The following is a 137,958-nucleotide window of genomic DNA, read 5'->3' as shown; positions in this document are numbered from 1 at the left end:
GGATAGATTTATTTGATTGCCTATATATGTTAATTGAATGATTGAATGTCATTGTGAGTATATGAAGATATTATGAATTGTATTGATTTGATATGGAATATCATTATATAGGAAAAAATGACATGAATTACATAGAATATGATATATGACATGAAAATTGGATAGAAAAATGTTAGATGACATGAAATATATGTATTGATGATGAATTCGATTGTAATTATGATTGTGAAAGAGAAATGATGTGTACAAAATTATAAAATGAAATTGAACATTAGTACCTTATTAACTAGTCGGACCGAGTCGAATATAGTTGCCACGCCACAGGATTGGATTGTGTACATGATTATGCGCTTATGCGCCAAGATGCACATAGGATGCACTTCGTGCGCCAGAATGTGCTTTGTGTGCTAGGATGCACCTTGTGCTAGTATGTGCTATGTGTGCCAGTGATGCACTTCGAGCGCCAGTATACACTTTACGTGCCAATTTATCTGATGATGCACTTCAGTGTCAATTTGGTGTGTTGGTTGGACGATCTGTGTATTCGTCCGAGCCATGTTAATGGGGTTATAATTGGTAAACTTGATTAATGATATTTAAAAATGAAATCATTGATGATATAGTCTCAATTGTGTTCCCTTGTGGGTTATAATAGAAAGATCATGTAAGCTATTAAGCAAATCAATTGAAAATGAGTCTTGGAGGCCAGATGATTGTAAATGAGTCAATTGACTCCAGTAAAATGGATCAAATGGTAAGCTACCATGACAGGTGATGTTAAACGAATATGATAATGGATTGCATGTTGTTTAAGTTGTAAAAAAGTGTATGTTTGGGTTAAAATCGATTATGAGCAATATATATTAAAGAATGGAATCTAACCAGTGAATTGACTTCTTAATGCTATGTGTGTGTTTATTCGTATTGAAAAATGATGAGAATTAATTGAACATGAAATGGTTAGACATGGAGTTATATATATATATATATATATATATATATGTAATTTTACTAAATTATGGGTGAAACGCTTACGTCGCTTCTTGGTGGGTGTTTTTACGTCCACGTACAGTTGAGGTGTCTCCCTTCATTAACTGTAGATGGCTTTCTGTGGAGGAGGGCAAAATCTTCCCCTTAGAAGACAATACCTTCCATTGTTGAGGAACCGGCTTGGTGTCTTCAAGGATGACACTTCAAAGACTTCTCTCGAAGGAGTTAATCCCCCTCAACAATGTTAATTATTGGCTTAATGCACACCTTAGCTAAAGCATACAACTTTTCTCATTTTGGTCTTTAAAGTTCTTTTTAGCCCACTTCAATCCCTAATGTTATCAGATTCTTTCAATTAAATCCTTTGATTGTTAAAAACTAACGATTAGGATATTCAGCAAATCATATGTTGCCACAAGTCATACGATAATGTCATCATGACATTATCTTCTAAAAACTTCTAAAAAACTCTTTAAAATATGAGAAAATATAAAAAATCCAAAAATTATTAAAAATTAAAAAACAATATAAAAATAAAAGGTTCACTAAATTTAAAAAATTAAAAAATTAAAATTTTTTAAAAATTTTATAAATCATATTTACTAGAGCTAGAACATGAGGTTGTTGTCTAAGAAAGGATACCACCTATCTAATTTTTTATAATTCAATCAATCATAACTCAAAATGGTAGATTTTTTTAGGTGATAAATTTGAACAAGTTTTTTCGAATTATTTAAAAAATAAAAAATAATGTTATTTATTATTTAAGTTATTTAATTGAAATGAAACAATTTTTCATTATTTATATAATTCGAAAAAAACTATCCAAAATTTTCACTTGAAAATATCTACCAATAAACTCCAATTGATTAAATGATAAAATAATTATCATAGGTGATATCAATCATCTCATGTTCAAGTTCTATTAAATGTGGTTGATAAAATTTTTAAAATATTAAAATTTCATATAATTTTATTAAAAAATCTGGTAAATTTTTATGTTTAAATTGTTTTTGCAATTTTATAATATTTTTCTGTTTTTTAATAATTTTTGAAAATTTTTAAGTAATTATTATATTTTTTTGTTATTTTTCAATTTTTAAAAAATTTCATTGTAATATCACAATGATATCATTGTATAACATGTGACGATATATGATTGACTAAATATTCCAGCCAGTGTTTTAACATCCAAAAACCTAAACTAGGAACATCTGATAACGCTAGGAATTAAACTGAAAAAATCTGACAATATTAGAGATTGAAGCGAGTAAAAAATAACTTTAAGAATCAAAGCGGAAAAAAGGGTATACTACAAGCACTAAAATGTGCGTTAAGTTTAAGCCTTAATTATTTGAAGGAATTTTTTTGTTAAATTTTGTCTTGAACTCATGCAAGACTAACGTGGAGTGTAAAGTTAAATTAAAAACTCAAACTTGAGTAGCAAAATGGCAAATTTGTACATAATCTCAAAAGTACAACGGTAAAATATGGCCACAAATTCTAGTATTCACTAAAATTATGGTGGCAAATTTGCACTTTAACCCAGGATAAGATTGAAAATCCAAAATTTTCATATACAATAACATCATTATCGAGCATTGTCCCCTTCAAATTCAAAGTCCAAATGTTGATTCCATATACGTTACAGAATAAAGAGTGAATACTACCTCAAGATCATAACAGTTCTCAATGCTTTTAGCCTAGAACATCAAAAACTAGACATGACAATAGGCATATATATGTTCCATGTCTCGTATTTCCTTTTTGTATGCATCAATCGTGTAAAACATAAATACAATATAAATTATTAAATACGTTAAATCTGAACACAAATACAATATGTATATGAAATGAACACACCAACCATGTATATCACAATGTTCTGAACATGACATGTTAGTCTATCGTACCTATCGAAAACAACGAAAAGCTTAAACCACTAAACTTTTATTTCCTGACTGTCTGAATTTTAGAATTACAATCTAATAGATTCAATGAAGTTGATCTTTTTATATTGCAAGTCATGAAGAAATACAGGCAGTTACTATAAACAAAACCTAACTTTAATTAATAATGGCATTTCTAGTACACCTTATCTGTTTCGGTTTACCTTATAAAACCCAACTAGATACTGCAGAAGTAGAACCTTGCATGGAAATAGGCTAAAACAGTACCTGAGAGGAAAGATCTGACTATGAATTTGTCACCAGTGTTATGGGGCGGAGCCGATATGCGACTAGTGGAAAGGGTTTTCCACACTAGACCAGGATATGTCGGGGACAAATACCGCACTATCAGATTGATTGTGAGAATCTTTAGGCCAATAAAGCCCTGAAGCTGTAGGAGGTGAAGGCACTTGTGGTACTGCCCAGTGGGAATCCGGCACCTGACCCATGTATTCATCATCAAAGACCTCTTCCTCAGCAGGTTGCAAGAATGGTGAGCTGTCGGAGTCTCCGCGCTTGCCACTATCAGCCTGACAGAATCCAGAAGGGAAAAAAAAAAAAAAGACAGAATTCTTAGCTGCATTAGGCAGACCTTTTAAACGATATATGGTACTAGTTGAACAATGGAAGACTCAAGATCACAGCATATAGCTCAATTTACTAGCTGAGCTAATCTCCCCTCTCTGGCATCATGCTTCATGCTACAACTTAATGGCATAGCAAACAAAAACTACGAAAACTCCCAGTACACTGATCAAGTTGCATAGACCTTTCTATATCTAAAGACCCAAAGTACTAATAACCATTAAAAGCACATACCAAACCATACAGGTCAAGTCAGAACTAATCAACTTTGCAATTGAAGAACATAATACAATAGTTGACTATCCAATCAATAGATTAAAGCTTAGTTATTTATTGGTGATCCTCCACCAACTAATTTTACCATGGCATGCATGCTTTTATTTGCTCGTATCTGTGCCTCTGTGTATCGGGGATTATTTGATTAACGATTACCACCCTAGTAAACACAGGTTCATAAATCGTTAGAGAATGATCAGGAAGGTTAAGAACATGGATGGCCTCCGCTCTACATGAGAACAACATTAAACATGGTACAAAAAATCACAATTACAAGCATACCTTAGTTAACTCATTATCCATATAACCAAAGCTTTGATTTAAGCCAGTTAGCCCGAACAAATCATCCATATGCCATGACTGAATGCTTCCAGCTGTAGAACCCCCGCCATATGACACTTTTGTCGGCACGCTGTTCTCAACTCCGATATTTGACGGAAGAACTTCATTGCATTCACTAATAAATGACATAGGAGCGTCCCTTTTAGACATAGAATCGGATTTAGTTTCTGAGGTCTTTTCACTAGAAGGTGATTTGATATAGGATGAAGATCCAACAGGGTCATTTGTTGTTTCAAGACCAACTTTGACTCCAGTAAGCACAAATCTCTGGTGACTAGAGACATAAGGATTTGCTGTATGTATAGAAATATCACATTTTCGGCAGAGTAAAGCTCGGTCTTGCAAACAGAAGAAAAACCCAGATGTTTCCTGTCAAAAAATATTGACTTTTTCAATATTAATAAATGTCGAAATATAACAACATTATAAACAACATTATAGAACCTTAAACAGTAATAAAACAGTAATATAACACCTTAAACAACATTTTAAAACAGGAGAAAATTCATAAACGGGACAGGGATACATGACTTATCGAGAAGATTTGTTCAGCAATCAATTATTTTTTTAAGGAAGAAAATAGAAATTAATTCTAGAAAAGGTCCAAAAATACAAATTAAAAATAAAAATTACGTACAAGAAGCAACAATCAAAACAGGATCCTGTTTATACTTCAAAAATCAAATTTTAGCTCGTTCTTAAAATTTTATCGAAGATAAGATCTTCAGATATAAACTACAAAAGGCTTCCCCTAATTTAGTTTGCCAAGTCTATCAGTATAATCGTTTTCCATATTTTTCCTTACTAGCTAAGCAAAATCAGCTAAAAATTTTCAAATTAAATCTAAATTCCACCTTACCTTTCACTTAACTTTGACCTTCAAAACACCTATAAGCAGAAAACAGGGGAAAAAAGTGTTTTCTAGGGAAAATTCGAGTACCTGACAAATGTCACATGTAGGCATATAAGAAGAAGAAGACGAGAGGGGAACACGCTGATGCTTGCTGGCCAACTTGTTGGCAGCATGAACTTTCTCGTCACACTCCAAACACAGCGCCGCCTCGTCTGAGCAGCACAGCACCTTCGCCTCCGCCACCTCGCACACGTTGCACTGTATCCTCATCTCTCTCTCTCTCTCTTCCTCTAACAAATTCCAAATTGTACACAAATTTTAAGATTTTTATTTTATTTTTCTTATTTTAAAAATGGAGAGGGGTTTATTTCTGGTTTAAGGAAGCAGGAACAAGAAAAATGAAGACAAACTGATTCTCATTTTATTTATTTATTAAAAAAATTGATTTTGGGGCAGAGGATATTTTTTTGAAGCTATGATTTCAGAATTGCACACGTGGCAGATTTCTGATTATATCTTTGACTCTGGAGACCGGACAGCCTCCCTGGTTCTGTTGGGTTTCGACCGGTAAAAAAAGTAATGTTTTACTCTGGGCTTTGATTTTAACCATATTAACCGATCCAAACCGAAATTTAACTTCGGTTTACTTAATGGGTTAGCCTTTAATTTTCAAAAATTTTATTTATCTATACTAGTTCGGGTTTTTTTTTATATACAATTTGAACTACTTAATTTTAACCATATTACCGATTGATCCGACGCACCGACAGTTTACTATAGCAAATACCTAGTTCAAAATTTAATTGTTTTTCATTCTATTTCAGTATTTATTATTTATTTTATATTATTTGAGTAAAAAAGTCAATAATTTCTTTGAATGTAATTCTAATAATTTATTAGTTAAAAGTTGAAAAGTCATTTCACAAAATATATTTTTAAAATCAAATTATAAATATCAATTGATTCTATAGATTGAGTCTTAATTCGATTGGTATTGACATTATTTTCAGTGTAGAAGGACATAGATTCTAGTGTGCTACAGTACATTATATTTCTATTTAAGGATTGTGGGGTTATGGTTAGTTCTAGATATTGTATAAAAAAAGATATTATTAGAATTTATAATGAGATTAATATTCAAAAAATACCAATTGATTCTATTATTTTTATTAAACTAGACTAAATAAGGGTGAAGCTAGAGGGTCAAGAAGAGACCATGCCCTCTCCACCCGAAAAAATATTTTTTAAAATTTCTTGAGTATTTATAAAGTTTTAAATTAATCTAATATATAATTACATTCCAATTTCTCTTAAAATTTAAAATTCAATTATGTTCTCTCTAAAAAAAATTTATAGTTTAATCCTTTAAAAATTATAAATTTTTACATTAATACAATAACAGAATTACATTTTTAATTCTCTCAAAAATTTATAATTCAAAATTCTTCAAAAATAATTCTAAGTTGACCCAACTTATTTTGTATTTGACTTTTTTCAATGGTAAAAAAATATTTTTATTTAATTTATATATTTAATTTTATGACTAAATTCTATGGGTGGTAAACAACTCTAATCTTGTCTCTTTATCATAAAACTATTAATGTTGAAAATTTGAACCTTCGAGGGACAGGTACTTAGATTTTGATAATTTCAATCATTGCAAATAATTGGTTCTTGCAATTTTAATGGATAAGGTTTTTGTTTCTTTCTTTTCTTATAAAATGTGGATAAGATAATTTTAATTTATTTAATCATTTAAATTATTTAACTAGAAGATTGTATACGTCATATCTCGAAAATTCAAAATGTAATAGTTGATTATATGATTAAGTTTATTGTTACAAGTTTCATATGAGTCCAATTGTTTGAAAAAACTCACGTCACGGGATTTAGTTCAACAAATTCTATTAATTATATGAGAAATTAATATATTATCTTAATATATTCGCTTAAAACTGTTTATTCTACTGAAAAAATCTCGAAATAGGATTAAATTCAAATCATAGAAAAAACTGAGTGTTGAAAAATTGATTGTAAATTTGTATTGCTGTTCAAAATTACATTAAAATATATTTATACAAATACTGAGTTCAACAAAGAATATTACAAGATATTTCGATAGTTATTTTTAAAAAAAATCAAAATTACCATCCTCGTCCCTGAAATTTGAAATATTTATATTTTGATATTGCACAAATATAAATAAACACATAACAGAGACCTAATTAGCCATATTATTAAAAGAATAAAAATTGTAAGATGTTATATTTAAAAAAAAAAAAACCGAGTACAAAAGCATCAATTGACATTGTGTATCGTACAAGAAATTATTGCACGGACCTTTTCCTATCACCTTAGTAATAGATGTAGGACCAGTATAAATTATGATGAAGATACGTGCGAAAAAGTTTTTTAGGTATAATTATAAAATTATCTTTTAATGTTTGTATTTTTGTTAATTTGATCCTTTTTATGTTCAATTTGGTCATTAAACTGTTCTTTTAATAGAAATATTGACTAAATCATTAATTTTTAACGATGTTGATGTTGCAATTCATGTGTGCTTCATGCTAACATAACACTATTTGTCTTTGTATCACGGCAATAAATAATTTAAAAATTATAAAAATATTTAAAAGATAAAAAAATTAAAAAAAATTGAAGTATATATAGATTGTCATATTTAAAAATTTAATATTTTAATTAGTATTTTTATTAAAAAATAATAATTCAACTCTTTTTGAAAATTAATGGTCAAATATATATCTTAAAAAAGATTGAGGGTCAAATTTAATTAAAAACAATTAATGACTAAAATTGGTTAAATTTATGAATAATCAAAATCTTATGTTCTCTTAAAATGAAATCTTAAAAAATTGTCATTGTCGACGTGGTCGTCCTTAGTACCAATCGTCACTACTCGTTACCTCTGTCTTGGTTCTCCATCTTTCCCTTCTTCGTGTTCCTTCTTTCTTTTCGTGGGCTTTTATTTTTCTACTCATCAAATTTCTCGAGAGCTACCATGCCCTACCGATGGTCGCTGATCGTCGATAGACACCATTGTGTTTCCCCTCGCGTGCACATCTATTTCCTTTCATGGGGCTCCAACGGCTATTGACTTTTTTTCTTCGTTCTAGCATGTCGCCAATGACTTTATTTATTTTTCTTTTTTTGTAAGTTTCTGCTCCATCCTTTGTGTCACCTACCAAAGGCGACAGGGGAGATTGCTACCCGAAAAAAGAAAAATTACGTTTCAGCCCCTATAAAATTATTAATTATAAATTTATATGGTAAAATTATACTTTAATCTTCAAAAAAAATCTTATGCTTATTCCTTTTTAAAATACCAAATCATAAACTAATATATTAGAAAATCATATTTTAATTCCTCAAAAATTTATAATTTAATTTCGACCTTTTAATTACTCCGCTGATGATCTCATTTTTATTTTAACCGATGTCTATGGTTGGGTTTTTTTTTCTTGTCATAGAAATGGTTTCCTTGATAAGAGATCATTGTTTTCTATTGATGAAGTGTGATAGTAGGGAAATATTGGTTTGGTTGAATTTTTTGAATCATCTATTATTATTTGGTTCGATTTTCATTTTTTTAATTAATTTTTAATTTTAAATTTTTTTATTTCTTTTTATAAAATAAACTTTGTTTATGATTTTTAATATTATTTGACAAAATTTAAAAAATTTTATAAATATTTTTAAGATTAATAATTTTTCAATTAAATAAAAAGATTTAATAACTTTTATACGATTTTTTTAAAAAAATTATGTACAACTTTTTAAGTTACTTTCGCTATTTTAATTATAAAATAATTTGTATATCATAAAAATAAAATTAATTTTAGATTAAATAAAAGATTTGGTTCAAATTCGAAAAATTACAGTATTTTAACTTACATTTTATAAACCGTTTAAACACATTGATTCGGATCAATTTTCGATTATTCTTTCTTACCTTTACGTGATGGATCCCTCCCAACCTGGCTTGATTTTCCTTCGAGCTTAATGTTCATTTATGGGTTTTCAGGTCTCGTGAGTTGGGTTGGATTTGTGACCCTTTGAGCCTTTATATTTTTTTGGATAAATTGCATCAAAGGTCATTAAGTTTTTAATATATTATATTTTGTTATTTTAACTTTAAAAAGTTATAAGATGGTTACTAAATTATTTCAAAGTTTTTATTTAAATTATTGGGATGTTAAAATCATTGTTGTATGACCTTCTTTATTAGCACGACCTACACCAATCAAAAGCTATTCTTCCCTTTCTCTTCTACAATTTTTTTTCATGGAACAACTTTAAACGTCACGAATATGTGAACCAAAATCTAAACAACTTTTTTTATCTAATCCCCAACATTGAATGTCATATCAACTTAGATCTAAAGTATGTTCATCTACTCGCTGATGGGTACAAATCCACCTTATCAATCGTCGAATCACCGCTTGGAGCTCATTAGTTGAACTTTAAAAATGCTCGAAAACCTAATGACTTAATAAAAACTTTCAAATAGTTCAGTGACTTAAATAAAAAATTTTGAATAGTTCAGTAACCGTTTTGTAATATTTTAAAATTGGATATCCAAAATATAAACTTACTAATAGTTTAATGATGTCTATTTTACCAATGTTTTTTTTTACCTTTAGATCTCCATGTAATTATCTAATTTTTTGAATGGAATCTATCTTTTTAACCAAAATAACAATAATTATTTGGCATAATAACTTATTTGGCTCTCAAACTTTAACAAAAAAATTATTTTAACTATTTATTTAATTTTTTTGTCCTTTTAGCCTTTGAGCTAGCGTTGTTTGTCAAATCACCTTGAAATAGATGAAAAAGTTAATATTTATTAACATTGTTGACGTGGTATACACATATATTGCCACATGAATGCCATGTAAATAACTAATTAATTTTTTAATATTAAAAAATTTTAAAAATTTAAAAATTATTAAATAAATTATTAAATAAATTATTAACATTATTTAAAAAGTATAAAAATTATAAAAATATTTTTAAAATTTTAAAAAAATTATTTAATTGCTAACACGACTTACACGTGACATATACATGGATGTCAGATCAACACCGTTAATAGACATCAAATTTTTTATCAATTTTGGGGTGATTTAACAAACAATATAAATTGAAGAATTAAAAGAGACAAAAATTTAAATGGAGGGCTAAAATAATTTTTTCATAAGGTAGGAGGGCAAATAAGTTATTATGCCTAATTAATTTTATGGAAAAAAATAATAATTATCGGTTAAAAACTATAAGTCCTTTTACTTTTATACCCTTATCATTACATTCATATTGTCTCATCTGTATATGATCCTATTATGTCATTTCGCAGCATGCTAACGTATTCAAATACTCAAAACTCCCATGCATTTAAATTGAAAATGCGCGCCAAATTGCTTCAATCTTCATCTCACTCTTCATAGCTTTCATGAACAAAGAATATAGGAGAAAGGAAAAGAGATCTCTTTTCCTCTGATAAATCTTCAGGAAATTTCAAGGTATATTAGAATTTTCTTCGATCTCAACTTTCTTTTCTGCGTTTTCAATTTCTTCTTTCTTTTTTTTGAATTTTTCTTAAGTTTTAATCACTATTCTCTGAATTTCTAGGGTTTTCAGTGAGGTTTGATCAATTACGTAGAGAATCTGCAGTTTTCGACGGAATTCCCGACCAACTTGACTGATAAAAAAGGTAATTGTTACTCTGTTTGGTTGTTAAGAAAAATCAGGAAGACAAAAAGAAGAAAATTTTGAAAACCTCGAACCACTGGTTCTCATTTCAATGTTTGGGATCTCTGGTTCTCATTTCAATGTTTGGGATCTCATGAAACGAGAATGTTCGTCTAATTTGATCGAGCCTCGTGGTAATGTCAGAACTGAGATCAAAGTAAATGTCTATTTTTTCTGATTAAATGAAACTCCATGATTTTCTTGATGTTTTATTAAAAACATATTCCCGGAAATCCGATGATTCATTATCAAAATTTGATCATGGATAATTTATGATTTAAAATTTCCCTTAAATTCTCCAGAAAATTTAAAAGTTTTCTTCTTGACATTTCAGTATCTGGTGCTTATTTAAATGTTTGTTAGTATTTGATCATCTGTTCTGAAAGAAATTAAAATAAAATGAAAAAAACTTAAACGACGAAAATCATGATTTTCCGTTCACCCATTTTATTTATTTTAAAGGAAGCAAACAAGAGACTAAAATAACAGGCAAATGGAGGATTCGGCTAATATTTGATTAACGCCATGAGTTCTTTGCTCACTGGGGCAAAACCTTTGTTTTCCTTATAACAAATTATAGCAAGCAGACATTGACTTGAAAGTTAATGTAGGCCTAAAGAATCTTGTCCCGATTACTGGTTCTGATGTGCAGGTACAGTTTAGAATTGAAAACTCAGAAAATCAACTGAAATGAGATGCAATGCATGCTGGCGTGAACTTGAAGGGCGAGCCGTTTCCACCAAGTGTGGTCACCTCTTGTGTATCCAAATGCATTTTAGATCTTTTCCTTTCTATTAGATATACAGTGTGCGTTGCACATATTCCTTGACATTGTAAATAGGCAATGAAGATGCGAGCAAGATCCTTAGCAATGATGCAGCATGTCCCATTTGTGATGAAGTTCTCTCTAAGAGGTAAGAATTTTCATCTGGTGGAAGATGGTCATTGTAATGCTCTCCAGAATTTTGTTTAATTAGCAGTTTGGCACTAATGATTTGCCCTAGAATTTCCTTTTTCTCTTGTCACTAGTTTGTAGACTATTTACCTAATGCATATAAGAGACAAGATTACCCGTTATCGTTAATTATTTATCAAGCACCAGGGTTAGGATTGTTCTGCATAGCTTACAGTTTTATTTACTTGTATGTTGTATCTTATTATTTTCAACTCTACTTAGCTAATTTGGGAACTTTTATTCTCAGCCTCATGAAACCTGTGGATATCAACCCAAATGATGAATGGATAAACGTAAGCCAATGCTTCACTTGAATTGTTATTCACAGCTAGTTAAGTCTACTGTTCTACACCATGCTACAGTTTTTCTTTGCCTTCCATTTTGGTGCTGCTTTATTAGTTTGTCTAATTGTTTGTTGTTCACTACTATGATGCGTTTTATTGCAGATGGCAATGGCTGGTATTTCTCCACAGATATGTATCCTTCATAATATAGACCTTTTTTTCTCCTCCCAATTATATGATCTTTTTGTCCTGAAACCTGATTGTATCAGACGGTGCAGAGCTACCAAAATAAGAGGAATTCATTAGTTGATTGTATGTTCTATTTCGTTTGAAGGAGTTTGCAACTAAAATACAGAATAGATTCGGATGAACAAGAAAGAACCCTTTCACACACGCATTTCCTTAATGAAATTAGTAATGAAGAGTGCATACAGAAGTGTGATGTTTTACGTTGGGCAAAAGGATCTAGAAATGCAGTACAAGATGAACAAAATTGTAGCTCAGTGCCGGCAGAAATGTGAGGCAATGCAAGAAAAGTTCTCAGAGAAACTGGAGCAGGTGCATACTGCATATCAGAAAATGGCCAAAAGGTGTCAGATGATGGAACAGGAAAATCAGAGTTTGTCAAAAGATAAGCTAGAGCTCCAAGAGAAGTTCTCTGAGAAATCCAGGTAAATATATATTATTTTATTTGAAGTTGTTAATTCTTTTTGTCATAGTTTATATCATGCTTCTTGAAGCTGCTAATCTGCATTTTGTCCAAAATTTCAGACAGAAGAGAAAACTTGATGAAATGTATGATCAATTGAGGAGTGAGTACGAGTCACTGAAACGGTCAGCCATCCAACCTTCAAAAAATTTCTATGCCCGAAATGAGCCTGATTTATTCTCAAATCCAGCAGCTAACGTGGTGGATAGCAGAGAGCCTATTCGAAAAGGTAATAATGATCTTTTATTATTTTCTTATAATAGCAACCAAGGGATAGTGAAGGCACTTACCTTGAATTGGCACCTAAGTTGTATAAAATACTAAATTAGCATCATTCAACCAGCTGAAAAATGTTTACTAAACCCTTTTATACGGTTAAAATGTTTCCTTTGATCTCGATATTCTGATTGATATGTTATTCGGGCTCGAGTGTCAGTGTGTCATAATACGGGCATGTGCCCGATAAAGACATGACCAAAATTGGAGGATATGTCTGAATATGCATCGGACACTGGTATTGAAGCCGGTATCCGAGAAAAATGAAAGAGTTGGAGGAACATATTCAGTCCAGTTTTTTTCTGAGTCTTTTTTAATTAAATATTTCCCTAGCCAGTTAACTTATTTGCTGCAGATTGGTCCATTTTTTCACCCGGAACTCCAGGGCCTCGAGAATACATATGGCCAGTAAAACAAACTAGTTCAAACGCCAGTCCTTTTGACATTTCAAGTGACTCACCATCAAAACCAGTGGCCATTCCTGGTAATGTTGGAAACAGAAGGGCTACTGGCCACCCTGGTGGTTTCGAACCAACTGCTGCTGCTAATCCTTCAACGATTTTAAGGAACTTTATAATCTCTCCAATAAAGCGGCCACAGCCCTCTCGTAACCGCACTAATCTCTTTACGTAAGCAAGCAAAAAGTATATATAGGTATGTTCAATTTAACCTTATTGTTCATCAGCTGAATTTCAACGAAATCTTTGAGTTTTCCAGGTTGTAGACTCCCAAATCATGGGCTTTATCATCGGCTAAGAACAAAAGAATGAACTAAAACAACAGCTGATTGCATGTAAGACTCACAAAATCACAGGTATTGTACTGTTTCTTTTTACCTTTCTAGAGTTGCATGATACCCTTTGTGTGGATGAAGCGTAGCTGTTAACGTAAAAGACAAAGATAGAAATTTGATAGACAATTAGTGGTTAAAGAAAATTTCATTTTCTGTTATTGGCATTCTCTTAGATGGTAAGAAAGAGGGTTTCAATTAAGCCAAGCTTTTAACTCTTGCAAATAATGTATATATCAATGTTGTGAGGGAAAATGCGCATGGAATAATGAAAACATAGATTAATATATTCATGATAATCGTATTTAAAATGTTTTATATTTATAAAATTTTTGATAAATTAATAATTTATATTATATAAAATTTGATATTTTCATACATACATGTCATATTTGTGTGTGTTTTTTCATATGGTGTAAAACGAAGAGAAATGGTTCCAAAGGGACCAATTCGAACCCTTTCCAAATTTCGTCGGTGCTGGTTAATGCTATTAAAGGGATATAAATATTAAATTTATGATCATTATTAAGAAATATGTATGGATTTTAAACTGATTTATGTATAATCGTACCAAAAATTTTAGATACATTATTATTATTTTTTAAAAGAATCTTGCTAGGTAGGATTATTAAATGGATCTATAAGTAAATATATTGGCGATGTCTTTAAATATATCATTAAAAATAAATAAATAATATGTTCTGAGAAGAATGTTAAATTGATCCAGGAAAGGATGTGACAACTTAACTTATGATCCAACTACTTCGAATATATTATTTACAAGATTTCTTTAAATTAAATCATTAGGGGATTTTTTTTATCTATTAAAAATTTTAATGTTTAAAAAATTAAATCCAATTATTACGATAAAATATGAAAAAATATAAGATGAAAAAAATAGATTAAAAAATAAATTCAGAAAATATTTTACATAAATATACAAATATCTGAACGCATAAAAGATTCGTATACTTACCTAATAATAAATTTAGGTAGAATGAATATTTATATATTTTGTCAATTTAATAATTATGTTTTAAAGTTAAATGGAAATGTTTACTACAAAATTAATTTTTTTAATGATGTTGGTGTAATAACTCGTATGGTAGATCACATATGCTTTATGTTAATATGACACTATTTGTTTTATATACTAAGTTAATAAATAATTAAAAATTATAAAAATATTTAAAAAAATTCAAAATTCAAAATTCAAAAACAATATAAAAGTTCATAAAATTCAAAAAGGTTAGCATGAAATATATGTGCATTGCCATATAGGCTATCATATTTAAAATTTTAATATTTTAGTCGATATTTTTATTAAAAAAATAATTTAATTCTTTTTGAAAGGTTGATTGTCAAGTTCAACTTATTTTAAAATGTTAAGAGCCAAATTTAGCTCAAACAAAGAATAAGGGTCAAATTGACAAAAGATTTTAGGGTAAACTACACCTAATGTACTAAACTGTTAGTAAGTTTACGTTTTAGTCACTCAACTTTAAAAAGTAACAAAATGGTCGCTGATCTATTCAAAAGTTTTCATTTAAGTCACTAAACTATTTGAAAGCTTTTATTTAAGTAATTGGATTGTTGAGTTTTCTTTTCTTTTTTTCTTTTTAAAACAAAAAAAATCTAATTAACAAGCTTCAAGTGATGATTCGATGATCATATGATGGAATCAGTACCCCTCAATGAGTAGAAGAATACACCTTATATTCAAGTCAATTTGACGATCAATGTCAGAGATCGGACAAGAAAACTTTTTGGATTTGCATATCCATGGCATTCAAAATTATTTCATAAAAAAAATAAACTGTAGAAGAAAAGGGGCAGAAAGCTTTGATTGGTGTAGGCGGTGCAAACAAAGAAGACCATACAACAACTAACAACTCAGTGACTTAAATAAAAGCTTTCAAATAATTCAATGACCATTTTATAACTTTTTAAAGTTGAGTAGCTAAAGTATAAATTAGTAATATTTAGTGTCCTTGCGCATAGTTTACCCAAGATTTTAACATTAAGCCAAAAAAAAAAATTACACATTTTTTTCTTTTTTCCTTTCACCCCACCATTCCTTTTTCTTATTAAGCAAAATTTTAGATGTCCTCTTTTCACATAAGCGTTTGTATATATTTATATATTAAATAAATAAAATTGGTCCAAACACGCTTGGTTTCCACAAAAAATTTCCCTTTATTATATTACATTTATATATTAAATTAAGTTTTTTTTCAAAATAGAAAATGTCAAAACTCTATCACAAGCAAATACACATGAAAAACACATATTTAAAACACATAGATATGTTTTAAAAACAATTATAATATATATATAAAACTAATTAATAATAACAAATAAATTATGTAGGACAATAAAAAAGAAAAGTTATATTAAATTGTGCATATTAAAATAAAAATATATAAAGCAAGTAAACTAAAACGTTAGTTAAATGGTAAGTTTAAAAGATTTTTAATCTAATTAGTATGAGTTCAAATCCTATATATATCTATACATATTGGTTTTATTTAAAATAAAAAATTAAAACATGGACAGAAAAAATAGTATATATAATTATCTTAGTTTGAAAATTATTAAATTTAGTTTTGAAAATATTAAGTTCTCTTGTAAACTCAACTAAATACTTTATCCATTTTTTATAGAATATTTAAAATTATCTATAGCTCATTCCCGACCCTAAAATAGGAAAATGAAGGTATTTTAGTATGTTCGAACCTATGCCTTCTTACACATGCAATTATGTTTATACCAATCAATTTAAGACTCAGTCAATCAAAATTATGTGATGTTTTCTTTTTAGCCATGTAAAAAAAATTTGATAATTGCAATATTGTTACGTGGCTATGAAATGAGTTTATTCCTATTATTATTATTTCAAAATATTACCTCAACAAATTTAATGGAATGAAAAATAGATGAACTAAATTCTTAGATATAAAATGGGACTAAATCTGAATAGAGTACAGGGAGTTGGAGTATATTTTAACAAAAAAATGGGCTGTTATCCAGGAAGCATAACAAAGTATAGGGGCTGTTTTTGGTATTTCCCCCTAAATAAACAAGTGTCTTTCAGCAACAGATCCACCCAAACTCTTATTCGGATCTTGACCCAACCTCTCCTCCATAATCCAAAGTCCAAACTCCGATCCACTCTCTCCCTCTCTCCTTTTGTTTTTTTTTGTCTGTAATCAACAGAATCCAGACCCTAATACCCTTCTCGGATCATCCGGTTGGACCAACCTTTGGAGCTAAGCTTTTTTTCTCTGCTAAACAATCTGGTTATCTGGGTAGAATTTCCTCTCTTTTTTTCTGGGTTTAATATTATGTGTCTTATTTACTCGAATTTTGATTGAACCCCTTTGTTATTATGTTAAATAAAAAAATTTCTCTTGATGGGTTTTAATTTTAATTTAAAAGCTTGGTCTATTGAGTTTTATTTATCTGAATTGAATGTAAATTTGGTGCTTTTCAGCGTTTACTTTTGTTGGGATTTTGTTATATTTGAGTTTAATTCGTTAGAAGAACCCTTTTTTTTTCAAAAGAATTTAATTAAAAGTTTGGGTTTTTTTAGAATTGTTTATCTTCAATCGTGTTTGATTTTGGTAGCTTTTACATTTTCATCTCTGTTGGGTTTATATTGTTTTCTTCATAATATTTATTATAATTTAGAGCATTTTCTTTTCTTTTCTTTTCTTTTCCCTTTACGAATTTGGCTAAAAGTTTGCTTCTTTAAGTATTTCATTTCTAATTGTTTCTTTTTTCTGTAGTTTGTGGGTTTTTAAAATATTGTTTTGTGTGTTTAATTCTTTTATCAAGGGTCATAATCCATATGTTCTTGTAAAAGCTCTAGATAAATATCATTCCAAGAGGAAAAAAAAAAAAAGAATTGCTTGTTTAGTTGAATAAGAGTTTATAGATTACAATGGAAACATGCTAATTTGGAAAATAATATCTCTTCAAGTAATTAAAGAGGGTAGCTAAAGAAGTTTTAATTTCCGTTGGTACCTGCTGGACGAAATCCCAAACTCTTAAGCTTTTCTATTATGAGTTCTTCCTTTGGCTTGTTGTTATTAGCCTCGTATTAAATACTTATATAGAGAAAGAACTAAGATATGATTAAAACATTTGCCTCAAGGTGGCTTAGAGCCTCTCCTAATTTTCGGATTTGAGTTATTGAAAATGAAGATGACCGATATGTTACTATCAATTTGAACATGATTTCCGCTTTATCGTGTCTTTTTATTGACACTGGTCCAATAGAGAGATTTTGTGAAATTATTTTCATTTGATGGCAGATTTAAGATAGAAGTGAAGAGGGAAAATAAATCATCACTAGTAATTCTCTCTTAACCTACTTTTCATTTCTCTTGAAGAGTGTATGCGCGAGTGTTGTTTTTTTTTTTTGGGGGGGGGGGCGGAGGGGGTGATTTGAGAAGAAATTGGAAGTAAATAATGAAATTCTGTTTGACGTTTCCAGTATAAATATATATATCTTTTGTTTGGGGGGGGGAGGTGGGGGGCAAATCATGTTCACAGGCTCTCTTATTGCATGTAAACTCGTGGTTTCTCGATATGTCTGTTGTTTGCAATCCGAACAATTAAATATTGAATTCACATCGTGTAACTTCTCTCCTGCGGTTTTGTTTATTTCTCTACTCTCCTAAAGTTTCAGTTTTTTTTTTCTGCACTTCCACTTATCCTAGATGCAAATTTGTAATATAGTTTTTCTTCTACAAGATTGAAGACAACTAAAATGCTATTAAAGCTACACCAATTTGCATGTTGCAGCACATTTTTTTCCCCTATTATTGATATTCAATATAATTTTTATTAACACCTAATGATATAACTACGCTTGCATTTTAGGATTATTTGATAATATTCAATGATTCTTTTGTTCCACATTTGATGTTTCTCATCCTGAATTTGTGTTGTGAAGTATTTTCTTTATTTTTCAAAAGGCAACTATGTTGTCATATGACTTTGTGTTAAATATGCAGGCTTTGGTTCATCTTGAGCCTATGCAATGGAAGTGGCTAATGAATCCACTGCTAAGAAACCAAAGAGGTTGACTTCTGTTGTGTGGAACCACTTTGAAAGGGTTAAGAAAGCCAACATATGTTACGCAGTATGTGTTCATTGCAACAAGAAATTAAGTGGATCGAGTAATAGTGGAACCACCCATCTGAGAAATCACTTAATGCGGTGCTTGAAAAGATCGAACTATGATGTTTCCCAACTACTTGCAGTAAAGAGAAGGAAAAAAGAAAATACCCTTACCATTGCAAATATCAGTTACGATGAAGGGCAAAGAAAGGAGGACTATATGAAGCCCACTATTGTCAAGTATGAGCAGGACCAGAGAAAGGATGAAGCTTTCAACCTTGGAAGCAGTTGGTTCGACCCAGAGAGAAGTCGGTTAGATCTTGCCCGCATGATTATATTACATGGCTACCCCTTAGCCATGGTTGAACAAGTTGGATTCAAGGTATTTGTCAAGAATATGCAGCCATTGTTTGATGTTGTCCATAATAGCACCATTGAGCTGTCTTGTGTGGAAATTTATATGAAGGAGAAGCAGAGAATTTATGATATTTTAAGTAAATTGCAAGGCAGAATTAACCTCGCCATTGAGATGTGGTCTTCCCCTGAGAATTCTAAATACGTATGCTTGACAGCGCATTATGTTGATGATGAATGGAAACTACAAAAGAAGATTCTTAATTTCTTAACACTTGATTCTTCTCATACCGAAGACATGCTTTCAGATGTAATTATCAAGTGTCTGATGGATTGGGACATAGACTGTAAGTTGTTTGCCATGACATTTGATGATTGTTCGACTAATGATGACATTGTCTCGAGAATAAAAGATCAGGTTTCTGAAAGCAGGCCACGTTTAAGCAATGGGCAATTATTAGATGTGCGCTCAGCTGCACATGTTTTAAATTCAATTGCTCAAGATGCCATTGAAGCTCTCCAAGTGGTGATCCAAAAGATTCGAGGAAGTGTTAAATATGTTAAAAGTTCACAATCAATACTAGGGAAGTTCAATGAGATTGCCCAGCAACAAGGAATTGACAACCACAAGATCGTAGTTCTTGATTATCCTATACGATGGAATTCAACATACATGATGCTCGAGACTGCTGTAGAATACAGGAATGTGTTCCATCACTTGCCAGAGCTTGATCCTGATTTTGCTTTGAGTGATGAAGAGTGGGAACGTGCAAGTTCCATTGTCAGCTATTTGAAACTATTGATTGAAATCATTAATGTCTTCTCCAGCAACAAATGTCCTACTGCAAATATATACTTCCCTGAAATTTGTCACGTCCACATCCAATTGATTGAATGGTGCAAGAGCTCGGATGCTTTTCTTAGTTCATTGGCAACAAAGATGAAAGCCAAGTTTGATAAATATTGGAGCAAGTGCAGTTTAGCGTTGGCAGTAGCAGCTATCTTAGATCCCCGATTCAAGATGAAGCTGGTTGAGTATTACTATTCCCAAATTTACGGCAGTACTGCTTTAGAACGAATCAAAGAAGCATCTGATGGTATCAAGGAACTCTTTAATGCATACTCTATCTGCTCAACTTTGATTGATCAGGGTTCAGCTTTGCCTGGCAGTAGCTTACCTAGCAGTAGTAATGATACTAGAGATAGACTAAAGGGCTTCGACAAATTCCTCCATGAGACATCTCAGAGCCAAACTGCAATATCGGACTTGGAAAAATATTTAGATGAGCCCGTGTTTCCTTGTAACTGTGACTTCAATATCTTAAATTGGTGGAGAGTTCACACACCAAGGTATCCAATCTTGTCGATGATGGCACGTGATGTTCTAGGAACTCCTATGTCAACCGTTGCACAGGAGTTCGCATTCAATGCTGGAGGTCGGATGCTTGATAGCAATCAAAGTTCACCGCCTCCTGATACTCAACAGGCTTTGATATGCACACGAGATTGGTTAAGGACACAATCTGATGGTGCGTGTCTTATTCAACTTTATCTCTTTAAACAAACATTTCTAATTCTCTATACATCTCTAATGATATACTACCGTTATCAACGTAATAGATGCAACACCATCGTCAAGTCATTATGCTCTACCACTTTACGTTGAAGCAAATTGATCCAATCCTCCCCTTCTTGGTAAGCCTCTGTTAAATTATTTTCCTATGTTGCTGGTTTTGCAAGTGCCCTTATTTTGATGGGTTTCTCATGCAAGGTACATGGATCTTTTCCTAAGCTAATAAAGATTGCATCTGATTGCATTGAAGCACTTGAGCTTTGGGTCATAATCAAAAAATTGGATAAGCTGTTATTTTATATTTGATAATGGTGTTTCAATGTGGCTACGGTATTATAGTTCTTCCTTTAGGAGCTTAAATTGAATGTACATTTGTAGGATAATAAGAACGAAATGTTTATATAGCAAAGCCCCAATTCAAGCAACTATTTGCTATGGTTTATGTAGTTATTTTACTTAAAGTTAATAGTTAAGATATATGTAATCAAATTTTATTTTATTATACCTTAAACCGACTCATAAAAACGATCTAATTTATAGATACCTCTAATAACATTTGTACTCTATATAATATTTGTCTTAAATTAATATAATATTGAAGAAAAAAATATTTGAATCCCCACAAATTTTTTATTAAAAGAAATTATATGTTAATCATTGAATTAATATTCGAGAAATATAATTATTAAGCAAATTACTTTTTAGTTTAAAAAATAGAGTTTTAAGTATTATTTGACCAAGTTAAAACGGCTGTTGTACTTTGCATTCTTGGTTTAACAATTTAAAATTAAAAGGCTAGTAGTGTGTTTAAATGTAAAATTAAAACATTTTTTTGAACAAAATTGGACTTTCACAAGAATGGTTTGCATTGCAATTGCAATACACAAAATAAATGTTTAAGATTTTCTTTTTCCAGTCATATTAAGTGCATATAGTAAGTTAGTAACTTGCATAGTATTTTCGTTTCTTTTATTTCTTAAGAGAAAAAAAAGATTGAAAATAGAAAAAGAAATTGAAATATCAGATTTTATGCAATAAAGCAATATCTTCCATTAGAAACCAGTACAAGAGTGTTAAAAGCCGAAAAAATTCAACTAACAAAATACAAAAAATAGTACACCTGACCTGATACCTACAGAACTCAAATCTGAGTATTGAGCATAGATATTTATACTTCAAAATATGGATTGGACATGTATACTCCAAAAAAACGAAGAGTCTAAGCAACATAGGTTAATACCTTGTAGCTCAAGTAAACTAATTTGGTGGAAGATAACGGTAGCAAAAGAGTGAAGCTTAAAAGATATTCCCGGTCATAAAATATTAGGTGCAGAAAGTATAGGATCTATAAGCTGAAACCTGCTTAATAAGCTCAGGTTCTCCTGTTCGGTTCAAAGGCATACTTAATCAGTGATTCTTTGATTGACAACAACTCAGGGAACTCCTTCTTCAACTTGGATGCATCCATCTCGTTATTGCTTCGGGGTGCAACGATCACCTTGGCTTGTTCTTCTAATGTGAAGTTTTCCCACTTAAACTTGGGGTCAATGTAAGTCTTGTACATCTCGAGGATCTCATTGTGGCTCACAACCCCAGGGTTTGTGAAGTTCCATATACCCCTCAAGTTCCTCTTTGCCATCTCGATCGATATCGGTAGAAGTTCGTCCAAGACTGTCATGCTGTTGGGAATGTTGACCACTTTGTTGTAGCGTGAAATCTTGGTGATGAAGTTGCGTGGATTGTTTAGGTCAGATGAGATTGGCATTCGAACTCTAAGGGTGCAGACATTGTCATACTCTTTGAACAGCTCTTCAACCTGGAAAATATTGGAGATAGTTTATGAGCACACAAACAAAACTAGAATCAAATGAAAGATATCTAAAGTAGTTACCATAGCCTTGGTTTTTGAATAGAAGGAACCAATGAAATTGGGTTTATCTTCCTCTTTAAATCCAATGCCAGAGCCCTGAGGATGTGCAGCATCATACTCAAATATACACCCGGTAGCAAAATTCATCATCAACAGCCCATGGTCTCTGCAAACATCTGCCAAGGTTAAAGTACCAGCCACATTGGCACGAATTGTTTCTGTTTTGTGAGATTCACACCAATCAACATTAGGTCTGCCTGTAACACCAGCAGCATTAAACACATGGGTCGGCTTTATATTTTGAATATCTGCATTGAGTGATGAACGATCTTCCAAGCGTCCTTTTCCATATGCGAAGGCAATACCTTGTTTCTCGCATAACTGACCAAGTAAACCACCTATCCAGCCGGTCCTGCCATAGATCAAGAACTTCAAGGATTGTTTTTGGGGAGAGCTACCACCCTTGGGGGTTGGAACCACCATTCGGGTCTGATTGGGACCACTTACATATGATGTCTCTTTGCTGTCCTCGGAATCGAAGTGTGTACTTCCAGCCATCATCAACATTCTCGGGTGAGGAAGCAACGCACCAGTCACGTCACCCCACCAATCAGGGTTTTGAGTGTACCATTCTATGGTCTTCTTCAACCCGTCTTCCCATACAGTTCGCTCGGACCATCCCAAGTTCTTCAATCTCTGATCATCAAGAAAATACCTCTGGTCATTGAACGGTCTGTTTTCGACAAACTCGATGCTTGTCTCAGGATCCATCGAGAAAAGTTTGCATATATCTTTGGCTACATCAATCACTCTCCTTTCTTTCTTCGTGCCAATATTATAAACACGACCAACTTCACCCTTGTGAAGAATGACTTCAAATGCTTCAGCAACATCCTCACAGTATAAATAACTCCTCACATTAGAACCATCCCCATGAATTGGAAGAGTCTTCCCCCTCATTGCCAATAAGATAAACTTGGGAATTAATTTTTCCGGAAACTGATTGGGACCATAAACATTGTTTCCACGGGTCGTAATTACTGGTAATCCATATGACCTCCCATATGCCATAACAAGCATTTCAGCACCAGCTTTTGTTGCAGAATATGGGTTTGTTGGGAGAAGTTGGGAAGCTTCATGGTTTCCAACAACTGCATCCTCGTCCGTCTCCCCGTAAACCTCATCGGTGCTAACATGGATGAACCTCCTAATCTGACCAGTGACTTTGCAAGCTTCAAGTAGGACATGAGTGCCATAAATATTGTTCTTCGTAAACTCGAAACTGTTCCCAAATGAATTATCAACATGAGTTTGTGCCGCAAAGTGCATTATTGTGTCAATAGACTCCGTGATAAGAAGATAGTTAACAAGATCAGCACTTTCAATGTCCCCCTTCACAAACTTAAAGCTTGGGGATAACTTGGAAGGAAAGAGGTTTTTTGTGTTTGAGCAGTAATCAAGCTTATCAAGTACAACGATCTTGTACTCAGGGTAGTTCCGAACAAGCCGATTGGCAACATGAGATGCAATAAACCCAGCAGCCCCAGTTATCAGGATATTCTTGGGTTTATAAGAAGCCATATTCAATTCTACAAAAAAAAAAAAGAAGTATACAACCTAACTTCAGAAGTATGGAAAAAATATAATAAAAATCATCACCAACTTGCATAAACAAATACACAAAAACGTAAACATAGAATCTAGGACTATGTATTACATGTACAAGTCCAAAACCATATACAGACAAACATACATGTAAGCAAAAACAACCTTAAAAACAGATCTTCAGGGAGCATAGGTGGATCATATCATACAGTGAAATCAAATCACATTGCCATATTGTTTTCTAATCTGTTTTTGTATGAATTTGCCTAGCATTATTCAAACATTTCATTATCCAAATAATAAAATGATCTAAAACTCCCATTTTTTTTATAGTCAATAATTGCAATCAAAGTTCAACAAACAAAGAAGAAAATGATCAAGAAGTTTATAACAGCATCATAATACCAGATCCAATACAAACAAAAGATTACTACTTAGAATGTGTTAAGAAAATAAAAGTCAAATCTTTTTAAATCCAATTCCAGTATGTATAGCAAGGGAAAGAGGTCCAGATCCATCCAATTAATAAGCAAATAAATGTAGCCAAAGTAGCAGCAAAAATAGTAATCCAATCCAAGACATAAAATTTCCTTTAATAACAGATCTAAGAAAGCTAAGAAATACCCAAATCATAAAATGACCTCAATCAATAAAACGAACACCAAATTTCCAAACAAACACGATCATGGATCACATTTGATCTTTCCAACAAATGACACTGAAAAAGAGAGAACTTTTTTAACTTACAAGTTGGAGAGAAATCAATCAAAATCCAGATACAGCAATCGAAAACAAAATTACAGAGATAGAACGTTTTGATAGAAGAAGGAAAAGAGAGAAATTTAGAGTATGGGAGATGAATCTTTGACGGAGAGGGAAATTGAGGAGACTTCATTTATATGTGTATATATATAGGTAGCTCTGCAAACTAAGAGAGACAGTTAAGGAGAGCCATGAACATGGGCGAAAGGGCGAAAATACCCTTAGTCGGTGATTCCTTTTTACTGGTGGCTCAAATTTGTTTTATGGAAAATATAGGTAGGGGTTAAAAGGGGAATAAATTTGATACATTATACTTGGTTTTTTTCTTAATTCACCCAAAATGTTTTATTACTTACAAAATGATCCACTTGCAAAATCATATATAAGAAAGACCTATGTGTTATAGTAAGTCTCGGTGTCATTATTATCATTGGTGACACCACTCCTAACAAGTAACTGATCATTGCCCTGTTTAAAATAATAATAATTTCTTCAGGTATCATTGTTGACATTGGAGGCATCAATAAAAATATGCATACATGTCATGCTAAAATACTCATATTATGAGGGAAAAAGAAAAAAAATTATATTTTAATATGTCATCAATGACAACGGCGGCACCGTCGTTTTTATTTTTTTAAAAGCATGTCAAATATTTTTTTGATGCCTCAATTCTTTTTGGCGATACCGATATGTTTTAAAAAAATGATTTTTTAATGGGTACCGGCCTCTAAGGCAGCACCGGAGAAATTTAAAAAAAATTGTCATCCATTCTCTAATACAAAGACTTGGATCTGGTGCAACAAAAAAAAACAGTACTTTTTTCGTCAAGTGAAGAAGTATGAGGACAAAGAAGAAAAAATAATTGATATATACCTGGCTAATAAGAGAAATTCCAATGGTGAGAAAGAAAATTAAAAAACTTTTGAGAAAAAGTAAAAAACTATGAGGGAGATTGAAGAAAAGTTGAAATAATAAAGAAAACTGTCACATCCCAAAATTCGGTCTAGTAAATTCGGGTTAGTGGACAGGGTATCCAATCGAAAACCATATAAAGACAAACATACATGTATCCAATTGGATCCCAAAATTAATTTTGAAAATTGATGGCCTAATATTTTTAAAACGATTTTTTAAAAAAAATATGGATTTAGAAATAATTAAGAAAAAAGGATTTTAATTAAAAGAGGACTAATTTGTTAAAAGGGTCAAACTTGAGAGTTGCCCAAAAGCAATTAATCTAATTTGTTAAAACCCCCTCACTTTTCTTCTCTCCCTTGTCCTTTCATTTGAAATTTTTGCCAAACACAAATCTATGCATTTTTCTCTCCAAACAACAAGTCATTTTGATTTTCTCACCTCCCAAATACTCAAATTTTAAGAAAACTCTTAATTTATTGGTCAATTTTCTCATTCTTCTTTGAAGGATTATCAAGGAACCCAAGCTTCAATTCATTTTCCTTCCTCAATCAAGGTTAGGTTCTGATTCTTGATGATGTTTTTATACATGTTGCTTGAAAGTGCATTAAAAGTTAATGAGATAATGTTGTGAACATGTTGAATATGTACAAGTGTAAATGTGCATAAGATAGTAAATATTTGTGTATAAATTGATATGTTGGCCTTGTGACCTCTTGAGTTATCGAATATAGATGATATGTCATAGGATTTGAGTATTCACACATCTGTTTGATATATGGGACATGTTGGAGATATAAGGGAATGTTGAGTCTTGACTACATTCATTGGGATATGTTGATGTGTTAGAGAGTGTTAGCTTTATGCTATATTTTATTTGGGACATGTTATACTTTTTTAGTCATAGTGAGGTGATATAAGGAGATCCGTTTATCCAATGAAATGTGTTTTCCTAAATGTTTTGCAAGTTACAAATAGTCAATATATCATTATTGAATTGTTTGTATCATGCTTAAAAGTGTTATGAACTATTATGCTTTTTATTAACCTTGGATAATGTGGTTCATTGTAGCAATCTTGAGCATTCACTTAGCTTTGTAAAGCTCACACTCGTGTTTCAATATTTTGTAGAGAAATAATTCTACTGAGGAGCAGGAAGTGGGCAAGCAAAGTGATCCATTTAAGGCATAGTGGCTGAGTATATGTTGAAGTTTTTGAACTCTTTAAATAAAGTGTAACACCCCTATCCCGTAACCGTCGCCGGAATAGGTAAGGGGCATTACCGGACTTGTAACTCATGTCAGAACAGTAAAATTTTGAACTTTTTCTTGAAATAAAGATCATTCATTCAAATAAGTACTAAGCACAGCCAGGGATAGAATTTAAACTTCTTTAAATAAACATTCAAAAGATGCCATTTTCGCATGGCTTATATACATTAACCAAAAACATTCTTCCGCCACTAGTCTATTCTATACATGCCATAAAATAATTCTAAACATAACAGTAACAAGCAGTGGATAGCGATAGTGTGACTAGTTGCTGACGATCCCCGAGCCTGTAGCTTCGCAATGAGATCTATAAAACAGAGAAAACAAAGTAAACGGAGTAAGCATTACAATGCTTAGTAAGTTTTAAGCAGTGTCAACAGATAACAATCAAATTATAACATAGTTGTTCGTATTTTTATTGCACTCTTCCTTCGGGCATACCATCCCTTTACCGAATATGCACATCTCATCGTATGCAATAGGCAGATAAACTTTCACATAAAAGTGAGCTCATGTGACATAGATATATTGTATGATTTCACATAACCTCTCACACTGATCCGATGTCACATAATCATAGGAATAGTCTCATAGATTGCTCTCTTATGCATCACATAACTACCTTATGATTTAGTTCAAATCAAGCTCACATATAAACTTGGAGTACATACCTGTTTAACCTTTCGCATTGAATATATTTATAAGCAATTCTTATTGCGAAGTCTTATAGCTTTAACCTCTACTCGGATTATCGGCGAGACCTTTAGCTCAGACGAAATCTCCACACGAAGTTATCGGGTCTTACCCGGACAAAATCTCCACACGTAGTCATCGGGTCTTACCCGGACATAATCTCCACACGTAGTCATCGGGTCTTACCCGGAATATATTTCCAAGTTTCATGTACATTTAATCACATGTTACAACATTCACATCGACTGTCATATTTGTAATTCATTTGCCTCATCAAATATCTAATAATACACACCTTTCACATTTGGTCGTTCGGCCACAATATACGCACATCGCCTACATATTTCACACTAGTCATTTGGCTTTACCACATATACATATCTCATACATATTTCACATTAGCCATTCGGCCTTATCACATATATGCATGTTCATATTCATCACATCGGCCATTCGGCCTTATAACACATATGCATACTCACATTCATCACATTGGCCATTCGGCCTTATCACATATATGCATGTTCACATTCATCACATTGGCCATTCGGCCTTATCTCATATATACACATAAAATCCTAAATCAAAATATAAATTTTCGTGTATTCACATCACAATTATCCAAATATACTTCACATACCACATATACTATCATGTATACACTTTGTCTTGGCCGAATCTACATCAATCATTTTCCAATGAATAATTCAATTTCACGCCATAATATCATTTCATATTCGAATACTCATAAACTTACAATTTCACAAATTTTAATATCAAAGATCCATCTAACACTCATATATCATTTTACAATATCACGATAGAATTCACGTATGGGTTTAATCAATGGCTTATGAGCAACTAAAACAAGTTTTATCCATATTTACAACAAATTCACATATTCACTACGAGCTGTTTTCCTGAGAAATAGTCACTAAATTATTTATAACTGGAGCTACAAAACTCCAAATCACTTGCCGTTAATTTTCCCTGAATATAGACTCGTATATCTTCCATCCATAAAATTTCCAGAATTTTAGGTTTGGCCAATCAATACCAGATTTTTCTTAAAGTTTCCCCTGTTTCACTGTTTGACTAATCTGACCACTCTTCACTACGAATCAAATTTTTCATTATACAAAATTCATAATGTGTTCTATTTGATTTCATTTGAAACCATACTCATTAAGGAGTCTAAGCATATAAATCTTATCTTATAACCATTTTTGTACAAATTATAATGATTTTCCAAAAACAGAACAGGGGATTTCGGAGTCATTCTGACACTGTCTCACACAACTTTAAATATCTCTTTATAGGAAATTTCTTTGCTTCCACGGTCTCTTTTATAAGAAACTAGACTAACTAAGCTTTGATTAAATATTTTATTCAGCCTATAATTCCACACCAACAATTTATAGTGATTTTCTAAAATCACGTTACTGCTGCTGTCCAAAGCAAATTATTACAATTTGCTCTTAAATTTCTAAGTCCAAACACTTATGAACTTACCATTTGAGTTTAAGACATATTATGGCCACATCATATCTTATTAAATCAACTCATTATGTCCTATTATGATTGAATTTACTCAACGTTTAATCACTTAAAACTTACCTCGGAAGTGGTCGACGATTAGATGTCCACGGCTATTCGTTTACTTTCTCTTTTCCCCTATCCGACTTTGATCCTCTTTGCTCTTAAGCTTAAGTAAAACAATAGATTGCTTAAGTACTTAACTAATATTATTCACTTAACAGTCACTTTTGGCAATCACATATCATTTAATCTTTGATTAACCAATTTTAACACATACCAAAATCCAATCATACATCTAACCTTTATCTCAATACCAAACCGAGTTATAAGATCATACATTATACTAAGCATATCATTAAACATACCTATTCAATTTAGCTAATTTCATAGCCGATTAATCACCTTACCCCACATTACTCAATGCCAAATATTAACCCAACATCACAAGCATAATCACCATGAAACTTACCTTAATACACATTTTATCCCATTGCCGAATACATATATATATATATCATCAAACAAATATTTATTCACATAACAACAATTCAAGCACATCAAAGCATAGTCGAATGTATCATTCTTCTTAAATTCAAAAATAAATACATGGGCTAACTTCAAAATCTATTTAACAACTCAACTTTATAAACACATATTCGGCTAGGAAGAAAGATTGATAATTTAACAGCCTTAGCTTAACATATAATTTGTTGTGACACATCTTTAAGCATTCTTTTATTCCTTCAACTCAAAACACATTCATCAATAACTAAACTCATATTCGGCAATGGCCTCCAATATAGTGACCGATTCTTCTCAACTAGCACCTAGTGTACACACATGATCATTTGTTTGATTCAAGCACCTATCCACCAAAATTCATCCAAATTAACAAGAACAACAACCACATTCTTTGTTATCTACCATGACCGAAACCCATATTCATTCACCAAATATCAAAAATTTATCATCAATTTGACATATAAGGACATAACCAAATGTTTCTTGCAACACAAACTCAAAAATTAACACATGGGTCATGTTATGAGCACCAAAACAAACTCAACTTCACAAAATTTCCAAAAGAATCACATGATATCATACCTTAATTCCCCACACAAGATGGCCGAATGCCTTAGGTGTGCTTTCTTCCATTTCTTGGTTAGTTTCGGCTTGAGAGAGGTAGGAGAAGAAGATGAACATTTTTTTTCTTTTCTTTTCTTCCTTCAATTCACGGCAATGGAGGGGGGGCATGGATGAGACAACTTTGTTTTCATCACCCCTCTCTTTTCATTTCTTTATTACTAACCTCTTATTTTATTCTTTCTAACATAACACACTAACACAACATGTTTCCAACATGTTTCACCCCATAGCATGGCCGGCCACTAGCTCTAATTTTGGGTAATTTGACATGCAAACCCCTCATTTTCATAACATGCATTAATAGGCCACTTTACATTTGCCTAACACATTTCTAAATTTTCTCACATAAGTCCTATTTAATAAAATTCACTTACAATTAACAAAATTCAAACATGAAATTTTCAGACATGCATATATACATATAATAAGCATCAACTATGACGGTTAATTATTTTTATGACTCGATTTTGTGGTCCCGAAACCACTTTTCGACTAGGGTCAATTTAGGGGTGTCACATAAAGGCAATGTGGATTGGTTTTATGGGAATAGACTTCACTTGTTGGTACTGTAAGAATGGACTTTTTGAACTTTTGTTGAGGACTTTGAATATTGGTTTGCGTTCTATTGATGCTTGTGAATGATGTTGTTGATGCATGACATGTTTTGGTTGAAGTCTAAGTGTTTATATTGCATGAAATATGGATGAAAGGTAATATAAAGCTTTGAACTGTAGCTTGAGAGTTTTGGCATGCTTAAAATGACTAAATGGTATAAAATGAACGTATAAGACCTTTAGAAATACATGATATGTTGATTTGATATGTTGAATAATTGAATTTTTAACTATAAGCTTAAAAGGTCAAATTTTGCTATTGATTGTTATAATGTATTTGAGTATGTTTCGATTGATGTATGTATGTATGTAATATGACTTGTTAAAATTAAGAAATATGTCTAAATGCACAAAATGGTATGTTAGGTAGAGTTTAAACTTGACAATTGCAAGTTGTTAGTTGTTTCTGTAAAAAATGCAAGCGTCATCACGATGATGTTGGAATGACGTTGCGACGAGGGATCAACGTTGGGTTGCCCATTGTCGCATCGTCGTGACAAGAAGCCCCTCCCAGTTCATGTCGCGACGTGGTGATCGCATCATTATGACGTGGCACGCTAAGTGTTTATGAGTTGTTTTGTTTTCTTTGCAGTTTAGTCAGCATATTTTAAATGAAATTGGAGTCCAAAAATACTATGAAAGGTTTTGATAATTTACATGCTTAAGATTTAGATGTTATTTCGTAATTCCTCAAATGATTTTGAAATATGGTTATTTTGATATTATGTGGTTTTTCTTTTAAGATTTAGTCCTTAAAGCTTTGGTTTTAAAATTAGATAAGAAATATTAATCAGTTTAAACTAATTCTTTCAAATAATGTATTTAATAGAATTCTAAGAACTGAATGTATGTCTAATTTGTTGTCTTATATATGTTCTCATATGTTTATAGTAAAATGATGAATTTGCCCTTGGATATCGTTTGAATGTTTCGTTGGATAAAGCATGCTATTAGGGCTTGTACGACTATCCTTAATTGTTTGATTGTTAGTTACGTATGAAAATATTATGGTGTGAATGGTGGTTTGTAGCGTGGTCACGTAAGTGAATAATGTGATGTTTTAGATTCGAGTTGAACTGTTCTAGTCAGATTTGGGGTGACAAAAATAACTAGGTAAATAAATTAATTAGCATTTATCAACTTAATTTATTTTTCTTTTTGAAATAATAGGTTAATTAATGAATTAACAACACATTAAATATAAAAAATACTTTTTTATGGAAAATAGGTGCTTGGGAAATAAAACGTACCCATTATTATGTTTCCAAAGAAAGTAAAAAAGGTGCATGAAGCTACCTAACAAATCATGTATTTGGATGGCCATTATTAAAACTCAATCTCCATTATCGTCTGCCTTATATCTATGGAAGAAAATCAAAAGTAACTGAATCTGGAAATCTAAAGCAAGAACCAATTAGTTTCCCTATGTACCTCTAAGATTCAGTTATTTTAGACTTCCTTCTTTGTTGGATGGAAGAATATCATCTTTTCTCCATGATGTGATCAAGGATGCTATTTATTCTTAACATAATCCAATCACACTTTTTTTATAAAAAAAATTGTAAAATTAAAAAAAATGTCATTCAAAAATAAAAATATAATCTTGACATTTGTCAAATATAAAACTCATTTAAGTGTCAAGTAAGGAAGATTTAAAAATTCTTAACATGTGTCGTGCGAAGGAACTTTACACATGTAATGTAAGAAAACCCTTATGGAATATTTTTTTACTATAATAGTATAGATTTGTCATATAATAAAATTTAGTAATGTTATATTAGTAGATTTATTGTCTTTATCTAATACTTATAGGTACCTTTATCGGTGTTCTTTGATGTACCGTTTCGAATTTATTAGTATTCTTTAAATATTTTTCATATATCTAATCTACTTTATAGATTATCAATAAAATATAAATATTATATACATGAAAATATATCTTAATTATACACTTATAAATATGTTTATATATAAATATAATCATAAAAATGATCAACACAAAAAATACTAAAATTTTGTTTAAAATATCAAAATCTAGTAATAAATATAAATCGTTATTTTCTAAATGAATTGAAACACTTAAATATTGATTGAAACAAAACTTTAAGTATTCTAACTTTAGAAGAAGAGCTTGACATTTGACCTTATGATTAATAGTTAAACGCTTTAACCTTGTATATATTGGAGGCACACAAAGAAACTAAATGGTTTTTTCTTTAGATTTCTTGTTAACCTCCAATATTTAGTTACTTTAGATTTCCTTATTGGTAACCTTAAGTGAAAGATCATAGATACAAGATTTTTTTCTTGATTTAGATGATGTGTGTGGGAAGATATAATGGAGATTGAGAAGACTTGCAAGCTGTTTTAAGATATGACAAGACTAGAAGTAATATTTTAGTTACTACTCGAAAGGTGTACAGGCCAATTTTGGGCTAAACCCAAAACCCAACTAACCTAGCCCAATATCCTAAAACTACCTGAGCCCAAATTTTAAAACCCTAACAGCCCATCTGCTTAAAAGATTCCAGCAGCAAGCCCTAGCTCCCACCATTGTCAGCCGCCGCTTCCCACCATCGGCCAACCATTGGCTGCCTGGCGCACTACCCCCTCGTCCACCGCGCCCACGACCTGCAACAGAGACAGAAACAACGGCAAAAGCAGCATGCGAGGGATGGGGGCAAAGAATAAACAAAACAGAAACAAAAAACAAGAGAAATGAATCGGCTTTAAAAAGCCAGAATCAAGAACAACAGGGGACGGCTTTTTATTTTTTTCTCTTTTTTTCTCTCTTCGGGGATTTTTCTTTTCTTTAAAAAACGCATATCAAATATAAAAACAAAAGAAAAAAGGAAAAGGGGGAACACATCGTTGAATAGCAGAAATAAGAACAACAAAGGTGGATATTTTTTGGTCTATTGACTTATCGTTTTCATTTTATTTCTATTTTTATTTTGTTTCACGAATCTGTTAAATAAAAAGAAAGCAATGAAAAGGAGGGGAGGGAGAAAACGAACCCTAATCCCCCGCATGTACCGTCGTCGGAATCCTTCGGGTCACCCAAATCGGGCCGCAACGGGTGGCGTTCGGGTTTCTTTCCCGCGGCTTTAGGGCCATGAAGGTTCGGGCTCCATCGGTTGTTAGAAAAGAGGTTAAAAACCCACCTTCGGCCACTGCTCGTTCGCCATGACTGTGGCATGGTCCGTCGATCGGAGAGAAATAGAGGAGGGAGAGAAAGCAAACAGCTTTCTGTTCTTTTTAAAACTGGGGGTTGGAAATGAAATTAGAAAAGAATGGTTTTTTGTGTTGTTTAAATGATGATTATAAAACGGCGCCGTTTTGGTGGGGGTGGGTCCGCGCATCTCCACTTAAATGGGGAAATTGCGCAGTTAGCCCTCCCCCTTTGGTGACGCGTCTTAATCAAGTTTTTTTTTCTTTTAAATTTGGCCCAAATATTTAATCGCGTGACGGTTTAACCCAGTGCTGCGCTGTATGTAGGAGGGATGGGTTAATTCCCCTTTTGGTCCTCCATTGTTTCCAGCGCATTTAATTTGGTTTTTTTTATTTGTTTCGAATTTGTCTCTGTTTTCTCGCCTTTCGTTCGATTTAATACACTTTGTGGGGCTATTTTTATTTTTATTTTTTTAACATTATTATCATATTATATATTATCATTATTACTATCATCATCTCTATCTATATTCATTCACATGCATTTTTCTTATAATATATATGCATTTTCCTTATATGGTATTCACATATTTTTTATAATATATATACATATATATGCTTGATTTACATTACACGCCTACCTATATATTTTATACGTGTGTTTATTTTTTATTTTTCAACTTATATATATATATATGTATACTTTTATATTTTTTAGTTTTTTTTTTATTTTGTAAACATGTGTGCGTATTTATATATATATGTATTATTCTTCCTAATTTCTTTTTATACATACATGTTCTAAAATATACATTCATTTCCTATAGTATATACATTTTTTTAAAATACTTTTTTTACCATTCTATACCATTTTAATATATACATACTGTATAGACATATAAGTATTTTGATATACATATATATAATTTCGTACTTTACCAATGCACATATACTTATGTCTTTTTATTTTTTCGTAAACATATACCCATGTGCATACTTTATCCATTTATTTTATTTTCATGATTTTCATATACATATACACGTTTTTTATATTATTTTTTTATATATTACATTACTTTTTTTGTGTATCCTTGTATAGGCGAGTTAAATATATGTGCACACATACTTGCAAGTTTACTTGTATACTATACTTGTATATATATTTGTAAATATTTACGTATATATGCTTTAAATTAAAGGATCTGCATCATATTGTATATAAACCTTTTAACATACCCCTTTTGAAAATACATTTTGGTTTTAACCATTCGTCAAAATTATTTTCTCGATTTAAAGTTTTTTTTGAATAAAAGCTTTTTTTGGAAGTTTGGGATTTTCGAGAGAAATTGAGCCCTAACGTATTGGGTTCTGATCTTCTTAGTCAATCTTAAATAACCAAGGATGTTCTTTATTCAAGATAAATGCATAAAATCATTTTGGGAACTTAACTTGTTGTGCCCTAACGTATTGGGTGTGGCATGTTACTTTCTCGAAATGAAGATTTTCGTATGGAATAAGAGAAATATCCAAAGTTCGGGGATTATGAGGAATTGTACCCTAACGTATTGGGACTCAATTTCTTTACATGACTCAAACAATTGGTTATCCTTTTGCAAATTTCATCATTCAAGCTTATTTTAAAATCATTTTTAACTTTCGACATTAAGACATTAAATTAATCAACTAGGTACCAATTTTGGGCGCATCGAGGGTGCTAATCCTTCCTCGTGCGTAATCGACTCCCGAACCTGTTTTTGGATTTCGTAGACCAAACTCGTTGTTTTAATAAAATCAAATTGTTTATCAAAAACAACCATTTTACGAGGTGACCCGATCACACCTCATCAAAAAAGATTGGTGGCGACTCCCAATTTCGTTTCATTTTCAAAATCCAAGTCGACCCCGTTTTCATTCAAAAAATGGTGTCAACAGCTTGGCGACTCCACTGGGGACAATAAGAGAGTCAAGCCATGTGTTGATTATTTCTTGTCTTTTTGTTGAAAGTGGAAAATTCGATTTAAATTTACGATCCTCTCATTGCATCTCTTCTGTTTTGAGTTATTTTTTTTATCGTGTTCTGTATTTTATTTTATACCTCTGCACATTGCATTGCATGACCGCTGGTCATACCCTTTTAAGTGGGAGTGAGAAACTACGCCTTCGTGAGGTTTTCACCTCCGCATGGGATAGTGAATCACTTCCGGGATACATCCGTACCTATGTCTTCGTGAGATTTTCATCTCCGCATGGCCATAGAGAAATGTATCCCCCTGAACCGAACTCGGTCTGCATGAGCCTACAATGGGTGTGGATCGAGGAATCTGCTGGTTCAGGTACCCTTACTTTAGAACCAAACCTCATGTAGTGAACCTTAGGAGCTCACCCTAGGTAGAACCACTTCGAACCCCTAGTATTCACCCAAATAGGAGTTCTATTTATTCTTGCTTGCTTTTGCTTTGTACTAACATGTTTTCTTTTTGTCATGATTGCATTGCATTTTCATCATAAAAAGAGGTGTTGATTCACGTTCAATTGCTAAATAGAGAGCTTGTCATAAGAAAATGGGTTTCTTGATAAAGTGGATGACGATACGGTTGTCCTAATACGGTCCGAGAAGATATAACAAAAGAAGGATGATAGTTCAGTAGAGGACTATACGACTTTGCCTCGTTGCCTGAAGACTCAAGATGACAAAGATTATTCGAGAACCGCTAAACTTTTTAAAGAGAAGCCAACGAGCATCACAAGGATGAGTGAGTAACGAGTTGCGGCCCAGATGAAGAAAAAAGAGATAGAATGGATGTCCCTTTTGAAGAGTTCGGGAGATTTATCTTAACGCTCGAATGAAGAAGAGGATCGAATGTCCCGCCTATGACGGCAAAGCCGTATATATATCTGCTTTATGTAAATAGATTTGTTTTCTATTCCAGTTGTTCTAATAGAATTGAACCAAGAATCAACGTTTCTTTTGGCATTCATTTCATGCATTTGCATTACATTGCATCATATGCATTAGACTTTCACGAAGTGACCCTAACTAGGTAAAATTATTTCAGTTACCCTGGAAACCACCAAAAATCTAATCAAATATCACTACGGTACTCGTCGCCAAACGAAAGCAATGGATCAAAGGATGGAAAGATTGGAACAGTTGCAACGAGAGATGCAAGATCAGATGCACGAACGACTGGAAAAAATCCAGCAAGACATGTTAGAATCTCAGAACACTGTGATGAACCAAGTAAAGCAGTTATTGACTGGAAGGAATGACAAAGGAAAAGGCCCTTTAGTTGATGCTGGGGATGATCACGATGACCCTGCCTATCCTCCAGGTTTCACCCCAACTAACATCCAAGCGCAACCAGAGGTGTACCCGCAGAGGGCACCTGTTACCATTAGATCCCAATACCAGGTCGGTGCCCCAGCATCGATGAACTTTCCAATAGGCTCGGGTTCTAATCCCGGTGATAATCCTACCAACCCCGTGTTTCCTAATCTCGATAACATGACAGAGATGGAGAAAGCAAAAACGGACTTGTCAAAACAACTTGAGGACCGATGTAGATGGCTAGAGGAGAAATTTAGAGCCATGGAGAACACCGACTACCATTGTGGAGTCGACGCCAAGGACTTGAGTTTGGTACCTGACCTAGTACTCCCTCCCAAATTCAAAATGCCGGAGTTTGAAAAGTACAACGGGACTAGTTGTCCTGAAGCTCATATAACTATGTTCTGTCGAAGAATGATAGGATACATCAACAATGATCAACTGTTGATCCACTGCTTCCAGGACAGTCTGATTTGGTCTGCAGCTAAGTGGTACAACCAGTTAAGCCGCGTCAACATCCATTCATGGAAAGACTTGGCGCAAGCTTTTATGAAGCAATACAGTCATGTGACAGATATGACACCCGATAGAATCGCATTGCAGAACATGGAAAAGAAGCAAAGTGAGAGCTTTAGGCAATATGCCCAAAGATGGAGAGAGGTCGCGACACAGGTCCAGCCGCCTCTTTTAGAGAAAGAAACCACGATGCTTTTCATCAACACTCTGAAAGCACCGTTCATTAACCACATGTTAGGAAGTGCTACCGTGAGCTTCTCAGATGTAGTGATGTCTGGTGAAATGATTGAAAATGCAATAAGAAGTGGGAAGATAGGTGCGGAAGAAGGCATCAAGAGATCAACCCCAAAGCACAAAGACAATGAGGTGAACAACACGAGTACATATAGCAAGGGTTATTCAAAACCAATTACGGTGAATCAGCCAAGAAAAATGGTCGCTAACCAACAAGGCTTATTGAGACAAGAACCTGGAGTGAAACCAGGTACTGAGAACCTTCAGTTCACACCAATTCCAATGTCGTATGAAGAGTTGTATCAAAATTTATTCGATGCGCATGTTGTTTCCCCTTCCTACTCAAAACCCCCACAACCTCCATATCCAAAGTGGTATAATGCGAACACACACTGTGACTACCACGCAGGAATTACGGGGCACTCAATAGAGAATTGCATCACCTTCAAGAAACTAGTTGAAAAACTCATCAACATGGGTATTGTCAAGTTGGGTGACTCATCTACTGCAAAAAATCTGCTACCCAATCATGATTGACAATAAGGTGAATACGATGTATGAAGAGATATTGGGAAGTGTTCACATCAATGACATGCATGAAGACACAACTGAAGAGGGAACTTTGTTAGATGTCTGCCCTCATAAACTTGGAAGTGTTCTAAATAAATCAGACTGTAAAAGAAGTCTCTGTAGTATTTAGAGCCTACTTAGAGTAATATTCAGAACAAACTTGTTGCTTTTAGCCTGAAGCAATATGAATTTTTTTTGTGAAATAGGCTCATGTCTGAACGTCGTTATTTTAATGAAATGCATCTTTGCGATCATTTTTGAGCTAATATTCTTTCATTCTTTATGAATAATTATTTTTAAAATCATTCATTAATTCATAATTATACTGTACAAATAATTATTCTTAAATTCATACATTCTTTGTATATTCTTTTGCACCAACAACAGGTCCCTGAATATCAACGACATGAATGACACTGCTACAGACTCAGAATCTCCTTTTGAGTGAGACATGTGTTTAGAGGAATCTCATGACTTCGAAGATGACATAGATTGTGGCCTATCTCCGTACTTATTGAGGAGGGTAGAACAAGGTGAAAACAGATTCCACCTTACGAAAAATCAATGGAGTCCATATGGGGCATGAAGGTTGTTAGGTCGATCTCGCCAAAAAAAGGTCTGGCAGTCATCAGTTTATCTTCACGGGAAGAAGCTGTTTCATATGCCAATGTCACGAAGTCGACAGCAATTTTTTTGAAAAATCACGTCAGCTTGAAAAGTCGAAAAGAATCATATTTGACAATGCACTAAATTTGAACAGAGCAAAATATAAGAAGTTTGCAGTCTGTTCAAGATTAACACCATATCGCCAAAAAAAAACTCTCTCAGGGCAACGCCCTCTTTTTGGGCTTATCGCGGTTTCACCTATTGAGGTCGAGATTTCCTTCTCTTTGAGTTTTTGGATCCAATCCTGGTTGGAGAGGAATGTTCAAAATATCTATCATGGTCAAATGTACCAAAAGCAAATGGTATGAGTTCACCAAAACAAGGTTTGCTCCAGAGAATTCCACAAGGGGGACCCGATATCAAAGAAGATCCTTCCCATACAAAGGGGACTTCAGAAGAAAGTGGATGTCAAGCCAGAAGGACCTTATGTGGAAGGCTTTATCTGGGAGAGTGTAGGTATTGACCAAGATAGATGGCAAGAACTTGCCTAATCTTGAGAATTTTGATTCAAGGAACAAATACTTCACTAAAAAAAAAAGAGAGAATTAATGAAAAAGAAGAAAAGAAAAATGAGTGAAAAAAGGAGAGGCCAAGGTGAAAACCCGCAAAGGGCGCCTTGAGACCAAAGGGGCTTGAGTTGAAAACCCTAAAAAAGGGGCGACTCAAATTTTGGATCAAATTGGGGCATGAGGCGATCAGAGCATCTCAAATTTTGATCAAATCGGGGCATGTAATGATCTTGCTATACCTGATTCAACAGGAAAGGGAAGGTAGCATCTTGGGGCATCGACAAAGTCTTGTAGATCTCCTAAACACATGTCAAACACAGAATGGTCTTTCAAAGAGTTGGTACAGAGAAGTTCAAGCTACGATATCTGGGGCATCTTGTCCTCATACTTTTTCTCTTGGAATACTTCATTCTTTTTCAAGATACGTGTTCCCAATTAATTCCCCTTTTATTCTTGCTATCCTTGATAGTTTATCCATTTTGAGCTATGCTCTCAAATCAATTCTATTTTATCTATCGTTATGATCTTTTGCAAGCATGTTGCATTGGAATAATGATTAATGGACTAATAAAACTTTCACGAAGGAAGTTTTGCATATTACTCTGAAAAGTTTCTAAATAATATAGGAGCCTGAAGCAGGACAATTGTTTAGAACACTCCAAATTTAAAGGTTGGAAATTTGGGAAGGAATAGTCTAAGTTTAGACTTTCTCTTTGGATTTTTGTTGTCAAACGCGTTGATTGACAAGACGCCATGTTGGTGACAAAGCTTGAATAAACAAGAAAGTGATGATCTTCAGGCAATAGGAAGAGGTTACCTCGGGAAGGAGAGCCCTCGTTTGCGCATGAGTCGTTGGTACGACACATTGGGAATGATGTAAGGGACCAGAAGGATTTAAATCTTATACCCTTGAATTGCGATAGGAGAAGATTGACAAAAGCCATATCTTTCTACCCTTGGGTTACAGTAGGAGATTGATGGTACAAATTTTATGTCCCAATGGATTGAACTATGATGTTCACAGTGGGGGCAATCAGATTACGTGTTTCTTTGGAAATGCCGGCTGGTCAAGAAGGCGTTGCGACACGTTAGTGATAAAGCCTCAATAAGCTTTTAAGCGATGATAACCTAAGCATTAAGGAATTATTTTCATGACATTCTGCATTCATTCAAATACCATTCACACATGTCTAGTTAGGAGCATTTGATTCATTTTGATCATGCCATCCTAATCATTAGGCATAATTAGGTTCATTATACAGGTCATGTTCCCTAGAGAACAGATCAGTAAAAATTGAAGATAAACCTTGCCTCTCTCGGTCGTAGCAGAGCTGGTTGAAGTTATCAGATCTTGCCTTCCTGTATTTGGCAGCGAAGCAGATCAAAGATGGCAGATTTTACCTCCCTGACCACAGTGGAGTACATTGAAGCCGATAACTCTATCTCCCTGTATTGGGCAGTGGAATAGATTGAAGATTGCAGATCTTGCCTTCCTGTATTTGGCAGCGAAGCAGATCAAAGATGGCAGATTTTACCTCCCTGACCACAGTGGAGTACATTGAAGCCGATAACTCTATCTCCCTGTATTGGGCAGTGGAATAGATTGAAGATTGCAGATCTTGCCTTCCTGTATTTGGCAGCGAAGCAGATCAAAGATGGCAGATTTTACCTCCCTGACCACAGTGGAGTACATTGAAGCCGATAACTCTATCTCCCTGTATTTGGCAGTGGAATAGATTGAAGATTGCAGATCTTGCCTTCCTGTATTTGGCAGCGAAGCAGATCGAAGATGGCAGATTTTACCTCCCTGACCACAGTGGAGTACATTGAAGCCGATAACTCTATCTCCCTGTATTTGGCAGTGGAATAGATTGAAGATCAAAGATGGCAGATTTTACCTCCCTGACTACAGTGGAGTACATTGAAGCCGATAACTCTATCTCCCTGTATTTGGCAGTGGAATAGATTGAAGATTGCAGATCTTGCCTTCCTGTATTTGGCAGCAAAGCAGATCGAAGATGGCAGATTTTACCTCCCTGATTACAGTGGAGTACATTGAAGCTGATAGTTCTATCTCCCGGGGCAAGAAGTAGATCGAAGATAGCTGATCCTATCTTCCTATATTGATAGGAAGTGGATCGACGACGCAGATCTTGTCTTCCCATATTGGTGGCGAAGTAGATCGCAGAAAGCAGATCTTGTCTTCATGTATTGGCGTGAAGTAGATCGAAGATAGCAGGTCTTATCTTCCGATATTGATAGGAAGTGGATCCAAGACACAGATCTTGTCTTCCCATATTGGTGGCGAAGTAGATCGAAGAAAGCAGATCTTGTCTTCATGTATTGGCGTGAAGTAGATCAAAGATAACAGGTCCTATCTTCCTATAATGATTGGAAGTGGATCGACGACGCAGATCTTGTCTTCCCATATTGGTGGCGAAGTAGATCGCAGAAAGCAGATCTTGTCTTCATGTATTGGCGTGAAGTAGATCAAAGATAACAGGTCCTATCTTCCTATAATGATTGGAAGTGGATCGACGACGCAGATCTTGTCTTCCCATATTGGTGGCGAAGTAGATCGCAGAAAGCAGATCTTGTCTTCATGTATTGGCGTGAAGTAGATCAAAGATAACAGGTCCTATCTTCCTATAATGATTGGAAGTGGATCGACGACGCAGATCTTGTCTTCCCATATTGGTGGCGAAGTAGATCGTAGAAAGTAGATCTTGTCTTCATGTATTGGCGTGAAGTAGATCGAAGATAGCAGGTCCTATCTTCCTATATTGGTAGGAAGTGGATCGACGATGCAGATCTTGTCTTCCCATACTGGTGGTGAAGTAGATCGAAGAAAGCCGATCGACGATGGCAGATTTTACCTCCCTGACTACAGTAGAGTACATCGAAGCCGATAACTCTATCTCCCTGCATTCAACAGTGGAATAGAGTGAAGAGCACAAATCTTATCTCCCTAAGCAATAGTGGAGCAGATCGCATCAAGTCTTATCTCCCTAAGCAGTAGTGGAGCAGACTAAAAACACAAATCTCATCCCCATAGAGTCGTAACAGAGTAGATTGAAGCTTAGATCTTATCTTTATGAAGTTACATTGGAATAGATCGAAGCTACAAGGCATATGTCAGAAAATGTAGTAGATTGAATCTAAAGCTACAAGATGCAGTGGATTGGAAGAAGATTATCTGAACCAGAAGAACACCAATGAAGTCAAGACCCAGCAAGACCAGGCAAAATTGGCCTTTCATTATGTCTTTGCTCCATTCCCGTTACACGACAATGAGCAAAGAGGGGCAGCTGTACAGGCCAATTTTGGGCTAAACCCAAAACCCAACTAACCTAGCCCAATATCCTAAAACTACCTGAGCCCAAATTTTAAAACCCTAACAGCCCATCTGCTTAAAAGATTCCAGCAGCAAGCCCTAGCTCCCACCATTGTCAGCCGCCGCTTCCCACCATCGGCCAACCATTGGCTGCCTGGCGCACTACCCCCTCGTCCACCGCGCCCACGACCTGCAACAGAGACAGAAACAACGGCAAAAGCAGCATGCGAGGGATGGGGTGTAACACCCCTTACCCGAGACCATGGCCGGAGTCGAGCATGAGGCGTTACTTGACTTAACTTAAAAGTTCGGGGCATAAAAATTTACTTTCAAATTTAATTTCATCATTCATAATAAAGCTGTCCTCCTGTACAGCAGTCACTAAAATAATTATAATTCAAGCTACAAAACTCGAAATTTAGATCTGTAAATTTTCCATAAAACTAGACTCATATATCTATTCATCATAAATTTTTCAGAATTTTTTTCTTTAGCCAATTAGTACAGTTTATTAGTTGAAGTCTCCCCTGTTTCACTAGTCGACTATCCTAACCACTCATCACTAAAATTTAATTATCTCTTATTAAAGGCTTCATATGGTGATTAAACTTATTTCTACTGAAAATAGACTCATTAAGGAGTCTATACATATAAATTATAACTCAAAATTCCTTCTGTACAATTTTTAATGAATTTCTAAAGTCAGAACAGGGGACTTCAAAAACATTCTTGCCCTATTTCACTAAAATTCAAATATCTAAAAGTATATAATTCTTTTGCTTACTCCACTTCTTTTATATGAAAGTAGACTCTTTCAGCTTTAATTTCATATCTCACTCAACTTCTAATTCTATTTCCACTATTTTTGGTGATTTTTAAAAGTTACATCAATGCTGCTGTCCAAGAACTGCTCCATTGCAATTTTTAAAAAAAAATTCAATATAACCCCTTTATAATTGTCTAACCTTCCCTGCAAATTTCAAATCACAACCAATTCCAGTATTTCATCTACTTCATTTAAATACTAATGAAGTTCAACCAATCAACCATTTCAAACTAAAAACATGTATATATTTCGATATCTAACGCAACCATAACATTCAAATTTACTTTTCACTTCAATTCCCTATACATGCCATATAAATCCAAAAAGTTGCTTAACATAAACTACCGGAGTATATCTGGATAGTGTGATTCTTGATGTAGATCCGATCCTCCGAATGTATAAATACGTTAATCTACAAAAACAATAAACACACACATGTAAGCTTATAGAAAAGCTTAGTAAGTTCATAGGCATAAAACATAAATCTTACCAAACACTTGTACACTTATACAATATACACCATTACTAAATTTACCTGTCAACCACAATCTTTGGTGAGTTCCTTGGTATAAACTCACTACTACTTATTCTTTTACCATAATTCCTTTGGGCCCATTTGTCACTTACCATCCTTGATCAAAATTAAGGAACGGTTACGGAAAATTGAGTACTTCACTTTCACTTTGACATATGACCTCTTATCACTTGTCCTTGATCAGATAAGTGTAGCTAGGCTACCACTTATCACTTTGCCACTTGATCAGATAAGTGTAGCTGAAGCTACCACTTATCACTTTATCACTTGATCAGATAAGTGTAGCCACTTATCACTTTGTCTCTTGATCAGATAAGTGTAACCACTTATCACTTTGTTTCTTGATCAGATAAGTGTAACCACTTATCACTTTGTTTCTTGATCAGATAAGTGTAGCCACTTATCACTTTGTTTCTTGATCAGAAGTACTCAAATCCGGTGTTCCACTTAATTTGATCATTTATTCGATTTTCACATTTTTATTTTATTCTCATTTCAACAATAAATACATTTCATCATACATTGTATAATTCATGAAATTAACATTTAATCATTAAATTTCAGCCATATGAACTTACCTGGATCGATTTGCAGAATTTGTAAAAGTTCAGGGACTAATCGGCTACTTTTTCTTTTCCTCGACTTGTTTCAGGTTCTCGATCTAAAATGCAAATTTATTCATTCATCAGCATTTAATTCAATTCTAATTCATTTCACAATTTATGCCCTTTAATTTTCGAAGTTACACTTTTACCCCAAACTTTACAGTTTTTACAATTTGATCCCTACTCAATTAACCCCTCAATTGATCTAATTTTTCTCAATTAACACCTTTTTCCAACTATTTTAGACTACTACATAGCCTTTCATACTCAAAACCGCAACACCAAACCTTAATTCCCAACTTTTTCACAATTAGGTCCCTAAAATCAATTTCTATCAAAATTACTTAATAAAATCATCATATAACAAAATTAAAGCTTCAATTTCATGTTTATTCATCATAAAAATCCAACACTAATCAATGGTAACTTTCAAAATCAGCCATGGAATCAAAAACTAATGAAATAATTAGTTGGACCTAATTGTAAAAGTATCAAAATCACAAAAATTAGAAGAAATAATCAAGAATTAAACTTACATGATTCAAAAATATGAAAAACCAGCTTATTCCAGACCTCCTATGGCGTTTTTGCTGATAAATTGTGAAGAGATCTCTAGATTTTTCACTTTTGTCTTTGTTTTAAATGTTTAATTTGTTAAGTTTCCAATTTTGCCCCTGTTTCTCCTTACATTCTGCTGATTTTTCTTACCCAACCGTCCAGCCCATATAATTTGGGTCTAATAGCCTTTTAAATCCCTCCACTTTAGTCACTTAAGCTATTTAATCACAATTTAACAAATTTTACACTATTCCCAATTTAGTCCTTTTTAGTTAATTAACTATCCAAACGTTAAAATTTTCTAAGGAAACTTTAATACCAACTCAATGACACTCTATAAATATTTCTAAAAATATTTATGGCTCGGTTTAAAATCTTCGAGGTCTCGATACCTCTTTTTTTTTATTTTAATTATTTTAATATTTATTCCTAGTACACTATTCACTATTTCAAAAATTTTCCTAACTTCACATTTAACTTATACTTACTAAATTTATAATATTTTCTACTCGTTTGTCAGATTTAGTGATCTCGAATCACCATTCCGACACCACTAAAAATTCAGGCTATTACAACTCTCCCCCCCATTTTAGGAAATTTCGTCCCCGAAATTTCGTACCTGGAAATAAATTCGGATACTGAAATCTCATCAATTCCTCCGTTTCCCAGGTTGCCTCCTCAGATCCATGTCGATTCCATAACACCTTAACTAGTGGTACACGTTTATTCCTCAACTCTTTAACCTCCCGAGCTAAAATTTTCACCGGTTCCTCTGAATAAGTCATGTCAGGTTGGAGCTCTATTTCCGTATGAGGAATTACATGTGATGGATCTGATCTATACCGTCTCAACATAGACACATGAAACACATTATGAATATTTTCAAGTTCCCGGGGCAAAGCCAATCTATAAGCTACCGGACCGATTCTTTCAATGATTTCATACGGCCCGATAAATCGTGGGCTGAGTTTTCCCTTTCTGCCGAACCGCAAAACTTTCTTCCACGGTGACACTTTCAAAAATACACGATCACCCACACTAAACTCTATATCCCTTCTCTTCAAATCTGCATATGATTTTTGCCGATCGGAGGCAGCTTTTAAACAATCTCGAATAATACGAACTTTTTCTTCAGTTTCCCGAATCAAGTCCACTCCCACCAGTTTCGATTCACTTAATTCAGTCCAATATAATGGAGTTCTACACTTTCTTCCATACAGAGCTTCAAACGGTGCCATTTTAATACTAGTTTGATAACTATTATTATAAGCAAATTCGGCTAAAGGTAAATACCTTTCCCAGCTGCCGCCGAACTCAAGTATACAACACCTTAACATATCTTCTAAAATCTGAATCACTCGCTCTGACTGCCCATCTGTCTGGGGATGAAAAGCTGTGCTGAAATTTAATTTGGTGCCCAGAGCCTCTTGTAATTTACTCCAAAATCTCGAAGTAAATCTCGGATCTCGATCCGAAATAATAGATATCGGTACCCCATGTAACCTCACTATTTCAGACACATATAACTCCGCTAACTTTTCAAGCTGATAATCTGTTCTGACTGGAATAAAATGTGCCGACTTAGTTAACCGATCAACAATCACCCATATCGAATCTTTCTTCTTCGGAGTTACTGGTAATCCAGATACAAAATCCATCGTGACATGTTCCCATTTCCACTCTGGAATCATAATGGGCTGTAACAACCCTGTCGGCACTTGATGCTCAGCTTTCACCTGTTGACAAATCAAACATCTTGCTACATATTCACAGATTTCTCGTTTCATTCCAGGCCACCAATACATTTTCTTCAAATCACAATACATTTTTGTATTCCCCGGGTGAATAGAACACATACTACTGTGAGCCTCTGATAAAATATCATTTTTCAAGTCTAAATTATTTGGAACACATATTCTATTACGATAATATAACATACCATTTTCATCAATGGAGTATTCTGAGCTTAACTCATTTTGAACCATCTGTCGTTTTAGCATCAATTTTGGGTCTTCATCTTGTAATTCCCGAATCCGTTGAAAGAACACAGGTTTAGCTTTTAATTCCGCTAGTACAGAACCATCCTCATTAATAGATAAATGAGCACTCAATGCCCGTAATGCAAATAATGATGATTTCCGACTAAGTGCATCTGCTACGACATTTGCTTTCCCTGGGTGATAGTCAATGACAAGATCATAATCTTTCAGCAACTCTAACCATCGTCTCTGTCTCAAATTTAACTCTTTCTGAGTCATTAAATACTTCAAGCTTTTATGATCAGTATACACATAACATTTCTCACCATATAAGTAGTGTCTCCATATCTTCAAAGCAAACACGATCGCTGCCAATTCCAAATCATGTGTAGGATAATTCTTCTCGTGCGGTTTCAGTTGTCGGGAAGCATATGCCACCACTTTTCCTGACTGCATAAGTACACAACCCAAACCACTCAGAGACGCATCACTATATACTACAAACGGTACGCCCGATTCTGGTTGAGTCAACACTGGAGCCTCTGTCAACATCTTTTTCAACTGATCGAAACTCTGCTGACATTCGTCTGACCATATAAATTCAACATTCTTTTGTAGTAATCGAGTCAACGGTAAGGTAATCATTGAGAAATCTTTGACAAATCGGCGATAATAACCTGCCAATCCTAGAAAGCTCCGTACTTCAGTAACATTCTTTGGAAATTTCCAATTTACCACTGCCGCTATCTTACTTGGATCCACTCTTATTCCATCAGCTGATACAATATGACCCAAAAACGCAACTTCCTGAAGCCAAAATTCACATTTGCTGAATTTCGCATATAACTGTTTCTCCCGCAAAGTCTGTAATACAATCCTTAGATGTTGTGCATGTTCGGACTCTGTCTTTGAATAAATCAATATATCGTCAATGAACACAACCACAAATCTATCCAAATATGACTGAAAAATTCTATTCATCAAATCCATAAAAGCAGCAGGAGCATTGGTTAAACCAAATGGCATCACCAAAAATTCATAATGACCATATCGAGTTCGGAAGGCAGTTTTCGGCACATCACACTCTTTAACTTTCAACTGATAATACCCAGATCGAAGGTCTATCTTGGAAAATACTGCAGCACCTTTCAACTGATCAAACAGATCATCAATACGAGGCAAAGGATATTTATTCTTTACCGTTACCTTTTTCAACTGCCTGTAATCTATACACAGTCTTAAAGAACCGTCCTTCTTTTCACAAACAAGACAGGTGCACCCCAGGGCGACATACTCGGTCTGATGAACCCTTTATCTAATAACTCCTGCAACTGCGCCTTCAACTCTTTTAATTCCGCTGGAGCCATTCTGTACGGTGTCATTGATATAGGAGTTGTTCCGGGGATCACATCAATTACAAATTCAACTTCTCTATCAGGTGGTAGATCGGGTAACTCTTCAGGGAACACATCAGGAAATTCATTCACCACTGGCACTTGTTCGAGCTTTAAATCAGAACCCCGAGTATCAAGGATATAAGCCAAGAATGCTTCATTGCCTTTGCGTAATAATCTCTGAGCAGAGAGCTGAAATAATTCTGACTGTATCGCCCATGTTTTCTGACCCAACTGAGATTACATCTCCTGTTTGACATTTCAAACTGATTTGCTTATCACGACAATTCACCACCGCATCATGTCTCATTAACCAGTCCATCCCCAGAATAATGTCAAATTCCCGAAAGGGTAACAACATCAAATCAGCGGGGAATTCATAGCCTTTCACAGCAATTACATCAGGAGCCGTAGCTTCTTCCCTTGCTCGAATGGCGTAGGTACGTGCTGGTGCTCTATTCTCTGATCGACCAACTGATTCCCTCGTACCCGAACGGGTAGTCCCTGTAGCACTGCTCTGGCCCGAACGTCTACTTCTTTGAGGAATGGTTCTCTGTATCTCTTTCTGTTCCACTTCATCTTTTTGCAGCCGGGGACAATCTCGAATAAGATGATCAGTAGCCCCACATTTATAACAAGCCCCCATCTTAGTCCTGCATTCTCCGAAATGATATCTTCCACAATATTGACACTTAGGTCGTGAAGCATTCTGAACACTGCTCACACTTGCTACAGGTCTATCGAATACCCTGAAATCAGATTGTCTTGGTCTATCTCTGCCCGATCTCCCCGACACTGATGTAGTTCGATTAATTTCTTCTCTAGATTTCTTCACTGGAAAATCTGAAAATGACTTAGAAGCACCTCTTTTGAATGGCTCTTTACTTTTTCGATCCCGCTGCATTTTTCTATTGTATACTTCTTCAAGCTTTTGAGCACGGTCTGACAGAACAACGAACTCTCGTATTTCATTACCCCCAATCATCATTCTAATTTCATCATTTAACCCTTCTTCAAACCGGATACACATTTCTTCTTCAGTAGATACAATGTCTCGGGCATATTTGCTGAGGTAGACAAATTCTCTTTCATATTCAACTATTGATTTATTTCCCTGTCGTAGGTCGAGGAATTCCCTTTTCTTTTTATCCAAATATCGTCTGCCCACATATTTCTTCTTAAATTCATTTTGGAAAAATTCCCAAGAAATTTTCTCTGCCGGAACCACAGCCTCGATCGTCTCCCACCAACTATAAGCTTCTTCTTTCAACAGAGACACAGCACATCTCAAATAGTCATCTGGTGAGCAAGCCATTTCTTTAAAAATTCTTATCAAACTCTGTAACCAATATTCAGCTTTGACGGGATCATCATCAGTCCTTCCCCGAAATTCTTCGGCTCCAAGTTTTCTAAGCCTTTCCAATGGAGAACGCTTACTAGATTCAGTCGTTGTAGAAGGTGGAGGAGCAACCGGGGGTACCATCGATGGAACAGTAGGGGGAGGAGGTGGTTCAGCCTGATTTCTTTCTTGCCTCATTTCAGTATACCACTGATTCATAATCCCATAAATCATATTCTTTAATTCATGCTCTCGCATTTGGGAAATCGGAACATCACTGCTTGCTCTTTGTTCAGAATTCTGTGCTCTACTGTTAACTTCTTCTTGATCAGTACGTTCAGGTAAATTTGACATCTTTATAATCGGAGAGTATCTATAAAAATAACAAAGATTAGATCGGATCATACACATCACACTATCACAGATTTATATGGCATGTATTTCTAAACACTTTACACTTCACACATATTCCGAGGACCGGCTAAACCGGGCTCTGATACCACTAAAATGTAACACCCCTTACCCGAGACCATGGCCGGAGTCGAGCATGAGGCGTTACTTGACTTAACTTAAAAGTTCGGGGCATAAAAATTTACTTTCAAATTTAATTTCATCATTCATAATAAAGCTGTCCTCCTGTACAGCAGTCACTAAAATAATTATAATTCAAGCTACAAAACTCGAAATTTAGATCCGTAAATTTTCCATAAAACTAGACTCATATATCTATTCATCATAAATTTTTCAGAATTTTTTTCTTTAGCCAATTAGTACAGTTTATTAGTTGAAGTCTCCCCTGTTTCACTAATCGACTATCCTAACCACTCATCACTAAAATTTAATTATCTCTTATTAAAGGCTTCATATGGTGATTAAACTTATTTCTACTGAAAATAGACTCATTAAGGAGTCTATACATATAAATTATAACTCAAAATTCCTTCTGTACAATTTTTAATGAATTTCTAAAGTCAGAACAGGGGACTTCAAAAACATTCTTGCCCTGTTTCACTAAAATTCAAATATCTAAAAGTATATAATTCTTTTGCTTACTCCACTTCTTTTATATGAAAGTAGACTCTTTCATCTTTAATTTAATATCTCACTCAACTTCTAATTCTATTTCCACTATATTTGGTGATTTTTAAAAGTTACATCAATGCTGCTGTCCAAGAACTGCTCCATTGCAATTTTTAAAAAAAAATTCAATATAACCCCTTTATAATTGTCTAACCTTCCCTGCAAATTTCAAATCACAACCAATTCCAGTATTTCATCTACTTCATTTAAATACTAATGAAGTTCAACCAATCAACCATTTCAAACTAAAAACATGTATATATTTCGATATCTAACGCAACCATAACATTCAAATTTACTTTTCACTTCAATTCCCTATACATGCCATATAAATCCAAAAAGTTGCTTAACATAAACTACCGGAGTATATCTGGATAGTGTGATTCTTGATGTAGATCCGATCCTCCGAATGTATAAATACGTTAATCTACAAAAACAATAAACACACACATGTAAGCTTATAGAAAAGCTTAGTAAGTTCATAGGCATAAAACATAAATCTTACCAAACACTTGTACACTTATACAATATACACCATTACTAAATTTACCTGTCAACCACAATCTTTGGTGAGTTCCTTGGTATAAACTCACTACTACTTATTCTTTTACCATAATTCCTTTGGGCCCATTTGTCACTTACCATCCTTGATCAAAATTAAGGAACGGTTACGGAAAATTGAGTACTTCACTTTCACTTTGACATATGACCTCTTATCACTTGTCCTTGATCAGATAAGTGTAGCTAGGCTACCACTTATCACTTTGCCACTTGATCAGATAAGTGTAGCTGAAGCTACCACTTATCACTTTATCACTTGATCAGATAAGTGTAGCCACTTATCACTTTGTCTCTTGATCAGATAAGTGTAACCACTTATCACTTTGTTTCTTGATCAGATAAGTGTAACCACTTATCACTTTGTTTCTTGATCAGATAAGTGTAGCCACTTATCACTTTGTTTCTTGATCAGAAGTACTCAAATCCGGTGTTCCACTTAATTTGATCATTTATTCGATTTTCACATTTTTATTTTATTCTCATTTCAACAATAAATACATTTCATCATACATTGTATAATTCATGAAATTAACATTTAATCATTAAATTTCAGCCATATGAACTTACCTGGATCGATTTGCAGAATTTGTAAAAGTTCAGGGACTAATCGGCTACTTTTTCTTTTCCTCGACTTGTTTCAGGTTCTCGATCTAAAATGCAAATTTATTCATTCATCAGCATTTAATTCAATTCTAATTCATTTCACAATTTATGCCCTTTAATTTTCGAAGTTACACTTTTACCCCAAACTTTACAGTTTTTACAATTTGATCCCTACTCAATTAACCCCTCAATTGATCTAATTTTTCTCAATTAACACCTTTTTCCAACTATTTTAGACTACTACATAGCCTTTCATACTCAAAACCGCAACACCAAACCTTAATTCCCAACTTTTTCACAATTAGGTCCCTAAAATCAATTTCTATCAAAATTACTTAATAAAATCATCATATAACAAAATTAAAGCTTCAATTTCATGTTTATTCATCATAAAAATCCAACACTAATCAATGGTAACTTTCAAAATCAGCCATGGAATCAAAAACTAATGAAATAATTAGTTGGACCTAATTGTAAAAGTATCAAAATCACAAAAATTAGAAGAAATAATCAAGAATTAAACTTACATGATTCAAAAATATGAAAAACCAGCTTATTCCAGACCTCCTATGGAGTTTTTGCTGATAAATTGTGAAGAGATCTCTAGATTTTTCACTTTTGTCTTTGTTTTAAATGTTTAATTTGTTAAGTTTCCAATTTTGCCCCTGTTTCTCCTTACATTCTGCTGATTTTTCTTACCCAACCGTCCAGCCCATATAATTTGGGTCTAATAGCCTTTTAAATCCCTCCACTTTAGTCACTTAAGCTATTTAATCACAATTTAACAAATTTTACACTATTCCCAATTTAGTCCTTTTTAGTTAATTAACTATCCAAACGTTAAAATTTTCTAAGGAAACTTTAATACCAACTCAATGACACTCTATAAATATTTCTAAAAATATTTATGGCTCGGTTTAAAATCTTCGAGGTCTCGATACCTCTTTTTTTTTATTTTAATTATTTTAATATTTATTCCTAGTACACTATTCACTATTTCAAAAATTTTCCTAACTTCACATTTAACTTATACTTACTAAATTTATAATATTTTCTACTCGTTTGTCAGATTTAGTGATCTCGAATCACCATTCCGACACCACTAAAAATTCAGGCTATTACATGGGGGCAAAGAATAAACAAAACAGAAACAAAAAACAAGAGAAATGAATCGGCTTTAAAAAGCCAGAATCAAGAACAACAGGGGACGGCTTTTTTTTTTTTTCTCTTTTTTTCTCTCTTCGGGGATTTTTCTTTTCTTTAAAAAACGCATATCAAATATAAAAAACAAAAGAAAAAAGGAAAAGGGGGAACACATCGTTGAATAGCAGAAATAAGAACAACAAAGGTGGATATTTTTTGGTCTATTGACTTATCGTTTTCATTTTATTTCTATTTTTATTTTGTTTCACGAATCTGTTAAATAAAAAGAAAGCAATGAAAAGGAGGGGAGGGAGAAAACGAACCCTAATCCCCCGCATGTACCGTCGTCGGAATCCTTCGGGTCACCCAAATCGGGCCGCAACGGGTGGCGTTCGGGTTTCTTTCCCGCGGCTTTAGGGCCATGAAGGTTCGGGCTCCATCGGTTGTTAGAAAAGAGGTTAAAAACCCACCTTCGGCCACTGCTCGTTCGCCATGACTGTGGCATGGTCCGTCGATCGGAGAGAAATAGGGGAGGGAGAGAAAGCAAACAGCTTTCTGTTCTTTTTAAAATTGGGGGTTGGAAATGAAATTAGAAAAGAATGGTTTTTTGTGTTGTTTAAATGATGATTATAAAACGGCGCCGTTTTGGTGGGGGTGGGTCCGCGCATCTCCACTTAAATGGGGAAATTGCGCAGTTAGCCCTCCCCCTTTTGTGACGCGTCTTAATCAAGTTTTTTTTTCTTTTAAATTTGGCCCAAATATTTAATCGCGTGACGGTTTAACCCAGTGCTGCGCAGTATGTAGGAGGGATGGGTTAATTCCCCTTTTGGTCCTCCATTGTTTCCAGCGCATTTAATTTGGTTTTTTTTTTTATTTGTTTCGAATTTGTCTCTGTTTTCTCGCCTTTCGTTCGATTTAATACACTTTGTAGGGCTATTTTTATTTTTATTTTTTTAACATTATTATCATATTATATATTATCATTATTACTATCATCATCTCTATCTATATTCATTCACATGCATTTTTCTTATAATATATATGCATTTTCCTTATATGGTATTCACATATTTTTTATAATATATATACATATATATGCTTGATTTACATTACACGCCTACCTATATATTTTATACGTGTGTTTATTTTTTATTTTTCAACTTATATATATATATGTATACTTTTATATTTTTTAGTTTTTTTTTTATTTTGTAAACATGTGTGCGTATTTATATATATATGTATTATTCTTCCTAATTTCTTTTTATACATACATGTTCTAAAATATACATTCATTTCCTATAGTATATACATTTTTTTAAAATACTTTTTTTACCATTCTATACCATTTTAATATATACATACTGTATAGACATATAAGTATTTTGATATACATATATATAATTTCGTACTTTACCAACGCACATATACTTATGTCTTTTTATTTTTTCGTAAACATATACCCATGTGCATACTTTATCCATTTATTTTATTTTCATGATTTTCATATACATATACACGTTTTTTATATTATTTTTTTATATATTACATTACTTTTTTGTGTATCCTTGTATAGGCGAGTTAAATATATGTGCACACATACTTGCAAGTTTACTTGTATACTATACTTGTATATATATTTGTAAATATTTACGTATATATGCTTTAAATTAAAGGATCTGCATCATATTGTATATAAACCTTTTAACATACCCCTTTTGAAAATACATTTTGGTTTTAACCATTCGTCAAAATTATTTTCTCGATTTAAAGTTTTTTTTGAATAAAAGCTTTTTTTGGAAGTTTGGGATTTTCGAGAGAAATTGAGCCCTAACGTATTGGGTTCTGATCTTCTTAGTCAATCTTAAATAACCAAGGATGTTCTTTATTCAAGATAAATGCATAAAAATCATTTTGGGAACTTAACTTGTTGTGCCCTAACGTATTGGGTGTGGCATGTTACTTTCTCGAAATGAAGATTTTCGTATGGAATAAGAGAAATATCCAAAGTTCGGGGATTATGAGGAATTGTACCCTAACGTATTGGGACTCAATTTCTTTACATGACTCAAACAATTGGTTATCCTTTTGCAAATTTCATCATTCAAGCTTATTTTAAAATCATTTTTAACTTTCGACATTAAGACATTAAATTAATCAACTAGGTACCAATTTTGGGCGCATCGAGGGTGCTAATCCTTCCTCGTGCGTAATCGACTCCCGAACCTGTTTTTGGATTTCGTAGACCAAACTCGTTGTTTTAATAAAATCAAATTGTTTATCAAAAACAACCATTTTACGAGGTGACCCGATCACACCTCATCAAAAAAGATTGGTGGCGACTCCCAATTTCGTTTCATTTTCAAAATCCAAGTCGACCCCGTTTTCATTCAAAAAATGGTGTCAACAAAAGGTATCTATTGCAAATACCCTATCTTCCAATTTAGGTTTGATTTATCATTTGTCGAGTTTGCCTGAAGAAGATTGTTGGTCAATTCTTAAGCAATTTGCATTTGTTGGAAAGGATCAACTCTCTCAACAAAATCGTGAAACCTTGGAATGCATTGGGAAGAGAATTTCAAAGAAAAGTAAAAGTTTGCCGCTTCTTGCAAAGGCTAGGATCCCATTTACAAAAAAGAGAAGCTAGATTATAGGATGATATCAGTGACAAAAAGCTATGCAATTTGGATGTGTGGGAACTTGTTGTGTATTCTTTGTTCTTGAGTTATCATGATTTGCCGCAGTTAAGAATCAGAGACTATTTCTTGTATTGTGTAACATTTTCTAAAGGATTGCAAATCCAGATAGATAATTTAATCTGGCACTGAATTGGACAAGGTTACTTATGTTAGATCTAATGCTCTAAGTGTAGTATTTTCGTCTATGTACACTTATAATTTTTTCGAACAGATTGGTTAATAAAATTATCCATGAATTATATTAATACTTTGTATATTATCCTCATGTGATTTTTGCACGCAATGAAAAATGAAAGTAAATGTTACTCATTGGTTGTCTAATGTATAAATTAATAATAAAGTGGTATTATGTGGTCGGATCGTAATACAGAAAGACAACTTGTATTAGTAGACGAACCTAAATATGTCCCTAATCTAATCGAATATGAGTAAACCGATTGAAAGACTAATATGTCATCTATTAAGACCAATTAGGGAGATTCTTTGCCTTGGACATCGGAGGAGATGACTCCCAAAAGATAGAGACATAGATGTAATTGAATGGACTGGTAGTACATCAGACTAGACGTAAGAATAATAAATTTTGAATCCGTTTATGAAATTATTCACTTGTGACATTCATAGTATAACATACATAAATCCTGAGTGGATGATGGGCTATGTATGTGTTACTCATATGTTTCAATTTAATTCGATTCAATTCATTTTCACACTAAAGAAAAGAAAACTATTTCTAGTTCTGTGTTTGATTCGATTCATTCGAGTCTACGCTTGAAGTAGTTCGTGGTACGAGAATAGCGAAGAAGATCATATAGTTGAAAGCTAGGAACAACAAGGATGGACTGACCATACATTAGACTAGACTAGAGGTGATCATGGGCCGGGCCAGGCCGGGCCCATACAAATTGTTAGGCCCGTCTACTAGGCCCGGGCTCGGCCCGGCCCGAAATATGGGCCTAAAATTTTGCCCAAGCCCGGCCTGAAATAAAATTACTAAGCCCGAGCCCGGCCCGGCCCATATTAACTTTTTTTTTATTTCATTAAATAAAAAAATTTAAAAATATAATAAATCAAATATATTTAAAAACATAAAAACAAATATTAAAACAAATAAAAATAATACTAAAACAATTCTTAAAATAATACACAAATTAATAATATAATAAAAAATGGTTATATTAAAAATTTAAAATAATTAAAAATAAAATAAAATATATATTAATATATAATTTGGGCCGGGCCGAGCCCAAGCCCGGGCCAAAAAACTCTTACCCGAGGCCCGGCCCGTTTTCTAAACGGGCCTCGTTTTTTTGCCCAAGCCCATTTTTTGGGCCTATATTTTTACCCAAACCCTCCCATTTTTCGGGCGGGCCTTCGGGCCGGGCCGCCCAGCCCATGATCAGCTCTAGACTGGACCCAAGAATAATAAATTTTGAATCCATTTATGAATTTATTCCTTGTGACGTTCATAGTGTGGCATACATAAATCCTGAGTGGATGATGGACTATATATGCGTGTCTCATATACTTCGATGCGATTCGATTCAATTCATTTTCACACTAAAGAAAAGAAAACTATTTCTGGTTCTGTATTTGATTATTCGAGCCTACATTTGAAGTAGTTCATAGTACGAGAATAACAGAGAAGATCGTTTAGTTGAAAGCCAGGAACAATAAGGATCCGCCTATCCGGAAACACAAGTGCAAATTTGACCTAAGATTTATTGCTATAAGTATTACATACTGAGTCGGTTTTAAATTTTTTTTTATTTTTTGCTGTAAAAGAAAATGTTTTCAAGCCATATTTTTTTCAACAATTTAACTTCAAGTGACAATCTAGAGAGGGAAGATGAGGTTGAAGCTACAGGTAAAGAGTACTTTCAACACTTAACATATTGCTTTTTCCTTCAAGATTTCGTGGAAGAAAATGATGTTGGGATCGTTGGATGTGAGATGCATGACATAATAAATGATCTTGTACAGTATTTGGCAAGAAAAGCCTTTGTGATGAAAGAGGTAAATGGACCTGAAAACACGAAATTACAATTACCTCCGAATGACGCTCGCCACATGACGGTCATCCTTGAAGAACAAAGTCATTTTTCCTAATTCATTTAAAGGGGTAGCTATTGTTGGATTAGTATCTTAAGTGTGATAATTTCATCTATGTATACTTGTATTTTTTTTAATAAATTGGTTCATAAAACAAATCTGCCCTGGTTGAAAGTTGAGTCATATTTTCTAGAATTTAAATTTATTTGGATATGACTTGAATTATTTAAAAAAATCATTTTTATTATTTAAATTACAATAAAAATATTAAATATGTTCTTATAATAACATTTATATTACCTTTTATCATTAAATTAAAAAAATTATTAATGAAATAATAATTCAAGTTAGATCCAAGTGGAGTGGACTTGGCAGGTCTAGTTGAACCCTATCCATGGCTAATTTAGACTTAGTGGATTATAGGCCCAAATGGCCTTTTTACAGAAAACACAATCTCAAGTTTTTATATTTAATTAGTATTGAGAAAATTTAATATGAAAAAATATATAAAAATATAAGATAATATATACAAAAAAATAACACCAAATGCTTCATAAATATCTCAGTCATTAAAATATTAATCACTTATCTAATTATTGATAATGCAATTTGCGTATTTGTTCTATGTTTTATATCGTAATTATCATATTTAATGGATTATATAAATAGTAAGCTGTCAATAATTCTCTGATTCTTTTATTTGTTTGTATACTCATATTATTTTCATATTTAAAAAATGAATTGAACAAAATTGGTTTACACGTGGAATACAATAAAATATTCATGAAAGAGAAAATAATTAATTATTTTATTAATGGTACTATATAATTTAGAAAAATAATAATAAATACCCGTAGTAAGCGGTGAAAGGACAAGTTTATCAACACAATAAATGCTTCAACCTTAGTATCAATAGAATACCATGGCACATTGATAATTAGTCCTATCACAACTTAAGCACGACATTTCTAGAGAATTACAAGATAAATAAGTATCCACTAAACTGGAAAAGATAGTCACAAAACCATTCTTAAGATCACTTGTAAAAGTAATACTACATGTCTAAGACTAAAAAACATGTTACAAGAATAGAAAAAAACTTATAAAATTAAATACTTATTAAACAATATAAAAACATAAAAAAATTCTAAAAAGTGTTAATACTTTTTTAATATATTGTGTTGTATAATTTTTTATATGTTTAAATGCTCATATTAGAAAAAGTGAATTGAACAGAGTTGGTGCCCATGTGGAATAATATTTAGAAAATTAGTTAGCTTGTATAAATATTTAGAATATGCCTTCCTTACGTTTAAATAAATTAGATTAAAGTTTTGAATATAAAATTTATAATAAATTCAGAGTCAACATCAAATTGCTATCATAAATTGTACAAAATATATAATGCTTTGATACACAAACATAAATACAATTTAAGAAAATAATTAATACACATAATATACAAATAATATAGGATTTTTTGTTATAAAATTATAATAAAAATCATAATTATAAATTATGCAAATATGAAATATATTAAGAAACGCAGAAACATAAGATAAAAAATAATTTAAATACAACTTAAAAATAATATAAATATGTAAAAAAATTATAAAAAAAAATTGGTAATACACAAACTTTCTTTTATAACTAAATATCTAAATCAACTCTGAATCCGTATTGAAAATCGTTTATCCTTTCATAGTATAGTTTTTCTTTGGGATAAATTTTAAAATTATACATTAACTTTATTATTCACGTGGAATTCTAATTGTGATGATTCAAATATATATTTGAAACTTTAATTTTGATTTAATCATATATATTTAAAAAGTTAAATACGTATATTTATTTTTATATTGAATAAATATAATTATTTATGTATGCAATATATAAACATAAAATAATATTATATCAATAATTATATTAATAATTTACGAGAATTAAATCAAATTAAAATTTTATATATAAAATTACATATTAAACAGTAAATTATGTATACTTTTTATATTTATCCCTTTTTTCTTTTCATAACAATAAATTTATTGAATTTCATTGACTTCAATTTTTTTAAAAAGAAATTCAATTACGTGTTTCCATAACCACATTAATATATTTAATTAAGGAATTCCATGCAAATTAAGATTTGCTTTTACAGCAAGTATAGATAATATAAAATAAAAATATTTTGACTTAAACAAATCGAATATATGAGTTGGCTTTTATAAATAAATAAAATAATCCCAAATGGAGAATGTGTTATAAAAAGCAAAATTGATGTGCACGCTTCCATAAAAAAAGGTACACGCTACTATAATTTGATTTAACAACCAATTTTACAAAATATAACTAATTTTAGTCAAAACTATATATTTTTAATTTTAAAAACTAATAAAATCGTAATTTAATAAATATAATTTTTTTAAGGGGTTAGACATTTCCATTGTATTAAAATTGAAAAATATGTATTTAAAAATATAAGTCTAACTCCAAAATAACAAATAATAAATAATGAAACATAATATTTAAAACTACTAATAAAAATAGTTTAAATTGTAAGTAAATTAATCGTACTAAAAATATTAAATACACTTTAATTATTTATTATGATTTTTTTGAGTTGATAACAAGTTAATTTATGATACGAAAAATAAGATTATGTAACAAATATATTTATAAAAATTAACATAATTAATAATTAAAGTTTTAATTGAATGGTAAAATATAAATATAAAAAAAACTAAAAATATATGAATTCAACTTTTATTATGCGTGTTTATTTTTTTATATAAAAGATATCATCAAATAACATAATCATAAAATGAGCATATTTTTGTCTTTACCAACTAAATTGATATTTAATTAACCCTTAGCTCCATTCAATCAAGTGTTTTATAATATTTTTATATTCAGAATTAATTAGACATTTGGATATATTTAAAATTTACATGAAAAAATATTATTATTTTGATACATAAAATTATCTATAGTCATTTCTCAACTCTTTAATAGGAAGATAAATATGTTTTAGCACGCTCAAATTTACATCTTTATAGATAAATAATAATATCAATACCATCTGAGCTAATATTCAATTTGTAAAAATATATTATTTTAAAAAACCAACATAAAAATCCAAAAAAAAATACATAGATCGTTCTCGTGCATATTTATTATATTATTATCGTTAGATACAGTTTTAAAATCAATCTACTTAATCATATTAACGGTAATGTTAACTGGATAAGATTGACAACTGTTTGGGATAAACTACTTGGACCTTCCCAGCTCAGCATCCTTTGTCTTGAAGTTCTTTTTAGTATTTTTTTATGTCATTTTCAATTAAAAAGCACGTGTCTAATAATAAAATAGCAAAAAGTAAAAAAAAACTCATAATATTTATTAAATTCGGAAAAAAATAAATTCCTTGAAATGGAACTAAATTTTCAACCAAAAATGTAAAGACTTGAAAACATATTTTTAACCAAATAAAACAAAGGTAAATTATTATTAAATTATTTTTAAAAAACACAAACATCAATAATTATTACTGAAAAACAAGAAGGAAAGAAATATGATTAAAATATGACGTAATGAATTACTTTGACATTTTTGTCTTATATAAATTAATAAATAAATTATTATTTAATTTATATCCAAATATATATTCATGTTAACGATAAGGATAGTACATTGAAATTGAAAAGGTGAACAACCCTGGCAGTGTTTTTATTTTTAAATTTTTGCAATTTTATCATTCAATTTTTAAGTTTTAAGGTATTATCATTTACTCATTCAATCCGTTGAACTTTTCTTGAGGGTTGATTATACATGTCAAATTATATTTACATTTTCATTTTAGTTACTTAAAAAAAAAATTTTGTGTGTGTGATAAAAATAAATAAGTAGATTACATTAATTAGTCCAATCAGAAGGGATATTCTTGATAAATTGAAGTCCCTATGTTTGTTGAAAGTCATCTTAGCTATACAATCTATTTCAAATTTTTCTTCACGAGGAATATACTCAAGCTTCCGATGTCCAATAACCAACAAGAGTTGCTGAATACACCTAATAAGCGCAGAAGAAGATGGTTTTGAGGAAGTATCTTGAATAGGCTGAAGAACCTCTAAATTATCAAATATGATCACCACTCCATTATAGGTCTGACTCAATAATATCGTCAAACCATCAAGAATCCTCTACAGTTCAATGTTAAACACTGAACAATGTACCAAACTTCTGTTAAAACCCAGAATCTAACCGCCTCGACAATCAAAAGAAATTTAGGTTTCATACACAATTATTAAAGATGAGTTATTTAGGTTAATTTTAATTTTGAAAAATAGAATATTTTAAAATTTAGAAGAAGATTAATTTCATTAATTTCAATATTATAGTAACAAAATTTTTCAATAAATTATTTAATTAATTTTTATAATTTGAAATTTAAAATTTAAATATTAAAAAATATTTAGAACTCGACAAGGGGTAAGAAAATACAATTTGACAATTTTTTTAAAGTATTAATTTAGTTTCTATTGCTTTTTCACTTTAGTTCTTAATATTTTTTATCCCAACTAACACTTTAAAAAAAATACTTTTTTGGCAACTAAAATAAAAGTAATTTAGAAGTTGAATGACCAAAATAAAAGTGTAAATATTATATGACATGTATAGTTAACCGCAGATAAATATATAACAGTAAAGTGATTAAAATGAAAGTACCTTAAAATTTAAGTAACCAATTAGATAGTTATTCAAATTTAAATACAAAACAAAAAATAATAAAAATATATACTAAAACTAAAAATTCAATAAATATCTTACAAAAATTATTTTTTTAAAGTTCCAATAAAACTACTATTGATAATTTTATTATTAGAAAATAATAGAATGTTAAAAAATATTTTCATATTTTATAATTAAATTTAAACAATAACATAATGTAATTATGGAAACAGTAATTTGAAATGGAATAATCGATGTCGTGTCCCTAAAATGTGGTGCATATCATAATGGCCATTTGGTAGCACATGAGGGATGAAGTACGTGGTAAGCACGATTTTCCCACATTTTTTTTATTTATTTTCGCAAATACATAAGCAATAGTGCCCCACTAGAAAACTCCGAGAAAAAAAGACAAGAGTTCAGAGAGAAAAAGAAAACAATTTGTCTGAAAAATATCTGTGAAAAGACTAGGGAGCTCGTTGTTTTTCTATTTTCATTTTCTATATAAATAATTCAGGTTTGGTTGGATTTTGGTGGCCTGTTTGTTTTTGTGGTTTTCTTCTTCTTCTTCTTCTTCTTCTTCTTCTTCTTCCAAGTTTGTGTCTGTAAGAAAATTCCCTTGTTCATGTTTTTTTCTATTCCAAACGGTACCCTCACAGTTTGCAGAGATGCAGCTGGAATCGCTGGTAATGTAATCTTCCTTCTTCGTTTATTTCTTGTAAAGTTCATTTATTTTTTCTAGAAATTTCATTTTTTGATTGAATTAAGAATGACCCATTAGTCCATTCTTGAAGATGAACTAATTTGATTAATGCTTTTTTTAAAAAAAAATTGATTGATTTGAAAATGACCCATTAGTCCATTCTTGAAGATTTTGGAGCTTAAGGGATCATCATGATTTTTCTTTTTAATGTTGCTGGGAATTGGGTATTGTTTAAAGTTGAACAAAAGCTTGATTTTGTTGTTAGAATTGCTAAAAGTTAATTTTTTATACATAATTTATTCTTCAAATAGTTGGTGGTTCTTTTTTTTTCCTGTATTTAAGTTGATTCTGAGAAACTGAACTTTATTTGCAGAAATTAGGGAATGATTAGAATTTGTGATATTTTTCATGTCATGTCATGTTTTATCTATGTTCCTCTTATTGTATTACTGTCGTGTCTAAATTTGTTGGATTCTTGCCTGGTTTAGTACAAATGGGAACCTCTCAACTAAAAATTGTAAAATGGTCAATGTTTTTATCACCCTGGCTTCCCTTTATGCTTTGTTCCCTGCTAGGGTATGGTGCGTTTGGTTCGGATAATGTTTGAACCGACTTTTTGGAGCAGAAAAGAGTTTTGTTGTGTTTTATTGATCTTAATTAGCGTATGAAAGTTTGTTTGTTGTTCTTCTAACATAAGTCTCTAAGTTCCGAATGGAGTTTCCATCTTCGGTAGGGATGCTTTACATGCACCAATAATTGTTATTGAGGCAATGTACTTTTCGATACTTGAGAATAAATCTAACCACGATTGCACTTTTGAAAGTTTGTTGTTATTCTACCGTCAGTTTCTTGGTTCTTAACAGTATTGCCATCTCCGGTACCGGTGCTTTACATGGACCAATAGTAGTTCTTTAAGGGAACATGCCTTTTGCTCCTTGATCATTGTAAATGTCATTTGATGATTTGATATATTGAGTTTGTTTGCTTTATATGCAAGTTTCGATGGGAAAAATCATATAAAACGACTTCAATCTGATCTCAACCCTTGTTTATTTCAGGGAACATCTTTGCTTTCGGGCTGTTCATATCACCCATGTATGTTCTATTTTCTAAGTATTTTAATCCAGTTTGTAAGAATTTGTTTTCTGAAGGAATAGATTCTTATATCTTATCCTCTGATTAGTTCCGATTATTGCTTTTCGTTTTAACTTTTCAGACCCACATTTAAAAGAATTATCAGAAACCAATCCACCGAGAATTTTTCGGGATTGCCTTACATATATGCCCTCTTGAACTGCTTGATCTGCACGTGGTATGGCACGCCCCTGGTATCTCATGACAACGTACCGGTTATGACAGTTAATTCGATCGGTGCAGTTTTTCAGATTACCTACATAGTCACCTTCATTGTATATGCTGATAAAGAGAAAAAGGTTATCTAAAATTTTCAAACTTATATGCATTTGTTGTTCTGGCTACGAGGATCATACCCTTATATTATGTTTGTATGTATGTCGGAATAAGAACTTTAAGAAAAACAAAAACTCCAGCTAATATAGGTGTTGTTTTCAACTGTTGGTCATATGGTTTGTGTTGATGACAGATGAGGATGCTCGGAATGCTACTCACAGTTTTTGGCCTACTGGCGATCATAGTTGCTGGGAGCTTGCAGATAGCTGACCGAGCAACACGGTGGATCTTTGTCGGGTTTTTAAGTTGTGCTTCTCTCATATCAATGTTTGCGTCCCCTTTGTTTATAATAGTAAGTCGATCGGTCAAAAGCATTACATTTGATTGTTTCTGAAAATTCATTATTGATAGACATGTTATCTCTAACAAGAACTTTGTTCCCAGAATTTAGTAATTCGAACAAGGAGTGTTGAATTCATGCCATTCTATCTCTCTCTCTCGACATTCTTGATGAGCACGTCGTTCCTCCTATACGGCATCTTTAACTTTGATGCCTTTATTTACGTAAGCTTCCTCTAACATCGGCGACAGATTCTTTTTTTTTTTTTTTCGTTATAAAAGTTTTTAGTTTTATGCATTAAAATTGGCTCTTTGTTTTTTCAGGTTCCAAATGGAATTGGAACTATTTTGGGGATTCTACAACTCGTGTTGTACTTCCGATATCAAAAGAAGTCCATGGAAGAATCCAGTGAACCACTCATGGTGTCACAAGCGTGACTCTTGCTTTCTCCCGGAAAGGTAATTGCTTCTATATTCCGTTTCTACACTTCAATGCTTTTTCAATGGCGTGTAAGTGGAAAGTTTTTTGATGTTGAGGTGTGTATAGTGATGGGAACCTTTGATGTATGGTTTCATTCGTTGTATTATTCCGAACATGTTCTGATTCTTTGTCTAAACAAATTTATTCATCGACACTCCGGTTTATTACGGACAGTGTCTAGGCTTTGCATGTATGAGCGAAGCAAAAATTCATTTCGGTTTGAGATCCAGTCGTTTACGTATTACTACTGTTTTTGCATCATACAACTTTCCAACAGAATTTGTGCAGCACTTGAATGTATGTGTTTGCAGGTGATGAACTTGATCGATCTATGTTATTCGAATTCGGGCATAAATATCATATGCAGATATATGTTTCAACACGAGTTTATTCAATTTTAAAAAGCTTTTTCATATATTTGGAGTTTATATACATGTACCTAAAAATGTGCTAATTCGATTCAATCCCGGTGGAAGTGGTCTTTTCCTATAAGTAGAAAGCCGAACTTAAATAAAGAGTCGGAGCAACATAGATAATATTTGGCTCAATCATGTGAAGGATATGTTCCTATGGATTTTCCATTTTTCCAATTTTCTTTTTTTTATCGAAACTAGGATATGTTCCTATGGATTTTCCATTTTTTCAATTTTCTTTTTTTATCGAAACTAATTTTTTGATTTTTTATTTTTGTTTCGAAATACTAGGGCTAATAGAGTAATTTTGTACATGAGAAAAGTTTCAGTTACATTCCTGAAAAACTTTGTTCGTGTTACAAGCTAATTTTGTACGGAAATTAAAGCAGGTCCCTTAATGTTGTTCTCACAACTCCTGTGGGTTTTCCCTGAAAATGATTACCCTGAAAATGATTACCAATAATATATTAGTAGGAAATCTAACGTAGTGTTACCAAGTAGTAAAAAATTTAAATTCAAATGTTGGACTTGAGCTCGATTGAATAACTTGATTCAAAATTTATCTATTTAGTAAATAGTAAATATATTTTTTATGTCTGACTTTAAATTTAATTATTTACACTCTATATTAATCTAAAATAAATAATAAATAAAAAGTTAACTAAATTCATAAGTTATTTGAATCAAATATTAAGTTACGGGAATTCATTTTTAAGTCGAATTTAGATTTAGGGGTAAAAAGTTTTTAAAATTTTTTTAAAAAAATAATTAAGTTCCTGCTTTTCTTTTTTGTACTCAATTGAGTACTTAAACTTTTAAAATGTATAAAAAAGACTCAAAACTTTTTCAAAAAAAATAATTAAGTGCTTTTTTTCACTTAATTAGATACTTGAACTGTAAAATGCATCAAAAAGTCTCTTTAACCATTAGCTTTGACAGTTAACTACTAAAATTAATTGTCCCTAATTTTTTTTAGATAAAGTCATCCGTGTCACAATCACAGCATGATATGTGGCAAAAAAATTATAAAAATAAAAATCAATAAAAGTTATAAAAGTTATTAAATTTTAATAAAAATTATAAAATTTTGTAAAATTTTATAAAAATCATAAAAAAATTATAAAATGCATCAAAAAGACCCTTTAACTATTAACTTTAACCGTTGATCGTTAAAGTTAACGATCTTAGTTTTTTCAATTAAAGCCATTATATGTAGCAACAAAGTGTGACATGTGGCGAAAAGTGATAAAAAAATTATAAATCAATAAAAATTATAAAATGCTTCTTTTAGTATGATAATTTTTATAATTTTCTTACGACTTCATAAAATTTTATAACATTTTTTATATTTCTATATATATTATAATTTTTTTATATTTTTTTATTAAAATTTAATCATTTTTATAACTTTTATTGATTTTTGCCACATGTCACGCTGTGATTGTTACACATGGTGGGTTTAATAAAAAATAGTTTAAGCACCCAATTGAGTGAAAAAAAATAAAGGCTTAATTGCTTTTTATGCATTGTGAAAAAAAATTATCAATTTTTTAGGCATTGTGAAAATTCAAGTAAAAAGTGAATGAAAAAAAAACAATAACTTAATTACTTTTTCTTTTGAAAAGTTTTAAGGTTTACACCCTTAATCCTTAAATTTAATAAAGTGACCAAAAAACTCCCATATGCTCGCATGTTTTTCCCTTGACTTGTAGTGAAAATTTCACTTTGCATCCTGTATTCTAGTAAAAATAAATCTTACTTTGGCCCTCTATATGTTCGCATTTGATTGGATTAAATGGCCACGTGGAAATTTTCTTTTAGCAGGAATGGTCAAGTGACTAAAGTGAGGGACGAAATAAAAGTAGCGAGAGCAAAGTGATCAAAAAAATAGTAAAAAGACTAAAGTAAAAATTCACTATAGTAAAAGGGCCAAAATATATATTAAACCTAAATTTGTTTAAGCTTTACTATACTTATGATTTAATATTTTTGCATGAAATGAAGTGAAATCATTGATTTTAGCTATGGAAGAAACTCATAAAATAATCACCTGATTATCGTTAGCCCGGTCGGGAAGTCTCTTGACGGAATCATCAAGCAACTGCCCTCTTTCATCATACAAAATCAGCCCACTAAACCGCGGCAGCTCACATTTCTCCCCCATAAGTATCGGTCTTTGCCACACCGGCGAATCCGAGTTATGGCTTCGCCACCCCACACTATCTCCATACTCTTCCAATCCCAACAACGGCGGTGGCCTCTCTTCCCACCTAAAACTCCTCTCTGGCCACCGTTTAGCTCCACTCCACATCACTGATCCCATCAACACCTTCTTCGATACCCAACTGCAACCCGGCTCACACCACTTCGCATTCATTGAACCATCCCCGACCGCGTCTCCGTCCACCACTTGCTTTTTTCGAGCTTTCTTTTTGAGAACCGTGGCGGCACAAAGACCAACAATGGCAGATGCAGCACAAACGAAGACGATGACTGCTTCTTGTGTTGTAAGCTTCCATTTCTCCTCTAAACTCCACAATGCTTCCATGGATTCTAACGAACTAAAGATAAAGTGCGGTGAAACGTATAATGCATGTATGTAAATGATGAAATATATGTTGGGTTATGAGATCATAATATCAATGTGCGTTTACGGTACGAAGACATTAATATTTGTATAACGTTAAAAATAATAGGATATATAAATATATAAAAAATCTGGGTTTATATTATTACAGTGGAAAAGAGGGAGCTTTCACATGAGAACCACCGTCGTCACTTGTTTTAGCCGTTGGGAATGTATCACCACCGATTTAGGGTAATAATGACAGTTCACGAGGCATGCATGGTTGGAATGATGAATTTATTTTTTCATTTTCATGAAGAGGATGATCAAATTATTATTTATTGTAAAATTATTAAAAATGATAAATCAATAAAAATTTAATTATACTAAAATTAATTTTACTTCAATTATTTTTAAATAAATTTTTAATGAATAAATTTGTTAATATTAAACCTAAAATAATTTTTTTAACAAACAATAAATATTATTAGTAAAAATAAGTCTCAATCATACTTCAAGAAAAGATTCTTTTAATTTTAAATAGAATTATTTTCTTTTTTTCACCTACTCTTATTTTTACTCATTCTTTCCACTCCATTATATTAGTTGTTTCATTATTTTTATTTATTATTATTTTTAATTTTTCATTATCTTTTTAATATAAATGTCTGGTTTGCTTTAAATTAGAGGTGTGCATGGGCTGGGTTACCCAGCCCGGCCCGAAGGTCCGCCCGAAAAATAGGAGGGTTTGGGTAAAAATATAGACTCGAAATATGGGTTTGGGCACAAAAAAGAGGCTCATTTAGAAAATGGGCCTAGTTCGGGTAAAATTTTTTGGCCCCGGCCCGACCCGGCCCGGCCCGACCCAAATTATATAATAAATAAATATTTTTTTATTTTAATTTTTAATTATATTTATATTTTAATTTTAATTTTAATATAATCAATTTTTATTATATATTTTCAATTTGTGTATTGTTTTAAGAATTGTTTTAATATATTTTTTATTTGTTTCTTGTTTTAATATTTGTTTTAAATGTATTTGATTATTTAATATATTTTAAATTTTTTATTTAATAAAATAAGTTAAAAAAATTAATATGAGCCGGGCCAGGCCGGACTCGGGCTTAACAATTTTATTTCGGGCCGAGCTTGGACAAATTTTTAAGCCCATATTTTAGGCCGGGCCAGGCCTAAAAATGGGCCTGAAATTTTTTGTGAACCCGGCCCGACCCAGCCCATGCACACCTCTAGCTCTAAATATACCCCATTAAAATCATGGGGGTAAAAAACTGCTTGTATATTTTTCATTACAAAGAGTCTCCTACGAAAAAGGGAGCAATTTATTTCACTGCGAGAATTCAATGATACAACATTCTAATTACAGGACATAAATTAGATAAACGGGAAACTAGCAAACACCCTTCACAAAGGAGCCCTCAGCTAACCTCACCTCACCTCTCTCTCTCTCTCTCTAATTAGATCCATCTAGCCGACATGGACAAGACAAATCCAGGCTCAAGACAATCCATAATGAACTGCCCCGGCATTCCTGTGCGCTGCTACAGCGACGGCTGCAGCACCAACTGCACCGAACTGGGACTGTGCCTGGAGAAGTTTAGCATCTATGGGTAATCTTTGCTCGGTCTTGGTCTGAGTTCTGTAATAGGGGTTGCTGTTCATATCGAATGCAGTTCCTGGGGACGGTTTTGCCACCATGCTAAACTGTTGTTGCGGTTTGGTTTGCAGATTCCTGTCGGCCTGTGTTCCGGATTTCTCTTGATTTAGGAGGAAACAATGGGGGGTGACATTCTGTGGAGGGACTGCATTTCTGTAGAAGTTCTTAGTGTCGTAACCATCTTTAATGTTTTTTACGTCCTCATATGGTACAACGGATCCGACAACTCTCCCGGGCTTTGCTGTACGGAAAGGATAACACTTCTGGCTCAGCAAAATAGTAAAACAAACAAAAGGGAAAATAAAGCCATAACGAGTCTACTTGGCTCAGACCCACATCGAATGTGCGCCGCAATGGGATAACATATTCACGAAACTATTACGAAATATGGTTTCAATATTCAATGACCAATAGAAATGAAAGACAGAAAACATTCATACCTGAAGGCACCCTAGGCGGAGGCCGTGTTGGCTTTGGTTTACTAGAAATTACATCCATTGCTTTCCTGGCATCTGCTTCTCTATCTTGTCGGTTCTCGTACGAAACTGAAGTTGACTGTGTATTTGGAGTAATACCATTTGAATGGACGGTAGACCTGCAAATAAACAGAATAAAAGTTGGACATATATAACTATATACAACACTCAGACCCGGGGCCAACTAACATAGAAACCGAATTGTCAGGAACATGTAAATACCTTGGGAGGGACACATGCTTCCTCTCCAGAGGGAAAACTGCTGCACTTCTACCACCATTTTCCTCGAGATATGCGAAATGCTTTTTGAATTGACCGACAGGACTGTAATGAGAAAAAACCATAATATAAGCAAGTGGACTAAATTGAAAAAATAAAACAAGATACGAAAAATCATAAGTTACGATTACTAGATTATGCAACTAGAAAGCATTCAAACCTAGGATAAAGGAAATTGGATCCTTCATGTCCGTTCAGGTAGTCTTTGAGCAGCTGAGGATGATATTCTAGTGCCTCCCTGTAAATTAATTCCCTTATGTCCTCCTTTGTCACCCGTCGTCTCTCAAACTCGAACTCTAGTTTTGATATTGGTTGACAAGAAGGTTCCCTCTCGATTTTAGACAAGCCTTTGAAGTAAGGGTCGGCTAATGCCTGTTAAATTAATACAGAAAAGTTTCAGTGTGTTGAAAAGAACGGGTAAACTCTTGGTCACAACATTGACATGCCCAAGAAAGCCCCATATAGAAGACACCATTTTTACGGCATTAAAAACGGGATAAACCCACCTCCTCTGCGGTTGGCCGGTCCTTGGGATCAAATGCTAACAGCCTCTGCAATAACCGCACTGCTAACGGGTCTGCATTTGGAAATTTTTGTGAAAATGGCACGGGTTTTTTTTTCCGCATTTCAGACAAGTATTTTCTTGCTTTGTCATTTCGAACCTGCACTTGTTATATGAACCAGAATCACCAACTTGTAACAAAACAAGCACACACACATACGCACACAACAAAAAGGAGAAAGAGCAAGTTGCTGTACCCCGGAAATGGTTTCTAGTGAAGGTGTCCCTACAAGATCAGTGATCAATTCTAACTGATGAACAACACTTTTTCCAGGAAATAGGGGCTTCCCCGTCAATACCTCGGCAAAGATACAGCCAATGCTCCAAATGTCTATAGCCGGAGTATACTGCAAAAAGTTTTCGACAGAAATCAAGATTTAAATAATTAAAATTTAAAAGTCACACCCCAGGTAAAGCACTGCAGTGAAACAGACATAACCAGACACAATTACCTGGACGACAGATTTTTCAACTTCCAGGAGAGTTCATAGTCCTCCCTGAACAACAATTATTTTAATCTAGGCATTACTACTTACTAAAAAGCACTCAAGCATTCTTTATACATATTAAGAAAACATGTTGATTTTCTATGTAAATAACTCAAACAAGCCATAGTATCTCGATGATTGCACTCCAACACTATATATCATCCATAGTTTAATGTAATGAGAATCATTAAATGAAATAATAAAATAAGATAAACAGTCAACAAAATTTTAACACCAAAACACGAATCTGACACATTGAACTCGTAAGTAAACCAGATGATGCTAAACAACAAATCTCCGCCAAGCTTTTGGTCCATAATACAATACATCACACTTTACCATATTAAACTAAAGGTCAAATACAGCACAAAAGTCCTACCTTAGAAAAGAAAGATCCACATAGCTCTGGAGCCCTATACCACCGTGTAGCAACATAATCCTGCAAGGAGCATTGGAAAATGACAACTATGTTAAATATTCATATCCACTCTTCTTTATGAAAAAAATGAAGGCATGAAAAAAATAAAATAAAATAAAATAATACATACCGTCCAGAAGACTGTCGTTGGGGTATCATTAAATGCAACTCTTGCTAGCCCAAAATCACAAACTTTAAGCTTGCAATTTGCATTTGCCAGTATATTCTTCGGTTTAAGGTCACGATGGTACACATTGGCTGAAATCAAGAAGTTACAAATCAGTATAAATTTGCAATTACTTCAAGGACCCTACCACAACGAATTTCCTCTCGATTAAAGCATGTAAACTTGTAAAGATAACAAGGCTGGGAAACAAAAACCAAAGCAAATAAAATTATTACTTCTACTAAAGAGAGGAACTTCCATTTTTCGCTGAAAACATTGCAAGTGAAACATTGCAGAAATGTACGAGGGAGGGAGGGGAAGGGCTTTTACCTGTATGCATATATTTCATTGCACGAAGCATTTGGTAAAGGAAAAACTGGTGATGCTCTCGTGTTAAGTCATCATTAGCTTTGATGACTTGGTGAAGATCCGATTCCATGAGCTCGAAAACAACAAATAAGTCTTTGAACTCCCTCTTTGATGGTGGCAACATTATACGTTTAATTTCAACTATGTCGGGATGTCTAAGAAGCCTAAGTAGCTTGACTTCACGTAAAATCCTAATTGCATCAGACATATGCTCAAATACATCTTGTATTTTCTTTATTGCAACTTTCTCACCCGTATGTGTGTCAAGCGCTGCACAAACTACTCCATAGCTTCCCTTACCAATGACTTCAAGAATCTTGTACCTGTTTGCATCCCCATATTCGGTGAAAAAGTCCATCTCTTTTAGCTCCTGAAGAATAAAAGAGAAACTCGATCAGAATCATGCATTCTTCGACCATAAGTAAAATTATCCACGGACTTAAGAAACGAAAAAGTAGCAGCAACAAGAGCATTAGAAACAACAGAATCATGCATTGTTGGATCCCACAGAATATACAATACGCAAAATATTTATTTATGAATTTAAATATGCAAATCCTTGCATGAATTGGCTCCAAAAGATAACTATTCAATCTAAAAGTTGCTTAATGAAGTAAAACCCAGGAATCTTCCTATTGCAAAATTAGTAACCTTCAAAGATGCAAAACTAAGACATTAAGAATAAATCCGAAAGTCTTTGCTTTGGGGAACAGAATGAGGTACCAAATGTTCTTTCTTAGCTTCACCATTTATATTAGTCAAAAATAACACAAAGAATCTATCAAAATATATTCATTTCTTGCAGTTGAGAAAAAACTAGAAACAAAATCAACACCACCTTTAGTAAAGAAAACCAGATTGATAAGAATCCAATAATATCAGTAACCATCTTTATCATATTACAAAAAAAAAAGCACTTCAAGTTTACAACATTAAGCATTTCAAGTAATTCAAAGAATTCCAACATTTAAAAGCCAATGAACATTTTACATTTACTCCTTCTATTAACTAATAAAACAACACAATGAATTGCATCAATCTGATAATCATGATCATCCAACTAAAGCACCTCTAAAAGCTACAAATGCAGAAAAAGTTTCAACATTTTTTAAACTTCCAAGTTGATTGAATAGCCTGAAATTTAAGAACAAATTAAGGTTCTATCCTTTTTCTTTTCCTTTTTACTATTAGTTTCTTCATTATATAAAAAATGTGAACTCAAATCTAATATTTTCTAAGCTCTAACCAGTTCCAAAACTATGCCTGTTCAATCTCAGAGCATATTAACACAAAAGCTAATAAATAAATTAAAAGAAAACATCTAACCAAATATGAATTTTATGAATTTAACTTTTAAATAGAATATAACAAGGTTTATTAACTTAAATTTCAATTACCTTAAAATCGATAAAACCTAAGCAAGATCTTTTCCAACAAGACATCAAGAAGAAAGAATAATCTTTAAATTTTCTTTATCGAAGCCATGTTAAATGCAATTAAACCCAGATCTTAAAATTCCTAAAATTCAAAAGCTTTAAACTTAAAAACAAAAAAAAAACTAACAAAACTTACAACCCTAAAAGAAAAAAAAGAAACTAACCTTCTTCAACTGATTTTGTTGCATCTTTTCTTCAACCCAAATTAAGAAACCACCAAAAAGATCTCTTCTTTGTTTTTGTTTTTTTTTATTCCCTCTACTTCTCCTTCACTAAAACCAAAAGACCCAGATACAGAAACAAGAAAAAAAGAACAAAATTTTTCTCGGTAGCCAAACAAGAAAAAAAGCAGACTAGAAAGAGAGAATCAACCGCATTTGCCCTCCCAACACCTAGACCTACTTTCTATCCACCAAACCACGCAAAAGAAGCTGTTTTTCTCCACCGTTAGATCAAAAGGTTTTAAAGAAGTTCCTGAATTCTGGGTCTAATAAAAATCTACAAGATCTGGGAGATGAAGTAAAGAGAGAACTCAAATGGGTTTCTTTTGGATCTCAAGAAAAGAGAGAAATAATAATGAGGAGGAGGAATTGAGGATCGGTGGTGAATGAAATATAAAATACTTTTTTCGCCTTTTTTTTAATTTTCTTTCTCTTTTTTTTTTTAATATTGAAAACCAATTTTTATCCATCGATTTCAATATTATTATTTTTTGTGCCGTTTGGATCGGTACTTTGTTACGTACGGTATGTATATATACGTTAATGGCAGTATTGTAATTTACAATTGGCTACATATTTAAATTTTATATTTTTAACAAGCATATAAAATTTTTTTAAAAATGAATTTAATGCATTATTTTATATTTTTTGAACCTCTTATTTAAGGGTAAACTATCAAAATAATCAGTTTATTTACCTCATGTTATATTTTAGTCACTTAGTGTTATCGCGTTATAACATTTTAGTCACTGAGCCATTAATTATTGTTAATGGTGTAACGGTAAGTTGATGCTACACATTAAATAATCATTTCAAATAAAAATTTAGGTTAAATTCTACAATTAGTCTCTATATTTTTTCATTTTGAATAATTTAATTGTTTATATTCTTTTAATTTTCCCTTTTATTCTTTTTTTTTCTCTTCTGCTTCTTCTTCTATTTTTCTCCCTTCTTTATTTATTTTAATGCAGTTTTTCTATGTTTTTCATTTGTTAAAATTAGTCTACAAGCTCACCTCATTCGAAAAAAATTAAATTATTCAAGAAAATAAAAGTATAAATACTATATTATAATGTGATAACATAAATGACTAAAATGTAACATTTTAAATATAAATGACTAAAATATAACTTAAAATAAATAAAAATGACTATTTTAATAATTTACTTATTATTTAATTACGTTGTTCTTTTTTATCATGGGCTAGTTATTTATTTTCAATCATTTCAAATCACTCATTTAAAACTTGATCAAATTATTTCGGTTAAAAAATATATTTTTATTAAATAATGGTCTTGATATATTTAAATTTAAATTTTTATGTAATTTAATTTATTTTTATCTTTAAAATATTATTAGTTACGTCAAATATTTAATATTATTAATTATTTTGAATAATTTGTTGATGTAATTTTTTCTTAAACCCATTCCTGTCCAACACAAAAAGTTCATTTCCACGTGACAATCAAAAGATATTATAATTTATTACAATAAAAAAACAATACATTATTTGTTTATTATAATTTGTTTTTTCCCTTTTTTTTTTAATTTTGTTTCTGAGAACTTCTACAAAAATTTCATCACCATAGTGAGTTATCGGACATCACTAATTGAAAGCATGTACGTAATTTTTTTTTTTTTTCAAACGCGATTATGTAGGTAAGCTTTTACTATTTAAAGGGGAATTTAGTTTATCTTCTTTTAGTTTTAGTTTGTTGTTAGTGTTATTTTCGTTAGTTTTATGGTCACATTGTTACGATGCATGAACAAAAATTTTCAAAACAAATATTCAATCAAATTCGTAAAGTGATGAAATTAAACGCGAAATTGGACTTCGATGAGAAGAAAAATAAAATCAATGGGGTTTCTTGGAAGTTTTTAACACTATCCAATTGATTAATATTTTTGAAGACATTGATATTTGTGCAAAATATTATCATGTTTTATTAACTATGATTTATGGGTTTTTTTTATAAAAAAAACTTCATAAATTTTTTATAAAAATAAATTGACTAAAAGAAATTGATAGAAAATCTAACTCAGCATAAAAATACTATGAAAATCTTTATTTTAAGGGACAGGTTACATTTTATTCAATTTATTAAAAAAATAAATTAGTATTTATATATTATATCAAATAGTAAATTAGTCCATGCAACTCAGTATAGACTAATTTTTAACAGAAATAATAAGTTTACTATTTAATCTAATCTACATTAACTAATTTACTATTTTCTTAATTAGTGGAATAAAATATAATTTGACACCTAATACAAAATTCTCAGTGTTACTTTTATGATTTTAATTTTAATTTTAAATTGAATTCCAATATAACAAAATAAATAAATTAAACTTAAAAACGAATTTTAAATTAAGAATTAGCAACGGTAAAGAACAATGAATATTGATGAAACGTCACTATCATTCGCGGTAGAGTTGTATGTTTTAATGTGTCTTTCACTTATTTATTTCACATGAATTTGTCAATAATACAAGGAAACTACGTGGATGTTCAACTGCACTTCCTTTAATATTTATTTATTTTTTTATAATAGTAAATAAAGTTACGTGGGTAATTAATTAAAAATAATAAACAAATTAATTACAAATCAATTCCATATAATTAATTGGGAAATAAAGAACATAAAAGAGTTTATAGAAATTATATTTTTATATGATAATAATAATGCACATGCAAGTATTTTATATGATAAAAAACAAAAAAAAAAGAGAGTTTAAAACTCGGAATTCTCTAAGCATAAAAAATAAGTAATCTAAATTTTAATTTTAAATTTGATATCATTAATTAATAATACCACTGATTAATAAATAAAATAATTCATTGAAAATTAATTATTTTTCTAAATATAAAAATGGGGTACCCCATGTTGTCTGGTGAATATAGCACACACCCTTTAAGATCCTCACCGACAAAAAGCATATACCATACAAAATATAGGTCCAATTCTGCTCCTAGTCCCTGTACTCATCTAATTTTTGAAACTTAGTCTTTCTATTTTAAATTCAAGACTCGTTCAAATTAAATAAAATATGGGGATGTTTGGTAGCCAAAGTTTTGGGCTTTTTTTAGTTGATTTGAACACAAATGAATGATTGAGTAGTCAAACCCTCTAATTGTAGTATTTAGTGAATAGAAGTTTGTAAGAGTTTGTTGAGCTAAAATCTCCAAAACAAAAAAGTTAAGATAGGCAATTTTTTTATAGCGAATTGAGAATGAGATATGTGGAATGACATATCTGACCATATTTGCTAAAAAATTACTCACTTTGCCACTATGTACAATTATATCGATACACTAATAATATTTATTAATTTCTACAAGGTTAATATCTGCAAATAAAGAACTTGAGAAATTTGTTCATTTAAATTTCAAAAATATTATAAACAAATAAATACTTAACAAGTTCGGATCATATATGATCATTTGTTAGATAGTAACTAAAATTATCCATAGCCCCTCCCCCAACCCATAAATAGAAAGATAATGCGTTTTAGCACACTCAAACCGACGTCCTTCTGCATTGATAACAATGCTCATGCCAATCGAGCTAAGACTTAATTAGCCAACAAACACTTTTAAATAAACAATTAATAGAATTAGTTGGTCAAACCAGACACCAACCACTGCAATCAACAATCAGCCAATCGCCAAATAGGGTATATGTGTTAATAATTATACTTTGATTTTTTAAATCAGAATTTTAAATATTTAAATATCACATATCTAAATTTAACGAAAATCCATTAATAATATTATCGATTGGACTTTAAATTTCAAATGGGCTAAAATTATGGAGGACTAATTTTGAAAATTAAGAAAACTACAAGAATAGAAGATTAAATTATATCAAATGTGATAAAAGGCCAAATTATTTTTTTAAATAGATATTTGGAATCTCTAATTGATCTTTGAGATGATGTTGTTGATTCATCAACACTTAGCAATAATTATTTATTAAAAAAGAATGGTAAGGTCACCTGTCCTTTGCATTCACCCACAATTTGGAAGCTTTCATGTCTCATAGAATCAAACCAAACCCCAAAAAAATAAAAATAAAATTTATGTTTTGTTTTATACGGTTTTCTATTTTTTTTTTACTTTTTTAACTTAATTTTTTAATGAATTTAGTAACTTAAAATTATATTGATTATATTTAATATTTAAATTCAATTAATTTCAATTATTATGTGGTTTTGTAAGAAAAATAAATAAATTACAATGGGTTGAGCAGTCTAAAGAATGGGTCACCTTTAAAGGCAAGCATGGTTTCTTCCGTCATGGATAGGCAAAGAAAAGGTAGGAGGGAGTCCCTTTCTTCATCTATATTTTGTATATTTTAATTATTCAATTTCTTTGTACTTAGTAATCCAAGATTTTTACATTTGATTGGAAGATTAAATTGGTTGTTTAAAGTTGTGGATAATTTTTTTTTTGATAATAGTGGATTTCAAGATTAATTTTTTTGGTTTAGTAAAATTTAAAAAAAAGTTTAATGAGAATTTTTTTTAAAAAATTAGGGTTTAATTCAAATTTTTAAAATTTTTATGAGATTAAGGAAAGTTTTCAAAATTTGGAGAGAATCTAACTAAATTTTAAGAAAAAATAATTAGAATTTCTCAAAATTTTGGAGGGCCAAAGTTCTGTTAGGCCACCATAATAGTTCACCTCCGACATCTAAATGATAGGTTCAAATATTGAAAATAGAACAAATTTTATTCTACTGTAGCTGGTTATGGGCTTAACCACATTAGACATGATGAAGACAAAAGTTTTAGATTTTTTTTAAATATTTTGGTACCTAAATTATTATTTCACTGTAAAATTCTGCCTATAATATTAACTTTGACTTATAAAACTTTTAATATAATAAAATTTGAGAAAATATTTTCAAGTGAAAAAAAAACACAAATTTAGGATGTCATATTTAAATTGATTTTACTCCTATTATGTTCTTGAGTTAATTAAAAAGTTTTTAAAAATGTTTTAAAGTGCTTTTGAAATAAAAATTCGATTGTTACTTGAATTGAATTATCATTAATCAAATTAATCAAAGTTATTAAAATTTTAACCTTTAATTAAATTGATTTTTTTTAAAATTCATTCACCAAACACTATTAATTTCGATTAATTGAATCCGTTAACAAAATTAACCAAAATTTATAATATATATTTTAATTTTTGATTCAAATAAATTAAAAAATAATAACAAATAGAATGTTAAATTTTTTTTATTTTAATTTCAAATGAGTTAAAATAAATACAAAAACAACAAATTAAAAACATTACATTTTTATTATTTTTTATAATATTTTTTCCCTTGGGTTCATTATATCCGTAATTACAATTTACAAGTCTATTTGATATATATATATTAGGTTTATAGATATTTAATATATGTTATCAATTTTAATTAATTGATTAATTGGTTAATGATGTGTAGTTGAGAACACTAAAAATATCTTATTCCTTGTAAAATAGTAAAAATAACAGTAAAGGGCAGGGACCGGATTGTACAAATGCTCGTTTGTTGAAATCCTGGACAATTTCTTGGCCAAGAAAAATTGCATTCCTGAAAAATAAAAAAATAGAATTAAGAATTTCGATTTGAAAAAATAAAAACAGAATTTAAAGTTGAATTGAAATTGCAAAATTAAATAAAGTACGAAAATTAAAATGAAGAATAAAAATAAATAGAGTTTGGGAAAAGAGAAAGTTTCTTATGTGACGAGATTCCAACCTCCGGTAATCTCAATCCGCGTTGGGTTCATTCATTAGCTTTGAAGTAACCCTTCTCGAACAGGATAAGTCAGTTATAGTGGAAGAGGACGCCTATGACCACCAGCTCTAAGGATTTAGACTTAAGATTTGGCGGAACCTGACTCTAGCCAATAATCGCTTTTGTGGGACTATCTTCTGCTAGGTCACCACTTCCTAACGGCGAATACCACACCGTTTTGTCTCTTGGATTCACCAACCTCTGATGCAGAAAGCCAACGAAATGACTGTATAACCTTCCCAAAACATACAAAACGGCAGTTCCTTGCATAAGTTAAAAAGATCACCTATTAAGGGACATGAGATTTTTATTGAGTATTAGATAACCTAGCCTATTCCTAATTGAATTCTAAAAGACAAATACAAATAAATAAAGATAAATGAAAATAAATCATAAATTAAATCTAAATAATTATCCTTAATAACATTAAATAGAGTCTTGTGCTATAAAATCTCTTCTTTTGCATTTGTGTCATTAGGTCTTCCATGTTTGTATTTTCGACACCACCTTTTTCCTTCTGTTGCATGTTGGCCCAATTCATCTTTAATTTCACGCTTTTCGCCCTTAAATTTACTTTTACCTTCAATTTAGTCCCTAAAAGATAAAAGACCATAAATAGCCCAAATTAGTAGAATCACACTCAAAATAAATATGCAATTAGCACGTAAAAATATGACGTTCTAGAGTATTATCAGTTAATTATTATCTTTTGAGCTAAATTAACCCGTAATCAAACTTAAAAATAAAACATAAATTCAATCAAAACTAAATTTATTTCGATGGTCGACCAATTAATTAAACTATTTTGATTTGGTCAATTAAATTGGTTATGCACACTTAGGGCTGTAAAATTAACCGGATTTGAATGAATAGGCCTCTGCTCATATTCATTTGTTTATTTTTAGATTTGTTTGTGTTTAGTTTCTATTCATTAAAAAATTCAAAATTGTGTCCATGTTCGTTTATTTAAAATTATGTGTGTTCATATTTGTTCATTTAAGTTAATCAAACATGTTCATGAGCATTAAAAAAAGTATAGGTTCAAGAACATTAAATAAACATGTTTATCAACCTCATGAATATATAATTGAACATGTTTACGAATAATTTTTATGAACAATAAACATATATATAAATAAAAATATATATTATTTTTAAATATAAAATAATAAAAAAATAAAAAATTATATCATAATTAAAAAAATAAGTACACAAAAATAATAATTTACTAATATATATTAATCGAATAATATGTGAGTTTCAAACGAAATTAAAATTAACATAAATAATTTATTCATAAACATAAATAAACTCAACAAATTTTATGTATGTTTGGGAAACCCTAAAATCTTATTTATATTTATTTATTTATATACATCCCTATGCATACCCCTACGTGAGAGCCACCAGCGCACCCTAAATAATTTTGGCCCCTTTGTTTTGGTACAAATAAATTGGCCCAATTTAAGCATTTGCCTTTTTCTATATGTAAAAATATTAAAATCGACCGAAGTCATCAACTGTCAACATTTTGACTTCACTTTGAACTAATTTAACCCAAATCATTGGCTTTTGAGGTGACTCATAAAATTTCCTGGGGTTTTCAGTTTTGGGTTCATTTTTCTGTTCTTCTTTTGTTGAAGCAAATAGGGTGAAAGTCATGGGTCAGAATAATCAGATAACAGGAGAAGATGATTACATTTTGTTGAAGGATTTCAAAGTGGAAACTGAAGTTGATGAAGAAAAGGGTTTTATACTATGTTTCTGGGTTTATATTTTCAACTCTAATGCCTTTCCTTCCACCATTCTTAAACAGGTTTAGAAGCTGCTGCTCCTTTTTTATTTGAGTTTCTCTTTTTCTCTCAAAATTTAACCTTTTTTGGATTAAGGAAATTACCCATAGCTCATTTTTTTTTGTGTGAGTTTTATTAAAAGAAATTGTTTGTGTTCAAGGTAATTGTTAAAAGGGGGCTAAAAACAGCTCCTTTTGCCTTTTTGTATTCTTCCCTCACTCAAAATTTGCTGTTTGGTTGTTAGGAAAATAACCACGTCTAATTTAGTGTTTCTTTTAATGGTTTTGCGAATGTTTTTGAAACAGCCATTATCTGTTAACTGTAAGAAATAAGAAAAAATTGCATCCAAATGTGGTTTTTAATTTCTTTTGTTGCTTCAGCTCTATTTCATTATCTATTAGAGCAACACTCATCATCCCAATTTCATTATCGTGATGATTTTTTCCCCTTAAAGTTGTATCATCATGTAGCTTTACTGGAGCTTTCAATTTCCATTTGTTTTTAATCACTTGATTTGTTTTCTGTTTATAGGTACATGCAGAGACTAACAGCAGTCCTCCTTTACTTGTTCTTAATGAAAAGACATTGATGATTTTTCCATTGACTTGTCTACACAATGAAGCTCTTGGTCCTGGAAACACTGATTTTCCTTCAGAAGTTCCTAAAGTGTCCGCAGAGATTGAACACCCTCAAAACAACTGGATACATGTTGGATATGAGGTATGCCTTTAATATCTGACTGAATTACTAACATAAGGACATGATTGGTTTGAGAGCTGCATCTTGATTTGTAGCTTCATATGTTGCTTTAACATCTTGCCATAATGTTTGAATTGTTTGAGATAGTTTTGGGAATGAGTGAACTAAATGGACTTGTATTTATTTGGTCTGTTTAGGGTGGGTTTGGGGCGGCGGTGTGGTGCGGTGCCTTTAGCTTACTTTTTGTCTCACGCTACAGTATCGCTACAGTATCTAATCTCACCGCCACCGCTATTTTTACACTAACCGCAGGTAAACGCACCGCCCATCCAAACTCACCCTTAGTTGCCTTCGTTTCTAAACATGATCTCATGGATAATAGGCTCTTACATTTGTTATCTATTTTGTGTGTAACTTAAAACATTTTATTGGACTGACATTGAATACGAATGAATTGGGGCTAGACAAACAGCATTTCTATGTAAATTCTATAAATACAAGGCCAGATTCAGACCATCATCCCCCCTTCTTTTTCTTTTGAGAATCCATCCCTGTATAACTACAAGTTATCTTTTCTGTTTTGGTTTGACAAGTCGTTGATTGTTTAGAATATTTGAGAATGAGCAACACCAAAAGAAGGAACTGAAAAGAAAAAGAGAGCAAAGAGGAGTTAGGCAAGTGTGTGTATGAAACTTAAAGGTTATATAGTGTACATCACCAATGACCAATCTCTCAAGGCATAAGAGAAAAAAAGAAAAAGGGGTAAAAAACAAGATAAATTTAACATCAGATAGGAGCAGGAAAAATGTTGTTTGAGGCAACAGTGCTCAATTTGCATATCCCTCCTGTTTGTTTTTCTTCTTTTCAAATGGAGACATTACACGTAGCTTTCTGTCTAAGGTTTTACTGAAGTATACTTTCAACTATACTTGATAGATGGATACTAATTTTATTTCCTAGCTGTTACCATATATGTAAACATTTCTGTTTTTCTTTTCTTGTCAGGTTTCTTCGGATTTTGTGCGGCTTTACATTAATGGCGAGATTGCAGGAGAGCTGCATCTCTCGTCCTTGTCAAATGACAACTCCATGCCAAATGGTTCTAGGAAGAGGACATTAATTGGTATTACTGGTGATAGTAATTTGCAGGGCTTTATCCATGATGCAAAAGTCTTGCCTTCAACCTTGTCTATAAAGGAGCAGTATGTTAAGGTGGCTTTTACTTGTAGTTCTCATGTTTCCTTGATGATTTCTATAGCATGTAAGTTTACCTTAAGGTTTAGAACTCTAATGTGAGAGTATGATGCCAGGATCCACCTCTAAGGTTGTCAATTGATGAGTCTTCCATCTCTGATATTGAAGAAGACAATGGCTTTTGGAATATTGTTGGTGGCAAGGTAAACACCAAGGAGTTCTAAACATTTGTTTACTATAAGTTTTACCCTTAAATGATAGCAGTTAGACTTTTCTTTTGTGGTATTATAATGTGTTATTTTTATCATCCGTAAATGATCTTTTAGTTTCAGCCTTCATGGTCTTAAGCATTTGATATGGTACCATAGTTGCTTGTTTCATATAATAATACAAGACATATTTTTAACCATAGGTTATTGATTCTCAAGTGGTATAAGGTTACTGCTCGTAGATCTCCTCTAATATTTACCCTTCCACAGGCATCTTGCCGCAGGATATTTTCCTTGGATGTTGTTCTATTGAACACCTTTGGCCAACCAGTAAACAAGGAACTAGAGGTGATTTAGCCTTCACGTTTAATTTTGTGGTACTGGTTTTAACTTCAGGACCTAAAATTTCACATTATTTGTTGTAAAGGTTATTGCGTCACTTTTGTATGCTCATAACCGGTTACCTGTAGAGAAGACAAATGATGAAGAACCTCCTCTTCTAGCTAGCTGTGATGGAATTGAATTTGCCTCTTGCGATCGACCTTGTAAACTATCAAAAGGCCGAGCTTCCTTTAAGCTGAAGATCTCGAAGGTGGTAATATTGGATTTAGTTTGTGTAATATTTTATTCGATATATATGCTTCTAGGTATTCGTAGAAATTTCCGTGGAAATTGTTCCATGAGAAACTAGTCTGTGGTTTGTGATGCTCCTAGGGGCCTCCTATTGCTGAGAATTATGTCTTTTGCTGATGGTAACCGACCATCTGATACTATAATTACTGCTAAACTACTTTTCATCATAGAGTTTGCAATATTTTAGCTAGCATGCCTGAGTTAACATTGGGTTTTGCGTAAATTTGCGATGTCAATAAATAAAAAATTGAAGTATCATCTATGTAACCTGAAACAAATACCAGTTCATTCTGATTAGGCTCACAGGATAAGTTAATGCTTGGTTTCAACCATAATTTAATGTTTTTGGAGAAAAAGTTTGAATATCTTGATTCTTGGTTAGGCATGTAATGTGGTTTAGCAATGTTTTGTTTCTATTTAATCATAAAATGCCATGCTCACTTTTTTCCTTTTTTCTTTTGACCATTTGTTTACCTAATTCATATGAAAATTATTGTTTTTATGGTTTATGTATAATTAATGATTATTTTAAACACTAATAATTGTGTTCATCGTAGTCTTAAGTTTTACGATTCTGAGTTCCTAAATCTGAAGAATCTAAGGCAGCTTATAAGCGTGATATATATTGGCTGATTGGAAACCAAGCTCAAGCTTGTAAATGGTACTCAAAGAAGTGCTTGGCCTGAAATTGAATTAAACTTTAGCAAGCTAAGCTTGACCATGAGAAGACTAGCTGTGCTGTTACAGGACCAAGCAGAAATATTAGGGAATTGTATATATTCAATGAGAATTTGACTCTGTAACATTTTTGGTTTTATTTTATTTTATTTTATTTTATCAATTCACATATTGGATTCACTATTGTCTGCTTCTGATATTATCTCAGCTCTCGTCCAAGTGTGATAATAGGCAGTTCTGCATTAAGTTTGGTGTATCAAAATTGGGGGGATATCGTTTCCTTGAGGACTTCTCCCCTTCAATTCGGTGCATCTCTCGCAATCGTACTCCAAGGACATCTACTATTATTTGGAAAAAAGTCTCTGCAGTTCATCCAGTCAATGGATCTCAACCATTTGGCTTAGATGATAGTTCTTGTGAACCTAAGCACAATACTGTACATGAAGCAAAACTCAGTCCAACATCAAAGAGGGTTAGATTGGGAGAAGCAAAGATTTCTGCAGTTGACCAACACAGCGAAGAATGCAATTCTCTTGCCTCGAAGCAGAATCAGGTATATATATAGACTTCTGTCCTTTTTCTTTCCCCATAACATCATGTTATGTCTTTATAGACCATAAATACGAGAGGAGCATAAATCACTTTTGAACTATAAACAACTGCATCACCATTTACAATCAGGTTGAGAATGGTTTTGGGTCAAGATTGGAGGCAAGGCCTGAGAATTTTGAAGAAATGAATACTTCCCTATCCGATTCAGAGAGCACTGGGGCCCGAGATTCAGCTTTAAAGAGTGTGTCAAGCAGGGGACATTCGGTTCCGGATGTAACAATTTTTAGGTACTGCCTGGGGGGCTTGACTGATAGGTCTCTTTTGCTCAAGGAAATTGCAACAACTGTTTCGGATGAAGAAATTTCAGGATTCGCAGAACAGGTTTCCTTGTACTCCGGATGTTCTCACCATAGGTAATTTAGAATGCTTTGCTTTCAGACACTGTCGTTAGTGATCATTGTATTCATGCTTGGTTATAGCGAGGAATGTAATAGTACCTATCATGATATCTCTTCATTGTGAATATAGGGAAAATATACAACACTGTCAATTGTTCTTGGGATCTATATCGAGTATTGTTGAATTTTTCTATTCCTTTGCTAATTGAAAAAGTTGTTGCTACTCTTAGGCATCAAATAAAAATGGCAAAGAGATTGATAGACGAGGGAACGGTAGCCTGGAATTTGATATCACAAAACAACCTTCAAGTTCAATGGGAGAGTGCAGTTTTTGAGATCGAAGAGCAATTCATGAAGATTGCTTCCTGCTCATCTAGATCTCTTACCCAACAGGTATCTATCTATCTCTAGCTAATTTAATGTTCACGTTATAATTAGTCTCTAGTCAACCTGTTCTGTGGTGGATGAAACTATTGTTTCAATTAATGGTCGCATTTTTTTTGGTAGAAATATATTATCACTTTTTGTTATAATTAGTCTCTAGTCAACTCTGTACTAAATGTAGCTATCAGAGGGAAGTAACAGAGAAGGGGCTTTATATGCACAGTATTGATTCACGATAATTGTAGATTTCTTCCCAATATTGGTTCATCAGTTCATCTCTGTACTTATCAGAATAATTCTGAGGTTCGGTCTCTTACCATGAGATGCCATGATTAAAGCATGATTCATCACAATTCTGGGAAAAGACATCACAGATCAAGTATCCGAGTGTAGAAAAAAAAAGAAACCCCCCAAAATCAAAGATCTGCTGGACTCTTATTTGCAATTTCCTCCAAATGTATGTGGACCTATTTTCTAAGTCCTGCTAGCATCAGTTTCTTATAGCATAGGCTTATGTTAATTGTTTTTGTTGCTGTAATCCTTTCAAGATTAAACTTAAGCTCATCTCCTGCACCCGCATAAAAAATCCTTCATAAATGACAATTTTTCATATTGTTAGTTGTTGAATCATGACTTACTAAAGTGTGTGTAATATATATACACAAGTACTGTTTACCATCATATCTGGATGATGTATGTGTTTTATGAATGAATAGTAATATTTTCTTTCATTAAGAAAATCCGTGTAAGATAACAACTGTTTCAGGACTTTGAGCTTCTGCGGAAAATTGCGGGATGCCAAGAATACATGGCCCAGGAAAACTTTGAGAAGATGTGGTGTTGGTTATACCCTGTAGCTTATACATTATCTAGTGACTGGGTAAATGCAATGTGGAATTCTACTTGTCCAAAGTGGATAGAAGGATTTATAACCAAGGAAGAAGCTGAACTCTCACTTCAAGGTTCCAGAGGCCTGCAAGAGCCTGGGACATTTATACTTAGGTTTCCTACTTCTAGGAGTTGGCCCCACCCCGATGCCGGTAACTTAGTTGTGACATATGTTGGCACTGATTACAGTCTTCACCACAAGCCGCTTTCCCTTGATAATGTATATAGGTGCGCAGTTCTGGCTTTATTGAATTTCATTGTTGTCTTAATACTGTCTCTATTAATATGCTCTTTTTAGTGTATTATCTATTATTTATATCAGAATCCTTAATAATTTCTTCACCAAGAATGAAGCCTGAGAGGCTGGGAGGGCCAAAAATTTTCATTTTTAGTCTCTCCTAAATATTAATATTGTAAATTTAAGCCTTTTACCCCTTGGATAAATGGAAAAATTATATTTTTGGCTGCTCCTAAAATTTTTTAGCTTTAGCTCCCTCAATTTTATAATTTTATCTTGGCTCCCTTATACAAAGTTCATGGCTTTGTCCCTGTTCTTCACAACACTGTACATGGAGTTTGTCTGAAAATAGAACAGCATAATTAGGAAGTCATTATATGCTTAACTCGAATATTTATGCTCTACTTGTGGATGAGCTTTCTTTATTTAGAGGGTTCTTGGAGGGTCATATCTTTATACTCATATCTGATTGTGTCGAACTGGGTGCTTCAAGTGATATCCAACGGGGTTAAACATTAGTGGATACTTTTAAGTACCATTGGTTTAGTTACGTTATTCAGAAACATTTATTATTATCATCAGGTTCCGAGTTTTTATAGATAATTTGTCTGGTATCCTGTCTATACATGGATTGAAGAGAATTGTTGTTTACATCTTGCTTATAGTTCTGGAGTACGGGAAAAGAATGTCAAAGTAAAACCATTGCAAGATATGCTATTGGAAGAACCCGAGCTTTCTAGATTAGGAAGGTACGAAACACCACCACTTTAATTTCCTTCTGCTTAAATTAGATGTTTTAAGTTAATTTTTAGTTTTGAACATGTTAAATTGCAGGATAATGAGACGCCACTGACCTTTATTCGGATGTAGCATTGCATTTACATGTTCGGTTTGCAGTGACCATTCAGAAATTTTGCTGTCACTACCCTGTTGCTAGTTCTTTTTTCCCCTACTTCGATCTGCTCAAGTCTTTTATGATATAATTAAATGTAAAAATATATGTAGTAGTAGAAGCCAAGACAGGATATTGTAAAATTGATCATTTTGTTTTTAATGACCATTTGTTCTCATCTTTTTTCATTTTTCATAAATGTGTCCAATATATATTTATGTACTTTATATACAAGATATTAGAGTATGATGTTTTTAATGTATAGAAAATTTCGAAAAATTGAATATATTTATGCTGGACACATATCCCAATGTGGTACACTAAATCTGAGTCATATAGTGCAATATTGGTGAATTAGTAGTTGGTGCAGTATCATATACATCGATGTTCTGTCATTTGTTGAAGATAAAAGATCCAAAGCCTCCATTATTAGAAAGGAAAAAAGAAAGAAAATTGGATCTTCGTTTCTTTCTAGATTTAGAATATAGATATTTGTAATATTGAGATGATAAACGATTAATAAATGGATTAAATAGGATCTAAAGTCTAATTACAATCCAAGAGGAACAAGCTCCTGCCGCCATAAAAAATTCCATAATTACTTATTTTATTGTATTTTTTGATAACGCATTGATTATTGCATGGAACATTGGTTAAGAACAAAAAAGGAACCAAGAACAAACAATATCCTCAAACATATTAAAATGACAACTCCAAATCCTCCAATTATTGTTGTGTTGGGTTTATTTTGGAATAGCTAATGGAAATAATTGAAGCTCAGCATGATAACAAATCAGGTTCTTTTTCTTCTTCCTCTGTCCTTTCTCTCTATATGTAGATACATGTTCATTTCGTGTTTATTGCAGATGTTGTCTGAATGATTTCTATGAATATTAACGGCAGCAAAGCTGAAACCGTAAAATAATGATCCAGTAAAGTTGGTGTTGCAGTTTCTATTAAAATCGCAAACAACTTCCCTATTAATCAAACAAATGCTATAAACTTGAATGTCATGAACATGCCAAAAATCATACCTTGTAGTCATGTATGAATGGGAGGAAAAATGAAGAACAGAGAAACACAGGCCATATCTGTCATCAATAAAATTAAGGCCTAGATTTCACTCTTGCAGCAATGTGTTATAGCTAGGACTATTAAGATTTAAGACATTAATATGAAGGCATGACCTGCCAAAGTCATGGAAAGAAATGAAGATATTGCAGGCATACTTGTCTACGACACTCATACCCTATTTCAAGTAACTTAGCTACCATATGCGGCAGCAGCACCCTTTCTTTTTGTCTTAAAAACAATTCAGGAACCGTTTCTGATAATGTCCTCCGATGCATTGCAGAACCTCAAACATCTCATCCAGAGGAATCAAGCACCACCACCACCGATCAACCTCTAATATTCAGCCCCGACAACCGCTGGAAATGGTGTCTTCTAATAGCACTCAACATCTTATTCCTCCTCGCCGGTCAATCTGCAGCCGTTCTATTAACCAAATTCTACTTCAACAATGGAGGAAAAAGTAAATGGATGGCATCTCTCATGCAAACAGCTGGTTTCCCTCTCCTTTACCTCCCACTTCTCTTCTTCCCTTCCTTTAACAAGCAGTCTCCAAGCTCCTCCAACAACATAACCCATTATGTGGTCTACTTTTCCCTCGGTTGTCTGCTAGCCATTGATAACTTCATGTATACAGTTGGCGTTAAACCACTTTCCATTTCAACATATTCCCTTCTTTGTGCAAGCCAATTGGTATTCAACGCCATCTTTTCGGTGGTTATCAACTCCGAAAAGCTCGGTATCCTAACGCTTAACTCGATCATCTTCATTACCGTATCAGCTTCAATGGTTGCAATTCATCCCGACAGTTCTGAGACCAAAAGAGATGAGAAAAATCCAGTAAGAAAGAATGAACACACTATTGGGTTTATATCAACAGTTGGTGCTTCTGCAGGCTATGCTTTATTTCTGTCTCTAACACAGTTCTCATTTGACAAAATACTGAAAAAGGACACATTTAGTGTTGTGTTTGAAATGCAGATTTACACTTCATTGGTTTCGAGTTTCGTTTGCTTGTTGGGGTTGTTTTTGAGTTTGGAATTCAAGGATTTAAAGTCCGAAATGGAGAAATTTGATGAAGGGAAGGTGATTTATGTAGTGAGTTTGATTGGAATAGGTTTGGCATGGCAGATTTGTACAGTGGGAGTAGTGGGATTGATCTATTTGGTGTCATCTTTGTTCTCAAATGTTGTGAGTATGCTTAGTTTGCCATTTGTTCCTGTTAAGAAATGGCTTAAAATTGGTAGTGGATTGTTGTTGTTGGTAGTGGGTTGTTGGTGGTAGTGGATTAGTGGATGGTTGTTGGTGTCCATTTTCAACCACAAATCTTTGCCAAAGTTTTGGACAATTATGTCCTTGAACTCTCTTATAAATAGAGAGGTTCATTAGCCATATTGATCATCCCAAACCAAGAGAGAGCAAAGCTTGTTCTTTGAAAGCTAGGATTTTAGCTTTCGGGTTTTCTATAGGGGTTGAGAGTTGTGAGGTTCTCGGGTTGTGTCTTGAGTGTAAAACACTTGTAATCTTCATCTTGTTATAGTGAAATTTCTTTTCGCCTCTGCCCGTGGACGTAGGCATTAAAGCCGAACCACGTAAATCCTTGTGTTCACTTTATTTTTCGTTCCGGTCAATTTACTTGTAGTCATATCGGAGTTCTCGAATCGATCCTTTCCGCAACAAATTGGTATCAGAGCGTAGTTGAAGGAGTGATAATATTTTCTGAATTGCCCTGTGACTGCAGCTTTGTCTGATCTTTCACATCAGGAAGAAAATATTATCATTCATTCAAAGGTTCCAAATTATGGCTACAAGTGTTTCATCGACTAAGTATGATGTCGAGAAATTTACCGGGAAAAATAGTTTCAGTTTATGGCGCATCAAGATGCGGGCAGTGCTGGTTCAACAAGGATTGCTAAAAGCATTGTCTGGTAAAGATAAATTACCAAGCACGCTTTCGGAAGAGCAAAAGGATGACATGCTAGAAAGAGCACATAGTGCTATTCTGCTATGTCTAGGAGATGAAGTGCTACGAGAAGTAGCGGATGAGAAAACCGCGTCCGGTTTGTGGCTCCGGTTAGAGAGCAAGTACATGACGAAGTCATTGACGAACCGGCTCTACCTCAAGCAAAGACTCTATGCCCTGAAGATGGAGGAAGGTACACCTGTTTCCCAGCACCTGGATAAATTCAATTCCATTATCATGGATTTGAATAATATCGATAACAAAATCGATGATGAGGACCAAGCAATAATTGTTTTGTGTTCTTTGCCTCCCTCGTATGAGAATTTTGTTGATACAATGATGTACGGTCGTGATGACCTGACTCTAGAGGAGGTGAAAAATGCCTTAAGTTCCAGTGAGTTGAGGAAGAAAATCACTGGTAAGGTGGTCGAAAACAATGAAGGCGAAGGCTTGGTTGCTCGAGGAAGATCCAAGGCAAAGGGTGGAAGTTCAAGTAAAAGCCATCCTAGATCGCAGTCCAAGAAGAGAATACAGTGCTACTACTGTAAGAAGTACGGGCACATGAAGGTAGATTGTCCGAAAAGGAAGGAGAAATCAGAATCACAGGAGCAACAAAATGATCGTGCGAATGTAGCTGATGCAGATTCTTCAAGTGATGCCGAGATCGTTCTTGCAGTATCCGACTCTTACGCTGGTGGGAGATGGATTCTTGATACGGGAGCTACATTTCATATAAGTACTTCGAAAGATGCATTCTCAACATACGAGAAGCATTCTGGTTCAGTACTAATGGGAAATGACCACGCATGTCAAGTCATGGGGATTGGCACAGTTCGTATAAAGATGTTTGACGGTATTGTTAGAACTCTAACTGATGTTCGGCACATTCCAGAAATGAAGAAAAATTTGATCTCTTTGAGTACGTTGGACAAGAAAGGCTTTCGGTACTCTGCTGAAGGTGGAGTTCTCAAGGTATTCTCGGGTGCTTTGACTGTGATACGTGGTAATTTGGAGCGGGGCCTTTACTTCCTCGATGGTTCCTCGGTTACAGGTGTTGCGGGAGTGTCATCATCAGATGATCTAGATTCTGACACCACGAAGTTATGGCATATGCGGCTCGGGCATATGAGCGAGAGAGGCTTATCGGTGCTAAGCAAACGAGGATTATTGTCTGGGCAGTGTACAGGAAAGTTGAATTTCTGTGAGCACTGCGTCTTCGGTAAGCAGACTCGGGTAAAGTTCAGCACTGGGATTCACAAGACAAAAGGCACAGTGGATTACTTCCATTCTGACCTTTGGGGGCCTTCTCCGACAATTTCTAAAGGTGGTTACAGATATCTGCTTACCTTTATCGATGATTACTCGAGAAAGGTTTGGGTGTATTTTCTGAAGAGCAAGTATGAGGTTCTCATCAACTTCAAGCAATTTAAAGCTTTGATCGAAAATCAAACAGGAAAGAAGATCAAGCGATTCCGGACGGATAATGGCTTGGAGTTTTGCTCAGGTGAATTCAATGAGTTCTGCAAAAATGAAGGAATAGTGAGACACCGCACTGTTCGTCGAACACCACAACAAAATGGAGTTGCAGAACGCATGAATAGAACTCTCTTGGAGCGAGCTCGTTGCATGCGATCAAATGCTGGGCTCGGTGAAGAATTTTGGGCTGAAGCTGTTAATACTGCTTGTTATTTGGTTAACAGATCTCCGTCAACAGCTATTGAGCTGAAGACTCCTGAGGAAGTATGGTCTGGTTCTCCTGCTGATTACTCTGGTTTAAGAGTGTTTGGCTGCCCTGCGTATGCTCATGTAAATGAGGGAAAACTCAAACCGAGGGCGAAGAAATGCATATTTCTTGGATACGGCCAAGGGGTGAAAGGATACAGGTTGTGGTGTCCTGATCCGGTTTCGTCCAAGTTCATCATCAGCAGAGATGTGACTTTTGATGAGTCATCCATGCTTCGATCCACCACAAATTCCCGGGAAAAGGAGGAGTCAGATAGAATGGGAGATCACGGTGTTGAGAAGCAGGTGGAGTGTCAGGTGGACGCTCCAATTCCTACGGAAGGTACTTCAGTCCAGGATGATCAAGTTGAGGTGCAAGATTCCGATGAAGATGAGTCACCTCAAGAAAAACCATATAGCATTGCCACTGGAAGAACGAAGAGACAAATCAAACCAAATCCGCGTTACGCTAATCTGGTGTCTTTCGCGCTCAGTGTGGCGGAGTCCATTGGTATAGAACCTTCCAGTTATAATGAGGCTGTCACGTGTGATGAGTCGGCACAGTGGGCAATTGCTATGAGTGAGGAGATAGAATCTCTTCACAAGAACCATACTTGGGAGTTGGTTAAGCCGCCAAGTAACCAGAAGATAGTTGGTTGCAAATGGGTCTTCAAGAAAAAGGAAGGCATCCTAGGGGTTGAAGCAACTAGATTCAAGGCACGATTGGTTGCTAAAGGCTTCACTCAGAAAGAGGGGATTGACTACAATGAAGTTTTCTCCCCAGTCGTAAAGCATTCTTCCATTCGTGTATTACTTGCCATGGTGGCCAAGTCTGATCTAGAACTTGAGCAGCTTGACGTAAAAACGGCGTTCTTGCATGGTGAGCTCGAGGAAACAATCTACATGCGTCAACCAGAGGGTTTTACAGTTCCTGGTAAAGAAGACCATGTCTGTCTATTAAAGAAGTCTTTATATGGATTGAAACAATCCCCAAGGCAGTGGTACAAGCGGTTTGATAGCTTCATGATTCAGCATGGTTACACAAGATGTGACTATGATGCTTGTGTCTATCATCGGAAGCTCTCAGATGGTTCGCACATTTATTTGTTGCTGTATGTTGATGACATGTTAATTGCTTCCAAAAACATGTCGGAAATCAACAAGTTAAAGTCGCAGTTGAGTGGTGAGTTCGAGATGAAGGATCTGGGTGCTGCCAAGAAAATTTTGGGCATGGATATTCACAGAGATCGCAAGGCGGGCAAGCTTCGTGTGTCGCAGAAGAACTACATTGAAAAGGTTCTTCAACGCTTCGGCATGGATAAAGCGAAAACTGTGAGTACTCCGTTGGCACCACATTTCAAACTCTCTGCAGAGTTGTCACCACAATCTGATGAAGAAAAGCAGCAAATGTCTCACATTCCATACTCGAGTGCAGTTGGAAGCGTGATGTATGCAATGGTTTGCACTCGTCCAGACATTTCACATGCAGTTAGTGTGGTCAGCAGATACATGAGTTGTCCTGGCAAGGAACACTGGCAGGCCGTGAAATGGATTCTCAGGTACTTGAGAGGTTCTGCAGATTTATGCTTGGTATATGATCAGAGTGACTGCACTAGCAGTGTCACGGGCTATGTGGACTCTGATTATGCTGGAGATCTGGACAAAAGAAGATCTCTGACGGGTTATGTTTTCACTTATTCTGGAGGAGCCATTAGTTGGAAAGCTGTGTTACAGTCTACCGTAGCCTTATCTACGACTGAGGCGGAATATATGGCGTTAGCAGAAGCAGTGAAAGAAGCATTGTGGATGAAAGGTCTAGTAAGCAGTTTGGGTTTACAACAGGATTTCACTGTTGTATTTTGCGATAGCCAGAGTGCCATACATCTGACTAAAAATCAGATGTTTCATGAACGGACCAAACACATTGATGTCAGATATCATTTTGTTCGGGAACATGTTACGCAAGGTGACATTGTTATCAGCAAGGTTGCTACCGAGAAGAATCCTGCAGATATGTTAACTAAGGTGATCCCTGCATATAAGTTCAAGCATTGCTTGGACTTGATAGGTATTCGGGATTGATTAGCGCCAGAGAGGCGTTTGGAAGAGGTGATCCAGTTCGAGGAATTCACTATGATGTTCAGCTTGGTAAATTTCAAGCCAAGGTGGAGATTTGTTAAGAAATGGCTTAAAATTGGTAGTGGATTGTTGTTGTTGGTAGTGGGTTGTTGGTGGTAGTGGATTAGTGGATGGTTGTTGGTGTCCATTTTCAACCACAAATCTTTGCCAAAGTTTTGGACAATTATGTCCTTGAACTCTCTTATAAATAGAGAGGTTCATTAGCCATATTGATCATCCCAAACCAAGAGAGAGCAAAGCTTGTTCTTTGAAAGCTAGGATTTTAGCTTTCGGGTTTTCTATAGGGGTTGAGAGTTGTGAGGTTCTCGGGTTGTGTCTTGAGTGTAAAACACTTGTAATCTTCATCTTGTTATAGTGAAATTTCTTTTCGCCTCTGCCCGTGGACGTAGGCATTAAAGCCGAACCACGTAAATCCTTGTGTTCACTTTATTTTTCGTTCCGGTCAATTTACTTGTAGTCATATCGGAGTTCTCGAATCGATCCTTTCCGCAACAGTTCCAGTTGTTGGTGTTGTGCTTTATAAGGAGAAAATGGATGCAATTAAGGTATTGGCAATGTTGTTCACTCTTTGGGGATTTGCTTCTTATATCTGCCAACAATATCTTGATGATAAGAAGTCAAAGAAAAAGGAATCCGAAGAAATCGAAGATTCCAAACCTGAAGTTTAACTTAATTGATTGAAGATTCCAAATCAAAGTAGTGGCTATATTTTTCACTGTTTAGGGCTTTTCTTCTTATCTAGGAATCCAAGGGATCAAAGATTCTTATAGCATAAGATTATATGCATATCTACATGTCTATCATTGATAAAGGATTGTATGAAACTATAATTTTACATAAGATATTTATTCTTGTTTTTAATTTTTTCTTCTTGGAAATATTCAAATTCAACTAAAAATACTAAAAATCATGAAAAATCTAATTTGTCATTCTTCTATTAGAAAGGGATAAAAATAACATAGAATCATAATTTCATACAATCTATTCTTGTCTACCATATATGTTATATGAATAAATAGTAATTGTTTTTTATAAGAAAATTAAAAGGTTACTCTCTCTTTTCATTTGCTATTTTGTCCAAATTATAGAAAATCAAAAGGTTACTCTCTCTTCTCATTTGCTATTTTGTCCAAATTATAGATAAATACAAAATAATGAGTATCATTGTTTAGATCTAAATTTTATATTTTTATAAATTTTTTGAAGCTCAAAATATATTTTTCCAATTTTTTAAGTATAAAAATACTACAAATTTCAAATATCAAAAACAATTTAGAGGTGAAAGATATTGAGACTCAACCTACTCTTTTTTACCATATAATTAATGTTGTGGTTAAATCTATTGTTAAAGTATGTTGGTGTGCGGGGAAAAAAATAAATTTATGAGAGATTAATTAATGTTCTATAACATGTATCAATGCTACTTTCTTTAAAATTTTATTTGTCTCTACCTATATTATGATGTGCAAAATAATTACTGATAAATGAACGTTGAGAATACAATGAAACCCATTAACTGTCTATATTTTGCATTAACGAAAACAATCCTAGAGTCTTATGGCAAGGTGAAGATTTGTTTACTGTCATGTGTTTTGCTTTGATGTTGGGTCTGTAAATCTAGACATAACAGAGTTACTGTTTTAAATTTGTCAAATGTAAATTTCACATACACCATCCCATTTCCCAATGGGAAGTCTATCTTTCGTTGCCTTGCTCAAAATTAATTACAATAGAATACTGCATATATTTTATATAATTTTATTTATTAATTCTAATAATTTTTGGACATGATTCCTACAAATTCTAATAATTAGACTGCTATGTTTTATTTGAATGGGGGACTTTTAACGTCAATTATAAATAGTATGTTATTTTTTTTCAAATTTAAAATTATTATAAGAATTGAAAATATTTAATTTTAAAATATAGTTGTTAAAAAATTGTAATTTGAAGTATAAATTTTTAAGCAAGTTAAAAATGTAATTCTATTATTATATTAATGTAAACTTTTACAATTGTTCAAGGGATTAAACTATAATTTTTTATTTTTTGAGAGACCTTAATTGAATTTTATAATACAAAAAAAAAATCAAAATGTAATTTTTAAATTTTAGTTAAATTGGTCACAGACCCAAATTTTAAAAAAACGTATCATCATTGTTAGGTTATTGATGATTTCGATCACCTAGCTTTCATATATGTTTTTCAACAATGTTAGAAGCAAAAAGAAGTTGTTTAACATTTTGAAAGATAAAAAATGTATGGTGATGCTTGATAATATTTGGATTATTGAAGCTAGGAATAATCTAAAACCCGCATTTCCAGTTGCAAGGAACAACCATAACAAGATATTATTCACCTTTCCAAACAACTTACAAAAGAGATTAAGTATGTGAGTTGTAATACCTAAACAATGAATAAAGTTGGAAATTGTTTCAAAAGATTGCATTTCCTTGAATAGATTTAGATGGTAACAATGTTTAAATAGTAGAATTATTTACCATGTTATACACCCTTATTTTTATCCATCGATATTTTTTGGATACAAGAATTTAAAATGTTTTTTAATATTAACTTACCCAAATGATGAATGGATGTCTCCTTATTTATAGGTAAAGCTCCCACAATTTAATGGTAAATTGTGGTTTCTAGAATATTTTATAAACTAAAGAATTAAAAATTATTTGGTAAATTAATAAAATATAATTGTGTGGTATTTTAAAAGGCGAGCAAGAAATAAAATAAGAAATTATTTTAAAATAAAAATTTCAAAGTTGAATTAAATTGAAAACATAAGAGATTAGGATAAATAAAAAAAATAAAACATGGAAAATCCATATTCCTTTTTTATACTTACTAGTTTTGTTGTCAAACAACTGAAACCACTTCAATTGCAGGCAACGAAAACTTTAGAAGATTGTTGGATGAAATTTAACTACAAAAAAAAAGTAAAGCAACTACAAAAGAAGAAAATCATTTAAATAACTTTTTAAAAAAAATTTAAATGATGAAATAAAATATTTAATATGCACTTACCCATTTCACTTGCAAAACATTTTTATTAATTTTGAAGTGTATTAAAATAAACTGAAATAAATTAAGTATCCGCCTTGATTTTCCATTCCAAATTGAGGGCTTTATTGTGGGTAAGGGCTGCTGCTGAAGAGTGCAAGTTTCAAGAGAGATTATGGTGGTTATGCCCGTATAGATGCAGATTATCCAATTCAGGGTCAACTGGATGGTGCTTTTCTCCAATTGGATGCTTGAAATTTAATATAAGTGGTGTTGCTCTTGAGGGCGAATCTGGCGTTGGAGGTGTAATGAGAGATGAGGAAGGTACTGCTAGAGCCTTATTCTCGGGCCCGAGTGTTGCTTGTGATGCAGAGTATGCTGAATTGGGGGCAATTATCATAGCTATGGATGTTTTTAATGACATAGGATGGAAGGGTTCATGCTCTTTAATTGTTGAGATGGGATCGAGAGAGGTTTTAAATTGGATTTTAGAGAAATCAAGTAGACCTTGGTCGCAACATCCTGTTTTTGCAGAACTTGATAGAAGGAGGGCCTGTGCTAGAAAGTTAACTTTTACATTAGCTGAGGCGGGTGGAAATGAAATGGCAGACGCCTTAGCTTCTGCTGGTATGAGTAGGCCTTGTTTGTTTAAGGCTTGGTGGTGAGTTTGGTCTATGAAAATTATGAGTTTTTCAAGTTTTGTTCTCTCGGTGACTGGTATGCAAAGGAAGACGTTGCTGGAGTTTGCTACTGCTGATATGTTTTATTCAGTTCTTGTTATAGGTTTTTTTTGGAATTGAGTAGTGTTTCTTGATGTTTGTTTTTTGTGAAGTGTTCAGCCATTTGGGTATGATCTGAATCTGATTGTAAGCTTTGTTGCATGTGTCAGTGTTGCTTGACTATGTGCTTATGTACTCATTTACTGAGCGAAAAAAAATTATGTCCCACTATGTTAAATCATTTATTTATTGATTAAATTATAGGTGGTAAAAAGCATATATATATATACACAAAATTTCACTAATATCAAGTTAAAATTGCAAGTTCTTTATTATTTTATTTAAAAAATTTAAATTATAATTTAGTTTAATACAAAAAATATAATAGTATATATATTCCGATAGAATATAAAGTCCTTGCTTTTGCAATTATCTTTGCATAATTTTGTTTCAGGTTCATCCACCATTCAAAATTATTATCTAATTACTTAAATTTAATCATTTTTCGTTTACACAAAAACATTACTCAATTACATAAATTAGAGAATGTTTTGTATCAACACATCAAATTAGAGAATGTTTTTTTCTCTTATTTTGTATAATATGAATTACATAAAATCATAAATTATTCATGTATTACATAAATAAGAGTAATATATCGTACATAAATTTGATACATAAAATTTATTTTGTATATCTCATTTTGACTATAAAAGCATATTATATATAGAGTTGTTCATGGTCGGATCATTCAACTAACTCTACTGGCCAGTCTGAAAAATGAAGGATTCAGTTAAAAATATAAATTCAAAATATAAGTTTGGATAAAAACCGATGTTTATTTTCTAAATAAGTCGAATCTCGAGTAAATTTTTTTAGTCCAAATCTAACCCTAATACATAACCTTTTAAAATTTATTGAGAAATATTTATTTAAAAATAACAATTAAAAGATAACAGCCTGGGATCCAAATATCAAAAGATAAAAATCCAACATGTTATGTATATTGATTGGAATATCGTTATAAATACGTTACATTTGATGGTTCAGAATTTTTTTGCGGGTTTGCTTCCCCTCTAGCCTTTTATTTAAATCGAAGTTAGGTTTAATCCTTAAATTAAATTAAAAATTCAATAAGTTTACAATATCACAATTTTTTTAATTTTAATATATTTCTTTTTCCAAATAATAAATTTAAATTTATTATAATTATTACACCTTTTATTTTAATATAATTACTATAATATATTTATTCAAATCTTTTTTAAAAAATTGATTGTAATTATTTTTAAATATCAATTTAGTAATATGATAAAAAATAAATGATATTTTTGTGCGTATAATTTTTTTAAATTCGTGTTTTTATAAGATTTTAGATTATAGATATATGTTGTGGTGGCAAAAAAGGAGGTATATACGATATATGTAAAGGCCCTATACGATGGATCATCAAAGTATAAAGATTAGTATTAGATAAAGTGGGAGTGAGTTGATTAAGTCGTCCACTAGAGGTGTGCATGGGCCGGGCTACCCGGCCCGGCCCGAAGGCCCGCCCGAAATATGAGAGGGTTTGGGCAAAAATATAGGCCTGAAAAATGGGCTTGGACAAAAAATAAGACCCGTTTAAAAAATGGGCCAGGCCTCGGGTAAGGTATTTTTAGCCCGGGCTCGGCCCGGCCCGAATTCACTAAATAACAAAAAAAATCTGCATATTTTTTTTAATTTTTGAATGTTTTTTTCCTATTGTTTTCTCCATATTTTGCTATCATTTTACTATTATATTGCTATTATTTTGTTGTTATTATTTAGATATTGTATAAAATTTATTTTATTGTTAATTTTTTTATTATTTTAAAGGCATTTGTTAATTTTTATTATTATTTTAGAATCATTTACTTGTTAAGTTGTATTTATATTAGTGTTATTTAAGTCTACATATTTTTCAAATTTTATTTTCAATTTGTTGGGAAATATTTATTTTGATATTTTTAGTATTTTTGATGTATTATATATATTTAAAAATAGTAAAAAATAATATAAAAATTAATACGGGGGGCCGGGCCGGGTCGGGCCTGGATTTTAGTATTTTTATCCGGGTCGGGCTTAGGCAAAATTTTAGGCCCGGCCCGGCCCGAGCCCAATAAATGAGCATAATTTATTAGTTGAGTCCGACCCAAACCCGGCTCAACTCGACCCATGAACACCTCTATCGTCCACTCATTTTCCTACTCTTCCTTTTTTCCAATTAAATAAGACTGGCTAAATACTTTTAAATAAATTATTTTCCTAGTCTTCCTTTTTTTGGGGGTTGAGTATGGGATTCTTCATTTTGCTATAGAGCAAGATATCATCAATGTAAACTAAAGAATTTTCTATTAAAGGATGAAAATTTTTTATCATTGCTTTCTAAAAACGTGAAGGAGTGATTTTTAGTCAAAACGGCATCACTTTCCATTAGAAATGTCTATTAGGAATACAAAATCCTATATTGAATCTTTCGTCACGATGTATCCCTAATTGCCAAAAACTCGCCATGAGATCAAACTTGGAAAAAACTCTTGCTTTTATTTTCCTAGTCTTCCTTTTTTTGTCGTCCCAAAAAAGTAAGACATGCAATATACTTTTAAATAAAATAATTTCCTAGTCTTACTTTTCTCCAATTAAATAAGACAGATTTTATATTTTAAAATAAATTATTTTCCTAGTCTTCCTTTTTCCCAATTAAATAAGACATGCTATCATACCAATCATAGCTCCATAAATATTGATTTTATCAAGATACATAAAATATGGAAGGAATCTTAGAATTAACGAAAATATGGAAACAAAATGATTTGGTGGGCACTTTTACAATTTCACAATTTTAAGAGCTTAAAAAAAAAATCCAAAGGATTACATTTGAGGCATGGAAGAAATAAAATGGGAAGCACTTACTTAAAATAAAAAAATTTAAAGTTCACTGAGATTAGAATATTATTTTAATAAATAAATAAATAAAAGATGAGAAAATTCTTATCCTTTTTTATACCATACCTTCTATTCTCGAACAACTCAATGCATTTGGTTGTCAATGATAATATAATTTAGGTCAAGATTAAAATTTTAAAATTAAATAAAAAGATACAGAGAATAAAATTGACTAATTCAAAAAGAATAGGATTTAAAATTGATCTAATTAAAATTGACTAATTCAAAAAGAATAGGAATTAAAATTGATTTAATTAAAATACAGGGACTAACCTCAAATTTTGCCAAACATGTGTAAGCTGTTCATTGAAACGAGTGGGATGAGAGGGAAATGACAAAGAAAGGAAAACGGGGAAGGTTCCGCTTAAATTACTTTTAAAAAGTAAATATATTTTTATTCCAATTTATAATTCTATTATTTATTTGTAATCCTCACTTTTGTATTTTTTCGTTAGTCTTTCTTTTCCCTTAATTAAAGGCTGATGACTTATATTATATATGTTAATGGTAACTATAAAAATGATCATTAAATTATTGCGTTCGTTTTATTTTGATTATTCAAGTATTAATTCTTTAAATTTAGTCATTAAATTTTTTAGAATCAAATATAGTCATTCTCTCGTTAGTTGCCATTAGATGATAAATAGAAAATTTATGTGAGATTTTTTTATTGATTTAATAACAATTTTAGTACTCTAATATTTAGATATTATATCAATTTAATCTTATATAAAAAAATTCACAAATTTAGATTTCAATATTTATAAAATTTCTTATTTTAGTTCAAAATTTAAAAAATAAAAATAAATTTAATGTAAGTCGATTGAACCAATGCAATCATAAATTTTATTATTATTGATTTCTATAATGGTTGGATTTTGAAAATATTAAAATTTTATCTAAACTTGTACTATTATATATTATAGATAGATTATAGATTATAAATATACATTCTGATGGCAAAAAAATGTATATACGGTGTATGTAAAGGCCTTATACTATGGATCATCAAAGTATAAAGGTTAGTATTAGATAAAGTGAAAGTGAGTTGATTATGTCCTCCACTCACTTTCCTACTCTTTTCTTTTTCCCAATTAAATAAGACACGCTATATACTTTTAAAATAAAATATTTAAAAAACTTTTAAGACCGGCTATAATTAAGAGCTGCGTCCTGCCATTGTTTTCCCAGCAAGGTGACTGTAGTCACATCTTGAAATCCAAATTAAAGATTTTAAAGAATTTTCTGAGCTCACTCACTATAATGGCCTGGTCTGCTGTGACATCTGCAGTAACAACAATTGGCAAGCTGCTAACTGAGGAAGCCATATACCTATGGGGGGTGGAGGAGCAAGTTGATCGTCTGCAAACAGAGCTCAAATGGATGCAGAGCTCCTTAATGGTGGCAGAGACAAAACAATCAACGGATGAGAGGATTCACCTTTGGGTTGCTGAAATCAGAGAGCTTGCTTATGATGCTGAGGATGTTGTCGAGGAATTTGCTCTCAAGATTGGATCCAAAAACAAAGGTTGTCTTACGTCAGCCTGCTGTTTGAAAGAGGGATGGACACTCCACAAAACTAGGTTAAAGATCGAGAAAATCATAGAAAGAATCAACGACTTGGTCCGACGACTACAGGCCTATGGCGTAAAGGAATTAAAGGACGGAAAAGAAGAATCAAGTTCTTCAACTGAAAGGCGAGAATCAAGACGGCCTTATCCTCATATTGTGGATGATAATATTGTTGGACTGGTTGATGATACCAATGAACTGGTCTCAATTCTTAAGGATCAGAGAAGTGAATGCAGCGGGGTTGTTTCAATATGCGGCATGGGTGGTCTGGGAAAGACTACACTTGCCAAAAAAATATATCAGCATCGTGAGGTTATTGGTTATTTCGATCACTTGGCTTTCGTATATATTTCTCAACAATGCCAGAGAAGAAAAGTTTGGGAAGACATTCTATCTTGTTTCAAAAAATTAGATAGAGACGACAGGGAGAAGAGAGATGAAGAATTAGCAGAGAAATTATTCAACATTTTGAAGGATAAAAAATGTCTGGTGATACTTGATGATATTTGGACCATTGAAACTTGGGATAATCTAAAACCTGCCTTTCCAGTTGTAGGGGACAGCCATAGCAAGATATTGCTCACCTCTCGAAACAGTGGAATAGTTTCAAATGCCGACAAAAGAGGTAAAATTTTCCTAAGTTGATAAAATTTAGTACTCTTGTTCTTTTTATGGAAAATAATTTTGTATATTGTTTCAGAGTTGCGCTGCCTAAACAATGAACAAAGTTGGGAATTGTTTCAAAAGATTGTATTTCCTCAAAGAGATTCTACGGGTAACAATGTTTAAATTGCAGAATTATTTACCATGATGAATATACATATATGTTTGGTTTAGTTTGTTAAGCACTTTCGTGCTATTCTTCTATATGTTTTTTTTTCCTTTAAGAAATATGATTTGGCAACAAAAACTTTTATCCTGGAAAGAACAAACAAACATACAAATTCCAAAAAAACACCAAAAGATAAACTAACATGAGAAAACCACAGTACTCTCTAGATCCTTAGATCAGAAAGATGAAGGTGCAAGTAAACCATCCTTATCAAAAATAAAGACCATCGTTGATTTGAACCACCAAAAATGCACATCTAAACCATCCTTATGAAAAATAAAGACCAAGGAAGATGGTAGTTGATTCGAACAACAAAAATGCACATCTCCTTACGGCCCTATTTAGCAAACCAATCCACTGTATATTGGCTTCTTGTCTAATAACATTGACTTTCACAGAAAAAAGTTTCATGACCAGCTTATCAAAAACTTGAAGGACTGGCCTTAATCTCCATCTTCGATCTTGACTCTTCTTCTTAATATTTGAAGCAATAGTCTAAGAGTCAGTTTTAATTATCACATTAGTCCATTTATTCTTCACAGCTAATTCAATCTTTGTAACCATAGCTTTAGCCTCGACAACCTCAAATGAATCCATTATAATCCTTTTACCAATCCCATCCAGCATCTTCCCACTTGAATTTCTGCCTATTACTCCAATATCGGCACAAGCTGTTGAGGTGTCAAATACCCCATAACAGTTAACTTTAACCCAACTTTCTAGTGGTTTCTCCCAAACATCAACACAAGTTGTCGACTTCCCAGTTCGATCAAAGTTATTGTTTGAACAGAGGATCCCTTGAAACAAGGCAAGTGAAAACAATTCTAACTTTGACTTCCTTCCTCATACAGGGCATTTGTAACAACTTTGAGAACCATCTGTCAAATAATTGAATTCAATCCCTTAGCACTTGAAGACCAAAACAAGCCTCATACCCTATTCCCCTAACTCAATTACAACTAAGAATAATATGTTCAACAGTCTCATCTTCAATACCACATAAACAAACTGGGTTTGAAACACACTTTCTTTTCCACGAAATAAAACGAGATGTAATAACATTATGACACAATTTTCCACAAGAAAATTTTAATTTTGTTTGGTACTTGTAAGCTCCAAATAGCTTTCCAAGTGCTCCTATCAATTGAGTGAGAGCTGGAAAGTTGTAAAGAAGACTCATTTCCATAGTGCTTTCTCAACTCCTTATACCTTAGACTTCCCTCTAATTTAAGAATACTTCTTAAAAGTACCTTTAGGAAAAAAGAAAACACTTTTGGGGAAGCTAAAATTTTCAGCTTCTGAAAAAGAGTACTTGTAGGCCAATTTTTAGTTTAGGAGAAGTACTTTTTCTCTCAAAAAATAGTTTGTTTAGGAATGTTTTTGTTCAAAAAGTGTTGTTTGTCTCAAAAGTGCTTCTTAAAAGCAATACTAAATAGACCCTCATCGAATATTTTTGACCAACAGCTGTAAATGGCCACACCAATCTATCTTGTTCATCTGTTTCATGAAGAGGAACTTTCAAAATTTTTACAATTTCAATATCTTCTAACCAAATCAAGATACCGGAGAAGTCCCATTTAAGTTCTTCTGAACAAATTATCTTAGCAACGCTTGTTGTTTAGGATCCCTCAATATTTCCAGGATGCTTTAGATTCCCATCTTTAACTCCCAGCAGCCTTCTATCTTTCCACATGTGGATGCTTTCGTCATTTAGCACCTGCCAAATCAAAGTCTCCTTTAAAAACTCTTTTCCTTCAAGAATGCTACTTCACACCCATGAATTAAATAAAGTCCTTTTAGAATCCCTCAATATTACCCTTTTAAGCTTTAAGGAAATTAGAATTCTGGAAATAAGTCTTTTTAAAATCCTAGCCTAAAGAGCATCAGGATCCTAGATTAACAGTCAAGACTCAAGACTGTTTTGCAAGCAGAGCAAGGCTAAATAATTCAAGTTCTCTAAAACCCATGCCCCCTACATCTTTGGGTGTCGTAAGATTCCTCTATGCTTTCCAATGAATACGTCTCTCATTTTCCTTCTTCCCCCACCAAAAACCAGCCAAGGCTGAATTCATTTCCGCATAATATTTTTAGGAAATTTGTAACAAATCATCATATACATTGGTACGAGTACTACCGCTTTAATAAGAACCTCCTTCCCCCCTAAAGATGATGTTTGCTACTTCCAGTCCTTAAGTTTGGTAGACCTTATCTTTGATATGCCTCAAGTAGACAAAGAAGGGACACCCAAGTAGACGCCCAAATTAGTTGCCACCGTTATATTAGTCTCTTCCTGAATCAACCTTTTAATATCTTCGGGAGTATTCACACTGAAAACTTTGCTTGATTTATCATAGTTGACCCTTTGTCCAGAAGCTGCACAATATTCTTGAATCAAGTTAATCATTCCCCTACAATCTAACGAATTAGCTTCCAAAAAGAATAAAGAATCGTCCGCGAATAACAAAAGTGACACTACAAGATAATGACTACTAAGGCTAATCCTAGAAATAAAACTATACTCGACTCTATTAATAATTATAGGAGAAAGGACATCCAAACAAATAAGAAAGAGGTAAGGTGATAGAGGGTCACCTTGCCTTAGACCTCTAGATGGTTAGTATTTTCTACTAGATTTACCATTAATAAGCAAAATGTAAGAAACACTCCTCACACACTCCATTATAACAATCAATCCATGTTAAAGCAAATCTCATTTTTCTTAAAATAGCTTCCAAAATCCACCACTCTAATCATATGTTTTATTCATGTGTAGCTTCCTAGCAACCTCACACTTTTTACCCCTCTTCTTCCATTTCAAATGATGAAAACTTCTTGTGCAATTAAGATGTTATCATGTATTTGTCTACCTACCACAAAAGTACTTTGATTATTCTTAATCACTACCCCTAGAACTCCTTTCAAAGTATTCACCATGATCCACGATATAATTTTATAGGCAAAATTACAAAAAAAATTGGCTTGAATAATGTCATTAATAAATCATATAGTATTCGGAATTAAAACTATCTGAATCTCATTTAAACCCATCAGCAATTTCCCTTCCCAAAAAAAACTCTTAGTAGGTAGCTTTCAGAAAAATCCTTTTTAATAATTTCCCAATAATTATGGTAAAAAATCTTGTTAGAATCATAAAAAAAAAGGATTAATTTAATTGTTTTGTATACTTAACTTGTACAAAATAAGTAAAATTTTATAATGTTATCTCCAAACTGGATCAACACAATTTAAAATCAAATGGTTTTTTTTTATATCTCACTTTTATAATTGTTTTTTTTATATCATTCTTCAAACATTGAAAGTATTTTCTTCGATTAAATATTTCTTTTATTGGAGTATTAAATATTAGTCGTAAAACCATAACGCATGAACTATTCTAAACAACCCTTAAAACGATATGTAAATTTTGTTTTTGTATCATTTTTACTTTTTTAGATTTCAGATTGGATAATGAATTATATATTTATTTTATCTGTATCTCTTTTTAAATTAATTAGAGTGAAGTTTCTTATTTAGTATTGACTGTTCCATAAAGTATTCAAAGTATTCAAATAGATTTTTTTTTAGTGTAGTTGATAACCGCAATAAAATTTTACTTAACTTAGAATATTAAATTTATTAAGGTAGGTGTTGTTAACTAAATTTTATAAGTGATGAATTTATATTAAAAAATATTTGATAAATTAATAAAATTTAAGTTTGGGTTATCTACTTTTACATTTCTTTTATCTTCTTAAATTAATTCCTAATTTTCCCTATTCTTTTTTAAATTTATTCTTAATTTTTTATACAGGAAATACAATCAGTGCGGAAATAGAAGAGCTAGGAAAGAACATGGTTAAAATTTGTGCAGGGCTTCCATTAGCCATTGTTGTATTGGGAGGAATTTTAGCTACAAAAAATAATTCATTAAACGAATGGCAAAAGATATCTGACAATGTGAAATCATACTTGAGGAGAGGCAAAGATCAAGGACCAGAGGATGTGTTAGCATTAAGTTATGATTATTTGCCTCTTTATTTAAGACCATGTTTCCTCTATCTAAGTCATTTTCCGGAGGATTATGAGATAGATGTGGATAGATTGATTCAATTATGGGTTGCTGAAGGTATTGTGTCAATAAAGCAAGAAGAAAGAGACGGTGGGGAAATTGCGGCAGATGTGGCGGAATCTTATTTAATGGAGCTTGTGAAAAGGTGCATGATTCAAGTACGAGAAAGAGATGTGGCAACCTTAAAGGTCAAGACGATTCAGATGCATGATTTGATGAGAGATCTTTGCTTATCAAAGGCAAAACAAGACAATTTTGTCTTCATTGTTGATAGATCAAATGCATCTTCATTATCTATGATTCGGAACGTTCGTAGGGTTTCTGTGCATGAGTTTTTTTTCATACAATGCATTAAAAGTCCAAATATTCGGTCACTTTTGTTCTTTAATGATTTCTTTCCGAAGGAGGCATTAGAAAAATCTATGCTCTTGGAAATGTGGAATTACATTGAAAAACATGAAGATGAAGTTTGGAATCCACTTGTTTGGATTCTTGTGACTTCGGTAGTTTGTAGCGACCTTCTTAAAGCTTGGGGAATTTGGAGATACATGTTCAACAACTTCAAATTGCTAAGAGTCCTAAACTGTGAGCTAAGATCTTATAATTTTGCAGGGTGGAAGTTACCTAGTGATATAGGTAATCTCATCCATTTGAGATTCTTGAGTCTAAGGAGTTTTGACTTCAAATGGTCAAAGTTTCCATCATCTCTAGGCAACTTAAGGTGCTTGCAAACCTTGGATTTAAGAGTTGAAAAGAGAAGAATTCATGTACCTAATGTGATATGGAGGATGGAGCAACTAAGACATTTATATCTCCCTCGCAGATGTAAAAGCAGAACTAAGTTGAAGTTGGGTACTTTGAGAGAACTCCTAACACTTGTGAACTTCAACACCAAGAATTGTTATCTGAAGGATCTTATCAACATGACAAATCTTAGAGAGTTGGTGATGAATTCGCCCTTCAATATTGAAAATTTCAATGAGGAGGAGTTGGGCAAGAATCCACCCATAATCGGAAGTAAATATCTTCATTCCTTGTCTATTGTTAGCAATTGGATAGCCAGACCAATAAATCCAAGACATTTGGCCCACCTCCTCTCAGGTTGTACAAGTATTTGCAAGTTGCTTATAGATGCAAAGATGATTGAGATGGGTGAGTTACCAGAGTATCACTACTTCTCTTCACATCTCGCTTACATACATTTGAAATGGTGCAAGTTTGAGAAAGATCCAATTCCAATACTAGAGAAGCTACCTAACTTGAGGATTCTTGAAGCCGAAGGAAGTTTCGGAGTAAATGAAATGTGTTGCTCTGGACAGGGTTTTCCACGACTTGAGTCTCTAAGACTTCTGAATGTAGGCAAATTGGAGGAGTGGAAGGTGGATGAAGGAGCCATGCCTTCTCTTCAGCGATTGGAGATTGCGGAATGCAGAAAGTTGAAGATGCTTCCAGAGGGATTGAGGTTCATTACAACCCTCAAAGAACTGAAGATTGAATCAATGCCAAAGTCATTCAAAGTTAAATTGGAGGAAGGAGGTGAAGATTTCTACAAAGTCAAACATGTTCCTTCTATCATATTCCAATAGTGGAATTACTAGATTGATTGATAATTGAGAGGTAATTTCATAACCTCTAGTTTAGGAAATGTTTCCTACTTTCTTTGCTTCTTGTATATCTTCCATTTTTGACAATGTCTCACATTCTCACTCAATTTGTCAACACACAATGAATAATTACATTTATTAAAAGTTAAAGGAAGTCACTCAAACATTGATATATTTAGTTTTGCTTTTCAGGTAAAGACGCCATTTTTTCACCTGCTGCTGCTATTCACGGGTTCAAATCTATATTTAAAACTCCAATTATTAGTAGCGTGTGAAAGTGTGTTACATGGTGAGATTTGGAATTATTTTCTCTCTTGTCTATATCTATGGTTGTTGAAATCAGACTGGTTGACTGTTTGTTGTTTTCTTCAAATTACAATAAAATGGTTGCAAGATATGGTATTGGAAGAATGGGAGGCGTCTGGATTAGCAAGGTACGAAACCCTTCCTCCATTTCAATTTCCTTCAATCTAATTTAATTGCACATTAATTTTTGTCTTTTAAAACATAAAATTGCAGATAAGGAGACGTCACTGACCTTTGTTCCGACATAGCCTTGTCTTTATTTGTTTGGGTTGCGGTGCTTTCTTCTTTTTTTCTCTACTTAAGTTTGCTCGAGTCTCTCTCTTTTTATTATAAGGGTAAACTATAAAAATAGTTACTTTTGTTTGTTTCAGGTTACATTTTAGTCACTTATATTTGAAATGTTACGTTTTAGTCACTTATGTTATTATTTTATTACGAAATGATCACTCTTCCATTAAGTTCCGTTATTTCCCTAACGGTAATCCTACGTGACAGTCCAACTAGATTTTAAGTGCCAACTTGGATTTCGTAATGGGATGCGAATAGATTTTTTATTAAATAAATTTAATTGATTAAAATTTTAAACCCTAAATCTTAATTAAAAAACCGTTCATCTCTTTTTTTTTTTAGTTTTCTTTTTCAATTAACTAAAAAAGCTATTATCATAAATTTTTTTTATTCACGTACGAAAACAAAAGAGGATTCAATGAAGGGTCTAAGTATGTCTTCTTCACCGACAAATTTATGTTCTAAAACTTAAAATGAAGTGGTTGTCGACAAATAAGAAGACGGTAATCATTTTTATTCCTAATCATTGTATTTTTCAACTCTTCACGTTCTTGAATAATTAGTTTCTCAATCTGATTTTTTTATCTGAATCAGCTTGTTTGTTCACAATCCTTTTGTGGGTATCCATTTTTTCTGATTTGAAATTCTTTTAATTGTTAATATTCATATCAAGAATTTTAATTTAGTGTTTTCATTAAACAAAATTTAATTTTTTATTTTTCAGTTTTGAATAAAAGAGATAGAGGAATGCAAAGAAGACATACTTAAACCCTCCATTGAATCCATCTTTATGAAGTAGTCAATTTGATTTCAACTATTTTGATCTTAATAATAGTTTTTCCAATTAAATGAAAAAAAAAACATTGAAAAAAAGAAGAGACTGAAGAAAAATTAAAAAGAGGAGATTAACAGATTTTTTAGTTAAGGTTTAGGTTTAAAAATTTTAATTAATTAAAATTTTTAATTAAAAATCTATTTTCATCCCATTTAGAAATCTAAGTTGGCATCTAAAATCTCACGTAGGATTACTGTTAGAGAGATAACGGAACTTAACGGTAGAGTGATCACTTCGTAACAAAATAGTAACATAAGTGACTAAAATGTAACATTTCAAACATAAGTGACTAAAATGTAATCTGAGGCAAACAAAAGTGATTATTTTTGTAGATTACCCTTATTATAATGTACTTAATGTAATTTAGAAGCCAAAGCAAGACCATGCTTTTCTCTTGTAAAATTCATCACGTTGTTGTCTATGGTCATTTCTACTCTTCATTTTCCTTAAATATAAGTGTTTGATATATATTTGGATATGGATACAAGATAAAAGAGAATATGATGTCCTTAATATATACATATTTTTGAAAAAATTGAATATATGTACGTTGGACACATTTCCCTTTTCAAATATTTCCTCATTTTGTGCAAGTTGATTGGTATTCAACGTAATCCTTTCCGTCGTTCGGTATGATCATCCTTAACTCAATAATCTTTATTACGATATAAGTACAATGGTTGCACTTCATCCCTACACTTCCAAAGCAAAAAATAGGAAAAATTAATTCTTACCAACTAATAACATGTGAATACATGTAATCCACGATATCTTATTTGTAAAATTAAATAGAATAAATCAAATCATACGATAAATGTAATCTAGAAGTTCCAAATTTATCAAACAAGAAGAAAGAAAGAAGATACAATTGGATTTTTTTATCAACAATTGATGGTTTAGCAAGCTATGCTTTATAAAAGGAATATAAGGAAATCAAAGATTCCAAATTCGAGATTTAACCGAGTTGGTTCGCCATGTTCTCATTCTTTGGAACATTTGCTTTTTATATCTACCAACAATATCTTGATGATAATAAGCTTAAAAATAAAAAAGAAGAAGAATTCAAGGGAATCGAAGATTCCAAATCCATGCTTAGATTAATGGATTGAAAATTTCAAATCCACTTAATTAATTCAAATGATATTTACTCAATAAATTTAAAGTGCAGTTGTAACCTATTTCAGTACAAAATCAAGTTATCTTATTTCAATTGTCTTGAGATTCTAGTTTACAACTTTTATTTGGACTCATCTTTTCCTTGAAATGTAATTCGGATTCAATGAAAAAATTGAACATAGTATGTGTGCACGTGGAGATGTCCAAATCTTTAAATATAAGTTCGACATGAGAGAAATATTGTAAAACCCAAGGTTAAAAATTTATAAAATTCTTTTCGTTATAAAACTCAATGATAAAATGTATAAAATATCTTATGTCATTTGGATTAGGATACGAAAGAATAATAACGAACTATTTGTAGTTCAAGGCGTGATAAAATCTCAGTAGCTAAGATATGAATGTTGCAAAATACTATACAAAATCACAGTCACATTTGTTAGAATGATTATTTTGGGTAGTCGTGATAATATTTTCAACTCTAATGCCTTTCCTTCCACCATTCTTAAACAGGTTTAGAAGCTGCTGCTCCTTTTTTATTTGAGTTTCTCTTTTTCTCTCAAAATTTAACCTTTTTTGGATTAAGGAAATTACCCATCGCTCATTTATTTTTATTTTTTTGTGTGAGTTTTATTAAAAGAAATTGTTTGTGTTCAAGGTAATTGTTAAAAGGGGGCTAAAAACAGCTCCTTTTGCCTTTTTGTATTCTTCCCTCACTCAAAATTTGCTGTTTGGTTGTTAAGAAAATACCCATGTCTAATTTAGTGTTTCTTTTAATGGTTTTGTGAATGCTTTTGAAACTGCCATTATCTGTTAACTGTAAGAAATAAGAAAAATTTGCATCCAAATGTGGTTTTTAATTTCTTTTGTTGCTTCAGCTCTATTTCATTATCTATTAGAGCAACACTCATCATCCCAATTTCATTATCGTGATGATTTTTTCCCCTTAAAGTTGTATCATCATGTAGCTTTACTAGAGCTTTCAATTTCCATTTGTTTTTAATAACTTGATTTGTTTTCTGTTTATAGGTATATGCAGAGACTAACAGCAGTCCTCCTTTACTTGTTCTTAATGAAAAGACATTGATGATTTTTCCATTGACTTGTCTACTCAATGAAGCTCTTTGCCCTGGAAACACTGATTTACCTTCAGAAGTTCCTAAAATGTCCGCAGAGATTGAACACCCTCAAAACAACTGGATACATGTTGGATATGAGGTATGCCTTTAATATCCGGCTGAATTACTAACATAAGGACATGATTGGTTTGAGAGCTGCATCTTGATTTGTAGCTTCATATGTTGCTTTAACATCTTGCCATAATGTTTGAATTGTTTGAGATTGTTTTGGGAATGAGTGATCTAAATGGACTTATATTTATTTGGTCTGTTTAGTTGCCTGGGTTTCTAAACATGATTTCATGGATAATAGGCTCTTACATTTGTTATCTATTTTGTGTGTAACTTGAAACATTTTATTGGACTGACATTGAATACGAATGAATTGGGGCTAGACAAACAGCATTTCTATGTAAATTCTGTAAATACAAGGCCAGATTCAGACCATCATCCCCCCTTCTTTTTCTTTTGAGAATCCATCCCTGTATAACTACAATTTATCTATTCTGTTTTGGTTTGATAAGTGGTTGATTGTTTAGAACATGTGAGAATGAGCAACACCAAAAGAAGGAACCGAAAAGAAAAAAGAGACCAAAGAGGAATTAGGCAAGTGTGTGTATGAAACTGTGAGGTTATATAGTGTACATCACCAATGACCAACCTCCCAAGGCATAAGAGAAAAAAAGAAAAAGGGGTAAAAACAAGATAAATTTAACATCTGATAGGTGCAGGAAAAATGTTGTTTGAGGCAACAGTGCTCAATTTGCATATCCCTCCTGTTTGTTTTTCTTCTTTTCACTTTGAAATGGAGGCATTACACGTAGCTTTCCGCCTAAGGTTTTACTGAAGTATACTTTCAACTATACTTGATAGATGGATACTAATTTTATTTACTAGCTATTACCATACTTTGAATTAATTTATGCCTATTGTAGGTTGTTATACGATGTTTAGCATTGCTAAATTAAATTAAATTATATTATAGATTGGGTTTTGAACCAATCGACAGATAATCGAGAGAAAAGAGAAACTGCAAAATAGTCCTTACTTTTGAGCTCGATATGGAATTGACAGGTATGTTTGTATGGAACTTACTAAATTAATTCATATTATGTTTGTACTTCTATAAATTGAATTATTATATTTGTTACATATTTATTTTGTTTTACAAAGTATGATATCAAAATAAATTGTAAATGATTATTTGAGTTTAAAATGCTATGTTTGAAATTGATTATCGAACTAGATAATTAATTTGAATAGTAATGAAAATTTGTGTAATTTAATGATTATATGTATTGACATTGAATTTAGTTAGAATGTATTATGTTATGTAATGAAATGAGAAGAATTTAATCAAATTATGGAAGAGTAAAATGTTCCACTAAATATTTTATGGACAGTAATAGTAGCACAACTTTAAAAATTCAAAAAAAATTGTAGAAATTGAGTTAGAGGTTGAATCTAATGAAATTAAAGCTTATTGAGTCTAGTTTCATACAAAAGAAATGGTGTAAGCAATGGAATTGTAGATTGTGAGATATAATATCATTTTCTTTTTTAATTTTTCTTTATAGTTGAGATAATTTCTTTGTTATGTTTTTTTTCTAGTTTCTTTCTTTGTGTAAGAACTTAAGTTTCTTATATTTATTATGTCTTCTTCATCTAAGTTTGAGTTACTTAAGTTTATTATGTTTTTCTAAATCTTCAATGCTGAGGTGAAATGGTGAAATGCTGAAGTGAAATGGTGAAACTCTTGGCAAATATTAAGGTAAGTTCGATACTCAACACTTGAGCTAAAATTTAATTATCATCACTTGTTATAATCATATTTGTAAAGTTTAATTTTGTATTTGTTATAGACAAAAGATGGCACAATGAATGCCTAGATAAATTAACCTTGATTTGTTGTAGACATGAATTGACATAATATATATTGAAGATTTTATTTATAAGTCTTGAAGTTACCAAGTGATTATAATACCGTTTGTTTTATTTTTGGACTAGACTTAAATGGTTGAAAGTTTATATTTTACCATTCTTTGCTTATGGATTCATTTGCTTAATCCTTAGACTTATTGGGCAATCATATTGGACGTTTCTTTTATGGACATACCTTTACTCATGGATTCATATGCTTAGTTATTGGTCGTAATTGCTAAATTATCTAATTGGGACCTCCATTTATGTGTGGATTCCAATTGAGTAAAAACATTGAGTATTAAAATTTAATCTTAATATGATGCTGAGAGTTGATCCTCTAACCTCAGCATATTTTCTTCCAGGTATTTGTTATTATTATTATTATTTAATTTCTTGCATTTATTTTATTTTTATTTCTAATATTTCTTGCTACTACTTCGACATTCATTCTCAAGGTAATTGTAAATATTTGTTCTAGCATAATACTTGTAATATTGTAAGTTTTAATCAACTTCTCTGTGGATTTGTAACACCCTTAACCCGTATCCGTCTCCGGAATAGGGATTCAGAGTATTACCAAAATTTACAGATCATTTAACAGAAATTTCGCTTCACATAACATTCATACCTGAAATCAATCAAATTTAATCATAGTGTCTCTTATGTGAGCCATCGAAGCCCAGAATATATATATCGGGATTTAACCGAGAACTCAGAAATTTTTTTCGAAAATATTTAAATTTTTTTAAATTTTTTTTAAATACTGCAAGGGGTCACAGGCTGTGTGGCTAGGTCGTGTGGTTCACACAATATTCAGGAAGTTATATTCATCAATTCACAAAGTAAATAAATTCACAGCATTATTTATACATATCATCTCTAGTTTAATAAAATTTATACATAAACTCCCATTTCAGAAATCTTTCACTGAGTATACTGCACCTCTTCAGTTGGTTGTTGCTGATGTTTGGGGTCCTGCACCAATCTGTTCAAATGGTTTTCACTACTATGTTGCCTTCACGGATGCGTTCACGCGATACACTTGGGTCTATTTTTTGAAAAAGAAGTCAGAAGTGCTTGCTGTTTTTCCCTTGTTCCACAGACGAGTTGAAAGAACTCTTGGCTGTAAGCTTAAAGCTTTGCAAACTGATGGGGGAGGAGAGTTTCAAGTGCTGAGATCCTATCTGTCTCTCCAAGGTATCGTGCATCGCCTTGTTTGCCCCTATACATCTGCTCAAAATGGCATCGTGGAACGCAAACACAGGCAAATTGTTGAGGCTGGTCTCTCTATGCTAGCTCATGCTGCTATGCCATTAACCTACTGGCATGATGCCTTCAGCACGACCGTTTATTTGATAAACAGGTTACCTTCCCATTTCCTTGCTAATCTCCCCCCTATGAAAAATTGTTTCAAGTTTCACCTGATTACTCCTGTCTACGTACCTTTGGATGTATGTGCTTTCCCAACCTACGCCCCTATAACACTCATAAACTTCATTTTCGGTCAACCCCTTGTACATTTTTTAGGGTACTCCCCATATCATAAAGGCTACCGTTGTCAAGATGCTAATGGTCATGTTTATGTCTTACGTCATGTCACTTTTAATGGGACTGTCTTTCCATTTAAAACCATCCCTACCACGTCTGCACCTACCAGCTCTATCCCACAAACTAGTTCCAAACTGTTTGTCTTATCTCCACATTTATCTCCCACACCTACTTCGTCACGTGTTCTTCCATCTATCTCTCAAGCTCCTTCTTTGGTCAACAGCTGTTTGTCTACTCAAAGCCCTCCACCTAACTCCATTTTTTGTCCATCCAACACCATTTCCTCTATTCCACTACCCTCACCACCATCTATCTCTCATATTTCACCACCCTCACCACCTTGTGTTGCTCATAATTCCCATCCTATGATTACACGAAGCAAGGCAGGGGTCTTCAAACCTAAAGCATACATGAGCACAGCATCCAGTCTATCTGAAGAAGTTCCTGCTGATATTCATGCTGCTATGGCAAATGAGTCGTGGAAAGCAGCTGTGCATAATGAATTACATGCATTGATTCAGAATTGCACGTGGAGTCTCTGCCCTTTACCGGGTAATCGTCGAGTAATTGGCTGCAAATGGCTATTTAAGGTGAAAAAAAAGGCTGATGGTTCTGTGGATAAGTATAAAGCTCGTCTGGTTGCCAAAGGTTTCTCGCAGCATGCTGGGCTGGATTTTCAAGACACATTCAGCCCTGTGGTTCGTGCAGCAATAATTAGAATTGTTCTCGCTATTGCCGTCATGAAAGGGTGGGCACTAAGGCAGGTGGATGTCAACAATGCTTTTCTTAATGGGGAGTTGTCTGAAGAGCTCTATATGACACAACCACCGAGGTTTGAAGAGGTAGGGTCCTCGGGTCAGAAGTTAGTCTGTAAGCTCCATAAAGCCCTATATGGCTTAAGGCAAGCTCCTCGAGCATGGTTTCAAACACTACGGCAGTACTTGGAGTGTCATCTTGGTTTTCATGCCTCAAAGGCCGACCCATCACTATTCATTCGATCTAATTCAGGAAGTTATTTGTTGCTTATGGCATATGTTGATGATATTGTGATTACGGGCAGTTCTCGCAAGGATATTGATGACGTAGTGCTCCAGCTTCATCAAAAGTTTGCACTCAAGGACATGGGGCAGCTCAGTTTTTTCTTGGGTATAGCTGTTCATCGTACGTCTCAGGGGGGCTTGATCTTGACTCAGAAGAAATATGTTACTGAGCTTCTTCACAAGGCTGGTATGTTCGGCACATCTGCTACACCAACACCCATGGTGAGCACCCCAAAGTTGGTTGTTATCGATGGGAGCCCTCCATTTGCTGACCAGCATCTGTATCGTAGCATTGTTGGCATGCTCCAATATGTTTACATTACACGGCCTGATTTGTCCTTTTGTGTTAATAAGCTTAGTCAATATATGAACTCTCCAAGTGATACTCATTGGAAAGCTATCAAACGTGTGTTGTGCTATCTTATTGGCACTATATATTATAGGTTATTGCTTTCCAAGGGACAATTTGAATTAGTTTGCTACTCTGATGCTGATTGGGCATCCTCTGTTGAAGATCGTCGTTCCACCTCTGGCTATGTGGTGTACTTAGGCTCCAGTCCTATTATTTGGTGCTCAAAGAAGCAACCAGTTGTGTCTAGATCCTCCTCTGAAGCTGAGTATTGAAGCCTTGCTAATTGTGTGTCTGAGTTGCTGTGGGTCAAACAGTTGCTCAATGATCTTGGCCTGCTACTTTGTCAGCCTCTCGTGATTTGGTGTGATAATACCTCTACTGTCTCAATGGCAGCAAATCCTACACATCATGCCAAGGTGAAACATGTGGAGATTGATCATCATTTCGTTTGTGAGAAAGTTCTTGACGGCACTCTGCAAGTCAACTTTGTTCCATCTGAAAAACAGATAGCTGATGTTCTCACCAAGCCCATTACACCCAAGGCATTTGCTTCCTTTCGAACTGCTCTACAAGTCTTCTCTAGTGCTGATGTTGCTTTGATAGAAAACAAAAATGAAAGAAACCAGGAGAATGTAAGCATAACTAATAAAAGTTAGTTAGTCTGTTAGTAGTTCCACTGTTAATAACGGGTTAACTGTTAGTTTGTTAGTAGTTAACTTGCATGGTCAGCATGCTTATTCTAGTATATAATAGCATGTATTTACTCTGTTCATAAATCAAGTAATAAGATGATATTCTTCTTGATTGTATCCTTTACTTAGCTTAACAGGTTGGCCAGTTACAGTAAATGAGAAAGAAGTAAATGTAAGAGACTTGTGTATACAGTGTTTTGGCACAGACAAGTGCCTAGAACTATCAAAAACAGCAGAAAAACCAAAAAGTGGAATTTTTCTCAATTGGCTGAAGGACAACTACGGGCACTTGGATGAAAATTATGTCCTCGAAGGGCAGCAACTTGACCAGTATGTTCGAGCTACAATGTTCTACATCATAGGGTCTGTAGTACTCCCTAGTGTAGCTAAAACGGTGTCTCCAATTTATCCAACATTTTTGAAGAATGTTGATAAAATTGGAAGTTATGCATGGGGTGCAGCCATGCTCGCAAGTCTGCACCGCTGCCTTCAGAACGTCAACAAATGCACTTCCAATTGTCTCTATGGCAATTTTCATTTTGTGACGGTGAGGATAGAAGTTATATTTATAGTTTCCTTTTGTTGAGGCCCAATTTTGGCCCAACTTAAACAAAAAAATTAATACCCAACTAACCCTAAATACCTCAAGCCCAAGATTAACAACCCAAATACATTTAAAAAAAGAGAGAAAGAAACCTAAACCTAAAAAAACCCTAGCCTTGTCAGCCACCTGCCACCGCTACTTGCACCTGCAGAACAGAGGAAGAAAAGACAATAAGTAATAAAAAAATGGGACTTGCAAATGGCTATAAAAGCCAAGCGAAATTGCAATGAATGGAGGGGGGCATATTTTTGTATACTAATAGATCAATATATCGAGTAGAAATTTTAATAATACAAAAAGTGCGAGTTTAACACCAAAACCAGCAATCATATAGTCCAAATCGGAAAAACAAAACACCAAGAATCAGAGATCGAAAAACCAAAGGGGATTTTACCCCTTTTTTATTTTTTATTTTTGATTTTCGAATCTATTTACTCACTTGCATGTATATAAAAAAATAAAAAAAATAAAAAAAATAAATAAAAATAAAAAAGGAAAACTTTACCTTTTCCGGCCACCGCGCAGGGTGGCCGACGGCGGCGGCGACGGCGGTGCGCCACGATGGCGACCAGATTGAAACCTCGCAGGAGCAATGGCCTCTGCAGAGAACAAAGAGGAAGAAAGGAAATTTTTTTAAAAGAGGAGAAGAAATGAACTTTTAAAAAAAAATTGGGTTTATATAGGCCACCAAAACGACGTCGTTTTGGGACTGGCCTTAAACACCCAAAACGACGTCGTTTTGAGACGACCCGACCCAATCCCACCCGCTCCAACTTCAGGATCCGCATGTTTTTATTGGAGGGGATATTTTCGCATTTAGCCCCTCCACTTTTTTATTACTTTGCAATTAAATCATTTTTTATTTTTAATTTGGCCTCGAAATTTACCACGTTTTGCGATTTGGTCCTCCCTTCAGTGACGTCGTTTTAAGGGCTCTGGTAAATTGCCTTTTTGGCCCTCTGCAGTCGCACGAGCATTCAAATGGGTCCCTTTTTTATATTTCTTTTTAAATTGGCCCCAAAACTTCATACTTGTTTCGAATTTAGTCCCTTTTTTAGATTTAATGTGGTTTCTATATTATTTTTACCATTTTTTAAAAATATTATTTATTATTCAATTTACTATTTTCGTTATTACTATTATTAGCATATTTTTACTATTATTTAGAAATTTGTTAGTTTTAATTAATACTTATATATATTTTATATATTTATAGTTGCTTTTTAATATTATTATTATCCCTAATATATATTTTATGTATACACATTTAAATACTATATTATACACATATTAATACCATGTTATATACCTATTATTATATCTATTTTTACCCCTATTATATTTGTTACTAATATTAGTATATGTTTTATTATATATGTATATATCTTTAATATATATATGTATATATTTATGAAGTATTATTAATAGTTGTTTTTAACATTATTATTATTTCTAATATGTATATATTGTGTATTTACCTCTAATACTATATATTGTATATTTCTAATATTATCATGCTATTACCATTACTATTATTACTATTGCTATATCTATTATTATTACTATTATTATTATTATATTCTAATCTATATTTATTTTACCTAGTACTACTTATTTATTTATGTTTATGTTATCATTATATTTCACATATTACCTATGTTTTTTTACGTATGAATGCTACTATTTTACTATTGCTTTTCTTATATTATTTTCATTGACATTTTACTTTTCATCATTTTGTATTTTTATTAACATTATTATCATTATTATTTATATTATTATCAAAGTTAGCATTATCTTTTAGCTATGTTACTATTATTTTTATATTTATTCTTGCTATTATCATTATTACTACCACCGTTATTTTTATTATCATATTATTGTTATTTTTTTTACCATATTATTATTTCCTATCCTTTATATATTATCATTGTTATTAACATACATTATTATTATCAATTCACTATTAATTTCACTTTTATTATTATTAATATATTATCATTGTTATTATTATTTTCCATTATTATTAATATTAATATTAATTTTCTTATTATTACTATTATTAGTATCATAGGTATTATATTATTATTATTATTATTATCCTTTTATCACTATTTTTATTATCAATTTTGTTAATATTATCGTTTTTATTATCATTGCCATTTTCATTTTGTCATGTTTTATATTCATTTATTTATTTATGTATTTGCTTATTCCATTTTTCCCTACACGTTTGTTTTATATTTTACTAGTCTTGTTTTTATTTCATCTTTTTTGCCCATACTATTGTATTTGACATTATCGCACCTATCATTATGTTGTTATACGTGTTAATATCATGATTTGGTTTTGTATTTTACTATAAATCGCATTATATTTTTTATCCAACCCAAAATAATTCTTTCATAAAAGTAATATTCCGTATTTGGTAATTCGAGACAATCGTGCCCTAACTTACTGGGTTTCGATTTTTTTCATTTAACCTAAATAACGGAATATTCTTTTAAATCATAATACGAGTTTTAAAAAATGCTTATTTTCGGAAATACGAGGTGTGGTGCCCTAACTTACCGGGTATGACATTTTGTTACCTCGAAATAAGATTTTTCGCGAATAAAGGCAATATTCGGTGTTCGAAAATTCGAGGAAGCGTGCCCTAACTTACTGGGTTTCGATTTTCCTTGTTCACTCTAACTAACCGAATATCCTTTTAAAAGAAGTTAAAATACACAGATTTTTAAGTAAAAGGCAAGCTCATTCTAAAAAGTTCGAGATGTCGTGTCCTAACTCACTGGATATGACATTTTGTTACTTCGAGGCGAGAAGGTCTTTAGCATTCGAATGTTTTTTAAAAAGGGACCGTATTTTAAATTCTTTCAAGTTTTCAAATCTTCGACACTAAGACACTAATTAATTAACAAGGTACCAATTTTGGGCGTATCGAGGGTACTAATCCTTCCTCGTGCGTAACCGACTCCCGAACCTGTTTTCTTGATTTGCGTGGACCAAAATCGTTGTTTAAATAAATCAAACCATTTATTAAAAACAACTACTTTTACGAGGTGACCCGATCACACCTCATCAAAAAAGATTGGTGGCGACTCCTCTATTCATTTTCATTTTCAAAATTTAAGTCGATTCCAGTTTTTCAAAAAATGGTTACGACACCTTTGTTTAGTGGTTTCTCTTTATTTCATGTGGATTAACATTTTTTTTCTTTGTTGTAGGTGTTTATATTGAAGCACTTGCCGGAGCTTGCATCTTGGTTGCTTCATCTCGACAATAAAGAAGTAAATGAAATTGTCATAGCCGAAGATAAGGAAAATCGTCCCAAGGACTTTCCTTTGCTGGTTGGGTGGCATGAAAGGCTGTTCAAGTCATCCAAGAAGCACAAAAAACACCCTAATACTTCTGAATTTGAGGAGTATTTCAATAATTTAAGCCTAAATAGAGTAAGTGAAGTCATTTTCTTCTTTCTAATGATTTAATTAACTTTTTCAAATGACTTTCGTTTTTTTTTGTCATTCCTATTTCAATGTTTCAAACAGGTTGAATGGGCCCCCTATTCTCGACTGCCACAAAATTTCTTCCCTTCTCCATATAATGATCAAGTTTTCCTGGAGCGTGCTTTGACATCACTTGTATCTTTGGAGAAGGTAGTTCTCCATAATCCTGCGGCCTCGAAGGAAAAGAAGCTATGTGCTTCTGATGATCTTCAACTTAAGGCGTAACATATCACTAAAATTCACAATAGACTTGATCGAAGTCGTAGAGGCAGAAGTAGGGGAGGAAGTAGGCAAGACTGGCCCTTGGTACATAAAGATTTCATATCAGTCTGGTCTGATTGTTGAGAGTGTTTGTATATTGCAGGTAATCCTAAACTTATTCATCTGAACTAAATTGAAGTTGCATGGTTTTTTCGTCACATGTTTTAAATTTCTTTCCCCTGAGCAGAATTATTCATCTGTACGAACCACCACGTATGTTTGTTTCTTTTCATTTTGTTAAAACAAAATGAAAATAAGAAATAAAAGATGCTGATTTGGAATATTATTAAAAAGTTTTAATGTTCCATGAATTTGTGAGTCAAGAATCTGGATCACTTGATTGATGATTAGTTATCCTAAGTTAAAAGCTAAATTACCTTTCAATTAGTTTAGTGATAGTGGAAAATGAAAATAAGACAAGATTGGAGTAGTTGATTCTGTTTAAATCAAAGCTTCATCTTCCATAAAAAAGACAATATAATATATAATAAAATGGAATTGTATTTGAATATTTTGAATGAATGAAAACGAGTCTGAGCTAACACGTTAATATTTTTTTTTTCCTATTTCAATATTCAAAGCAACATTTTTCAAAGACTTGGAATTTGCAATTGTATTATACAGTTGGGAATTTGCAATTGTATTATACAGTTGAGAATTTGCAATTTTATAATAATAAGTGATTGCTTGTTTTTATTTGTGTATAGCATGTGGAAATCATGATGTTTTTCCTTTCTTTTTTTAGTATTTTAAAAGTGTTTGTTTATTAAGTCATCAATTCATTCTTAAATTCCAAGTGAATGCTAGTATTCTTCAGCACTCAAAGGTAAATTTTTTGGAATGTCATAGATGGAGAAGAGGGAGGCTTGCAAAATCAGGAGAACGCAGCTCCAGCAGAAGAGCATGATGGGGAAATAGGTAAGTTGATTTTTCCTTTGCTTATATTCTGCTACCAGCATTAGTTCTTATTTTTATTAGGTAAAATTTGTATAAAATTTTGTTATATATTATATTACTTATTCTTCTGAACTAAATTGAAGTTGCACGGTTTTTTTTGGTCACATGTTTTAAATTTGTTTCCTCTGAACTAAATTATTGTAATAATAGGCAAGTTGATTTTTCCATTGCTTGTATTCTACTTCCCTGAATATGCCCCTCGTATGAACTTCTGTTTGTCTTAATGAATTGCTGGGGTGGCTGGCTTGTGGAAAACTCTGTTTATAGTTGATTTTTCCATTGCTTGTATTCTACTTCCCTGAAAATGCCCCTCGTATGAACTTCTGTTTGTCTTGACGAATTGCTGGGGTGGCTGGCCTGTGGAAAACTCTGTTTATAACTGTCTTATCCTTGTCTTTCATTTGTTCTGTTCTGTTACGCTCGATTGGTATATACTTGCTTATAATTATACATTTGTTCATTTTGAGAGTTGCTCAGTGTTTTGCTGTGCATTGCTGGTCATTTTGAGTTTTCTTATTATTTGATGATTCAATGTTTTGCTCAATGTTTTTTTATTATTTGATAAGAGACATGGGGACTCTCATTGCAACTTGCTCTCTCCTTTTGGTAATGTACGTTAGATAATTTCCAAACCAAATTCACTATCTAATATTTCTTATTAGATTTAAGTTATTTAAATTTGTGTACGTGTAAATGATGACCCCATGGAGCAGGAGCAGATGATTGTTAGCTCCCAGAGCAGCCCACAGTTGGACACCAGATATAGGCAGGTATACAGCAGACGCAGTCGGGGGATTCCTTCCAATGTAGAACTAAATAAGAAACGTAAGCGGCGGACTGGTCTCCCTAAAGAAAGTTTGGAAAATATACTGCCCTCTGGCAGAAAAAGGCGATTGAAAACTCCACCCTTTCTTTCCAAATCCGAAGTCATAAGGGACAGTCTTGTTACTAGGATTCATCTTAAAAGAGAGAAGGTAACTAATTGGCATTTTTTTTTCGTTGTTTTAAAAGTGTGCATGATAAGTTAATACATGTTGGAAAATATGGCCGACTTTGTTATGTTTATGGCAGGAGCAGGGGCAACAGCAGGATGAGTCAGGTATGCACTACACCTGTGCCTACGCAAGTTTTTTTTGCTTGTTTGCATGTCCTATTTACACAGGTGTATTCTTAGCATGTTTTTTTTTCTTATTTTGTATAATATGAATTACATAAAATCATAAATTATTGTTATATATATATATATATGATGTATTATATAAATAAGAGTTATATATCGTACATAAATTTAATACATAAAATTTATTTCGTATATCTCATTTTGACTATAAAAGCATATTATATATAGAGTTGTTCATGGTCACATCATTCAACTAATTCTGAAGGTCCGTTTGAAAAATGAAAGGATTTAACTAAAAATATAGATTCAAAATATGGGTTTGAATAAAAAAACGATGTTTATTTTCTAAATAAGTCGAATCTTGAGTAAATTTTTATAGTCCAAATCTAATCCGAATACATATCCTTTTAAATTTATCGAGAAACATTTATTTGAATGTAAGAATTAAAAGATAACAGCCTGGGATCCAAATATCAAAAGATAAAAATCAAACATGTTATGTATATTGATTGGAATATCGTTATAAATATGTTACATTTGATGGCACAGAATTTTTTTGCGGGTTTGCTTCCCCTCCTTTAGCCTTTTATTTAAATCGAAGTTAACTTTAATCCTTAAATTAAATTAAAAATTTAAATAAGTTTACAAAATCACAAAATTTTTTAATTTTAATATATTTCTTTTTCCAAATAATAAATTTAAATTTATTATAATTATTACACCTTTTATTTTAATATAATTACTATGATATATTTTTTCACATCTTTTAAAAATTGATTATAATTATTTTTAAATATAATTTAATAATATGATAGAAAATTAAAGGTTATCTTTGTGCGGTACAATTTTTTTAAAATTCATATTTTTATATATATCATAGATAGATTATAGAAATAGGTTGTGGTGGCAAAAGAAAATGTATATACGGTGTATGTAAAGGCCTTATACAAGGGATGATCAAAGTATAAAAATTAGTATTAGATAAAGTTAGAGTGAGTTGATTACGTCCTCCACTCACTTTCCTATTCTTCCTTTTTTCCAATTAAATAAGACAGACTTTATACTTTTAAATAAGATATTTAAACCCATCACAAGTGTTGTTGAGGTTAGGGGTGTGTAAATTTCGGGTAAAACTAGATTAATTCGGTTAATCGATCGAATTCGGTTAATCGGTTGGTTAACCGAATTAATTCGGTTGAGGGTTAGTTAATAATTTTTTGGAAATTCAATTAATGGTTAATTCGGTTCAAAATCGGTCGATTAACCGAATTTAATAAATAATATTATTATATATAAGTATTCGGTCGGTTCAATTAATTTTTTAGAAATATAAATTAATCGGTCGGTTAAGTCGGTTAATTTTTTTATATGTTTTATACTTGTTTTAATTAAAAATAAAAAAATATAAATTTCAGTTAATTCAGTTAACCGACCAGATTAACGGAAAAAGTTTGGTTCGGTTAATTTTTTTTGAAAAAATTTTGGTTCGGTTAACAGTTAAGGGTTTAAAAGGATCGGTTAATTCGATTAATGATAGTTCGGGTCGGTTAACCGATTGAACACCTCTAGTTGAGGTGGCCACCTAGTGTGACTGGATTAAGAGTTGGGGTTTTATGTGATCTAACTTCAAATTTAATCATATTATTAATAAAATTTTAATATTACATGTTTAATTTTATTAACTTAACAAAAGATGGAAACCTTTTGAAAAAAAAAAGGAAAGATTCGAAACCTTGAGTTTATTCATTAAATCTATTAGAAAAAGTAGTGGCAGTAACTGCAAATGTTTTTATCGGAAAACATTTTCTGGAAAAGCTTTTCAGCCTTTTCCAGTGTTTGTTTGGGAGGAAAATATTTTCCCAAGGAAAATGAACTACAAAATACGAGAAAACAAAGCCAATACTTTAGTAGGAAAATGTCTTACCGTTTTTATTTCGGTAAGACATTTTCAGGAAAAGAAGCAACACAATCTTCCCTTTCCCTTCCTGTAGCGATGTAAAAATTTTGGTTTCGGTCGCTAGTTGAGTCGATTTATTGAAAATTTGAAAACCGACTTTCGATTTTTTTTTAAAAAAAGGGGGAGTCGCCATCAATCCTTTTTCCTAAGTGTGATCGGACACCTAATAAATCCTCTTCTTTTAAAAAGAAAATTCATTTTTTAAACAAAAAGAAGGTCGAGTTTAGGTCTATGTCAAAAACCAAAGTAAAGTTGGGTTCGGGAGTCGGTTATGTGCGAGGAAGGTATTAGCACCCTCGCGACGCCCAAAATTGGTATCTTTATTAAACACGTGTTGTCTTGATTTTCAAAAATACGAATTCAAATTGACATTTAATCGTGATCCGATTGAGAATTTTTAGTTTTCGATTTTTTAGAAGGGTGTCCCGTTTTTAACACGAGCCGACAAATTTCACCCAATATAGCGATGGGATCGATGACTTAATGTTAAATCGGTTCATTGCCTTATTTATTGATAAAAAAATGAATAACATATTTTTTAAAACAAAAATTCATAAATAAATAAACGGTGCAAACAATGATATAATGAATGAAAAATATTAACATATAATATAAGAGCATTAGGATAACAATAAAAACAATATTTACAATAAAAAGAAAATAATAATAAAAATAATGATATGTTAATAATATAATAAGAAAAGCAAACTGATACAGAATGGGTAAGAAAAAATAAAAGAGTTAGAAATATATCGAAGTAAATAATAAATACGACACTAATATTAAAAACAATAACAATGCATGTGATATTAAACGTAATAATAGTATTAAACGCGAAATAAAAACAATGAATATATACATACATATAATAGTTAGTAAAGTGATGGAAATATGATATTAAAAACACTAATAATGTTACCTATATACATACGTATATATATTTAAAATATAAACATAATAATAGTATTACAAAGTATATACATAGTATAAAAAATATATACATAGTATAATGTTAAAAATACATACATAATATATAGTTATTAAAAAAAATATAAGATAATATGTAAGAAAAAATATAATATAGTATTCGAAATATATACATGATATATATAAAAATACAATATTAAAAAGGTATATATATACGTAATATATAAAAATGCATATACATAATATAATATTAAAATATCTACGTAATATATACATATTAGAAATAATAATGTTAAAAACACCTATTAATAATATTACATAAATATATATACCTATATATATTAAAGATATATACATATATAATAAAACATATACTAATATTAATAATAATAAGGATAATATAAAAATATATACATGAAACAATATAAATATATATATAACTAATAATATTAAAAATATATGCATGAGATAACGTAAAAATATATGAATAGTATGATATTTAAAAATATATACATAATATATATATATAAAATAATATTAAAAATATATATACATAACATATACATAAAATATATACATAATATATACATAGAATAGTATGAAAAAAACATATAACTAATGATATTATAATATATACATATTAGAAATAATAATAATAATGTTACAAAACAATTGTTAATAATACAACATAAATATATACATATATATACATTAAAGATATATACATATATAATAATAATAATAATAATAATAATAATAATAATAATAATAATCTAAAAACGATAATAGTCATAAAAATAAAATAGTAGTAATAATAATACATTAGTAATACATAATAGAGGGAATAAAAATATAGTAACAATAATAGTAATAACATAAACAATAATATATATACGTATGAAAAAAAACAATGATAGTAAAATATAGTAATAATAATAACAATAGAAGTGACAATAATAATGGCATTAGAATAAAATAAATATGAGTGCAAATATAATAATATATAAATAATGTAAATAAACAACCAAAAGTAATAAAAAGGACATAATTGAATTTGAAAACAAAATTTTGGGGCAAATCCGAAATAAATAAAAGAGGAGGGGATTAATTCGCATGCGCAAATAACCAGGAAGGACTAAAATGGGTAATAACCCCTTGTCCCAAAACGCACAGCTTCAAGGGGACTAACTTGGAAGAGAAATAAAATTTCTGGGCATAAATTAAAAGCAAAAAAAATGAAATTTAAAATCAGAAAAATGCGGAAGGGCTAAATGGGCAAATAGCCTTTCTGTTGAAAAAACACGCGGATCCTTAGTAGAGTGGGTTGAATCGGGTCGGGTTAAGTCAAAACGACGTCGTTTTGGGCGTTTAAGGCCAATCCCAAAACGACGTTGTTTTGGTGGCCTATATAAATCCATTTTTTTAAAAAAATTCATTTTCTCCTCTGTTTTTTAAAAAAAGCTTTCTTCTTTCTTTTTTTTCTCTGTAGAAGCCCTTGCTCCGGTGAGAGCTCAGACCTGCCGCCACCACAGTCCGCCACCGGCCACCGTCGCCGCCGCCGCCGCAGGCCACCATGCACGGTGGCCGGAAAAGGTAAAAATTTCCCCTTTTTTGTATTTTTAATATATATATATGTGTAAAAAATAAAAGAAAATAAATAGATCTAAGTGTAGATAGATTCGAAGCGAAGCAAAATAAATAGAAGGGAAAATAAAAACCTTTCGTCCAAATCTATTTCTTTGTTTTTGTACTCCTTGCTGAGATTGAATACTTTTATTAGTGTTTGAATCTACTTTTTATTTCTAGTTTTCGTATTCAAAAAAGGTCCAGAGAGCGAAAATACAAAATATGGCATGGCTTATATAGCCATTTACACTTGGTTTGCTACTGCTTATTGCGTGTTTTGTGCTTCTTTTTGCAGGTGACGGAATGGGAGCAGGTGGCGGTGGGTGGTGGTGGCAGAGTCGTCAGAGGCAAGTGGGGAGAGGGTGGCTAGGGTTTCAGCTTTTCTGAAACCCTAGTTTAACTAATGGGCTAATTGGGCTTGAGCTAGGTAGTTAGGTTTTGTTGGGTTTGTTGTTTGGGTTAGTTTAGGTATTGGGCTTGGGGTATATTTTGGGTTAATTTGTATTGGGTTTTAATGTTGGGTCAAAATTGGCCTGTAACACTTCCCCTTCCCCTATCATTTTCGGTAAGAGTTTTCTTTGATCAGTGATAAATTCCCCCAAGTTTCTCATCAAAATTGAAAATTTTCAATCGTCTTCTCTTTTAATCTTCTCGATTCCGAATCTCTCCCAGAAGGTAATCTTCTCTTTACAACTTCTTTTTCTATTTCGATTTTTATTTTTTTATTCGTGATTTCTTTGTCTGTTTCTTTATTTTTATGCCTCTCTGTTTCTTTATTTTTAATTTTTTTTCTGGGTTTGGGATTAAATTTTTTCTGCTAAAACCAAGAATGTTTTCCAACCTGTTATTGCTGAGTGTTTCAAATTACTTTGTAACGAGTATGGTACAATGAGTGATAAGAAGAAGCATTTCTCTGTGTCACGTATGGCTTTATCATTAATAGGGATGCCAAAGTTGGGGTTCTTTGTTGATGTGATTCAAGATTGTGCTGTTTTGGTTTGTTGGGATGCTATTTTGGGGTTGAAAAATATGATTTTGGAGACTGAATGGTGGCCTAGACCTTCTCCTATAGTTCTGGAGCAGTGTCAAAAGGCTTTACCTTGTATGTATTACTTGTTTTAGAAGTTCCCAGATAAATTTAAAAAATTGGGCGGTGATGATTCTAATGTAATGGATATGGCTTTAGGGGTTTTGATAAGTCTTTTGAAATCAGTGGCATTTTTGAGGGACTGCTTTGTGGCGTCTGATGTGAGTTTTTTTGCTGCTTTTCAAGTTCGCCTCAGTGATCAAGAGCTTGGTCTGTTCATCATTGAAGGTATATTTGGTCAAATTGTTAGTAGTTCTTGCATTAGGATTCATTTAGCAATGTTATTAGCAAAGTTCCTTATAAAGGAGATGTTTGCCTTGACATACGTAATCTCTTTGGATTGAATAGACTTTGTTTAATTAGAGGCATTCTTACTGCTGTTCCAAGAATGGTTCTAAATACACATTTTGTTGTATATAGGGAAACTTGTAATGATATTGAGTCCCATGGAAATGTTGCTTGTTCTGGGAAGACTATATTGTATGATGGGATTTTGCCTGAGCTGTGTAATTACTGTGAGAACCCCACAGATAGGCATTTTAACTTCCATGTGTTAACTGTAATGCAAATTTGTTTGCAACAGATTAAGACCTGTATGCTGGCAAACCTTACAGTTGCATCCGAAAATTACATCCCATTGCCGGAGGATATGGAAACCAAAATGCTGAAAATAATATGGAATAACTTGGAAGATCCTCTAAGTCAAACAGTCAAACAAGTTCATCTTATATTTGATCTTTTCTTAGACATTCAGTCCTCTCTTTGTAGGGCAGAGGGTAGTGAGAAAATAAAGACATTCATACAAAAGATTGCTTCAGATCTGCTTCGTTTAGGGCTACGTTGTAAGGGGAGATATGTTTCTTTAGCTCTGTTGACCAAGAGGTTTGGAGCAAAGACTATGCTGGATATAAGTCCTGACCTGCTATTTGAAATAGTACATGCATACCTGTTGAAAAAGATCTCATGTTCAGTGGCACAGCTTGTTTAGGAAGTTCTTTTCTCGGGTGCGTACAGCCTTGTAGAGGCAATTTAAGTAGGGAAGCTGGCAGCCTCGTATGAACAATGAAATTAACGAGTTGTGTCTATGTCAGGGAAATGAGGATAATACAGTTAGTAGAACAGAGGAGCTATTTAATTTTATGAGGAGGTTGAGTTGTTTTCTGTTCTTCTCTTGTTATCCTTCTGCTCCTTATAAGAGAAAAATAATGGCAATGGAGCTTATACAGATAATGATCAATGTTTGGCCTGTCCAACCTTCTTCTCAAGAAAGCTCAGCTTCTATGTCTCCTGAGAGCTGTCTTTATCCCTACAGTGTGGGAATTACTTCACTTGAATCAACTTTCCTTTTGATTGGATCCATAATTGATAGTTGGGATAGACTACGAGAGAGTGCCAATACGAGAGTGTGCAGGGTCTTACTATACGAGAGTGTGCAGCCTATTGAGCTGCCAATACGAGACAAGAGAGTTCAGAAGCAGAGATAATCAAAATATAAAGCAGGGTCTGGCTTGAGAGTGCGCAGGCAATGCTTTACATCCTGCTTGCCATTTACTCATGTTTCTAAAAATAAATCATGTGACTGGTTAAAAATTAATACTAGCTATTAGAGGGTATCTGTAATCATAATATACTTTTATTTATGTAATTGATGAAAAATAATTTCATTTCTAAATTTTTGACATTTACTATCCCTAATTTGAATATATTTTGCTGAAATTTGATAATAGGTTCAATGGAAATCAAATTGTATATGAAAGCTTTTTCTATGTAGTGATGTTGTGCTTGTCTTGGATTGGAGATAAAGTAGATATAATGTGTAGACATGCAGTTGTACCCTTCAAATTCTGTAATGATGTATGATTGTTCCTTATTGAGTGGGATGCATTTGAGCATGTTTTCTGAAATTACGGAGTGGTTCGATCAACCATCGGTGAAGGTGGCGGTCACAGTTTGTAATGACCCAAAATCCACGGGCACCAGAAAAGTGAGTTATAGAGCCTCCGTCTTAGTGAAATAAGTTCGACAATAATTATTAAAAATATTTATGAGCCTAGTGGTGTGTCTAATTAGGATTTAATTAGGTGAAATTAGCTTAATTTAGAATAATTAGCAAAAAGAACTAAATTGAAAAAGGGGTAAAAGTTTAATTCTAAAGTAATAGAAAATAAAAAGGATCAAAATGGCAATTAAGCCATTTACATAAATTGAGGCGGCAAATGGATGAAAAATCAAGATTTTTCTTGAATGTATGTATTATATATATTAAAATTATTATTATGGTTTTATTATTATTATGATTATTTAATGAATATTATATTTTAAATAAATTAAATAGTTGATAAATATATAGTAATAAAATATACATGTGTAAAAATTATATTGGTACATTTGTAATTTAAATACTAAATTACTTATAATTTAAGTAAAAAGATATTTGTTAATTAAATAATTAAAATTTTAAATTATGAGATTTTTGTTTGAGAAGCAAATTAAATAATGACAAATGTAATAAAATTATTGGTACAAATGTAGAATTAAATATGTGTACAATTGTAAAATATGTAAATGATGTTAAAATAGATATTTAAAATAAATATATTATAATATATGCTAATTAAATAAGTAAAGCAAATAAATATAAAAGAGAAATAAAGAAACAAAAGGGAATAGAAACAGAATTGAAAACGGGAAGCAGGGGAGAAAAAGAGAAAGAAAAAGGGAAAGAAAAATAAAAGAGAAAACTAAGGATTTGAAGCTTGGAGTTAATTTGGTAAGTCAATTAAGTCCTTTTTAGTTAATCTTGATGTTTTAGAAGCTTTGAAACAAGATTTTGATGAAATTAAGTTGATAGTTCAAGAGTTCATATGTTTCCAGATATGGTTCATGTTGGACAAATTATGGAATTAGGGATTTAATTGAATGAATTCTAAGTTAGAATTGATTAAGGGATTAAATTGTAAACTAGGCTATAAGTTTTATGTTGTAGGGACTAAATTGAAGAAATTTCGAAATTAGGGAAATATGCCGAAAATTTTATAGTTAAATATAAGTTTAGACAAAATTTGAATAGAAAAAGAGAGTGAATTGGATTAAAAAAATAATTAAGTTTAGTTAGGATTAAATTGGGAATAAGGTAGGAATTGTTTAGAAATTTAATTATTTATTATAATTAATGCTGTAAATAATAATGTAAATTACTATTATTTTCGTAGCCAACAAAGAACCTGAAGCATCAGCATCAAAAGGAAAGGAGAAAGTCATCGAGGACTAAAACGGGAGAATTACGGTGTGTATTACTATAATTCGAATTTTAATTATTATTGATTGCTGAATTTTTAATTGTTATGTATGGTAAGTAAGACTTGAGGTAAGTATGTGAAATTGATATGAATATTGAGTGAAAATGAAAGTGATGCAAATTGAATTAAATTGAATAGAATAAGTGAATTATGGAATATGTGATTATTTGAAAAGTGTATTGATTGAAAAATGAATGGTGATTTGAATTGTGAATTGAAAGTGATATAGAATTGAGAAAGTGAATTGAATACCCTATTAACTAGTCGGGCTGAGTCGGATATAGTTGGCATGCCATAGGATTAGAAGTGTTCAGGGATGCCTCGACCTCGAGTCGATGAGACATTGGGTGTCACTAAATTTCTTCGGATAGATTCGATTAGGTACTGGGTACCAACTTTACTTCGGCTAGGCCGATGAGACACTGGGTGTCAACTATTACTTTGAACTATCCGATGAGGCACTGGGTGCCATATTGGTGTGTTTGGTTGGATCCGTGTATCCGCCAAAGTCCGATTTACGTTAATAGGGTGAAAAATTGAAATGTGAATTTAAGGAATTGAAATAAAAAAAAAAGGAAATTGAATTATGAATAGAAATTGGAATTGTGATAGAAAGAGAAAAGTATGAGCTAAATGTTCATAAGTGGTTTAAATTCAAGTTTGTGAAAAATACATTGATTGACGAATAATTAAATTGAATTGTTATTATGAAATGATGAAAATAAAAATAAAAATAAAGTATGAATTAGTATTTAAGAAATTAATTGTTTTGTATTTTAATATTTATATTTTTATTATTGATGATATATTTTGAATTATGGTAATACCATTGAGTATATCCATACTCAGCGTATTGTTGTTTCTGTGCGCAGGTTAGTAGAAGTCAAGTGTCCCGGCTCAGCATCCAAAACAATCCCGACTCCAACACAAAGTTGGTGATGTATATTTTTCTTTTGGGTAAAGGTGGCATGTACATAGGTGTTGTTTAGTCACTTGAATATGTATATTACTTTGGGTAGTGAAGGATGAATTATAAGATTTAGATGGTTAAATGAATGAAGTTTTTAATCAATTTAGAATGATGCTATGATAGTTATTAAGTTAAAAATTATGTTAATGATATAAATATTAGTTATATGAATGTGAAACATTGGTGTTGGTTGTTTTGGTTTGAATTTGCAGGGGGTTTTAGGTAAAAATAAGCAGAAATGCTGCCGAAATTTTTTATAAAAAAAAATTTCCCAGAATACTCGAACAAGTCCCGTTCTACTTTTAATACGTGTTTGAACTTCGAGAGTCCAATATAGGGACTTAATTATTATATTATACTATGAAAGTTATATTAATTGTAAATTATTCGTAAGTTGTCTAATATGTCCGGCAATGCCTCATAACCTCGTTCCGGCGACGGTTTAGGGTTAGGGGGTGTTACACAGTTGATGCACCTGCTGTTCATAAATTTGTAAAAAATAAGACTTCTTCAAAATTTAAGTGAAAATTTTTCCTTTTTTTGCCTCAAGCAATCGTATGAATAGCTAAAAGTTGCCAATTGTGATTAATTTATAATTAATCAATAATTAAAACATGTGAAAAAAATAATATTCCATGTGAAAAAAGAACTTGAATAGCTAAAGGTTAAGAAGATTTAATAATAAATTCTTAAATATATATTTGTTTCA

General features: G+C 32.4%; 11 protein-coding genes and 1 long non-coding RNA gene across 20 annotated transcripts; 8 read left to right on the top strand and 4 right to left on the bottom strand.

Moving 5' to 3' along the window:
* Positions 1–2,921: 2,921 nt before the first annotated feature.
* On the bottom strand, positions 2,922–5,478 carry LOC121209416 (B-box zinc finger protein 22). The gene is made up of 3 exons (XM_041080050.1): positions 5,083–5,478; positions 4,083–4,511; positions 2,922–3,469 (listed from the first exon to the last, which is right to left on the bottom strand). Exons 1-3 carry the CDS (start codon positions 5,263–5,265, stop codon positions 3,230–3,232), a joined length of 852 nt encoding a protein of 283 aa, XP_040935984.1. The 5' UTR covers positions 5,266–5,478; the 3' UTR covers positions 2,922–3,229.
* Positions 5,479–10,358: 4,880 nt separating this feature from the next.
* On the top strand, positions 10,359–14,099 carry LOC121209415 (E3 ubiquitin-protein ligase CCNB1IP1 homolog). 5 transcript variants are annotated; one of them, XM_041080044.1, is made up of 10 exons: positions 10,359–10,538; positions 10,648–10,729; positions 11,420–11,527; positions 11,609–11,681; positions 11,970–12,015; positions 12,169–12,199; positions 12,422–12,677; positions 12,778–12,944; positions 13,347–13,620; positions 13,709–14,099. In XM_041080044.1, the coding sequence occupies exons 3-10, from the start codon at positions 11,458–11,460 to the stop codon at positions 13,713–13,715; spliced, it is 924 nt and encodes a 307-aa protein (XP_040935978.1). In that variant the 5' UTR covers positions 10,359–10,538; positions 10,648–10,729; positions 11,420–11,457; the 3' UTR covers positions 13,716–14,099. The 5 variants fall into 5 exon arrangements, with proteins under 5 accessions (XP_040935978.1, XP_040935980.1, XP_040935981.1 ...); XM_041080046.1 differs by having other exon boundaries at positions 10,419–10,538; positions 13,377–13,620; XM_041080047.1 differs by lacking the exon at positions 13,709–14,099 and having other exon boundaries at positions 10,419–10,538; positions 13,377–13,624.
* Positions 14,100–16,906: 2,807 nt separating this feature from the next.
* On the top strand, positions 16,907–21,275 carry LOC107885945 (zinc finger BED domain-containing protein RICESLEEPER 1). 2 transcript variants are annotated; one of them, XM_016809717.2, is made up of 4 exons: positions 16,907–17,089; positions 18,803–20,791; positions 20,883–20,957; positions 21,034–21,275. In XM_016809717.2, the coding sequence occupies exons 2-3, from the start codon at positions 18,829–18,831 to the stop codon at positions 20,936–20,938; spliced, it is 2,019 nt and encodes a 672-aa protein (XP_016665206.2). In that variant the 5' UTR covers positions 16,907–17,089; positions 18,803–18,828; the 3' UTR covers positions 20,939–20,957; positions 21,034–21,275. The 2 variants fall into 2 exon arrangements, with proteins under 2 accessions (XP_016665206.2, XP_016665211.2); XM_016809722.2 differs by lacking the exon at positions 16,907–17,089 and adding an exon at positions 17,152–18,137.
* Positions 21,276–21,835: 560 nt separating this feature from the next.
* Positions 21,836–25,152, bottom strand: LOC107885961 (trifunctional UDP-glucose 4,6-dehydratase/UDP-4-keto-6-deoxy-D-glucose 3,5-epimerase/UDP-4-keto-L-rhamnose-reductase RHM1-like). Its single transcript, NM_001326720.1, has 3 exons — positions 25,058–25,152; positions 22,727–24,294; positions 21,836–22,651 (listed from the first exon to the last, which is right to left on the bottom strand). The coding sequence occupies exons 2-3, from the start codon at positions 24,284–24,286 to the stop codon at positions 22,208–22,210; spliced, it is 2,004 nt and encodes a 667-aa protein (NP_001313649.1). The 5' UTR covers positions 24,287–24,294; positions 25,058–25,152; the 3' UTR covers positions 21,836–22,207.
* A 38,892-nt stretch (positions 25,153–64,044) lies between these two features.
* LOC107941427 (bidirectional sugar transporter SWEET2) lies at positions 64,045–66,831 on the top strand. Its single transcript, XM_016874990.2, has 6 exons — positions 64,045–64,372; positions 65,448–65,484; positions 65,606–65,822; positions 65,993–66,151; positions 66,244–66,363; positions 66,463–66,831. The coding sequence occupies exons 1-6, from the start codon at positions 64,312–64,314 to the stop codon at positions 66,574–66,576; spliced, it is 708 nt and encodes a 235-aa protein (XP_016730479.1). The 5' UTR covers positions 64,045–64,311; the 3' UTR covers positions 66,577–66,831.
* LOC107941428 (uncharacterized) lies at positions 66,594–69,818 on the bottom strand. Its single transcript, XM_016874991.2, has 2 exons — positions 69,083–69,818; positions 66,594–67,475 (listed from the first exon to the last, which is right to left on the bottom strand). Exons 1-2 carry the CDS (start codon positions 69,578–69,580, stop codon positions 67,413–67,415), a joined length of 561 nt encoding a protein of 186 aa, XP_016730480.1. The 5' UTR covers positions 69,581–69,818; the 3' UTR covers positions 66,594–67,412.
* A 1,105-nt stretch (positions 69,819–70,923) lies between these two features.
* On the bottom strand, positions 70,924–76,136 carry LOC107941425 (mitogen-activated protein kinase 19). The gene is made up of 10 exons (XM_016874989.2): positions 75,635–76,136; positions 73,996–74,404; positions 73,630–73,757; positions 73,461–73,520; positions 72,791–72,940; positions 72,538–72,693; positions 72,192–72,403; positions 71,975–72,076; positions 71,717–71,871; positions 70,924–71,517 (listed from the first exon to the last, which is right to left on the bottom strand). Exons 1-10 carry the CDS (start codon positions 75,656–75,658, stop codon positions 71,117–71,119), a joined length of 1,797 nt encoding a protein of 598 aa, XP_016730478.2. The 5' UTR covers positions 75,659–76,136; the 3' UTR covers positions 70,924–71,116.
* A 6,804-nt stretch (positions 76,137–82,940) lies between these two features.
* Positions 82,941–90,228, top strand: LOC107941431 (SH2 domain-containing protein A). 4 transcript variants are annotated; one of them, XM_016874995.2, is made up of 12 exons: positions 82,941–83,305; positions 83,814–84,002; positions 84,987–85,193; positions 85,292–85,378; positions 85,655–85,732; positions 85,812–85,976; positions 86,904–87,248; positions 87,377–87,660; positions 87,876–88,038; positions 88,796–89,145; positions 89,821–89,904; positions 89,990–90,228. In XM_016874995.2, the coding sequence occupies exons 1-12, from the start codon at positions 83,150–83,152 to the stop codon at positions 90,006–90,008; spliced, it is 2,127 nt and encodes a 708-aa protein (XP_016730484.2). In that variant the 5' UTR covers positions 82,941–83,149; the 3' UTR covers positions 90,009–90,228. The 4 variants fall into 4 exon arrangements, with proteins under 4 accessions (XP_016730484.2, XP_040935975.1, XP_040935974.1 ...); XM_041080041.1 differs by having other exon boundaries at positions 83,004–83,305; positions 85,860–85,976; XM_041080040.1 differs by having other exon boundaries at positions 83,004–83,305; positions 88,796–89,137.
* A 579-nt stretch (positions 90,229–90,807) lies between these two features.
* LOC107941422 (probable purine permease 11) lies at positions 90,808–100,619 on the top strand. Its single transcript, XM_016874988.1, has 4 exons — positions 90,808–90,844; positions 90,951–90,963; positions 91,271–92,361; positions 100,171–100,619. Exons 1-4 carry the CDS (start codon positions 90,808–90,810, stop codon positions 100,617–100,619), a joined length of 1,590 nt encoding a protein of 529 aa, XP_016730477.1.
* Positions 100,620–104,781: 4,162 nt separating this feature from the next.
* On the top strand, positions 104,782–113,597 carry LOC107941429 (putative disease resistance protein At1g50180). Its single transcript, XM_016874994.2, has 6 exons — positions 104,782–105,837; positions 105,913–105,987; positions 109,856–111,730; positions 111,910–112,006; positions 112,112–112,151; positions 112,237–113,597. Exons 1-3 carry the CDS (start codon positions 104,904–104,906, stop codon positions 111,697–111,699), a joined length of 2,853 nt encoding a protein of 950 aa, XP_016730483.1. The 5' UTR covers positions 104,782–104,903; the 3' UTR covers positions 111,700–111,730; positions 111,910–112,006; positions 112,112–112,151; positions 112,237–113,597.
* Positions 113,598–114,659: 1,062 nt separating this feature from the next.
* LOC121209414 (SH2 domain-containing protein B-like) lies at positions 114,660–115,583 on the top strand. The gene is made up of 2 exons (XM_041080043.1): positions 114,660–114,775; positions 115,292–115,583. The coding sequence occupies exons 1-2, from the start codon at positions 114,707–114,709 to the stop codon at positions 115,490–115,492; spliced, it is 270 nt and encodes an 89-aa protein (XP_040935977.1). The 5' UTR covers positions 114,660–114,706; the 3' UTR covers positions 115,493–115,583.
* A 16,118-nt stretch (positions 115,584–131,701) lies between these two features.
* Positions 131,702–136,268, top strand: LOC107941432 (uncharacterized). Its single transcript, XR_001695625.2, has 5 exons — positions 131,702–131,860; positions 132,189–132,568; positions 133,080–133,208; positions 133,564–134,964; positions 136,193–136,268. It is a non-coding gene; the product is annotated as an uncharacterized lncRNA (long non-coding RNA).
* The last annotated feature ends 1,690 nt before the right edge of the window (positions 136,269–137,958 follow it).

This window comes from Gossypium hirsutum, chromosome A11 (assembly GCF_007990345.1).
Source record: "Gossypium hirsutum isolate 1008001.06 chromosome A11, Gossypium_hirsutum_v2.1, whole genome shotgun sequence".
Classification (NCBI taxonomy): Eukaryota; Viridiplantae; Streptophyta; class Magnoliopsida; order Malvales; family Malvaceae; genus Gossypium; species Gossypium hirsutum.
The sequence above is the reverse complement of the archived record's forward strand: the minus strand, read 5'-3'. Positions and strand labels throughout refer to the sequence as shown.

What these genes read in the sequence shown, in the direction of transcription:
- LOC121209416 (XM_041080050.1), bottom strand. Translation starts at nt 5,265, where the DNA reads ATGAGGATACAGTGCAACGTGTGCGAGGTGGCGGAGGCGAAGGTGCTG. An exon ending in CTACATGTGACATTTGTCAG is followed by an intron (nt 4,512 to 5,082) that starts GTACTCGAATTT and finishes ATTTTTTGACAG; the next exon opens with GAAACATCTGGGTTTTTCTT. An exon ending in TGGATAATGAGTTAACTAAG is followed by an intron (nt 3,470 to 4,082) that starts GTATGCTTGTAA and finishes GGATTCTGTCAG; the next exon opens with GCTGATAGTGGCAAGCGCGG.
- LOC121209415 (XM_041080044.1), top strand. Translation starts at nt 11,458, where the DNA reads ATGAGATGCAATGCATGCTGGCGTGAACTTGAAGGGCGAGCCGTTTCC. An exon ending in GATGAAGTTCTCTCTAAGAG is followed by an intron (nt 11,682 to 11,969) that starts GTAAGAATTTTC and finishes TTTTATTCTCAG; the next exon opens with CCTCATGAAACCTGTGGATA. An exon ending in CAGAGAGCCTATTCGAAAAG is followed by an intron (nt 12,945 to 13,346) that starts GTAATAATGATC and finishes TATTTGCTGCAG; the next exon opens with ATTGGTCCATTTTTTCACCC.
- LOC107885945 (XM_016809717.2), top strand. Translation starts at nt 18,829, where the DNA reads ATGGAAGTGGCTAATGAATCCACTGCTAAGAAACCAAAGAGGTTGACT. An exon ending in GTTAAGGACACAATCTGATG is followed by an intron (nt 20,792 to 20,882) that starts GTGCGTGTCTTA and finishes TCAACGTAATAG; the next exon opens with ATGCAACACCATCGTCAAGT.
- LOC107885961 (NM_001326720.1), bottom strand. Translation starts at nt 24,286, where the DNA reads ATGGCTTCTTATAAACCCAAGAATATCCTGATAACTGGGGCTGCTGGG. An exon ending in ATTCAAAAACCAAGGCTATG is followed by an intron (nt 22,652 to 22,726) that starts GTAACTACTTTA and finishes AATATTTTCCAG; the next exon opens with GTTGAAGAGCTGTTCAAAGA.
- LOC107941427 (XM_016874990.2), top strand. Translation starts at nt 64,312, where the DNA reads ATGTTTTTTTCTATTCCAAACGGTACCCTCACAGTTTGCAGAGATGCA. An exon ending in GGGCTGTTCATATCACCCAT is followed by an intron (nt 65,485 to 65,605) that starts GTATGTTCTATT and finishes TTAACTTTTCAG; the next exon opens with ACCCACATTTAAAAGAATTA. An exon ending in ACTTTGATGCCTTTATTTAC is followed by an intron (nt 66,364 to 66,462) that starts GTAAGCTTCCTC and finishes TTGTTTTTTCAG; the next exon opens with GTTCCAAATGGAATTGGAAC.
- LOC107941428 (XM_016874991.2), bottom strand. Translation starts at nt 69,580, where the DNA reads ATGGAAGCATTGTGGAGTTTAGAGGAGAAATGGAAGCTTACAACACAA. An exon ending in ACCGGGCTAACGATAATCAG is followed by an intron (nt 67,476 to 69,082) that starts GTGATTATTTTA and finishes AATCATTTTCAG; the next exon opens with GGTAATCATTTTCAGGGAAA.
- LOC107941425 (XM_016874989.2), bottom strand. Translation starts at nt 75,658, where the DNA reads ATGCAACAAAATCAGTTGAAGAAG. An exon ending in AACAAAATCAGTTGAAGAAG is followed by an intron (nt 74,405 to 75,634) that starts GTTAGTTTCTTT and finishes TTTATTCTTCAG; the next exon opens with GAGCTAAAAGAGATGGACTT. An exon ending in AATGAAATATATGCATACAG is followed by an intron (nt 73,758 to 73,995) that starts GTAAAAGCCCTT and finishes TCTTGATTTCAG; the next exon opens with CCAATGTGTACCATCGTGAC.
- LOC107941431 (XM_016874995.2), top strand. Translation starts at nt 83,150, where the DNA reads ATGGGTCAGAATAATCAGATAACAGGAGAAGATGATTACATTTTGTTG. An exon ending in CAGTAAACAAGGAACTAGAG is followed by an intron (nt 85,733 to 85,811) that starts GTGATTTAGCCT and finishes TTTGTTGTAAAG; the next exon opens with GTTATTGCGTCACTTTTGTA. An exon ending in TTAAGCTGAAGATCTCGAAG is followed by an intron (nt 85,977 to 86,903) that starts GTGGTAATATTG and finishes ATATTATCTCAG; the next exon opens with CTCTCGTCCAAGTGTGATAA.
- LOC107941422 (XM_016874988.1), top strand. Translation starts at nt 90,808, where the DNA reads ATGGAAATAATTGAAGCTCAGCATGATAACAAATCAG. An exon ending in TAAGAAATGGCTTAAAATTG is followed by an intron (nt 92,362 to 100,170) that starts GTAGTGGATTGT and finishes TATCCAATTCAG; the next exon opens with GGTCAACTGGATGGTGCTTT.
- LOC107941429 (XM_016874994.2), top strand. Translation starts at nt 104,904, where the DNA reads ATGGCCTGGTCTGCTGTGACATCTGCAGTAACAACAATTGGCAAGCTG. An exon ending in TTCAAATGCCGACAAAAGAG is followed by an intron (nt 105,838 to 105,912) that starts GTAAAATTTTCC and finishes ATATTGTTTCAG; the next exon opens with AGTTGCGCTGCCTAAACAAT. An exon ending in TCCTCAAAGAGATTCTACGG is followed by an intron (nt 105,988 to 109,855) that starts GTAACAATGTTT and finishes TTTTTTATACAG; the next exon opens with GAAATACAATCAGTGCGGAA.
- LOC121209414 (XM_041080043.1), top strand. Translation starts at nt 114,707, where the DNA reads ATGATTATTTTGGGTAGTCGTGATAATATTTTCAACTCTAATGCCTTT. An exon ending in CTTCCACCATTCTTAAACAG is followed by an intron (nt 114,776 to 115,291) that starts GTTTAGAAGCTG and finishes TTCTGTTTATAG; the next exon opens with GTATATGCAGAGACTAACAG.